The sequence below is a fragment of the Cydia strobilella genome, chromosome 2 (assembly GCF_947568885.1).
Source record: "Cydia strobilella chromosome 2, ilCydStro3.1, whole genome shotgun sequence".
NCBI lineage: Eukaryota > Metazoa > Arthropoda > Insecta > Lepidoptera > Tortricidae > Cydia > Cydia strobilella.
This window is the reverse complement of record NC_086042.1, coordinates 27,072,904-27,216,643: the sequence shown is the minus strand read 5'-3', so window position 1 is coordinate 27,216,643 and position 143,740 is coordinate 27,072,904. Positions and strand designations below refer to the sequence as shown.

The 143,740-nt window shown below is 37.5% G+C and overlaps 1 protein-coding gene and 2 long non-coding RNA genes across 3 annotated transcripts; 2 read left to right on the top strand and 1 right to left on the bottom strand.

Moving 5' to 3' along the window:
- Positions 1–22,767: 22,767 nt before the first annotated feature.
- Positions 22,768–133,810, top strand: LOC134754793 (uncharacterized). Its single transcript, XM_063691161.1, has 11 exons — positions 22,768–22,843; positions 50,994–51,058; positions 67,457–68,136; positions 69,004–69,161; positions 70,253–70,396; positions 79,181–79,370; positions 79,779–79,902; positions 113,650–113,761; positions 119,911–120,013; positions 130,674–130,860; positions 131,224–133,810. The coding sequence occupies exons 2-11, from the start codon at positions 51,004–51,006 to the stop codon at positions 131,967–131,969; spliced, it is 2,499 nt and encodes an 832-aa protein (XP_063547231.1). The 5' UTR covers positions 22,768–22,843; positions 50,994–51,003; the 3' UTR covers positions 131,970–133,810.
- LOC134755498 (uncharacterized) lies at positions 52,931–54,154 on the bottom strand. Its single transcript, XR_010129051.1, has 2 exons — positions 54,081–54,154; positions 52,931–53,142 (listed from the first exon to the last, which is right to left on the bottom strand). It is a non-coding gene; the product is annotated as an uncharacterized LOC134755498 (long non-coding RNA).
- LOC134755497 (uncharacterized) lies at positions 59,219–60,374 on the top strand. The gene is made up of 2 exons (XR_010129050.1): positions 59,219–59,282; positions 60,256–60,374. It is a non-coding gene; the product is annotated as an uncharacterized LOC134755497 (long non-coding RNA).
- Positions 133,811–143,740: the final 9,930 nt, after the last annotated feature.

Genomic DNA, 143,740 nt, shown 5'->3' with positions numbered 1-143,740 from the left:
AACCAAGAGCCCAAAGTCACACACATAAGTGCAATTTCGATTGTTAAAATGCCACGATTCAAACAACTCAACTAAGTTGTATTCTACATCATTTTATACTATAGTAGCCCAGGTACACCCCTATACGTTAATTATTGTAAATATTTTTAATTTACAGGAGTACCTACTGGGGGGGGGGGGGGGGGGGATATTTTTGAAATACAAGCGGAAGAAATTGGGAATCTCGTGGCATTGACTATGACGTTCTATTATAAATAAAACTATAAAAAAAGCCTTCTATTTCAAGTCAAATTCATTACATTACATTACAACAAAATAAGGCAAGCATTTATTTATAAGAATTTATTTTAGGTATGTCAATTTAATTTATTTATTGTTATTTTCACATATTATGTAATTTATTGTAATACAATAAAATATTAATTATTTCTGGTGGACAAGAACCCCTCATTGAAAGAAAGAAAGAAAATTAATTTATTCAGGACGCTTACAGTATTGCTTAAATCTAACACAAAACTTTAATTAACTACTACTAAATAAATTTAATTTAATTAATATAAAATATAAACGTCACTGAAAAGGTATCCCCTCAGCTTGATGTCATGTTGCCTTTCAGGTATCTTGACGCTGGTCTTCCGTAGAGACCTTGGATGAAGGCCCTCAATTCTATTAGTAGAATTTAAGTGCCCATAGTAGTGGAGATAGCATTGAAATCGAGCGCTCGAAATTCCAAAATCGCTTCCCTGGTCGTAATTGTAGGCGCAACTGTAATAAGCGGTCGCGCTCCCATACTTAATTTGTACGGAAAAGCATAAGCACACATAAAGGATGACTCACTCACTCGTTTTCTATGGAAAGCATCACGTGACCACCTGTCATGTCATAGAAAAGTAAGCGCCGAAAGCTCCGGCCCGGTTACGGCCCGGTCTAACGTGAGTCATCCTTAAGTGTGATTGATTGTCTTATGTGCTCAGTCTAGTAGTTGACGTGGTCTGTGACAACACAGGTAATTAAGAGGTCCCTTTTTAAACGGCAGTTCCAGTCATTAACGTTTCGTTAAACGTGCAACTAATTAACGTTACGTTACCGTTGTTAACTTAACTATGAAATTGTGATGGGCGTCGAGTTTTCCTGGTCATTTGCTGAATTCATGGATGTAGCCTTATGCTAATTGGGAGTTGATTTTCAGCCGGTTTGGGCATTTCAGAAACTTTATCTTGAATCTTGACATGATATTTACTCAAAAATACGTGAGTGAAACCGCAAAATTAGTTTAAAGTTAGTAGGTCTCACGATAATTTATATTCGAATACTCATCTCATTCAGTAAATTAAAGTTAAATAACCAGCTGAGGTTTTTTAATACGACGTCGGCGGCAAACAAGCATACGGCCCGCCTGATGGTAAGCAGTCACCGTAGCCTATGGACGCCTGGAACACCAGAGATATTACATGCGCGTTGCCGACCCTTTAAAAACCTGTACACTCCTTTTTTGAAGAACCCCATACTGTAGTCCCTCGGTTTTAAAGTACTATTAAATTTCCTCGTTACTGCTGTGTTCGCTGTGCAGTCTCTAATTTTCACGAGATAAGCTAACGTATCGCTTTTAATTAGATGGACTCCATTTTGAGGAATTATGCAGTATTTCGTCCATGCAAGGCAGCGTTGAAAATACTTTACAAAACATTTCCAAAATACACTCATTTTATTCGGCCATACTGAGCGAAGCTCTAACGCCTTTAAATGGGAGTTTTTTCATGTATTTATTTACAATTTTTAATTAAATGTATATGTAATATATGTTAATTGGATCTTCATCTTTCACGCCATGTTAAAAATGAACTTTTTTGACAAACTTCGAAAGACAAGAAGGCCTTTTTTGATTTTTAATTCTAAGCTTGTTAAGTGAAAATAATAACTTTGAAGTATATTTTCAACAATGATCTTTGGGAGCACTAGATAAACTCAAGGTATAAGTGACCGATCTTCCTTGCAGATTACCATTCCATTTTACAATTTAATTCACCCACAAATCCACCAGCTAAGTCATAATAGCCTCTCCTAGTTAACACTTAACGGCGGCGTCTATTTTTGACGCCGGCAAGTTCAAGTGTGTTAAGGTGTGTAGTTAGTCGCAATTGGCAATTTGACTGTGATTGGGGCACAATGCCAGGCCTCGTGTGACGTGGGCTTTGACTATGATTCAATTGGGATCGGCTGGGATCAACAGATTTTGCGGGAATGGGCGGAAACGGGCAGTTCTGTGCGCACGTGTTAAAACGAAGCGGAGTTCCAATCTGTTTTTTTTTTTAATACAACGTCGGTGGCAATCAAGCATACGGCCCGCCTGATGGTAAGCAGTTACCGTAGCCTATGGACGCCTGCAACACCAGAGATATTACACGCGCGTTGCCGACCCTTTAAAAACCTGTATCCCATCAGTTCGTCTTAATCTAATTAGAATTAATTTAGACCAACAAATTCAATTGTAATTAAATAAATTCGCGATAGACCCGATTGTAAATGTGATTTAAAACTCTTCATATCACTGACAATAGCTAGTTATATTGCTGAGGGATTTATGAGCAATATTTGGAACAGACGTATATTTTCAGAGTAATTGAGTAAAAAGGTAAAAACCCTCGCGATGACCGTATCTTCCGCGCGCCATATCTTTGTCCCCTTCTAATTTCCTAGCTTTACCTACGCCTCCTCTTAAGTATACTCAAAGAATTCGATGTCTGTGCCTACTAACTATCTTATTCACTGACAATCAATATGATAGGCGTTCGCAATCTTGTCACTAACCAGCGGGCTTAGCACGGTAGCATTTTTATCGCCTGTCACCATGCCTGTCACGTTCTAACAAGTATGTAAGTGCGAAAGTGACAGGCATAGTGACAGGTGATAAAAACGCAACCATTCTGACACCGCAGGAACGAAGTGGAACAGACATCGAAATCCTTGACCGTACAACCAAAAAAACCGCTTGCACCTTGCTCAGCACCAGCACGTGCCTGGACACACGTGTTCCCAGTTTATCCGGCAAAGGGTGCACCGTGTGAGATGGCCGATGGGAAGGAAGGTCGCGATGGGAACGTCTGTGACCCGATTATAAATGGAAGTCTACTGCCCGATTCGAACAATAGCGTGAATCAGAGTTTTGAATGATTCACGGTTAGTTTCACTAGACTTATATTGACCGGGATATAGACCGTGATTACCTTTTGTATTATTTGTGAGCTGCAGATATTTCGACGCAGTTACATGCATCATGTTCACGGGTGACTGAAGATAGCGGGTGGGTGTCAAATAATACAAAAGGTAATCACGGTCTATATCCCGGTCAATATATGTCTAATAGCGTGAATCATCCTTAAATCACCAGTTTGCTGGGAACACCGACCCCCTTTTGAAACCACAGGTCTAATAAGCGCTAATGACATAGAATTAATCAGATTTGGGGAAATGCGTGTACGCATGCCACCTGGACCGGGGCAACCATGGGGGATGACGGACTAACCAGAGGACTACAGTCTAAAACCAACGAGTGCCGACTCCGCCTTAAATCTCTCAGGGTCGCTATCAGCCTTCGACCGCGTGCGTCCCGGCGGTGAATGAATTAGGGTCTACTAAATGGCAAGTTCTTTCTAATGTAGTTAATTTGTTTGTCTAGACTTTTCATGTGCCCAAGCATGTGACCTAATAATGTTAGTAATTACATTAGGTTCAATTAGAAAAAAGACCCTTTTTTGGTCTAATTGAACCTAATTCCAGTAATTTGCTTAGAGTAAACATTATTCACTCAATACAACGATGTAGGTACATTATGTAAGTCGACGTAAAGATTTTTACAGTATTGTGAGACCAACACAGTTTATCACGTATTAAAATAATAGTACATTTCGATGCTAGTGCGGAAAGTATGTCATTACTTCACGAGTACCGAGATATCTTGCCACGAGCCGTAGGCGAGTGGCAAGACTCGGGACGAGTGAAGAATGACATATCCGCACGTGTATCGAACGACGTTTTTTAATACAGTTGCGAAAAAATAAGAAAAGCAACAAGTATTAAGGAATGGAATTCGAAACTTTTTATATTATTAATTCTGTGACATCATTGACATTGACATTATGAAGAGGTGTTTTTCTAGCTTTTATTCGACTATAATAGATTTTGTTATTATTATTGAACCCACTTCAATGAGTTTTTTTTTTCAAATGCATGTTCTATAAGACAGAAACAATTGTAAATATTAAAACATTGTACTATTTTTACCTAAATATCGTTATTTACGATTATTTGTGTATCGTATATTTATAAAAACAATATCGAATGTTGCCTTTGGAAACTTAAAACATTCTTGCAGTAAGAAAATACGCCTCTTCTTCGACAGGCGTTCCGTTCCATTCAGACAAATTATTAAGAACGGTTTTTCAACATTAATAAATAAACGTGTTATAATACTTATAATGATGAAGAGGTAAGTAATAAAATATGAAATATGCATATTTTTCGTATTCTTACATTAACAGTAGGTTTTTATGTTGATTACGACGTTTAAAGGAAACTAATAGAAACACTCATCAATAAGTAGTCATGAATTGGAACAAGAATAAATTTAAAAAAATTGGAAAAGTAAGAAGCACTAGTTCGCGAAAACCAACTTTCCGCACGCTAAACAGCCACGAAAAGTAGCACTTTTTGAGCAACTGTATTAAAAAATTATTTTGATTATTCGGAGCTTTCTTTTTGTTATACCACTGGAGCATAAGGCTCCGGGAGGCATTGGCAAGAGAAAGGGTAAATATTCGAATTTAAACTATCGTGAGACATATTAACTTAACTAACTTAGCGGTTTTACTCACGTATTTTTAGTCACTCGCGCGACATGTTTCGGAGAGCCGTGACAGACAGACATGTTTTCGAAACATGTCGCGCGAGTGACTAAAAATACGTGAGTGAAACCGCTAAGTTAGTTAAGGCGCTTCGCGCAGTTTTTGGCCAAAAACTGTTACTTTTTAGAGCTTATAACTTCTAAATGAGTCAACCAAAAATTATGAAAAAAAATATATATGCATCTTCACTCTATGGACAACAATCGCAACATTTGACTTTCTTCCTGAAATTTGTAGTTTCACCGAAAAAAAAATAACACGACAGGCCGTTTTGCGGCTAACTTTGCTTATAACTTCTAAACGGCTTAATCGATTAAAATTATTTTTAAACTAACAAAAATGTTTTAACAGGTTCTACAAATGCAACATAGCTTTTCTTAATCAAAAAATATTTTCTTAAGAAATCGAACGTTTTTCCACATTTCATGCGTATGCAGCCTGAAAATGGCGTGGCCGGCAGTCGTGTGCCAGCTTTGAGACGAGGAGGCTGTGTCGCTCGTCGCTCCGTGTCTTCCTTGCACTATGTTCGCTTATGCACAAGCAAAGTGCTATAATATCAGAGTTATTGTGGCCAAAGAATAAATAACTGCAGAGCGCTGATTTGGTTGCGACGCGCATTAGCGAGCGCAACACGGTATTTTGCCGTCTATTACAATGAATGTAATGATAATATCCGTATATATTATACTATAATATACGTATGTTTGAGAAAACTTCATTTGAAATAAATAAATAAATGTTTTCTAACCGACATATTATAATGTCATTCAAGTTTTACGTTTTGAATAATGTTCCATTCCATCTCGAAACAATAAATAATTGATCATAAGCTACCTATTACCTATTACGTTGTATGTATGAATAGTACCTGTTAAAAAACATTGTTTTTGTAGTTTAAAAATAATTTTAATCGATTAAGAACTAGCAAAACGGCCTATCGTATTTTTATTTACGGTAAAACTTACTATTAAGTTTATTGTAGGTTTAAAATTAATTTGTTTACGTTACATGTCCGTCTTTGGGTCACAAACTTACATATATACACCAAATTTCAACTTAATTGGTTCAGTCGTTTCCGAGAAAATAGGCTGTGACAGACGGACAGACAGACAGACAGACGCACGAGTGATCCTATAAGGGTTCCGTTTTTTCCTTTTGAGGTACGGAACCCTAATAATGATGATATTCCCACGTAATGATTGAGAAAACTTCGAATTTCGAAAAATAACACATTTGTAGTAGTATATGAAGCTAGTAGGTACTTTAATTTTATAAGTTAACTATTAATGGCATTATTTATATTTATTTATTACGGATAAAAAAAAAACTGTATAAAATAAACGCACTGTACGCCTAAATTTAGTACATACCAAGCTTTAGCTATAAATCTTAATCCGTCGATTTGACTTAGGTATTTATTTGTAAGAAACAGATAAAACACAAATTAACTAATTGAGGCTTGTAAAGTATAATGCATAAGGGAATATATTTTTATTATAATTTACGACCTCTACACGCATGATCTACTCATACTCAAACAACAAAATATCTGCAAAAGATACACAAATACGAGGTATAGCGCCAAATGCCGCGCGCCTCTGGGCTGTAGGTTATTCTTTGAACCTCGTTCCGCCGCAGTCGCCGCACCGAGACGAAATTCACGTACGATCGCAGTGAGCGGGGTGCGGGTACAGAGACGCTGAGACGCTCAAGGCCAAATCAGCGAGAATCGTCTTAAGGGTAAATATTATTATTATTACGTTATAAATTCATGAAGAAGATAAAAACGGCAAATGTGATTTTTCCACACCGTAGCACTAATAGGGTGACTGCGATAGTTATTGGCCACGACATAGTAATTAACCTAACAAATGAGATAGAAACAAGTCAATTGAAGCCTTATTGTTAAGAGTGGTTAATTAGGTACTATGTAGTGACAACTATACCATACCAGTGGCCAATTACCATAGATTCCTTCAATACGTAATTATAGTATCAAAACCAATGTACTTTTTAGGGTTCCGTACCAAAGCGTACAAAAGGGAACCCTATTACTAAGACTCTACTGTCCGTCTGTCTGTCTGTCCGTCTGTCACCTCTGTGTCTGTTATGATGACATGGAGCTGATCTGATGATGGAGACAGGAAGGTTGCCATGGGAACTCTGTAAACAACGTAAACTAGTTGTGTTTGGGGCTGTTAGAATTATCTCGACGAGTATTAGTTGCCTGTGGAAAGAAAAGTACAGTCAGCGATAAAAGCTTGTACCAAAAATGAAATTTTTGCCAAAAACTTATTTCTGTCCATGACTAGGATGACAATCGTTTGCGCTACAACAACGAAACGCTATCTGTATCTTTATCACTCTTCCATATTAGTGCGATAGAGATAGATAGAACATTATAATCGACCGCATTACACCACAGTGGACTTAAAACAGCCGCCTAGCAGTACAAATCTCTTTAATCAACTCCACAGTGTATATGGATAACTGGGTCTCGAGTAGTATTATAATCGCTTAGAGAATACTGGCGTGGCAAAGGCTTCCTTTCAAATCTACATTCCGATATTAAATTGATGTTATTTGAAAGGTACACGGAAAGAACATGTCTAGTCACTTTAGTAACATTTTAAGTAATCGCGGTTTTAAAATTTGGATCCATGTCAAAATGTATGGTAATTCCGTGACCAGGTCTTTTTTAAATAAAATAAAAAGTTGTGTTACATATATTATACAGTGCTAGCAAAAGATATAATTAATAGTTCATTAAGAGCTCTACATTTTGAAATGAAAATCTTACTTTCCGAAAAAAGTGATTAGACATGTTCTTTTCGTGTACCCTTCATTTACTTAGTTGTCAATGTCATTCACGCATGCATTTCGCTCCTACAGTCCACTGCAATAATTAGTTGCACAACGAAGGCTGCAAAAATATCTGACACTATCTTATTTGTAGACTTATGAGCATGTCACATATTTTTGCGACCTTCGAAGAGTAACATATTATCGTAAAACCAGCGGGCTCAGCACGGTCGCATTTTTATCGCCTGTCACCATGCCTGTCACGTCTTAACAAGTATGTAAGTGCGAAAGTGACAGGCATAGTGACAGGTGATAAAAAAGCAACCATGCTGACACCGCAGGTAACTTTAGTCCACTACTTACTACTATGGTCCAAGTTCAAGTTCCAGTAAAGTGAGTACAAATATTTTTCAAATTATAATGAGTATCTCATATAGAAAAAGCATTATGGTCCAGTTAAATTAAGGCTTTCACCTCGGAATGAGAAATAATAAGCTGGAAACTCGTATACACCTTCGTTATGACGTATTAAAGGTTCTCTTAAAAGTCGACGCATAGATCGTGTGCGCGTCAGTAGTTATTCAAGGAAAAAAGTCATAAAAATCGGTTTTACGAGGATATCAAAATTTCTATAGCTCCCATGTTATTTACATGTAGGTAAGAATTATAGAGCATGAAATTTGCGACAATTAAGTATTAAAAATGTTTTCATGCGATTAGCCGTTGTGCACAGAAAGCGTAGTGATCAGACATACGTACTATGAGGCAAGGTCAATCGTGAATATCGGCGAATAATACCTAATAATACCTTCTATAAAGTTATTTAATCATCCTTTATTGATCATATACAGCTAGAGATAATAAGTTTCCAGCTTATTATCTCTCATTCCGAGGTTGGCCCCCTTTTTAGGCTTAAGATGACTGGCCCATTAGTATTTCTAAGCAACAAAACAAATGTAACGAGTACAAATCAAAAAGTCTCGTTGATAATCAACGTCAAAAATTGGACCATTGTTGTATTTTAGGACTATAGTTAGGTACCGTCAGCTGGGGTGAATTGGGATGGATAGGGTGAATAGGGAAACAATTTAAAATGTGATTTACCTGCCAATTACCTGAAAAATACCCACACAAATTGTATTATTCGATTAAAAATAATAGTAGAATTTGATAAGAAATTGTCAGGTAAATAATTTAAGTTTTGTCCCTATTCACCCCAGCCATCCCTATTCACCCCAGTTGACGGTACCTAACTGTAGTCCTGTAATACAACTATGGTCCGATTACATCGGTATGGTCAACTATGGTCGATACTTGTACAAGTCAAAAAAAAATCTATATGTATAATTTCAGTCGCCCGTGATGTACAGACAAGCACGAGCAAAATAAATACTTAGATATCACATGACTCCTGTACGCGTCAGTCACTGACAATGTCAAAACTGACATATATGCTAACGTCTACTTATTTTACTTTCTATACATCTCGCTCGCACTAATATGCGAGTACGAGCGAGATGCATAGAAAGTAAGTTACGTTCTCGATAGCGTTTAGGCCAGGATTACACTTGTAAGTTTTACTTACGTAAGTAGGGACACAGCTATACTACAGAATGAGATATGAATATCGTTATCTCATTCTAGCAAATAGCTTTGTCCCTACTTACGTAAGTAAAACTTACAAGTGTAATCCTGGCCTTATGTCAGTGCCAAACTGGTGGTAGCCACACTGCCCGTACTCTTGCTACATTGGGAACACGTTTTAGTCCAGCGGTAAGCCGGACGGATGGTCGCCCTAGTTCAGGATACGCGGATAATCCGGTTAAGAACAGGACGTGTGTGCACTATACATCGAGCTTTTATTAGGAACAATGAAATATTAAGAGGATTTAGTGACCATATTTTCAGTTTTAGGTATTTTAACTCTTTTCTTGACAATTAGGTAAGATCTGAATTGGAATTAAAGGACCGATTTTTGCCCCCGACGCACAAAGAGGAGCATTACGCAGCGTAATAGGTAGGCGAACAACACGCGAATGCGAAGCGAAGCGATGCGGCTTGGGGTGAATCAATCCTTTGATACCTATAGAAGTGTCCTACGTGGGCGATCTCGTTGCGAATGCGAACGCCGTGGGCCCGCAGCGCCGCGCCGCGCCGTTTCGCTTCGCGTTCGCGAGTTGCTCGCTTACGTAAGAAGCAGCGTTAGGGGTGCGGCGGGGTATCGCTAAGTAATAAATTTTAAATATTAATTCTGAACTTAGCGGTACCTTGATGAGAAATGAATCTTAACATAAATCTGGAGTAAAAGCTCTCCTTTCCAATTATAGCGTGCACACTGGCCCCTTATGACAACCTCCAAGCCGAGAGCGAAGTGGAAAAAGCCCGGTTTTACCCCCTCTGGTTGCCTTAGCGATTTTTTATAGAGCTGGTCATCCTTGTGGCCACCACGCCGGGACCGGGCATGTGGAACCCTCCCATCAGCAAAGACCTTCTGCCTAGATACGGGACCGCAGTTTTATAGAGGACAGCGGCATTTCTGTGCCCTCACGCGACCGAAACCGCACGGCCTGAAGGCCCTCACCACGACCGAAGCCGCCCAACACGAAGGACTCACCCAACATTCCGGTCTTCCCTGTGCGGAACCCCCCAAACTCCCCTGCACATCCCTGAACATTGGCAGCACGGGTAGAAATATTTGGGGTGCTAAATATCGCTAAAATTTTGCCATCGGTGAAAACCGTCCAAGAACCCTGCCCTTTCTCCCGGATCAACCGGATCAAGAAATAATGGGGAGGGACGTCACTCTAGGAGGTTTCCTCTAGTTGCATTACCCCGGTTGACATTACTTTTATTTTTTGAGCGTACTTTTAATGCTGACTAAACACGCTACATTACCTACCTCACGTAAGCGTAACTAAAGATGTTTCATTCCTTCTTTTGTAATTTTTTATGTATATTTCCAATAAAAACCATCACGCTTGTTAATGACACGAACCATTAGCTAGATGAAATTAAATGAATAGATACGGAGTTAGCAAAATGTGTGACATTTTTTGGCAAGTTCAGGGTAGAGAAACGCGCAGAATTTGTATTTGATTGTCACCAGGGGGCCTACCGCGAACACCGAAGGTCGCAAATTGCGGGTATCTTTCTCTTTTACTCCCATTAACGCGTAATTAGAGTGACAGAGAAAGATGCCCGCAATTTGCTAACGGTTTTCGCGGTTATAGCCCTGACGATACACAATTAATCAATATTTTGTGAGTATATTTTGACCTACGACGTTTGTTTTATTAATTATAGGAGCTTTAATTAGTCTTAAAATAAAATGCTAATTTAGCATTTTAGGCTATTTTTTCCGGGGATTTTCGTAAATATTGATGGTATGTTTTTTTATTTTTATTTATTGCAACCATGGTATTATAGGTATGTCGCGAATATCGCGAATCGGCAAATAGCTGCCAACGACATGGAGTAGATGGCGCTCGTAATCACGTTTAAATTAAATAACCGCTTCTAGGTTGTGGTGATTTTTTGAGGGTAAGACAAGAGGGTATACGCCCGAACGACAGTAAGAAAAGAAGGTTGTATGCGAACAAAGCTACGGGAAGAGTGATATTTGCTTTAGGATCTAAGTATTCAAGAACTTTCTTATGGTGTTATTAGAATAATGAGGTGTCTCTTGTAGATTGTGACTAACATTCATTGTGATATCAGTATTCAGTGTGAACAGTGATCCGAGGGAATTGTTCATGGCTAATATAAGTGAAGTTCAATCATAATTATACGAAGGGTTTCGTCCCAAGATATTAGTAATTAGAATTATTGGCATCTCACTAACGTCCAGGCCTCGTATAGTATGTAGTATGTTTACATATCGTTTTTCTAGTATCAGTAAAGGCATGAGCTCATTCGATAGGTTAATAAGTATAGTGAGCTTGACGACAAGGTATTACAAAGTCTGAAAAGTTCCACATGGACCCTGTGAGGGCATAGCAATATTACATGCATACTTAGGATCTAATCTTAAATCTATGTGTATAATATTGGTATAATATAAAAGTAGGTCAATTTAGTAGTTTTTATTATATTTTTGATTACAAGAAAATAAAATTATATTGCATCTATGATGGATGATATCTATTATACTGTGGTTTTTCAGCAGATGCCATTCGATATAGTCCTCGGATGAGTCAGAGAAATACCTAAGGGCCTACTGCGAATCTCGTTTGACGTGTTGCCTCTCTGTCGCACTTGTAAATTCGTACGTAAGTGTGACAGGGAGGCAACACGTTGATCGTCGTTCGCAGTAGGCCCTCTCTGCCCTGCTTATCGTATTTGCAGTATTTGAATGAAAAACATCGTTCAAAATTAGAACTTAATCACACATCACACCAGTCTGGTGTCCTAAGAAATACCGGTGACGACAATAGGTCACTTTTGAGTACTGTAAAATAATTAATGTCTATGATAAGTTGAAAATGATGCTAGTACTATGTGATAATCATAATCATAATCATAATATTTTTATTCAAAATAGATTCATACAGAACATTTTTTGAAAGTCAAAAAAAAATTTGTAGAGAATAATTAAAAATAGTTGACATTGAATATATAGGTCTATTAAAATTAGATAATATATAGGTCTATAAAATTATAACTTTTATGCCACGCTTAGCTGTACAGATAAGGTATCCGACCATACGTGTTTGTCTGTTAAATAATCGTCTACTCTGTAATAGCCTTTCTTTATTAAAGTATCTTTTATTATAATTAGAGTTTTGAATGATTCACGGTTAGTTTCACTAGACTTATATTGACCGGGATATAGACCGTGATTACCGTGAGTGTAGTGTGTTTGGACAGACCAACGAGTGTGAACGCGACCGGACCAACAAGTGTGAATGCGACCGTTGGTAACGTTGAAAGTGAACGCAGCCGACGCGCAAGAATGAGGGTAGACAGAGCGCTGTCTACAAAACTTTGACACCCACCCGCTATCTTCAGTCACCCGTGAACATGATGCATGTAACTGCGTCGAAATATCGGGAGCTCACAAATAATACAAAAGGTAATCACGGTCTATATCCCGGTCAATATAAGTCTATCTTTTATTATAGTTTTGAACTTGTTTTCTGTCATATTCACAATATGATCGGATGAAATCTCTAACTTACCTTACCTTAAAAAAAGATCTTCTTCCTTCCAGTGCCATCTACCGGAGGTCGGCTATCATGAGGGCTATACGAATTTTAGACGCAGCCGCGCGGAAAGATCTAGGTCACAAAAATTAAGAAATATCGATATACCGAAGTATGTATTGCCACCTTACATGGAAAAATAACCTGGCTATTTCTGTTACCTGATACACTAAACTCATGGCCTAATGATGTTAATCAAAATATAATTAATAACACACATAAGACTAAATTTATTTAAAAAATATGTTGTTATCAAGTACAGGTGCGCGCCCGAGTTGCTTATCAACAACTCGGGCAAACTAAATACTTATTATTCAACCTCGTGAGTCTAAATGTACATTAAAATGTACATATTCATTGCAATCTAATTTGAACCTATTGATGAAACAAATAGAGTATCATTTCTTTTATTTCACTGTGTTTTAAAACAAACGAAATTCGTTCCAATTTACTTATAGAATAAGGTTCAAATTAAAAATTTAAAAAGTTTATATGGTGGGTCTTACGAGGATAACCTACCATTATTATTTCCTTAATATTAAATTTAGATAACTACCTAACCGGATAACCGGAATGTAAACAAGCGACAATGGCGGCAGATAAACCGTACGCGGTTTTCGCTCGCTGTTTCCAAATGTAAAAGTATTTTTAAGATTGTTTTGGATAAATAAATGAAATAAAAACCGGCCAAGTGCGAGTCGGACTCGCGCACCGAGGGTTCCGTACATTACACAATTTAAACAATGTATTTTTTATGTGAAACGTGAGTGAAAGGTAAATTGCGGTTTACGATTTATGACATATAAAAAAAAACTACTTACTAGATCTCATTCAAACCAATCTTTGGTGGAAGTTTGCATGGTAATGTACATCATATATGTTTTTTAGTTTTATCATTCGCTTATTTTAGAAGTTACTACAGGGGGGGGGGGGGGCATTTTACTACTTTGGAAGTGTCTCGCGCAAATTTTTCAGTTTAGAATAAAATGATATTAGAAACCTCAATATCATTTTTGAAGACCTATCCATAGATACCCCACACGTATGGGATTGATGAAAAAAATTTTTTTAGTTTCAGTTCTAATTATGGGAAACGCCAAATTTTTTTTTTTTATTTAAGAGTCTTAATGCGGTTCACATAATACATCTACTTACCAAGTTTCAACATAGTTCTTATAGTTGCGGAAAAAAGTGGCTGTGACATACGGACGGACAGACAGACAGACATGACGAATCCATAAGGATTCCGTTTTTTTGCCATTTGGCTACGGAGCCCTAAAAAGGGTATTATTTATGGTGTATGGTAGGTTTAGGAATTTACATTTTTGCCCCGTTTTTTGTTTGTTTATTTGTCAGGCTTCACCAAGGTCGGTTGCACAAAACCTTAGGTATGTCACCGTTAAAACGTTTTGTAAATGTTATTTTATGGAAAATTTTGTCGTTCACTGCTGAGCCGCGTTGATCTTTCCGTCAATAGGGAATATTACGCGAAACTCTGCGTAGGTGGCGCTACTACCACAATCTGAGTGTCTATCGCGAAACAAGAAAATCGAAATTTCGTTATGTAACATCTCTGTCACTCTTGCATATTCGAGCGATAAAGAGGCAGATAGTGAAATTTCGGATTCGCGTTTCCCGGTAGGTCCTCTGTAAACAAACTGCCTTGATGAATCAATGTCATAATTATTTTATTATCTATGAAAACTTGTCAAAAACCTGTTAAAGGTACAGTATGTATAAGTTACTCTATGGTTTACTAAAAATGCTAGTACTGCACTGGTGGCAGAACATTGCAGTCATATCCCCTATTGTGGGGGCATTTCGCATGCGTGTATTTTTGGTGTATGGTTGTTGGTAAAAATAAGAAATTTTATGACAATAATCAAAGCCCATAGTCATTCACGACCTTAATTTATTTAAAAAATCGAGTGGGATAGACTAACTGTAACTCTACAAGAATAAGGCGATGCCCAAATATTTTTAGTTCTGGTTAAATACATTTTATTTACTCAAAAGAAATGTTACATTTCACTTAGTGAGTAAGTAGGTAGTTTACAATACAAACAAGTAAAAAGTTATGACAATTCGTGAGCGTCTACATAATTAACTAGGTATATAGTTGTAGCAGAAAACGCCATAAATTAAAACAGTTTTCATAGTTTTATTTCATGAGTAACTATCGCGGTTACCGAAGACAATATTATAAAACAAAGTTACTAAAACTTATAAGTCCTATTGAGTGAGAGTTAGTTAAGTATATTAATATTATTTATTATTTACTAACAGACAATAAAATGTTAGTTCGCAATTCTTTTTGTTTTATTTTTTCTGATACTGATGAACTAACCATTTTATGTCTTACTTACTTCAAATAATTTTACACGGTTAAAAACGAGATTTTCCCTTGTATTCATAATGACTTCCATGCTCATTATCTTGAGTTCTCCTTGCCATGTTAATACAATATTAATGATGAATTTAGAAATGAAGCGTTCAAAACAATATATCGACAATGTGATTCCGATCGTGTCAATGTAATGTGATTAATATTGAAGTAAAACACACACACAAACAGTGTGACTGCACTGCAACTGAAGCACCGCCCCACAGTAAAATACCATATGACATTATGCTATGAACGTAACTAAAATATACTAAATTAAAATTAAATTAAAAAATCATTTTATTGCAGATCATAACAATCCATAAATTTTGTTAGTTTGCTTACTAGATTAGATATTATAGATAGCCATAAATTTTGTTAGTTTACTAAAATCGAGCTGTTTTCACATGTGTTAATTGATGGATCTTGGTCACTGCAAAACCCACAGACTTGCTTTTAACCCGGATTTTTGCCACGGCTCATGGAAGCCTGGGGTCCGTTTGGTAACTAATCCCAAGATTGGCAAAGGCACTAGTTTTTACGAAAGCGACTGCCATCTGACCTTCCAACCCAGAGGGTAAACTAGGCCTTATTGGGATTAGTCCGGTTTTCTCACGATGTTTTCCTTCACCGAAAAGCGACTGGTAATTATAAAATGATATTTCGTACAGAAATCAGTCTGTGCGAGAGTTTAGCAATATGGGGACCCTAGTTATACCAAGAAAAATTGTACTGTCAATTAACCCTGAAATGCATATTGTTGCCAAATGTATACAAAGCATGGTTTAATTCTAGTTCCTAATGATGAGGATCCTTCAAAATGACACTTGTTTTCGAGATAAGAATACCGATAATCAGCCAAGTGTGAGTAGCTCTTAGTAACTTCAGATATGTTATCTGAAACCCCTTAGAGACGTGTAAGAAGGAAATGCATTTGTTCTACTGCGACACATTTTCAAGTGTCAATTTACCTACATCACAGAATAAGTAATAGTATCATCATACAGAACGGCAACGCACCGCCCCGCCCCGACTCGAATTACCTCGCCCCGCGACAGCTGATTGACGGCCGTTTGCCGGCCGCTCAGTACTATATATTATTAAGCAACTTACACTATGACGCATGCCGCGTGTACAGACGTGCCGTTCACACAGAAACGCAAGTGATTTTTGATGTATAGCGTGTCCGCCCTATGGCATAACTACTAACTTACAAACTAGAAAGTTTCTCAAAGAGTTAAAGATGAATCACGCTAGACCGGGCCGGACCCGGGCCGAGGCGCTCGACATGTCATTTCCTATGACGGCTGATCGGTGATCACGTGGTGCTTTCCATAGAACACGAAGCGCCGGAAGCTCCGGCCCGGCTCCGGCCCGGTCTAGCGTGAGTCAGCCTTTAAATTAAAGTATGTTGTGATACTAAACTAGGTATACGATTTCGAAGAATTTAGCTAAAGGTCACAATGAAAATTGCAGCAGTGGGAGATAGAATATTAATCATAGCGGGATATTGTCTTCGGTGACGGCGATAGTTATTCATGAAATGAAACTATTTAAACGGATTATATCGCGTATAATTAATTTGAAACACATCCCGACGTTTCGAACACACAGTATTCGTGGTCAACGGATGACTGGGGAAAATATACAACTCTGTCAATATTACAATGTACAAAACCACCCACATACAGAAATAATGAACAAAAGTATGAAAAATTTGGCTCATAAGGCTGCGTTTCCCCACCACCAGTGATGTGCGAGGATGCATAGCAAGGGATGTGTTTGTTAAGGACCAATAGAATTGTTTCCACTAAAGCTGTGCTGAGCGAGGATAAGCAAATCAATTGATTCTATTGGCACTTAAGGCACAGAACCCACGTACTCGCGGCGTGGCACCGCACGGTGGCGCGGTGCCGTGGGCCCAGTCGAAGCCGGTTTATCTACTCCGCAATACAAAACTTCGCGTCGCGCCACCGCCACGCCACGCCGCGCGGCTGAGCGGTGCCACGCCGCTACGTGGGATCTTCGCCTATTAAATACATCCCTCGCTACGCATCCTTGCAAATCTCTGGAGGAAACGCAGCCAGCCACAAGTTGCTATACGTATATGTAAGGTAACCACAGCGCCGCTCTGTCTAGATCAATGCAAAGCAGAGACGTGATCGTTCATTACTCTAAGTAGGAAATTGTTTGTCTGTCTGCAGAAAATCGCCCTACGAGTACGTGTAGGATGACTCACGTTCTCATACATGTGTATGTGTTAAGATTGTTAAGCCATTCCATGCGGAAAGTTTCCATAAAGTTGGATAAGTTATCGGAAATTTCAAGAAAGTTTCACAGGAAACAAAGGAAATCAAAGACCTAGCTAAACTCAAACACCAACAAGAATGGAACAGCTTGACGGGTCTAAACCACTAAAAGCTCTTTATGCAAAGATTAGACTGGTTGGAGCAGAAAGCTCTGGAAACAGCAAAAGACAACTCAAAATTATAACAGGGGTGTTTACAAGCCACTACGAGCTACGGGGTCAAAGGGGTCTTGGCCAAGATGGGGTACTCAGACAAAACCGATTGTCGAATATTTGGCGAAGAGGAAGACACAGTAAAACACCTAATGTGTGATTTAATGTCACGCTCCGTCACGTTATCGAATGAAATTTGCACTGCAGATGATCTGTGGCTTTCCATCAAAAAAGGGTCTAGTCCTTAAGGGGTCAGGTCCTTATACACATAGAGCATAAAGAACTTTAATTAATTATCAATTTGCCCTGGTACAAAGTCAATAACGTTTACATTTCATGACTAATGAAAACACCCCAGTGATGAAATACATATTCATTGAACAATAACATATCTAAAAAAGGTATTGGGGAGTTCCCTTGGGCAGAGTTTTAGGACAATGGACAATACTAAAATTATACTTTGATTGGCCAATCTTATACCCAATCTTTCTGGGTTTGTACCTATAGTCTGTTATTTAGGGTTCCGTAGTTAACTAGGAACCCTTATAGTTTCGCTATGTCCGTCTGTCTGTCTATCCGAAGCTTTGCTCCGTGATCGTTAATGCTGACTTGGCATGGATATATAAATAAATTATGCCGACAAAAAGGTAATATAAAATCAAGAAAAAAATTGTTTTAGGTCACTTCTCCTTCACATTCAGATTCAGATTTAGATTCAGATTTTTTTATTTATAAATATACATTAAATACAGTTTACACATCAATATCTAAAGCTTTAAGCTTTATATTGTCATAAAGTGGAAATGTATTTTTTTCCGTTTCAACCTTATGGTGTGGGGTGTCATTGGATAGGTTTCTTTCAAAACAAATAGGGATCTTCAACAACCATTATTTGGTAAATATTTTCAGAAATAATGGCTCCGATAGAAGAAAATTGTGTTTGCCCATCTAGCTTTTGAACCTTGGGTCGAAAAATATACAAAAATTTTGAAAGTAGAGCTTAATAAGGACTTTAATAATAATGAAAACTATAGCGAACATAATCAGTTAAGCCATTTATCTACACACATATCATAAACCCTCTATGATTATGATGCCTTCAAAATCCGTAAATAATGGCCAACATTAAGATAAACTGTTTTGTTATAGCAAATTTTTTATCTGTGAAAATTTTATTATTGCTAAATAATAACATCGATTTCGATAATATTATTTTATTCAAATTTCGAACATCTCTGAAAAACAAAGAAATTTGATTTGACCTCTATTCTAATATCAGTCGAGATGACGTTTTATTCGAAATGAAACGTCACTTGTTAGTTGGTATCGAACGATATGGCAATCGACCCCCACTCTAGTTTGTCTCTGAATTAAAAAAAAAACTACGGATGCGTGACATGCGTAAAAAAAAGTTTTCTTTGCCGTCATTTGACGTGCAGTTTATCTTTTAATTAGTTTGTAAGTAATAAATAATTTGTTTTGTTATTTTTAAAGTAACTCTAGCAGAAGTTTCGTGTAAAATGTGCGATAAAGATATTTCGGAGACGCGACCTCATATCCGCGAATTCCGCCAGAGAGCAACTATGCCCCAATGTCGGCTGTAATATGAGGTTAGTGAATATATCATAGAAAGTCTATAATATGTGTGTACATAAAGCAGTGTATGTAACTGTACATAATTAGGCATTTAAACACTCGTGTGATTCTATTATGAAACTCACTACGTTCGTTTCATAAACTCACACTCGAGTTTTAATGCCTTTTATTATGCAGCAGTCACATAAACTACTATTACAAATTTCAAAACGACAGTAAAGAAAATACTTTTAAAATTCTTAGTTTATACTATAAAGAAATTAATAAGTATTATACATTAAATAATTTTACGGTTTCAACCCACTTGTTTTTAGTCACTCGCGCGACATGTTTCGGAGAGCCTAGGTCTCCTTTCTCGAGCACTAACAGTGTGAGCAGCGTTCACGACGGCCGTGTATCGCGTACTGCGGCACGCCGCGTTGTCCGCTGCGCGCGCGGCGAGTGAGTGTGAACCGTAAAATTATTTAACGTTAGTATGTCTCACAACAGTTTAAATTCGAGTATTATACATATCCCACCAAAAACATTTTCATGTAAAATGTTGCCAAGACGAAACCATAAGGCTCGCACTGTCAAAAAGTCATCAGATCTCTTGTAGAGCCAAGCATATTTTTTTTCGTTGGACTTAGTATATAATTTGGCAGGTCTGAAGAGCTCATTCTGGGCAGGATAAATACAACATAACAACTTATCCCGGAAAAAAAATGTAATTTTCCATTCTCGTAATATAGAGGATTTTTTTTGAGATTAATCATTGCGATCCAAAATTACACTCATAATAGAATGTTTGTCACATTGCGTCATACATTATCAATGACAGACACATCACAGTTAAATGTTAACGAATTGGTGAATCTAATAAGGCCGAAATGAGCGCGAGCGCGGATGCAAGGTCGCGTGCATTGTTTAGGCCCGACGCGGACTGGCGACTAATGTCCCTTTAGCATATTCGAATTTTAGTTATTCCATCTGTTTCCGATATGATACTCACAAATATCAGACTCTATCACTTTTGACACTGACAGATAAGTATCATATCGGAAACATATCAAATAACTAAAATTCGAATACACCTGTCAGTTCCATAAACCTTAAAATATTGTAAACCAAAAACACGTGAATCGCTCATTCGGCTAATTAAAGTACAATGTTTATATCTATGGAATGATTTTATCGACCGAATAATGGAGTCACGTTTTTTTTTACAATATATTAATAAGTCACATAATTATCACACAAATCCGCCCCCGAGAAGTCGCTCCCATACCTACAATCGAGATTACACTCTCATTTTAAAATGATTACGTGAAACTTGGCATAAACATTTATTTGTAACTATCTATGCCTGGTACTAGTTTAGATAAATAAATAATCGGAAAAAATGCCATCGTAGGCCAATTTTCTTGTTATTATTCACAACGACGGGACTTAATCGCGTAAAATAAGTTTTAAATTTACCTCCGACGTTTCGAGGACGGCGACGGCGGAGGAGGGCGGCGGTTTAGCCAGTCTTCTCCGAGACCATGGGGACAACGCCGTCCTCGAAACGTCGGAGGTAAATTTAAAACTTATTTTACGCGATTAAGTCCCGTCGTTGTGAATAATAATGAGTAAAAATCGTGAAAGTTTAAATCAGTGAATTTTCTTTTTGTAAGTAGGTGCTATTTATTTATAGAAATAGGCAAGAAAAGCGGCTCAGACGCCCAATGTCCATGCCATGTGGGACGACACCCCAAACAATGGAACACATGTTACCTTGCCCAGCGTGCCCGCATTCCTGCTCTGAGCAGGATCTCCGTGATGCGACGGACAGGGCGATAAATGTCGCTGCCTTTTGGTCCCGCACAGTCTGAAAGTCTGAAACCATCGCACGAGAAGAAGAAGAAGATTTATAGAATTCAAAATAAATAAGATGTACATACTTCGCTTTGTTAAGCGTTGTTGTTAAGTACTTCTTCATAACTTGTTAAAAGGTAGTCCCATACATTATGCATTATAAATTGATTAGCATACATTTAATTATGCTAATCACGCATTATAAATTGATAAGTATATATGCTAATGCATACATTTTGACGACCGGTCTGGCCTAGTGGGTACTGACCCTGCCTATGAAGCCGATGGTCCCGGGTTCAAATCCCGGTACGGGAATTTATTTGTGTGATGAACACAGTTTGTTCCTGAGGCATGGGTGTTTTCTGTGTATATAATTATGTATTTATCTATATACGTAAGTATATCGTCGTTGGGTGGATGACATCCGGAAGATTGCGGGTCACTTCTGGTTGAGATTGGCTCAGGACCGGGACAAGTGGCGGACTGGAAGAGAGGCCTATCCTATGCTATAAAGGGCTGATATGATGATGATGATGATGATGATATCGTCGCCTAGTACCCATAGTAAAGCTTTGCTAACTTTGGGGATAGGTTGTTCTGTGTAAGATTTAAAAAAAAAGGTTCTTCATTATGCATGAGGTTATGCATGTCTTGTCTGCGACCCTTTTATGACGCATAGTCGTTATTATGCCATGCATTTCTTATGACTTCGTAAAACCGTTGGTGCGTGATCACGAGCATGTTATTATCTAGATCTTAATCTAGAATCAGCATTGTACATACATTAGGTATGATTATATTTTTAGCTCAGTCTACTAATACAATGTATGGTACAGTCAAGGTATTAAATATCGACACGGACAAACTGCCAAATATATGTAGGTAGACACAACCTTAAAGTATGGGCAATAAGGTCTTGTATACATATAGACTTATATTGACCGGGATATAGACCGTGATTACCTTTTGTATTATTTGTGTGTGTATTTTTTGTTGTTTTTTGTATACATATGTTTGACACTTTGTCCGTGTCTATATATAATACCTTGATTGTACATACATAATTCATTATATTTAGGAGAGTAACTAAAATGTATCACAAGCGCATATTGCGCATAGATAGATTACAGTATTTCATTGGGGCATATACATATTTAGTACTAATAATTAAATGTAAAAAAAAATTAAACAATGTCACTTTCAAGACATTACCTTTTAAACTAGGTAATTTAATAATTCACAAAGTAAAGCAACCAAAAAGTTAAACCAGAAAGATCGTAAAGCATGATAATAAATTAAAACACAGACGCTAAAAAAGTCCTCCATGCCCGTCCGACCATAAAACCAGGATGCTCGTCAAAAGCTAAATGCCAATTGCGATCGCAAGTGCGCGGCCGCACTATCGTGCATTAACTTAAGATGCCACAGGTGTTACCTATGCCCATTTACCGTCCACCTACCACGTGCGGCGTCCGCGGCCGTACCGTTCGAAAATCGAACACCGGTTAAAAAAACAGCCAGTGTTGAATAACATTTAAAAAAATAATTTAATTTTTTAAATTCTTGCCTGCCAGTGGTGTTTATGAACTTTAAAAAAAAATATATTTTTTGTGTGTTTATAAATAATGGTGCAGTGTTTTTAAAAGGATTTCTCGAAATAAATGTAAGTTTTTACTTGTTTTTCTACTCTCACTTTTGTTATTAACATAAATAATGTTGATTTTTAAGTGATGTAAGTTGTGCATAGATTTAGTTATAAGTTGTGTCAAGCGTGATCCGGTTTGCGTTGCCTAACGTTAGTGTCGCCTTGACCGGTCTTTAGCGTATGCATTCGGTTAGACCGCAAAATTGTATTGCAAACCTTTAAGGTATTTCGGTAAATATTCTGTTAAGTACATAAAATACAAGAAAAAAAGTACTACAGGGTCCTATAAATTTTATTTATAGTACCTATGCTTAAATCGTTCGCGTAGACAGTTCTTTCCTGTAGACATCAAAAAATTAAATGAGATATTTATTTTTACTGTTTTGTCCACATAAGTGATCTTTTTTAAATCTATGTTTGCCTCTAATAGCAAATAAAATATAAAATTAATAAATACAGTCTAGGACATAAAATATACATACATTCCCAAAGTTTCAAAAATATGTGTACGCTCTTACAACTTAGACAATAAAGTCGAGTTCACATATTTTTGAGCCATTTGTCTGGATCGATATTTTTGCCTTCGACTGTACAAAGGACATTCTTACAAAAATCGGCTTAATTTCACTAAGTTTAGTTTAGACTTAGTCTTAGTCTATATGTATAATTATGTACCTGCATGAAAGCCTTACTGATAAGGCTTACTGATAATGGATCCGATTTCATAGGTCGAATTGTACCAAGTACATATATGCATTTCTTACTGAAGGCTTATGGCGCCCTCTGGCCATCCCTAAGCCAAAAAAAGCTTTTATTTCTGTTTTTAATTTATATCGTAGAATCTATGTCAAAAAACAAAAAAATAACATTAAAGTAGGTACATAAGCCGACAATATGACAGCCGAGGTCTACATTATGTTTAGAGACTGTTATTAAATTTAGGTACAGTCAAGGGCATAAATATATATACATTCTTAGTTTCAAAAATATGTGTACGCTCTTACACTTTAGACAATAAAGTCGTGTTCACAAAGTTTTGAACCATTTGTCTGGATCGATATTTTTGCCTTCGACTGTACTTACCTGTTTGTTTAGATTTTGACTCATCTATACAGCTACCACGACTTTGACACTGACATATTCGCTAAGTCTGCGTAATTAACTTTCAATGCATCTCGCTCGTACTGGCATATAAGTGCGAGCAGTATAGCAAGTAAGTTACGCAACTGTCAGTTTGACACTGACAAGGCAGTAGTATGAATTTTCTCAAATGATTTTTACGCCAAGACCCTAATCTGTTAAACAAAAGCCATTGTTTCTTTTGTGCGAGCGGTCGGCCATTGTGTCTGAGCGCGTGCCACGCGATGGCCGACCGACCGCTCGCATAAAAGAAACAATGGCTTTGTTTAACAGATTAGGGTGTTAGGCGTAAAAATAATTTGAGAAAATTCATACTATAATGGTAAGGCTACTACTGGACGCCATTAAAACGTATGGTGTTCATGAGTACAGACTTGTATCACCAAGAACATACATTGCCTCCTGAGGTATTTCCTTTGTGCTACATGGGATTCTTCAAGAAGCGGGTATTTAGGGTTCTCAAGGGTCGGCAATGCTTAAGTGGCTCCTGTGATGTTGCTTATGTCCATGGGCGACGATGACTGCTTCCCGAGGCGGCTCGTCTGCTCGTTTGCTGACTATCACATAAAATATATATATATATATATATATATATATTCATATTCAAGATATATATATACGCGATAAAAAAAAAAAAAAACTACGCCGGCTCCAACCCTACACCACGGACCTGAGAAGATTTAATTCCCTCCTAAATTGTAGGAGGGTATCCCAATATGGGACCGGCAACAAACTCGGCGGGACACATCATTAATTTATTATTAGCGTATGTAATATATTATTAGCGTATTCAGATCATTAATTATAAGAACATCTCGCGAGCTTAACAACTCTTGTTATAGTTACTGACATTTTTTTTAAATACCTAAGTAAATAAGGAAAATTTTGAGGACAATCTTACAATAAGAGTTTTGAATGATTCACGATTAGTTTCACTAGACTAATATTCTGTCACCCGTGAACAAGATGCATTTAACTGCGTCGAAATATCGGGAGCTCATAAAAAATACAGAAGTCACGGTCTATATCCCGGTCAATATGAGTCTAGACAATCTTACAGATCGACCTAGCCCCAAACTAAGCAGAGACGAGTGTTTTTTTTATACCACGTCGGTGGCAATCAAGCATACGGCCCGCCTGATGGTAAGCAGTTACTATTAGCCTATGGACCCCTGCAACACCAGAGATATTAAACGCGCGTTGCCGACCCTTTAAAAACCTGTACACTCCTTTTTTGAAGAACCCCCTCCCCGCCCCGGGAAAACCTCGGCAGGGAGCTCATTCCACAGCCGAAGCGTACGCGGGAGGAAATTCCTCTTAAACCGCACAGTACGCGACCATTTAGGTGCTAGGGTGTGAGGATGAACGCCCTGCCGACGGCGAGCGGTGCGGTGATAGAAAGCGGCCGTTGGCATCATGTCAAACAGTTCTTTAGAGCACAGCCCATTGTACAAGCGGTAGAACACGCATAAGCGAGGCGAAGTCTCTCCTTAGACTTAAAGGTTCAATACCGCTTGTGAGTTTGGGATCATCGACGATTCGTACAGCGCGCCTTTGGACTGAGTCGAAGGGTCCAAGCTGGCATCTAGGTGCTCCTGCCCAAAGGTGACAGCAGTACTCCATATGGGGTCTGAATTGCGATTTATATAGCAGCAGTCTTTGCCCCGGAGTAAAGTATCGCCGTGCTTTATTGAGCACACCGAGTTTTTTTAATGCCAGATCAGCCTTCCCTTCCAGGTGGCCTAATGGTGTAAGGCCTAATGTTTCTTGGATAAATGTTATCATTAACATTAACTGTATCGAATAATAGAATAGAATAGCGTGTTTATTTTTTTTATTTTTAGTTGGTTTTATTACCGAGTGAAACAAGCGAATTTCAAAAAATCTTTGATGATGAATGTTTCCTTTGAGCAAAATGAGTTAACTCAAGGTTTTAAGGTACTTTCCCTCCTCACAGATCACATAATACTACTGTATCGTATAATCATAGAGTAACTTATACTAGAGCGGTACTGTCATAGTAAATTTTGTAACCACAGTAAATTCACTGCCATCTATCGACACACTTTAAAACTAAAAATGAAGATTTATAAAAATACGATAAAATGTATTTAAATATGGATAAATGATTTTTTTTATTTGCATTAATTATTTATATGATTTTGACCCATGTTCTTTCACTGATATGCGTAAAAATTGTTAAATAACAAACGAAACCGTCAACGCCATCTATACGACTGTAGGCCAAAACTAGTAGCGCCCTCTGAACAAGAATCAAATTTTCTTGATTTTCGAGGCACGTTTTTTCCTTAGACTGTATCCATCTATTACGAAGTTATATCTATCTTTGGTATAATGTATTGTACAGTACGTGTAAAGGGTCAGACGGATCCTATTTTGTCCGAGTGACGGAAAAGGAAGTGTGTTATTTACAATTTTGCATGTTTATTTTTATTTTGAAAACCCTACTAATAGTGTTGTGTTCCTGCCGGTGAGTAAGGTTGCCAGAGCTCGAGGGAGAGGAGTGTTAGGGTCGGCAAAGCGCATGTAACTCCTCTGGAGTTGCAGGCGTACATAGGCTACGGAGACTGCTTAACATCAGGCGGGCCGTATGCTTGTTTGCCACCGACGTAGTATAAAAAAAAGTGCAGTAAAAATCATATATATATATATATATATATATATAATGTCTGTTTTTTTTTTATCCGCAACGCAGGCTTCGTCAGGTGGCTACAAAGCAAATCAGCAACATGCTTCGTCATTTTTTTATCTGTATTTATTACTAAATTAATCTGATTTGTTTCAACCGCTTTATACATATTTAAATAAAATCGTACATAGTACAATGTGTGTTAATGTACAATATATGTTTAGTATTATCGCTAAATGCTCGAAAAAAATAAATAAATTGTGTTCACAAATATCTGAACGAAGCCTTTATACGTTAAAATGCATGTTCAGATATTTTTGAGCACATTCGCCGCTCCGATATATCTGATGGCGACTCTACCGGATCTGCGGTTAGATAGAAATACCTCTTTTAAATCTAAATCTTGTCACACGGATTTCATCAAGGAACTACGACACGGTATCCTTGGGTTAGACAAGTCCATGACGCATTTTGAACCTTTTATCTGAAGCATAAGATACAGTTTCGATACACATTTTAAGACATCACAGTAACATAACTTATGGAACCTGACTGGTGGGTTTACGAATTTTGTATGAAAAATGCGGAAGCAGTTAAAATGACTCGATAGTTATAATTAATTTAAAGATACATTATATTATGTTCTGAATCACCGCTTGCCATTGCCTACCTACTACTCGTATCTACGTGTCCTTTACTTTTTCATGTCTACACTATTTGACATTTGGGGACCTCGAAGAATAGCAGCCATCTTGGAAAATGTGTACCATCCTGGAAAAATTAGCGTTTTACTCTAAATGACGTATATTTAGAGTGAAAATATGGTGTAAGCCAACATTAAAGCTTATTAAGAGACCTTTAATACATATGTATTTGATACATACCAAATTTCAGGACTGTTCTAAGGATTTAGAGGTTAGTCCTAATCCGATTGTGCTATTGTGGCTTTTTTTTTAAATGATGAATAGGCCAGAGTGTGTGCATTCCCGTTGCCAGGGAGGTTTTGGGATTATACTGATTTAACTACTACGGGACCAACCCTAAAATCGCGAAAAAAAATTAGGCTGTTTCATACATTTTAGCTGGTCCATTTTCTATGGAGGGTAATTTTTTTTCGCGATTTTGCGGTTGGTCCCATAGTAAAAGTTGCTCAATATAATCCCAAAACCTCCCTGGCAACGGGAATGCACTTTTTTTAGGCCACATATATACATAGAAAACACCCATGACTCACGAACAAACATTTGTGTTCATCACACAAATAGATGTCCTTACCGGGATTCGAACCAGGGTCACTACCCACTAGGCCAGACCGGTCGTCAATAAAATGTGGCATTTGTATTCACGTACAGTACCTAGGTTTTCCCGTACCCAACCGGACCTTAAGACGGTAGCCACACCTCAATTATTCGGCGTGGACCCGGAACTGATTTAATGGAACACGATGTCTGTGGGTAATTCTTTTATTAGTAAGTGATTAGTAAGGTATATGTTGTGGTTATTCCATATCCTGTTACAAGTTCGAAACACACTATCCGTCAGATTAAGATAATGCGTACAAAAAATTTGTAGACTAAGTATTAGCACAATTATATCATCAACGTGGGCCAAACTAACCAAATCCACAATCTGCTTAACGATTTGTTTTACTGCCCAAGTGCCAACCAACCCCCCACCAAACAACGGACCAACAACTAACTAACTATTTTGGCTCAGTGATCCAAAGAGAATCTTGGCCTACGAAACGAGAGCGTACCATCTGTTCCGATCCTGCGCAACTTCCTACCAGTTACTGAGGCGAAGCTGAAGCAGATTCGCCGTCACACTGTCTTCCCAACGATACCTGGGCCTACCAGTCGGTCCTCCCAAGAATGGACCAACATAGACGGCTAACGGCCCGGCCACGACATTACGCGGCGGCGGCAGCGGCGAGAGCCGGCCATAGGTGGGAATGGTCCGATCGCTGTGTCTCGCTCCAACCTATGGCCGCCGCTCGCCGCTGCCGCCGCCGCGCGATGTGGCCGGGCCGTAAAAGTGGTTAAGATAGCGTCCACGCAAGATACCGCTCATATAAATATCTGGCACGCTCGACCGGCTCGACTAACTACAAAAATCCCCTCTTGGGCTCTCCTACCATATAAAGCGCTGGTGGCCCGATGAATATGACTTCCGACTTTCAATCTGTAGGTTGTGGGTTGTGGGGTCGTACTAATGAGTTTTTCGGAACTTATCTATGTGACGCATATCGTTTTATATTTACCATTAGCTTTTTAGTGAAGGAAAACATACTGTATCCATCAGCAAAGAAATTCAAAGATGTATGTAAAGGCTCCAATCTGCATTGAACCAGCGTGAAGACTGTAGCCTTATAGGCCTTCTCGCACATAGTGCAGCAGTATGATGTATATAAGCTGAATTATTTATATTATTTTTTCGTACAATCCTAGTCGCATATTTCAACTGAGCGCGAAGCACTCCGTTTTATCGCAAAACTTACCAATACGCCATGTTAATGAACTGATATTGCCAGAGAGATGGTCCTGCCATAAATACAACTTTGGTAACAAATCAAATTATTTTATTAAATATTTTGATTTGTAAGAAATCACGCCGGATAAAATAGTACATTATTGTCGAGGCTCGGAAGTAGCTACTTGCTGGCTGAGGATTCGTTTTAAACGGACGACCTTGGGAGTCCGTTTAATTGAATCCGAAGCCAGCAAGTAGCCTTCCAACCGAGTCATATATAGTGCTTTTCTCAAAAATGGCGCAATAAATACAACTTTAATAGAAATATTTTAGAGAAGCAACGTTTTTATGTATATATTTTTACAGAAAAAAGTAAAAGATTTGCTTTGCCGCCGTTTTATTTTTTTAAATTAAAAATAGAAGTGTATTTTTCTGCTGAAAATACGCCAACCTATTTGAGACACCTAAATAGTCGCGGTACCAACATTATAATAATAAGTACTGATCATCTGTTTGGCTGTTTAATGGACCTATGCCTTCATTTGATATGGCTACTTCAACTTTTAAAAAGTTTGGAACTCGACAAATAATGGAATTTGTATGCAACATTGCAGTCCCGAAATCAAGACTGCAATGTTTTTAACTTTTTAATTTTTTGACTGACCATAAACAACGCACTTCGCGACCAACTTTTTATCCGGCAACGTCGACTTTGCCGTCCATTTTTGAGAAAAATACTTTACTGGTTTAAGAACGAATCCAAAGGGCTCTTACAACGTTTCTAAAGTTACCTCACAGTGCTACAACAGCATGCCAGAGAAATTACTGTTAATAAAATAAACAGTTAAAACCAATAACCAGCAAGTTTTTTCGCTTTAAGTAAAGCACTGGGCAATTTATTCACACCTGTGTAAGCCCCCGTTACTGAGCAGCCAACTGTGCGGTTTTTTTTGTTGCATTTGCGTTTTTTCCCCAGGAATCGCCCGCGGCCCACTGGGCACATATGGCCATAAAAGTGCACACTGTGTATCAATGTTCTAGTAGGCAATTTATTCGGTATGGTGGGACCATGGAATTCTCGTGCACGGAGAAATTATTTGAAAACCTTGGACCGTGTAGTGTAAAATGGAATGGGATTTTTGTCGGAAAACTGCAACTCGAGAATTAATTTGATTGTTTGTTGGGCTTTAAACTTTTTATTTTTAGTAGATTTACCAAAAACACCAGTACTAGTAGTAATACGCAACTGATTTCGAATTCTAAATAGGTGGATACGTTTTCGAATATATTGGGAATATATTTATGTAATCTGTCGTGTTTTAAAAAAATGTACGCTACCTGGCGCGGGTGCGCGGAACGGCGCCCGCACGCGGGTGCCATTGTAGGTAAATACGTAGCACGCGTCCGCGTCAGTTAGCGTTTGCTCATACTATTTTTCGTTAACCCGCTCACCCGCTCCTGGGCAACTGCACTAGCTAGCGGGCGCCCTTATTTGCTGTAAAATTGTATACCTAATAAAATATATGTTTTAAGATCCGAAGGTTCGATTCTTCATCAGATCAGTCAATTAAAAAAGTCTTAAATTTTAATTATTTCCTACTCTACCATTTCGTATTATTGAAAATTGATATTTATTTAGTCTCTCACACAGTTTATATTATTTTGCAGATACGTGACAACTAATACATTTATTGAAATGGCGGCTATATAAAGCACACTCGTGACGAGTCATTTCACGGTACAATTATACACGATTATTAACTTTTGTTTCGGTAAATAATGGCCATGTTTATTAGCCACGTAAAATATAAATAGATATTTACTAATTGTTTTGACTCGCAGGCCAATTCCAACGTACACTAATATCAGAATGACATCTAACTGATGTCATTCTATTTCGCTCGTACTTGTCCGTATAATGTATTGGTGAGGGCGAGACGATAACTAAATAACTAACTGACTATTTTGGCTCAGTGATCCAAAGAGAATCTTGGCCTCCGAAACGAGAGCGTGCCATCTGTCCCGATCCTGCGCAACTTCCTGCCAGTTACTGACGCGAAGCTGAAGCAGATTCTCCGTCACACTGTCTTCCCAATGATACCTGGGCCGACCCACCGGACGGCTATCAGTCGGTCGTCCGAAGAACGAACCAACATAGACGGCTAACGGCCCGGCCACGACATCGCGCGGCGGCGGCAGCGGCGAGCGCCGGCCATAGGTGGGAACGAAAGGACGGATCGCTGTGTTCGCTCCAACCCGGACGGCTATCAGTCGGTCGTCCCAAGAACGCTCTCTTGACAGCCCGATCCTCTCCCATTCTGAGTAGGTGACCAGTGACCAAACCAGCGAAGTCTGTGGACTTTCGTTTCGCTGATGATATTGGGTTCGGCCACTAACTCCTCACTCACTAACATGATTCAAATATCATTCTGATTTCAGTGTACGTTCAAATTGGCCTGTCTTGAGTTTATTACTAGTTGACGTGGAATTATTTTACTAATAAATGGATAGTTAAATAATTATATGGCCAGTTTGCAGTTTAAAACAATACATTAATAATATAATAAAATATTTGTTCCAACTATTACGGTGATGATCTCAAGTATCCGTAGGTACAGTCGGCATGAATAATAGCGGAAAATATTAGGAACAATCTTACACAAATCGACCTGCGGGCTGAGCACGGTCGCATTTTTATCGCCTGTCACCATGCCTGTCACGTTCTAACAAATATGTAAGTGCGAAAGTGACAGGCATAGTGACAGGTGATAAAAATGCAACCATGCTGCCACCGCTGGTCCCTCAGTAAGCTCAATAGGGCTGGTGTTGTGGGTACACGATATACACGGTGGCAAAAAAATAAGTGCATTCCCGTTGCCAGGGAGGTTTTGGGATTATACTGAGCAACGTTTACTATAGGACCAACCACGAAATCGCGCAAAAAATTTTGACTGTACAAATTTACATAAAATGGTCAACACGTGTCGTGCTCATTTAAATAGTCAAAAGATTTCCACGCCGTATGCCGTGAGTCCCTAGCAACAAATCTTGGCAGCTATATAGGCTGTGTAAATAGTCTCAGTCAGGCCAACTTCGGCAAAACGCGGAACCAAAGCATACAAATTATCTAAGACCGGGGTAGTACAAATCGCCAAGGCCAATGCTGCAGCCTTGTGCTATAGTGCGTGTAATTAATGCTATTGTTTACTTATTTCGACGGTTTTGGGATGCCCGTACCATTCACAATTAAGATATCTGATGGCGACTGTACTTAGAGATCGCTTCAAAATTGTAATTCCGTCAACCAGGGGGGGTGAATAGGGTAAAAACTTAAAATGTGATTTACCTAACGATTTCTTAAAAAATACTCGCACAAATTGTATCATTCCATTGAAAATAATAATAGATTTTGTATTGAATGATGATATTGATGATGATGATGATTGAAATATTAAAGTACCTAATAATATGAACCAAAGTTTGTATAGAGAAAATGCCAACCTCTCGAAAATTGGTTTAGTTAAGGGTGATACTCGGATTGTAAAAAGCTAAGACAGTAACTAACCTAGCCTAACGGATGGAGATTGAATGGTTAAGTAAGCCAAGTGATTCACTGCTAATTACACTTGATTGATGCAAATAGGTCGCTCAGCTGGCGCGGCTATGGGTCGGGTTGAGAATTCCGAGCATCTTCTACATCTACATTACCGCTCAAAAGTATTTAGGCACCCGCAATCTTCACCATATACAAAAATTATTTTCAAAATCATACTGTTCGATCGCAGGCAAATGACTCTCTTACATGTTGGATTGACTTTTTATTTAGGTAAGGGAGGGGGCACGTGCCCCGGGCGCCATCCAAGGGGGGGCGCCAAAATGGGCAAAAGGCAGCAGCAGGGAAACTTTTGTCAGTCATCGGGGGGCGCAAATTTGGTGACTGCCCCGGGCGCCATATCCTCTAGCTACGCCCCTGCGTATAGGGTAACTATTTATACGCTTGGAGAGCCTTTACACCTTCAAATCTTATTAGTATTTTTTCATTGGGGACCTTTTAAATCTCCAGATTTACCCTACAAACTACAGTAGATTTCCGCAATTTAGCCAGACGGCTATTTGCACCAAAAGCAGTGATCCAGTGTAGGGTTCAATCCTGGTAAGGGCATTTATTTGTGCGATGCTGATGAATGAGCACGAATGTTTGTTTCTGAAACATGGATGCTTTCTATGTATTTATTAATATTTATATATTATACTATATCGTTCTCTAAGTAGTTAGGTAGGTAGGCTCTAGGTAGGTAGATACCAGCCTTATTGAGCTTGCTGTGGGACTTAGTCAATTTGTGTAATAATATCCTATTATATTTATTTATTTAATTTATTTAACAGTAGGGGAGACCGAAGTGAGTTGTGACAGAGGAGAGTTGTGACATTGTCGACGCGTTTGTTAGCTAGTAACTTGAACTAACAAACGCGCGCTATTGCGAGCTCGTTATTAGTTAATAGATTCCAAATAATTGACGATGTCACTACTTACCTCTTTCACAACTCACCTCGGTCTCCCCTACTTAGGTAGGTACGATTTTCTTTTGTCACAAAATATCTCAAGAAGATATAATAACGAATATATGTACAGTCACTAGCAACAATATAATGTTAACCAACGAAGGCCGCAAAAATATCTGACACGACCTTATTAGTAGAGTCATAAGAGCGTGTTACATATTTTTGTGGCCTTCAAAGAGTAACATATTATTGCAGGTCACTGTACATTGTCATTGTCTTCAATCTCTTTTTATTAACTTACTTATAACATTCAACATTGTCATGGGAATTCCAACAGCCTTTTTTGCCGCAAAAACCATCATAGATCCGATGCCAGTACGTCACACGTAGTGTGACGAAATGGCTTTTTACTTCGAAGGAAACTCCAAGGTCACTGGCAGATTAATGCGTAAAAACAAAAGCACTTCTGATCCATTTAATCAAGATTCAAATTGGAGGTAATTTGTACTATTACAAGGACTGTGGGCCGCTAGAGGTTTGTTCGAATAGGTTTCTTGGCGCTTGCGCAATGAGAATGCACAATTCCAAATGGCAGTTTGGCTACCACCCAAAAGAAGTGAAATCCCGTGTGGACCCGTATACGATGTAGCCGAATTAACCGGGGCTCAAGCAAATATACACTCTATGGCAGTTTGGCTACCACCCAAAAGTGAAGTGAAATCCCGTGGGGACCCGTATACGATGTAGCCGACTTAGCCGGGGCTTCTAATATACACTCTATGGAATTGCTTTAAGGACGTCTGTTGTTAACCTTGATGGGTTCTACAGGTAAATGGGTGGATTTTAGTTCGAGATAGTTGACGGTTAAGTCGTTTTGGAGACAAGGCAGACTGGGTTTATTTGGTCTACTGTTCCCAATGCTTACTGATCGAAGGCAAGCAATTTAGCATAATTGCGATTCGTAACAACCGACTTCAAGATTTTGAAGTAGGAAGTTTTCATTTCATCGATATCTGCGTGTTTTTTGATGTGCACCGGTATGTTCTTCTCTTCTGCTTTTCCTGTTACCCCCTGTTGGGGTTGCTGCACCGGTATACATCCAAAAAAACATACCTTTAGACAACGGTCTGAAAGGTAGCTGGGCTGATTTTAAACCTTCTTTTTCACCACACCCGCTCGTAAGGCACTCTTTAAGGATGACTCACGCTAGACCGGGCCGGGGCCGGGCCGGAGCTTCCGGTGCTTGCACCACGTGATAACCGATCAGCCGTCATAGAAAATGACATGTCGGACGCCTCGGCCCGGGCCCGGCCCGGTCTAGCGTTAGTCGTTCTTTATTCTTCAGCAACTGTTGAGAAAGTAGCATTTAACCACAAGTGTGGTAAAGTAATTTGATGCAAATTTTGAGTTATTTCCCCATGTTGACTGGTAAGACGTGTGTGGTGCCATTATCAAACTATAATGGAGTTAAGCGATACATGCATACATGTCACTAGGTGTACCAGAATGTTAATAGGTGTCCTGTCAAGTAAATTATCTATCAGCTCCCGGTTGACGACATACCCGGTCTAGCGTGAGCCGGCCAATGAGGGCTAACGCGTATGAATTCGCCGCTAGGGGCGCTAGTGTAGATGGTGGTCTTTTCCATAGTTCGAAATGTCAAATGTCAGTTGTCACTTCAATGACTTCAATGACTGACAGCTGTTCTTTAGTCTTTTGGACCACCATCAACAGAGGCGCCAACTGTGAGCAAAAAAACGATAGCCCTCATTAGAGGCAGCTAAATTTAAACCAAGGCTCAAAGATCTCCGAACATGGTTCAAACAGAGCACACGTTCATTATTCCGCGCGGCTGCGTCTAAAGTTATTATAGCCCTCATGATAGCCGACCTCCGGTAGGAGATGGCACTGGAAGAAGAAGAAATTTAAACCACCTTTTTTAATGTTCATTTTTCAGATCACTCTTTCATCAGCCTCCACCGTTTACCGTTTTGGCAAGAACCCTAGTACCCTTTGGAAGATAATAATCAGTTTACTTTCAAATCGAAGCTTTATATTTGAGTCGCACGGCGCGGCGGCTACACATATAGTGGTCGCTTGAGGCATTCACCTGTGCGATGGGAATGTTTGCTGGTGTGTCACGTTCTAGCACTGATTGTGAGGATGCGGGCACCGTCCGACGACTGCCGATGTAGATTTATTAGCTGTAACTGCAAAAATGTGATCAATAGTTACATCAAAATATTAAAAATCTATATGTCAAACATCTTGTGCGGCATTGCAATATTTGTCGTTGTCAAGCTGCGCGTAGTACAGCTGCCATCAGATATATCGGAGCGGCCGAGGTGCTCAAAAATATCTGAACACGCACTCTAAAGCGAGGTTTAGACTCGCAAGAACTTGCATGCAATTTACGTAACATTGCCGACTACTTAGGTAAACTGCATTCAAAAGTTTGATCAGATACCGCAATGTAACGTAAATTGCATGCAAGTTCTTGCTAGTCTAAACCTCGCTTAAGTGTAAGGCCTGAGTGGACGCTCGAAGCGGAGCGTTCGGCGGGGCGTCGAGCGTCCAAGGGGTTAGAGCAGCGTGCACGGAGGCCGCTCGCATACGTTTGCATTTGTTTAACATGCACGCCGCACGCTCCGCTCCGCTGTACGCCCAACTCGAGCGTTAGGCCCCAACTCAGGCCTTACACTAACGCCTTGACAATAGAGGCCTGTTCAGATATTTGTGAGCGCCTTGGGCGCTCCGATATATCTGATGGCGACTGTACAGTGGAGCCGCTCTTTGAGCTCCAGTCAGGCTTCTAGTTGACTTTGTTGGACTTTTCCACTACGTAATTCAATCTAAGTGTCTGGGGCTGCCGAGAAAACCGAAATTCGCCAATTGCGGGGATTTTTCACGTTTACTCCAATGAATGCGTAATTAGAGTGACATAGAAAGATGCCCGCAATTTGCGAACTTCGTTTTTCGCGGTTATAGCCCTGTTGTTTAATAAGTAAGCTGGTAGTTGTAACAACTGAATACTTACTATTCTTTTTATAATAGCCATGTCACGAATTGGCCTTAGGCCTTGCCCCAACTGAACCCTAGGCCCCTATTGTGTAACCGTTAAAAAACACATGAGAAGGATGGCACGTAATGTGAGCACATTTTTATAAACTAGTGGCCCTATGTGTTGTAGACCTAGCGGACCACCATTTTGGAAATAAAAAATACTGAAACGACACAAATATCCATTACGTTAATATTTTAAATGTGTAAGTACAGTGGAATCCGTTTATTATGACTCCGCTTATAGTGATCAACCGCTTAGGTATTACTGTGCAAAGTTTGGTTTTCATATAAATTTTCTTTGTGACAAAGTCGGATAAGATGACTTCGCTTATAGTGACAAATCGCTAACTATGATATAGGTCATAGTAAGCGATCCTATTTTCATGAAATTATGTCCGGTTATACTGACACTTCGCTGGTTTTCGTCGACGTTCCCACGTCTTTCCCTGCGAGGACGTTTGGTGCGTGCGTGGCGTGTAAGTTGTTTTAGTTATGATTCTCAGTGACAAGTTTATAGTTGGTACAAGGTTAATAAAACTCATCTCTCACAAAGGAATTTAAGATTAAATACAATACAATACGATACTAATATTATTTATTGCCCATCAATGTAAAAAAAAATATGGCATACAAATTAAGTATATGAATTAAACTATACTAAACAGGCGGTTTTATCGCTAAATCACGCTCTCTTCCAGACAACCTTAGTAGTAGAGACAAGGCAACAAAACGGACTAGCATTTATTTGTATACATCACAAGAAAATCTATTAGTAATAATAATTGGTTAATTACTCGGAAACAACAGTACAAGGGCGTGTTCACAGCCCATTAGGCAGATCATCGCTAATTCATTTCTTGCGCTAATTAGATATAGGACGCCAATTCGAACTTGCATGCAATGTCAAAATATGGTCATTTTATGGCGTCTGCAAACGTTACTAATAATCACCTGTAATAGGGTATTACACTGTATTTAAAACAAATTATTTCACACCATGCATGAAATAAAGCACCAGATAATTATTAGAAAAACATATACATATAGATAGCAGTTATTTTTAAACACAATTTCTATTTAATCAATTCAATCGGATTGAAGAATAAATTTAATTTCCACAATAACAATTACATCACATACAAATTACATTTAAAATACAATAACTAATCTTAAATTAAAATAAAACTAAAACCTTATAAAATAAATTACAACTAACTAAAAAAGTCCCCCAGATCTGATCCCTGCGGAAGGGTGCCCATAATGCTGGCTACATTCCCCCGCTGAATGGCAATTCCGATCCTTTGGCCAAGGAATGAGCCAGCTCTAGGATCTCTGGTGGTGTCTAGGAGCATCTTCTTCAAATCTTTAAATAAACTTAGTGCCTCCTGACCCCAAGGTCCCAGAGTCTCCACCGCAAACGCCGCAAATAAGTGATTGCTCGATAGTCCAGCATATTTGCGGCGCTTTAGAGCTTCAGCTGCTGCCGCCGCTCCGCCAGGCCTCAATGAAGTAGCGGCTAAATGGGACGGCGCCAGAGTATCCACACAAGTTGCATCCCAGATAAGTGGCCGTCCCATCCGCCAGGGAATAAGGGTCATTCCGTCGGGCCTCTTTCCGTCGTCGCGCACAAGACCGGGAGGCTCCAACACGGATGGCATGTCCACACTGACAAGGGCCCGGCGGATAACATCATTAAGGCTGGCGTGGCGGGAAAACCGACCAGCGCTCTTCCGGCAGGAAAGGCCGTGGTAACCGCGACTATCAACCTCCACCCCGCAAGGACAGCGATGAGGGACAACTAACTCAGCCCGTATGCGATTGAAGTATAAATAAAAAAGTAGGTGACGTCATTGTGTAATTCCAAATTCCATATTAGCAAATGGTTTTGACAGTTCTAAAAAAGAAACTGATTTGATTAGTATGAGAATACCCTATATACCTACTTAGACGGCCTAAGAACTTGCTTGCAATATTCGTTAGTTTCATTACACCCATTGCTAGGTAACTATGGAGTACCTACAATGAATTCAGTCGATCGATCAAATACTGCATCAAAAATTGCTTGTAAATTCTTGAACCTTCTAAGTGTCTCGCCAGATATATCGACGCGGAATCGGCAAAACCCGACAAGAAAAAACCTTTATGTCTGCGCAATAAGAGCAAAAAAGTCATCGTTCGGCTCGGCTCGCATCGGCCGGCGCCTGCAGACGCGCCGACGGCTTTTTCGCTCTTATTGCGCAAAGGTTTTTTCTTATCGGGTTTTGCCCATTCCGCGTCGATATATCTGGGGACACCCTAAATATAGCTTTAAATACATTGCAGCGTTTGTTCGATCAATTGAATTCGATGCTCCTACTTAGCCAGCAATTATCTAAAATCGCATGCGATTTTTGCGCCGTTTTCTGTCAGACCAATCCGACCGTACTCGTAGGCACACTGACATCAGAATAATATCTCAATTCTCAATGATGTCATTTAGTAAAAAAATATATATATAGACATAAACCAAATGAGAGCGTAACTTTGATTGTATGGAAGTTGCTTTTTGGTGGCGGGTTCGTGTGACTCTTAAGGTTAGTGTTAGGGCCGGTACAGACGAACTGCAATCCGACTGCACGCCGACGTTGCAGTTGGCGAACAGTCGACCTGCAGTTCCCATACAAATTGCAGTCCGTTTGTATTGGCCCTTATCGGTCTTAGAACCATGTCTACTGATATCGTTTGGAAAACACTTCAAATCCTATTCTTCCAACTACATATAAAAGTAGCATTTGTAGCATAAACACAGCTAGTCGCAACAACAAAGCGTGTACGCTAATGAATAGCTAGTAGTTCAAATTCATTGACTATTTTTTCACACGCCACGGTGCATCTCAATGTCAGATGAATCACTGTTACAACACAACACAATCAGCTGATCACCGGTGTATTTGACCCCTTATTTCTGTAAATTGTTTATAAATGACGGGTCAACGTGATCCGGTGCGCGTACGCACGTAGCTATAGCGTGTTGTAAAGTAAATATTGCAGAAAGTTCACTGTTTGTAAACTTGCTAAAATGTGCTTCGAAAAGACAAAGCGTACTGTTATGAGTATAGTTCTTAATGCTAAAAATGCTAGCTTCTGTAATAGGATGGGGTCAGATACTTGAGGGACTCTGTTAGGTTTGCACTTAATGCTAAAAAGGCACTCTTAAGAGAAAAGGGAACGCCCGCTCCACACTAACGTAGTCCCCATTTTCCTCTCCAGATATTGACATTATGGAAAATATTCTTACATAATTTGTCATATATTAACTATAGCTACGCCCCTACGTTTGACTTTTTTCGATTTTTTGATTATTGTCAAAATTAGGAGCGAAAAACTGATTTCATAAAAAAAATTAAATGCTCCTAGCTCTTAATAATAATTAAAAATTCGAAAAAAATCAGGTGCATAAATGGAAAGACATTATCAAGACATTATTTGATATACAACAAATGGTGTCAAAATATTTTCAATAATGTTAATATCCAGAGAGGAAAATGAGGACTACGTTTGTATGAAAAGGCGATTTCGCGCGGGGCCTCCACTTTCGTCTTAATGCTAGCTACTGTGATATGGGGTTATGTACTAAGCGACGATAGTAAGTCATATTGTCTGATTGTGACATGTCATTGATCCACATAGTGGATATAGGATAGTTTTTGTCACGGAAATAATTATTCTACGGATAGTTTTGTTATAAAAACAATTTACATTTAGATAATTTTAACTAGGTATAATTTGAATAAGAATAAGATTCAGTTATTCAGGCCGAACTACATTTCATACAAATATATTATATTACAAAAAAGTAGGTACATTTAAAACAAAAAGTATATAGTTTACCATGAAATGGTCCTGCCTCAGCCTCAGCATAATTAGTGTGACAAAGTGGCTCAAGATGAGCACAATATAAATAAACCTCTATGAAAAAAGGTATTTTATGTCTCGGATCTTTTGCCAGGCATCGGCAAGTTACAAATTAAAAAAACAAAACAATCGCTAATTTTAAGACTAAAAAGGAGGTAATGAATGGTAAATTTCCATCTGCATGGAATAGTCCCTCTGTCCTATGACGCTGTGGCAACAACGGTAGCGTCATTGACACACATACGTTGACGTAATTGATAGGCTGTGACGTTTTCAAGCACAGACTTACATTTGAATAGAACACGCAGCAACAGCTACATTCCACGCATTCACATTCAAATTATATAAATATGACGTGTAATGCTAACGCGATTATTAATTAACGCAATAATAAAAATACAGAGAAAAATATTTTAATTGATACATTTTTACCAGCTACAGATGTCGATGTTTTTAGGCAAGTGTTTCCTTTGCAGTCTCGGGGTTGATCTAGATTAGAATAAGATTATGAGATTGCATGGTGTTGCTACATGCAGCTAGACTAGGGTTGCCAGGTGGAAGAATGAATGCGCGAGCCCATGATGCCCCCATACAACGTCTGAGAGGGTGACGCCGCAGGGGATGTTAGTGGGTATTCTCCTCCCCATCCTCTGGTTAGCAGAGAATGTACGGGAGGAGCGAGTCCCACATACTACCCCCCAATGTCCCCCCCTAAGTGTAGCGACCGGGACAATAGTTTTTTTTTGCGTTTTTGATTTAGCGACACGGGGGTTGCAAATATTACTCAGTTGAGTATCACCGGGACACCAAGCTGCAAACGGGGACGTATGGCAACCCTTGAGCAATTCTGAGCATTGACGGGGACAATTTGCTTAATGTCGGGGACACCAAGCTTCAAACGGAGACATGTCCTAGTTTAAGGGGACGTATGGCAACCTCAAGTTCTTTGTCGTCTCTAGCTTGGGGTTTCCATAAGTCCCCTTGATACTTTGAATCATAGACCTTGTAGCTGAACTTTTAGGAAACTACGCATATTGCACATGCATATTTTGTCTTTTTATTAATTATAAAACAATTCAAGTCTCGGAGACCCTTTACATCTCTAGATAATTTGATGATCTTTTTTATTATTATATACATTTTATCTCTGACACCTAGAGACTTTTACATCTCTAAACAATTTTAGTACTTCTGTTATTTGTATAGTTTTATTAGTTTTTTTTCTTGTGTAATTTAACATTTATATTTATGTATAGGTAATTGTTTTTTGTAATTTTGGGTTAATTTTTATAGTTTGTAAAAATTGACATGTAAAAGTGCCCCTGTGGCCTATTTGCTGAATAAATGTTTGATGTTTGATGTATGCACATCTTCCGCCTGTACTGTACACAGATGCGATGTCTAAAATACATACGTATTATATGTCCGTGTTTTGAAGCAGTGCCGTTGTCACGCGCGATACAGTTACCATATCGTTAAAGAGACATTAACTTATGTTGTTTACAAAATTTTGCTCTGCGGTTTCGCCATTTGATTTTATTTTAATGTGTTTTAGTCACACTATCTAAATTAAATTTATAATTATTTCATACTATATAGCTTCTGCCCGCGACTTTGCCTACGTGGGATGCTAATGATGATTGATAAAAATTGGGCTTCGAACTATTCCATACTAAACATTCTAACACTACATACATACACTAGGTACATACTAAATTATACATACTAAATCGGTTTAAGCGTGAAGAGGTAACAGACATGCAGACTGTTACTTGTACATTTATAATATTAGTAGTCATATTTGAATCGAACTATATAAAACCTGTCAAGCCATTGCCGTCAGCAGAAAAAAGCGGAAGTGAGAGTCAGACTTGCCCACCGAGGGTTCCGTAACTTTTAAGTATTTGAATTTAAACTGTTGTGAGACATACAACATTAAATTATTTTACGGTTTAGACTCACTTGTTTTAGTCACTCGCGCGACATGTTACGGAGAGCCTAGGTCTCCTTTCTCAAGCACTAATAGTGCGAGCAGCGTTCACGAAGACCGTGTATTGCGTACTACCGCTGCCGCGCGCCGCGTCGCTCGCTTCGCGCGCGCCGAGAAAGCCGGTTGGGGGAGGTCTTGCGCTGTCGTTGTAGGTTGTAGGTGTGTATGGGTTTGGGTCACCTAACACTTGTAGCGACACACAGCACGAACTCACTATGTCCACTACACTGTCACAACACTCACCGGCATTCTGCTGAGGAATCACAGGCTTCCATGCTGTCGGCACAGCCCAGCCGCTATCCCGATTGAAATTAGGGTGCCGCCCAATCCCGATCGCTTCACGTATTTTACGTGGTACGTAGCATTTTTCTCGTAGAAGTAATCTCGCCTTGTCAAACCAAAACATGAAACATGTCGCGCGAGTGACTAAAACAAGTGAGTCTAAACCGTAAAATAATTTAATTTTAAGTATTTGTTGTTATAGCGGCAACAGAAATACATCTGTAAAATTTTCAACTGTCTAGCTATCACGGATCATGAGATACAGCCTGGTGACAGACGGACAGACAGAGGGACAGACGGACAGAGGAGTCTTAGTAACAGGGTCCCGTTTTTACCCTTGGCAAATTGAAAAAATGTAGGCGCCAAAAGTTATGTCCCATAGAAAATTTGAATTTCGCGCCTTTTTCGACAAAGTTGTTTGACTTTGACGGGCTATAGTGTGTCATACCACAGATTATATAATAGTTCTTACGATCATACTAAAATTAGGTTAATTTTACGGTTTAAATCACGTGTGTGTCACTCGCGTGAGTTGTTTCGGAGAGCAAGTCTTAATACCTACTTAGTTCGGGAAAAACGGCGTCTTTTCTGTTGACATTACATAATTTAACGTCCTAGATCGTTTTTAGGGTTCCGTACCCAAAGGATAAAAACGGGACCCTATTACTAACTCCACTGTCCGTCTGTCTGTCTGTCACTAGGCTGTAACTTACGAACCATGATAGCTAGACAGGTGAAATTTTCAGACGATGTGTTTCTGTTGTCGCTATAACAACAAATACTAAAAAGTACGGAACCCTCGGTGGGCGAGTCTGACTCGCACTTGTCCGGTTTTTCTAAGGCTTTTATCATACAACTTTTAATAAGTAGGTTTTAACATGCCTATAAGGATAAAGTAATATAATTAGGCTTAAAGTCCGTTTATTTTATGATGTTAATAACACATAGGTACTAAAAAAGTTTAAACCCTTTTCATGATTATATCCCGTATATTGAATTTATAATACATCATAACATTCATAACATCAATATACGCGATACAACATACCGTTTTCATGGTTTTATTTCATAAATAACTATCGCGGTAACCGAAGACAATAATGATATTGAATACAATTTTTTTTCACTTTTCTGAGTAATTGATATGACAGCTGAATCCGATGAAAATTTAATAAAAATAGCATAATTTAGAACATGACGCCTGTTGACGTTGACGGCTTTTCTTTTCTAGTGAACATAATTGTCTGCCTAGACTTGAATTTATTCAATTTACGCATTTAATATCACGGAGAGCAGAAACAGTAAACTTTGATATTTAAGTATATATATTAAATACGTCTTTTCATTATTAAATACTTTTAAGTCAGGGTTCTCAAACCTTTTTTTACCAGATGGTTACGGCCAGGCCCTTCTCTCCCGATTCAAATAAAGACTTGCTGACTGGAATCGGTCCACGGGTAGTTTTGAGGCCCTGGCTTTAAATAATATGCTACAATACCCGTGTTTAGAACGTAGGTAGTGTGAAGAAGAAAACTCATAGTCGGACTAAGCTAACTCAAGTGTGGCTACCATTAGTTTGGCACTGACATAAACTCTATCGAGTACGTAACTTACTTTCTATGTATCTCGCTCGTACTATGTCTGTGAAGTTGGCATATCAAAGTTTAGCAGATCACGATCTTATTGGAGTTCTATTAGCATGCAACATAGTTCTAGAGTTCCTGATACTTTTTAGCAATAGGTCTGGCGTATTTATCGTAAAAACCAATACTGTGGAATTTCACAAAATAATATGCTAAGTTCACACAGCATATATATCATTTTGTTACAAATGGGATTAAAAAAATATTCTAGCCTCGACCGTCGACACAATCATTGTAACCAAGAGTTCCTGTCATATTCATCGATGAGTTCAAGCGCAGGGGGACGAATCCGAAATACAGCTTGCGTAGCAATAAATATGAATATAGGCTAAGTACAATCTCGCACAAACTCGCCAAAACGGAAAGATCAGTATACTACCTAGGACCTTCCGTGTATAATCGGTTGCCAAGCACAGTACGAAATGCAGCATCCGCCCAAAGCTTTAAAAGTAGACTGAAGTCGTGGCTCGAGGAGAATAATTTTTATAATTATCAAGATTTTTTCAATCTGCCTCTTGCAGTATAAATAATATATTTTTTTGTAATTAAATATATATAATGTATTTTAATAAATTAATTAATTAATACTTAAAAATAAGTACTCAAATATACCAAATGTGAAATAATCTAATAATCTAATTATGTATTGACCTATAACTGTGTGTTATGAATAATAAATTTCATTTCATTTCATTTCATTTCATTTCATTTCATTTCATTTCATAGAAAAGGCATCTCTGAGTACATCCATTACAATATTTATCTATTTTTTTTATTATATGCAGCAGGCATCGTAAACTGCGAGCGAAATCCATTGAAGTACTAGGGTTGTACGAGTAACTGGTTGTCATACGTCATTTCAATGGATTTCGCTCGCAGTTTACGATGCCTGATTATATGACATGCTAAGTTCAGTAAATGTATGTCAGTTTTGACACTGTCAGTTAAAAAAACAACACTATAATAATTAGAAACTGTTACCTAGACTGACATGGGTCTATGAGGAGTGGTTATTTGCAAGTTTAAATATTTTATGTATGTATTTTAAATATTGACTAAGTACATACGGATGTCTAGCTTAGGTAATTAATTTAAATCCTTGAACTAAATATATTTGCTCATGAGGAAATAATTAAGGTATTAGTTTATTGGCGTATTTTCCTTTGACATCTATTGAAACGGTTTTTATAAATTATTATCTTTATTACATGATAAGAAATAAGGTTTTCTTAAGGGAAACGCGTAATACCGCAAAAAGAAAGTAAGGTCAGCCAGGCCATTTGCAATTATGGGGCAAATTCAACTATATAATTTAAAATACAAGAAAAGTCTAGAGTTAAGTATTTAAATCCACTTGTATTCTTGATACTTGTATTTCGCCAGTCATGAAAGAGAGTTCAGGAGGATATACCGGGTGTTTTCTGTAACAGGAGCATTAAATTAAACTGTAGGCTGTACTCCTCAAACTGACCAATATTTGTTCAGCAACTTTTAAAAATAACTTGTGTTTTGATTTTTATTACACTAAAGTTTATTCTAAAACGCAATGTATTGAAAAATTAGTTATGACTTATGTTTAAAGGGTGACAAGGAACGTCAAACACACAGATGGCAGCGTACATTGAAAATAATATTTAATTAGTATGAAAAAGATATAATCTAAAAAATTCATAATTTTAAAAAGTTGCTGAACAAATGTTGGTCAGTTTGAGGCGTACAGCCTCCAGTTTAATTTATTGCTCCTGTTACAAGAAATACCCGGTATAATATAGGATTGATTCAATATCTAGGTATACTATCGATTACGAAATAACGAGCACAATACAAATAATAAAAAAAATACGGATGGAATAACTTCTCGCGTGTTAAGAAATTATCTTTTAAGTACTTTGTGCTGATTAACACACGTTTTATACTCGCAATTAACCCGGTTTACAAACACATTTGCATAATTTTGTAAATGTTCTCAATAAGAGCGTTTAATTAAACAAATAAGTACATGGCGTATCGTTGACAAACTTTAGCGCTGTTACAGATTTCACAATTTGTTATAGTTTTGATATTGTTATGATACGACTTTGAGATGATTCGCAGTGCACCTCGCGCGCATCATTAAGCGCGAGCCATTGTATCATTATTTTCATTCGTTTATATGCATGACTGCATTATAAATCTATTCCCAATAGTTTAGACTATCCATTTCTGCAAACTACTCTCTCAGATTTTATCAAATTCGATTCCGAACAGCAGGCGTATTATGGAGAGCTTTATCCACGTGATAAAAATAACTGTCACGTTTTAACTCCGCGGGATAGAAAGTGACGGACACCGTTTTATCACACTGTCACGTAGACAAAAACGACCATCATATCCATACCGACTATGATGGTCTTTTAAAAATACATTTAGCTATCTCTTATAGTTTTTGGGGTTCCTTGATTTTTTTATTAATTTATTTATATATTAATATAACGACATACGTTATATCAATATGTATTCATTATATTCTTGCCAAAACTGCTGCTACGTTAAATGCGAGACACACCCAGGTTTTATACAACTTCACCCATTAAATTTATCTTAAAAAATAAATGAAACGTCCTGTACTTACCTGTAAATAACAGTCTTACGGCCAAATTCAAACAATGCTTAATAATATGTCATAACATTACGATACAGATTTGTCAGTGTCAAAAGTGACGTTTTGGTTTTGACACACGGTATCGTATATCTGTGACATCTTATAAGTAGTGATGTACCGACTATTGATTTGGTCGACTAGCCGACTAGCCGACTAATCGGCGCTCGGATGGCCGATTAGTCGGCCGACTAGTCGGCTAGTCGGCCAAATTCATAAATCATTATTTCTCTTTAAAGTTTACATTCAGATGGTCACTGCAGCAAGTTAGGATGCATTTGTATAACAATTTTCTAGCTCCTTTTTTTTAATACTACGTCGGTGGCAAACAAGCATACGGCCCGCCTGATGTTAAGCAGTCTTCGTAGCCTATGTACGCCTGCAACTCCAGAGGAGTTACATGCGCGTTGCCGACCCTAACACTCCTCTCCCTCGAGCTCTGGCAACCTTACTCACCGGCAGGAACACAACACTATTAGTAGGGTCTAGTGTTATTTGGCTGCGGTTTTCTGTAAGGTGGAGGTACCTTCCCAGTTGGGCTCTGCTCTAGATCTGGAATGACATCCGCTGTCCTGTGCCCTACCACACAAAGCGAGATGTCATTCATAGTACCCATACCTCTCTTTTGGACGTAGATTAAGGACATACCCGGGTCCATTCCGGGTCCTTTCGTCGTTTTAGCTTTTTGCGCGTAATTTAATGCATTTTATTTCACATTTTAAGCAATTAAATTACAATTTAACCAAGGAAATGCATATGCTACGAGATATTACGGCATCAAATATTCTAATAAAAAATATTTCCTTCAAATACAAACTTTATGCATGAATAAGCCAATTGCCATTTGAGCATTTTGAGCAAAATAGACTTTCCTTAAGAGACTCGCGTTTTGTGAGGTTGTTCTAGTAATTTAATTGAAGACGCCTCAAATAATAAAAATTACATAGGCACTGTAATAAAACGTTTGTAATTGTCATTGAATGACAATATTCCATGCCATTGAATGACAATATTCGTATGCACCCTTAACAGGTATAAAATATAATTAATTTAATTGAATAAAATGGAAATTTTATCAAATGTATTTGCTGTTTATTTAGTTTATGACCTGTGTTTCTGTAACTAATAAAACGCCGACTAATCGCCGACTACAAATGTGGCCGGATAGTCGGCTTTCCCGACTAGTCGGTACATCCCTACTTATAAGCGTTGTTCGAATCGGGCCGTTACCCGCATACGTACTCTAGGTTGCTCAACTAATCTAATTGTTGATAACCACACCATTGTAACCATTCCAATTTTGAACCCAATCGCTTTACTAATAAAACTATTCAAAATGGCGTCATAAAAATCATAATGGTGCTACAACAGCTGACAAGGATCTGAGTATGAACTAGATCTAATAATGTATAGTCGGGATGTATTATAAATTCAATATACGCGATATAATCCGTTTTCATAGTTTTATTTCATGAGTAACTATCGCGGTAACCGAAGACAATATAATATATAGTCTAATACGGCATAGTCATTTCTTATTATTATACACTTGTTGTTGTCAATAATGACATTGTCAAGTACTGCCATAGACAGTAGACAAGATGGCGCTGGTCGCTGCTGCAAAGGCTGCGTTCAGCTTATGGTTGGGCCGTGTCGTACGGCTGCGATCGTGACCCAAAATGGTCCCGCCGAAAGATCAGCGCTGACCTTCGGTTCGGCATTATGCTGAGGCGAGACCATTTCGTGGTAAACTTCAACTCCTATCTATTTTATAAGTTCCTATAGCTTTAGTATACTTTTGTATGTAATTTTAGTTTTAAGTTTATCACGAATAAAACATTTGAATTTTAATTTGAATTTAATAACAAGTCTAAAATCTTGATCCAACCAGATGGATCCAGGGATGGTTGCGAATGTAGGTGTCTCTTTGAAAACATTCATTGTAATCATGATGACTCATGAAGGTCATGGTTCAAAGAGGTTCTTGGCTTGTGTAAAGGGGCCCACTGATTACCAGTCCGCCGGACGATATCAGCCTGTCAGTTAATCGCAAAAGGATAGTTTTTATCTCGACAATCTTCCCTTAAGAGGGTCAAAAGCGGGGTGAAATTGAGATAATTAATGAATTGCCTGATAATTTTAGTTTAAGTTAGTCTTAGTTTAAGTTAGATAATAATATTATAGCATAATTTTTTATATGGACTATTGTCTGAAATAGTGATATTTTTTTTATTTATAATTTGTGTAAGCAATTAAGTATATGCTCAAATTGAATGATTGCCATTAGACTTTATCCAGGTGCTATTCTTACTATAGCTGTGGTTACTAAGTCCACGCAGACGAAGTCGCGGGCAAAAGCTAGTTATATGTAATATCCACGTCTAGCACCTACAACGCAAGCCTTATTGAGCTTACTGTGAAGCTAGGTCGATGTATGTAAGATTGTCCCATATATTTATTTATTTATTCTTTATACATATTCCAAAACTATCTCCTTACATGCATTAATAAAGGAGAATACCAATACTCAGTATACGATTTGAATTTAGAATATTCTCTTTATTATCTAGGGAATATTATGTAGGGAATCCCCAGCGTATGAGTATTAACGTAGGTATTGAACTTTCCAAATACCTTTAAGGGGGCCGTTTTGCATTTAACAATTTGATACGGGTTCGATCTTCTTTTGACACGACCTTGACCGTGAGCACCAATCAGAGTTAACGGCTCACGCTCATTGGAGGAAATGCAATCAGAAGTCTTTTCAATAGTCATTTCGTTCGCACTTATTGGTGCGCGTGAGATGCCCGGAGGCCTACGATGACAATAAAATTGTTGATAACAATCGCCAATCGAAATTTAAATAATGTATGGAAATAGTCACCAGTCACATTCATATGACTTTATATAGCATCTGTCATCCCAACACATTTTTTTCCTTTCGTTTGGCGTTTGTCATCTTCGCTAGGCCCTTTGATAACACGACTCAGTCGTATCAAAATAAGATCAAAACGATATCAAATTTAAAAATAAAATCAGCCTCAAAGCTTTAGGGATTTGATGCGGGAATTCCGACTGACGTGCGATCTCATCTTTAATTATCATGAATCCCTTTTAAAGTATGCGTTAGTATTGTTTTCCTTATAGGTATACAGACGTATTATGACTATAAATATAATTATTATAGTGGAAACAATGTACATAGCTTATGCCTCCTGCTTGCGTCGTATTCCTTAATGTTGAGGGTCGTGACCTCCATTTTGTATCACTTTCTCTCTTACGATCTTTCTACATCTGTTTCTGTCTTTGGCGGTGTGGAGAGCCATGTGAACTGTGGAGTTAAGAGCGATACGGATCTGGTCAGACCAAGGTATTGAACTGCGTCCACGTCCAGGCCTTTTCCCTTCCACTTTGCCGGTCATAAAGAGCTTTTCGAGGTTGCCACCGTCTTTCCTTGCAATATGACCGAAGTATTCAAGGACTGCGTAGGCATTCGGATGACAGCCGCGACAAAATTTTGAGTTCTCGCAATATGTAGACGTTAGTTCGAAATGCTGTCGAGGGGATACGGATCATCTTTCCCCAGCACCACATCTCGAAGGCGTCAATGTGTTTGCGGTCAGCAGCATTATTTAAAACCGACTCCCTACAAAATCTTCAATAGGACGGGATCTTGTTTTATGTATTTTCCTCCGTTTTTAAGAAAGTGGCTGGTCCAATTTGGAAAATTATTTTAATATTTGAAATTTCGCAGATTTCGTTGTTTGGATAAAAATGGTACTCAACATCAAAGATGTTAACACTATGACGTTGAGTTTAGCTTAAATTGTTATATTAGTAACTAATATACTTGTAGATGGAATATTGTAAATTAAATTATGTATGATTTGTTTCAGATTCTCCAAAATGTATCTACAAGGAAGTAGAAATACTTGCCTGGTGGTGGCGGCTTTTATTTTATGTAAGTAAATCATTTATTTTATTACGAGATGCTGGTAATCGTAAGTGATTTCGTTGCGTACTAAGATAGTAGGTATTTAGTAATGAAATTGCGCATTAAATTACTTTCATCGAAGTGTCTGAGTAAGCAGCACAAGCATCCAAACGGGATAAAGGTATAGCCATTGTTATAAGAGCAGAATAATTATAAATAAAACCTAGAAATTCATTACCTGGCAGTGCGGGAGGATTACCAAACACTTTATACCATGTTTCCGCTGGTGAACAAAGAAACTGCATGTTCGTCCTCCGGCAAGTCAGCTGTTACAAGATGACTTATCACAGGACAGTCAGTGGAGGGGGGGATAATCCTGTACTCTCTTTATGATTCTCAACTTGATACTCACTACTCACTAAAAATATAGATAATATTTTCATGTTTTTTTTTCTTCATTTATTTGGAGCATTGGCAACACGGCCATTGTATGTTAAAACACAAAATATGGATAGTATAGAAAGGATCGCAATCTCTTATGGCAGAATTGTTGTAAAAGTGACCGCGTTAAGCTTTAAATAATAGTTCCTAATCTTTCCGGTGGCGCTAGTTAGGCTCTGGGACATGAGTATAACATGAACCATATAAGGCAACAAATAACCCGACCAAATTACGTAGGTTGTTTTTGGTAGTATTTCGGTGTATGGTGGCGCCGCCTAATTACTGTTTTTTGATGGACACTTTTCATACATAGAGATTTGGCTCCTTTATACAGTCTCCATGACACAAAACAAAAAAAGGTGTCACCCATAAGAGGCCGAAAGTATTTTTAACGAAATCAAATATCAATTTATACAATTCAAATGTCTTAATAGTTGTCTTAAACGCTGGACATTTTTTGCCTTTAATATATCACTACAAGTACAAATAAACAACAATCTCTGTAAATTTAAATATTATCATGTTATCACTGACACGTGAAAAAAGTGAATGAAGCTGTCAGCAGTGTCAGCGAGTATTAAATTTCTATTTGTGACCAACTGAAAATCACGTGAAAGAGGTGATACTACAAGTAACTACTGAACCTGCTCATCACATTTCACGAGAATCGGTTTAGAATTGTAAAGGAGAACCTCCGCACGTACGAAATTAAGCAGTTTGCAGGAGTCAAACCTTCGCTAACGCTTCGGTCAATAAGTTGATACAAAACTCGCATAAAACTTTTATTAAATGGGTTATTATATTATGTATGGAGTGAGGACTCTGAGCTTACTTATATCTATATTTGAAGCCTTATTCTTATATATGAAGCCGATGGTCCTGGGTTCGAACGCCGGTAAGCGCATTTATTGGCAAATGGGAATACAACGAAATCGACTTACGCCTCCCCTGCCGCTGACGTAGGTCGCGGAGAGCTGCAGCTTGCAGTCTGCAATGGTCCGCTAATGCGAGTTCCTGTTGAAGCTCCTCGTAATGGAGCAAAACAAGTCGAGGTCAACTTAATTTAAGGTACTGTCGTTTTAATACATTTTATATGTCAGAGTCTCACGGTAATTTTGTAAACAAAAGAAACCGAAAAGTTAACATAACATATTGTAATATCGCTCGCAGACGTATTTGAAAGCATTAAGGGCTTATTTTGGGATTACTACAAGTTGTAATGAGTAAGTATATTCTGCTAATCTCCCTATACAGTACTTGCAATAATTGATCAGTTATCTTTATGGGCAAAAAAATTAAATTATATAAAAGAACATTTAAATGTTATTTTTTAATGACATACATATAAAATATCTGATAAGTCTATCCCAAAATTGGGTTCGTATAGGTATATTCCTCCTGCCATCGATATGCAGATGTCGTGGACTTAGGTGTCCTGGACATAGTAGTTCTCGACTCAGTCGTAGTACTCGCACGAGTTGTAGTCTCCGACGTGGAAAAGCAAGGCCAGTTGTACAGAATATTCCAGTCATGGAACGGGGTGGAGGGATGTTTGCACTTGTACTCGCAGATGTTGTGGTACGTGGTGTAGTCGTTGGCGCAATATTCGAAGACCGGTTTGCAGCCGCACGGCCCACGTGGGCTCGCTACCGCTAGCCCTAACAGAAACACTGAAATGCAAGCAAAAATTATAAAGAATTTTTATAATCTCCCTATACAGTACTAAGTACATTATAAGTGGTCAGTTACCTTTATGGGCAAAACATAAAAAGGAAAAGAATAGAACATTAATATTTTTTAATGTAATATAATGTCATGCACCTTAATAATTTGATAAGTCTATCCATTAATTGCATTACTAACTGTATGAGGATAATCCTCCCACTGCGATCGATGTGTAGTTGTCGTGGACTTAGGTCTCCTGGACCTAGTAGTTGTCGACCCAGCCGTAGTACTCGCACGAGTTGTAGTCTCCGACGTGGAAAAGCAAGGTCCGTTATACAGAATATACCAGTCATGGAACGGGGTGGAGGGATGTTTGCACTTGTACTCGCAGATGCTGTGGTACGTGGTGTAGTCGTTGGCGCAATATTCGAAGACCGGTTTGCAGCCGCACGGTCCACGTGGGCTCGCTACCACTAGCCCTAACAGAAAACTGAAATACAAGTTTTTTTTTATATAAATTTAAACTTGCAAAAAATATAGTCATATTTTTTGACTATGGACTAGAAGCAAGGAATTAGTGTTTTTATTTTAGCACTGTGTGTGTATCTTTGTGTCGTGTGTGGGTCAATTTTCATAAATTTTGCGAAAATATCAGTCAGTTTACAGTTTTTTGTTACATTTTTATTAACCATGTATCCGTTTTATTCGATGCTTTTTCTTCATCAAGATATCATAAAGTATAAATACGTATACTCTGCAAGTTACTTGGATTTTAATCGGGTTAAACTTTTTGGATATTTTCCATAGGTCAAGCAAAAATGACGCAGCGACGCAACGCAATTATAGAAGGCAATTTTTATGCGAAAACAAAACGTAGTCAGTTTAGTTTCCCAAGCGTTTTCTTTGATATTGCAACTATTTAAATAACATAATTTTTACTTACCAATACTAAGCGCCAATATTGTCGTCATGTCTACCTCGAGCACTGCTACAGTAGAGATTAATTAAATACTATTAGACAATTTTAATGGCAATTGGTGTGACTAATCTGTATACGTACACTCAGGCATTATCACATATAGAAAATTAAAATAAGTAAGAGCGAAAATCTGTTTCTGCGATATATGTACTTCGGGTAGACTCAACTATGTGCAAATATTATGCCGGTAATCGAAACTAAACTATCGTGAGACCTAATATTGACTTCGGTTACCGCGATAGTTACTCATGAAATAAAACTATGAAAACACTATCGTGAGACATATTAACTTAGCTAACTTAGCGGTTTCACTCACGTATTATTATGCCGGTAAGTAGGCAAAAATCTGTTCTGGACTAAACGCCCTGTGAACAACATCGTGTTCCGTTACTTCATACATAACATGTATGTATGGCATACGGTGGTTGTTATTTTTTTTTAATAATTAAATAACAACCCCCGTATACCATAGTTACACGTTCAACACACATACTTGTGAACTTGCCAGAATAATATTTCCATGCTACGCTATTTTCAGGCTACCTCGATGCCATCTAGCCATAGATGACATTTATTTAACACTAACACACTCAATGAAATATTTGTGTAACTAATATGCATGTACGTACGTAGTTTCCTTTTTTTAAAGATTTTTTTTCTTTCCATGTTGTTAAGCAGAGACCAAACTCTATGGCAGAGACTAACCAACCTTTTCCAAACCTTAAACTTTGCCTTTTTCTAACAATGAGAAATGTCAAAATGACTGATAGGGACAAATGATTCTCAACGGTTTGTTAGATTTAAGATTTGACGAACGTTTTTATAACACCATCATTACAAAAATACTAACGAGGGGAATAGGCTTTTGGATTCGTTATATCAACAGTGGAAATTCCAAATCTAGTAAGAAACAAACGCATAAGATTACTCAAAGGAGCAAAATAATAAACAAATTAAGTTTTTATAAAAATCGGTAAATCCATATCCCATTAAGGTGTTCCTTAGATATTATATTATACTTTTCGGAAAAATATTATTTACACCAATAAAATATAATATAATATCACCTTACGGCATTTGAAGTTTCCGCTGTTTATATATTGGCGGACGAATCGAAGCTAAGCGAATCGCTCATCCATGAAAGGTTTTAGCATTTGAAATAATGTATTATTAAATGTTCGAACTTTTAATCGCACGTAACATAATTAATTAGTTTATCCATTGAATGAATCACCGTACATCGCCAAGTAGCGGGGTCCGGTGGTAGTTGTACTAATACTCCTCCGTTTAGTTGTTTTAAATGTAGTACTCGCACGAGTTGTAGTCTCCGACGTGGAAAAGCAAGGTCCGTTATACAGAATATACCAGTCATGGAACGGGGTGGAGGGATGTTTGCACTTGTACTCGCAGATGCTGTGGTACGTGGTGTAGTCGTTGGCGCAATATTCGAAGACCGGTTTGCAGCCGCACGGCCCAAGTGGGCTCGCTACCACTAGCCCTAACAGAAACACTGAAATGCAAAAACATACAATATAAATATATGTTAAAAAAAATTGCAGAAAATATGACGAAGCAACATTTTGACCCCGACGTACGGGTTCGACGTACAAAGCAGCTTTCTTTTTCGTAATCGGGTCAGTGTTAATTAGATAATAGAAAGAATAAAGAGAAAAGTGCCACGAAATGGCCTCATCCCAGCATGTTGCTGGCGACTTCCATCGCTGATCTTCCGATGAGATCATCGAGTGAAAAAATACAGAATAAGGATTTATGCGCGAATTTTTACATATTTCGCTTAGCGGTAAAAAAAAAATACGACGTTTGTGGCAAACAAGTATACGGCCCGCCTGATGGTAAGCAGTCACCGTAGCCCATTGACGCCTGTAACACCAGAAGTATTACATAAGTATGAAGTTATTGGTTGTATATATTACGTTTGTGTCCCTATAACGCGTTCCCCCGCAGCGTCGTAGTTACTGAGTCGAATTTCATAAATAAGGTATGTAATTGTATACCGTAAAACCAGAACTATAGTCCAATACTGCAACTATGGTTCACATGTTCAACAATTAAGCATATTGTAATAATTCTATTTAACACAGTTGCTCAAAAAGCACTACTTTACGTAGCTGTCTAGCATTCGCAAAGTTGGTTTTTGCGAACTAGGTAGTATGGATGTTTAAAACTATTCATTTATGGGGCGGTATAGTTATTTGATATCGTCGAAGAAGTCTATTACTTACATTATTAAATTGCGGGAAGAGTTCTAGATTTTGCTACACATAGATTTAGATTTAGATTTATTTATTCCATAATATTAAATTACATTATAAATTATTTTAACTTAATCTATACGAATTTATATTATGATCGTCACTTATTATATACAAATGTCAATACAGATAAAAATTCATCACAAAGTCAAATAAATGTTGGGAAATAAATATACGATGTCAATAATAGCATGGTTACGAAAAAGATGTCAATATGGCTAGTTATACCTAGATATCTCTTAATGGTCGTCAAATTATATAGACAGCTGCTCCGTATATGTAAAGATAGATATGGATATATATATTTAATATAGATATGGTATAGGCATGTTAGTGTCAATAAGTTAAGCTTAGCAAAATCAAGTCGGCACGAGTTTCTGCGACCTTTACTACAAATCGTTTTTTTCGAGCTACAAATGCACGGTGTTTTTCAACTGAGTTGCCCCATAAGAGTAACCCATATCTAAGAATAGACTCGATATAAGCATGATATATTACGAGAGCTGTTTTTTTCTGAAACAGTTTCTTTGAGTCTCCATAATATATATATAAATCACAGATCACAGATATTTAACTTACTGTAACTAATCGCGACTATAGTTTTCATGTCTACCTCGAGTGCTGCCAAAGAGAATTGAAAAAATACTAACTTTTATTATGACATTTTGTGTGACTAATACGTACGTACACTGAAACACACTATCTCGTATAAAACCTAAGAATAAAGTGTGAAACGCCGAAAACACTTGAAAACTTGGTAGAATAACATTTCAACTCTGAGAGGTCAGAGACAAATAAATAAAGATTGTAAGAAAATACTTTAGTGAAATTAACAAGCACAGTTTTTGGGACATTTTATTTTCGGACGACGATTTTTTAAACCTCCTAATGAAAAGTAAATAAAAAATCGTGGCAATACGTTATTTCACTAATAGTAATTAATGTTTCAATATTTAATTAAAATCTCTAGAACTGTCCTAAAATTTGGTATGTATGTTAATAGGGAATATTACGCGAAACTCTGCGTAGGGGCGCCACTACCACAATCTGAAACAAGAAAATCGAAATTTCGTTATCTAACATCTCTCTTGCATATTCAAGCGATAAAGAGGCAGATAGCGAAATTTTGGATTCGCGTTTCCCGGTAGATCCTCTGTAAACAAACCGTCTCGATGCATCAATGTCATATTTTATTATCTCTGAAAACTTGTCAAAAACCTGTTCAAGGTACAGTATGTATAAGTTATTATATGGTTTACTAAAGGGGCTAGTGCTGCACTCTGGTGGTAGAACATTGCAGTAATACCCCCTATTAAAGGTCCCTTTTCATGGTAACACTATTTGACATTTATTGCAACCTCGAGAAGCCGCTGCCATCTTGGAAAATGTGTACCATACTGGAGAAATTCGCATTTTACGCACTCTATGAGAATGTGGTCTACTCTACGGTAACATATCTTATTAAATTTTACTCAAAAATGTCCTACATACTTTTGCGGAAAAAATACATCTTTTATATCATTATATGTATCATCTATAGTAAAATGTGGCTTTCCATCAGAGTAGGGTCGTTATGTTTCATGTGTAATAATGACCATTCTATCAAATTTTCTATTGGAATTTCAGATAAAATAGGTAGTCCTTATTGTACTTGAAGCATAAGGATCCTTCTGTATTGGAAAGCCACAAATAATAGTTGTAACGATATTAAAATATATGTAGCTCATATTGAAATATTGTAAGGCCCCGATTTTGATGCCAATGCCAACCTTTTAAATTTTAGTATTCATTTGTATTTTTTAATCTGTTACTTAGCTGCCTGGTTAAAGACGTGCCAACGGCGTTGTATGAAAGTTGTCAGTCTTTTCTGTGTATTAGTCTCTAATTTATAGGAATAACTAAGTTTTTTTTCTCACATGTGAATACGTAATTTCATAATCAAGGTGATAATTAACCGGTATCATAATTATGATACGCATTGTTTATAATAAAATCGCGTATCTAATTCAATTAAAACTCAATTAATTGGATCTCGTAGCCGAAAATTGATCAATAACCATTAACACCCACCTTAATGTGCTGAGAAAATTGATTTTTTTTAAATAAAAACAAAGGTTTTCTTTAAATTTGAAATTAAAAAAACCGGCCAAGTGCGAGTCGGGCTCGCGCACCGAGGGTTCCGTACTTTTTAGGGTTCCGTACCCAAAGGGTAAAAAACGGGACCCTATTACTAAGATTCCGCTGTCCGTCTGTCCGTCCGTCTGTCCGTCTGTCTGTCCGTCTGTCTGTCTGTCTGTCTGTCACCAGGCTGTATCTCCGTGATGGCTAGACAGTTGAAATTTTCACAGATGATGTATTTCTGTTGCCGCTATGACAACAAATACTAAAAACAGAATAATATAAATAATTTAAATGGGGCTCCCATACAACAAACGTGATTTTTTTGCTGTTTTTTTCCGTAATGGTACGGAACCCTTCGTACGCGAGTCCTACTCGCACTTGGCCGGTTTTTTAAGTATTTGTTGTTATAGCGGCAACAGAAATACATCATCTGTGAAAATTTCAACTGTCTAGCTATTACGGTTCATGAGATACAGCCTGGTGACAGACAGACGGACAGACGGACAGACGGACAGACGGACAGCGGAGTCTTAGTAATAGGGTCCCGTTTTTACCCTTTGGGTACGGACAGTTGAAATTTTCACAGATGATGTATTTCTGTTGCCGCTATGGCAACTGGCACTTGGCCGGTTTTTTACTATTTTTGTAGGTGATAATGTGCTGGAGTGTACGTACACATTAGTCACATATATAGCCATTAAAAAAACCAGTTTTCTCATTTTTGTGGCAATACTCGAAGTGAACATGAAGACTATATTGGCACTGTGTTTCAGTAAGTAAACATTCGTTGTATCAAAGATAGATATAACTCCGTAATAGATGGATACAGTCTGGAAAAAACGTGCCTCGAAAATCACGAAAATTTGATTCTCGATCAGATGGCGCCACTAGTTTTGGCCTACACTCGTATAGAGGGCGTTGACGGTTTCGTTTGTTATTTATAATTTTAACGCATATCAGTGAAAGAATGGGTCAAAATCATATAAAAATAAAATTTGCAAATAAAAAAATAATTTATCCATATTTAAATACATTTTAACGTATTGTTATAAATCTTCATTTTTAGTTTTAAAGTATGTCGATAGATGGCAGTGAATTTACAGTGGTTACAAAATTTACTATGACAGTACCGCTCTATCTTATTATATCCTCTTTGGTTGTATTAAGAGGATACTGGACGGCCACTTCTCCATACAAATGTATTTCTCATTTTCCTTTCTGGATACTAACATTACACTGAAATATTACACAATTTGATTTTTATAAATTATTATTATAAATTAGGAACCAGAAGCAATTTCCATCCAAACTATTAAAAGCACACGTATAATGATTTAAAAATCGAAAAAAGTCAAATGAAGGGGCATAGCCTTAATTACTACTAGCTACACCTCTACAACAGATGTGTCGTTTTCAAGCGAAAGGTACCTTATTCACCACATTGTCGCTTACCATAAGGACGCTCTGACAGGTTTTTCGTATGCGACAATGTGGTACCTTTTGCTTGAAAACGTCACAAATATTCTGAAAATATCTTCCTGAGTCTGTGCGGAAAGAGAAGAGTCGTGAAGTTCCACGCACAGACTCTAATCTAAATGTTAATATTCAGAGAAAAAAAAATTTGTCTCTCGTCTTAATGCTGGTTAAGGCGAAGTTACCCACATACTAAAGGCGAAGCTAAGGTAACTATTCCCAACCCTTATTTTCAAGAACTAAATATATAACGGGGCATGCTTGTGTTTCAGTGGTTCTGTTAGGGCTAGCGGTCGCCCAGAACCGTGGACCGTGTGGCTGCTTAAGGACCTTCGATTTTTGCGCCAACGACCACCAGACGTATCACAGTATCTGCGAGTACAAGTGCAAACATCCCTCCGTCCAGTTTCAGGACTGGTTTGTACTGTACCAAGGAGAGTGCCAGTCTTAACTCTTAGTTTCACGTTTTTGTCGAACAGATGGAGTCACTTGGATTAAAACTTAAAACATTTACACGTTTATTTTTGCAGTGGCGTAGCGTGAAGTCTAGGCGTAGGCGAAGTCGCATCTGCAAGGCCTTGTTTTACTGTGTATTTCCAATTTAATAAAAATGGTTGGCTCCCGGGCCCTATTTAGTGTGAGGACATGAGCGAGGGGCCGCTTTGCTCACGCCTAGCTACGCCACTGTGTTCATAATTATTGGTTCCTTCCTTTACTATGTTTTGAGGTTACAAATGAACCCGCACTTCTATGTCGACGACGGGTATGTATTACAGTCAGAAAAGTCATAAAAATGTGCTATTTTCAACCAAAAGGGTACTTATTGTCGCTTGTCAGTTAGGCGCTATTTCCATATAGCTTCAATTAGAAATCAACCTTATCAACAAGCGACAATGTGGTACCTTTTGGTTGAAAACGTCACATATACAATTGAAAGACCCATCGTAAGAATTTGAAATGCATATTTGTATATTTTTAAAATATAGCCTTATCTTCGAAGCTGTGTGCGTGTGTGTATAAACGTCATATTTTCATAGAAAAACATAAATTATGATACTGTCATTGCAAATTCCATGCCATATTAATAATTGTTTGGTCACACGATTAAAGGTCTCTCGACGAATAATCTGTAATACCATAAACCGGCATTCGTCTGCACCAGTTGATATATTAAATTCCTTTACAATTAATTATTTAATTATCGCATGGAATCCATTCGGCACGTGCAGTACTTTGAAGCGGTTACTGATGTGGTCGCCGATAAAAGATTCACGGCACATTTTTGTGCAGCCATTTAAATTTTAAATAATGGAAATATTACAGGGGTGATAACGACAGTAGGTAAAGAAATATAGGAAGCCAATATGGATGACATGAATCTCGAATATATAAAATGTTGTTTAAATTTCGCGCAAAAACGCTCCAAGCTGTCACGTGATCTTGATGACGTAACGAATTAACGATGTGTTAAACAAAGTGCTGTCAGTGCCACCTCTGGCACTGACCTGCTGGCCTAGTCAAGTTGACAATCGCTTGCGCTACGACAACGAAACGCTTTGTGTATCTCTATCACTCTTCCATATTAGTGCAACAGTGACAGTTGCGTTTCGTTCGCTACGGAGCGAAAGCGATTGGCATGTTGGCTACGCCGCCTGGTGGTCCTCACCACTAGGTTTGACAACTTGTCTGTGCGTGTTTCTCACACCGTGACGTCACGCGTTCCAATTTGCGTTTGCAGTCACGTGATGCTGGGCATTACTTTAAATACTTTTAATTATTTTTTAATTTATTTATTACGCATAATTACACTTACAAAATATGATTTTCAGCATTCTAATATTCCCTGCTATGGGAAAAACATAACATTTTATATAATCGCGATTCATGTCAACATCCCTATTATATTCAATGGATATTTGATTTCTAGGTAAATTTCATTAATTATAAAACTCCCGTGAGACTCAAACATATAAGATTATTTTAAACCGGGTCACTCACGTATTATAAAGTCGAATAGCTCGACATGTTTCGGTCCACTTTACGAGGACCGTCTTCACGGAAACACGACACGTCTTCACTGGTCGAGGGTGCGGCGTGTAATACGTGAGTGACCCGGTTTAAAATAATCTAATAAATTTCATTAATATTATACTTCGGTGAAAAAATTGGCACCGTCGATAAAGTTAGCGTTGCCTACGCTAGACTTTTCCAGCACTTATTTTCAATTAATTATAATATTATTTACTCGTACTAAGCAAGTGAAAAACGCTTGCTACTGCTTACAGTGTAATTGCGTGTCAGGCATGTGTTATTAATACGTTATTTATTTCAGTAAGTAGTTTGTACTGTTTCCCGCCATCATTTTCCAATAGTTCTCTTGTAATAAATATCGAATTAACACATCTCAATGAAAAATACGAGTATAAAGGAACCGGTCAAGTGCGAGTTCATTTAACTAGCGCACTGAGGGTTCCGTACAAACTTTCAGTACTTTCATGCAACTGGATAAGGACGGATTTAAGGCCTTATTTCGTGTTTGCTCAGTGTGCCGAAAAGTATTATTAAAAAATTTAAGTACATTTTTTTTAAACTTGCCGCTAGTTATAGTGTCACATAAAGAATTCATTTATTTCTTTGTTTTCATAGAAAAATATTAAAACATGTGTTTTTTTGTTTTTTGAAATTAACCGACAATAAAATTTCCTCCATACAAAATGAAAGTGATGCAATTTTGCCATCAAATAATTATGATGAATGATTTTTCTTTTTTATGTACCTAATCTCTGGGCATAATCAATGTAATTTTTCGTATTGTTTCTTTTGTCAGAAGTGATTTAACATTGCATCATTCATATTAAATGTTAATTAATTAGATATTTTCTCAAAATACTTCGTGTGCCAAATTTTGTTGATTAGTACCTATAATATAAATATTTTATATTATTATAACACCTAAATACCTATCCTACATTTCTGACATTTTGACTCTTAATCGGGTCGAAATTCTTTTCGTTGTCTTGTTTCTGACCACTCTGTCACGCTTCTATTTTTGTCTTTTATCAAATAAAAAAAAGTTGAGTGCTATTGTATGTCTTTCTAGCTGTAGATTATAATTCTATTGAGAAAAATTAAAAACTAAATTTCACCTCATACACAAAGCTCCACTCCGTCACATTTTTTGGGGACAAACAACGAGACAACGAAAATTTTTTTTGACCCAATTAAGAATCAAAATGTCAGAAATGGGTCTCTATTGTTGCCCATATAGTTTTAAGTCAAATGTATTGTTTGTCCACATTTTCGTTAGTCATAATTTGGTTTTTCTCAGAAACGCGTAACTTTTCAGGATTGCCATAAAACAAACCTAACCTAACCTAACCTATCTATAGGATAACCTGAGGAAAATCCTGAAAGTTAACGGTTTCAGAATTATGATTAATGATAATATGACAATCATTACATTATGACTTTCAATAATTATGTCAAACAAAGGGACCCCATATTACTATACGAATACAAATTCCACAAAGGCAACCAATTCCACGTTCCGCACAATAAGTTGTAGTTAGCTGAATTCAATCGCACGATTGTCGCATCGACGGAGTCGCACAACTAATCAAGATCGTGCGGAGTTGGTCGATCTAATCGGCCCATTCATCTAGCGGGGCCCGGGAATGAGACGAGTTGATACTTGAAAGTTTTTTTTGTATGAAACATGAGTATAAATAGAAAAAAGTTAACGTAATAATGTAATTTTAATTATAATATTTAGAAATAAAAACGAAGAAATATAAAATATAAAACTAACATACAAATTAATGGTACTAAAGTACAAAGGTAATTTTATCGTTAATTGTGTAGGTAGCTGTTTATATCGACATCGCAAAAAATTGACAACTACAAAACCATGTTGAGATTCATGGGCATACGTATTAATGTTAAAAAAAGAGAACACATTAGATACCAAACTTTATCCACGTTGAATACGTTATCACGGCATTCAATGAAAAACGATATCCAACTCACAATCTTTAGGTAGTTATTGATTGCAAATCATCCTCAAGCTGAGCAAGCCAGTAGGTTAGATACAGCAACCGCCATCGACATCACCTTCCAGTAAAATATGTTTTTAATTCAGTTAAGATAAATAAATATCTTTTTCTAACGAAACATAAGTTAAGCATTATTAATTATTATTAAACGAATTCCGAGAAGGTCTTATTGAAGCTTTGTGAGGTCATTCATTGCCTTTTTATACATAGTCTCATCATACTCAAAGGCAATTTGATTACATGCAACTTAAGGTCAGCATTTAAGTGGCTTGTTCCTCATTACATTTTATTAGTAATAATTAATCAGCCTTGGAAGCCTCATTTATAGCCGTTTTGTTATATTTTGAATATGTACAAATCAACATCACAGGCGAAGTGCACTGTAAACCGGTATTCTAATTCGTCATTACTTGGTAAATAAAATTTGAAGTACAAAATTTATATGGGATTAATAAGTATGAAATGATTTATAGAATAAAAAAAAAATTAAAGTATTTAACCTGTATCTCAGGTTATTTCATCCATACAAGAGAGAATCTAAAACTAAGAGATACGGAAATTGTTTAGTTAAATGGCGAGTTTTAAATATAATTATAATTTAAAGTAGTAAATCAAACATAAAACCAACTGATAACCACAAGCCCCTAATTGAAATAATACCTACACTGTACTGATAGGTATGGTGCTTTCACAGTTCCACTTATGAACAGAGCTAGGCTGATATTTAATCAAATCATCCATCGTAACGTAAGTATCAAGTAGGTTGAATCCTTCGCAATCTGTGTGATTCCGGCACGCGGTCCCATCCTGGTCCCAATAAAGAAGGCACTCAGACACTGTAGACACTCGCTATACCTTACCTTTAGGGGTAATGGGGGGATGTGGGGGGCAAGTAAATCTGTAGAACTACTTTATCCTACTAAGGCCCAAGGTCCTACACAGTTCTTTTTCAGTTTGATGAAATTTTAATCATATTCAATTGGAACAGTCGCTTTTGCTGTTTCTTTTAAGTGAAAAATCGACTCTATTTCCTACACTATAGGTTCAAATTTCAGTAGCAAATTTTGGATTTTTCACTTGTATGACTGGAGGTTAAATATTTAGTCATATCTTAATGGACTTAAAAACACTCCAAAACATGAAATGTGTCAAGTAGTATTTTTGCGTGATCAGTTTCATTCCGTATCTACTTTGCTCCCCACTGGGTAATTGTGCTCCAACAGTTTTTAGGGTTCCGTACCCAAAGGGTAAAAACGGGACCCTATTACTAAGACTCCTCTGTCCGTCTGTATGTCTGTCTGTCGTCAGGCTGTATCTCATGAACCGTGATAGCTAGACAGTTGAAATTTCCACATATGATTTCTGTTGCCGCTATAACAAAAAATACTAAAAACAGAATAAAATAAATCCCTCCCATACAACAAACGTGATTTTTTTGCCGTTTTTTGCGTAATGGTACGGAACCCTTCGTGCGCGAGTCCGACTCGCACTTGGCCGGTTTATAATATAAATCGGAGCAAATTTTCAAACAAATTTGGCCCATTTTACGGCAGCTGTTAAGTATAATATTAAGTTTAACTAAAAGGGAAATTTTCTATATTTAGTTTTTAATTTGTATTGTTTTAGTTTTAGCTTGTCTAGGTTTAATTAGTAATAATTAGTTTTAAGTTTTTTTTATTTTATGTATTGTACTTTATTAATGTGTGTTGACTAAATAAATACAAATGACTATATAAAAAAAAAACTAAAAAGTACCCGGCTTGGAATAGTTTACTGTCAAACAGGCCGGGAAGTACTGAATTTCCAGCTGAGTAAACGGGAGAAGCGACGTCGTTTAGTAAGGCAAGCCTGGCAATTTGTATTCCGGACGACTTATGTTCAGAGCTTTTTTTATAAAATAAACCCAAATCCAAGAACACCTGGATCTATATCCGGATCACTCAAGTTTTTTCTCCTATTTGTGCATTCCCCAATTTCTCATACATTTTGTATGGACCGTCACAAAACTGTCACCCAAAATTTGTATTAAAAACTGAGGACAGTTTTTTTCTTTGTTTATTCATTTAGTTCTCGTGATTTTGAGTCGAAATAACTCAAGAATTGTTTAGTCTTGGAAAAAAAAATCGTACCATTTTTTCCTGAAAACCCTCAATAGTTTTGTGGTTTCACGGTATATTACCTATATTCTAAGAAGTTTCTTTAAGATATAATTTATCGTAGGTATCACAAACAAATATTTCACCAAGTTTTAACTCTAAAAAACCCATATCCGTGATTCTGAGATACACGTGATTCTCAAACAAGTAAATGGGCAAAAACATTACGAATCGTCATAATAAAAACTAGTTACATCATTAAAATAATGCTGATTTTGTAAGTCAACAAAAACAGATTGTCATACTTTTGGTAATTTAGCGCGTTATGTAATCGTAATTTAATTACGTATTAAATTAAAGGTACCGTAAACGCCTACTATGCTCCCCACTGGGTAATTGTACTCCAACAGTTTGTATACAGGGTGGCTAAAAAATAAGTGCATTTCCGTTGCCAGGGAGGTTTTGGGATTACACTGAGCAACTTTTACTATGGGATCAACCACGAAATCTCATTTTTTTTTACCCTCCCATAGAAAAAGGACCAGCCAAAATGTAAGAAACAGCCATATTTTTTTCACGATTAAGGGTTACTGCATAATTAGCTGAGAATAATTCATATGAAATGATAATGAACCTTGTCTAATTTTTCTTTACCGTAATGGATATAGGTAATTAAATATACTCGTAATGTAGGTTTTTTTTCACAAAAATACCAAATGAAGATTTTTTGAATACCGAATGGAACAAAGCAGGTGATCTCTATAATTTGCAATTTAAATCGACTGTAAAGGCCGAGTGAAACAAATCTTCCCGATTTGACTAATCAAATAGATGGGATTTTGAGATTACCTCGACAACATAAAGATTGGAAAAAGATTAAGAAGCTGAGAATTACATCAATTTAATATTGTATTTACCTATAAATATAATTATTATTACTATAAATAAATATTACGGGACAATCTTACACAAATCGATCTAGTCCCATTGTAAGCTCAATAAGGCTCGTGTTGTGGGTACCCGGCGACGATATACATAATATAATAGACAAATACATAATTATAAATCAATGCCCTTACCGGAATTCGAACCCTGGACCTACTGCTTCGAAGGCAGAGTTACAGAAGGCCCGTTCTTCGTAATAGTTACAGAAGGCTAATCTAATTTAATTTATAAAACTGTAATGTGAAAACTTCCTCAGTTGAGTTTCCTTATTCTTTAGAGCAAAACTAAAAGTTTAAAGGACTTCGAAAATGCTAAGATCAAAATAATCGAGTTAAAGGTTTTAAGAAATTAAACTTAATTACACGCTCTCTTTGTTTCAGGCGTTCCAGTAATCAACAGCCAGACAACTGTGGAAGATATAGAAGCTATAACACTAGATCAAATTACAGACAATTTAGAAACTACCACAGAATTTACAGAAGACGCAATCATAAAAGAAAACACTCTAAACAAATATAATGTCAGGCAATTACGAAGTCAAAGCATTGAAAACGTAGACAATGTAGCATTAGAAAAAGAACAGGCTGCATCACATGAAACAGTCAACACTAAAACAGTCAATATTGATGCAAAGAAACCAGAAAGCGCTTCAAAACTAGTTTTATCTCCAGAACTTAATCCATTAAACGTAAACACGATAGCAAAAACAGCCCTAAGACAACCGACAAAACATATGGTAAAAGAATTAAATGATGAAGACTTGCAAAAGGTAAAAAAGGTTATAAAGAAATCCGAACAAAAAACGCATGTTAAATATGACGAAGCGACGGGTGAATTGATCGATGGGCCTCATCCGTGCCAAAGAGAGTGTAAAGAAGGAGAGAAGCCGATGATCTGCTACTACATGTTCCATCTAGAATGGTACCAGACTATGAGCAAGGCTTGCTTTGACTGTCCTTTTAACGAAACGGATTGCCAGAGACTCGATTGTATTCCGGCCGACGGTATGAACAGACCTCTCAACGTTATTAATAGGAAGATGCCTGGACCTGCTATTGAGGTACGTCTCACTTCAAATACTTGCCAAGTTTTAATTTAAATTTCGCACAATAATGCCCAGTATTTCAAGGTTTCAAAATAATTTTTCGTTTGTTTGTGCACCCTCAAAAATTGTTTGCTCAACGCAGATATTCCAATCCCGAAAAGTTGGCAAACTTTATTTTTGTCCAGTTTTATTTAGTACTTGAATGGGTATTTAATATTTTTTCATTGAGCTAGCTTCCGAGCGACGGATCAAAATGAAACGTTATTGCTTTCTGGATTAATTTAAGCGGGGTGGCGACTTTTTTATTTGTCCATGTTTTGTTAATTACGCGAATTGTGGCGGGGTTTTACTTAATTAGAAGAAAGCTTGTATTAAGACAATGGAATGAATAACCATAAAACTTATTTTATCAAAGACATGACTGCTTGCTTGAAGAATACTTTTTGGTATGGTAAGGATTTAGTGAATTAATTTTATGTTATAATATTACTTTTCTTTACCACGTCGGTTCACACGTATATATGTGATAGTATGTATTTATGTAAACACTTTATTGCACATAAAATAGGTTAAGACACAATAAAACAAAATATATATAATGTACAAAGGCGAACCTATCCCTCTAAGGGATCTCTTCAACCTTTGACCAATTGACAGTAAAAAATAAAGCATAAAAACAAATAAATGAGAATAAATAGAATATAAGATAGTAAGCCGTTACCGTAGCCCACGGACGCTTTCAATTAATTATTTAAAGTAACATTATGTTAAACAATAATACATATTGAAGTGAAATAAAATTATATCAAATGTAGTGCACTCCTTAGAATTAGCAGTCAGCGTGTTTTCACAGATGATACATTATAATATTTCCCGTTGCAGGTGTGCCAACACGACAGAGTCATAGTTGACGTGGAGAACGACCTAATGACGGAGGGCACAACGGTACATTGGCACGGTCAGCACCAACGCGGGACGCCTTACATGGATGGAACACCTTACGTCACCCAATGTCCTATCCTACCTGATACTACCTTCAGGTAAGCATGCAGTGTAGACTGGTGGTGGAGAGTACAACGGTACATATGGAAGGAACTCCTTACATCACCCAATGTCCTATCCTACCTGACACTACAGCAGCAATATCAGGCAGTAAGCATGCAGTGTAGACTAATGGAGGGTACAACAGTAGGTGCATTGGAATGGGAAGCATCAGCGTGGCACATCTTACATGGACGGAACACCTTACATCACCCAATGTCCTATCCTACCTGATACTACCCTCAGGTAAGCAAGCAGTAAGCATGCAGTGTAGACTGATGGAGGGTACAACGGTAGGTACATTGGAACGGGCAGCATTACCAAGACACACCTTACATGGACGGAACTTCTTACGTACGTCAAGATAGGACATTATATCTTAGTCTGTTCGGAAAGAGAAGAGTCGTGGAATGTATTGGGCCCCATACATTCCACGACTCTTCACTTTCCGCACAGACTCTACATGATAATACCTTCAGGTAAGCATGCAGTGGTGTAGACTGATACCGAAAGAGGCAATGGTGTATTTTGAAGGGAATTAATATACCTTATTAAGGCCGTTCCATCGGTTTGCCGCTATCACTGTCACATTTCGCAAGAAAGAACGGGAAAGTGTCAATTTTGATCGAATTTTGTCGATTTTTATTTATTTTAAAAATGATGCCTTACAATATCGAAATTCGAAAGCTGTCAAATTATTATTTGTTATGATTGTTTTTTCTTCTTTTTTTTGTTTATAGTGTCACATAATAAATAACCGAGTAATGTTTGATTAAAGTCCGAGTTAGAGGTTACTTTGGGAATTAATTGTATCGAGCGAAGTGTCATAATTCGTGTATCAGAAGCTGTGTTATTAAGGATAATATAATCAAGAACTACATATTTTTTCCACGTCAAAAATATGATCATATAAGGAGATTTTTCGCCTTCTGGCTCAGGGAACGGCCTTAATAACATGTTTCATGCGTGAATAAACTTCTCTAACTTTTGATATTTGCGTAATCTTCATGAGTTTGAATTGTGCCAAATAAGTGTATTCTGTTGCTAAACAAACATATTTTTTCACTGAATTTTCCCGTGACTTCTTCAGGTACCAATTCAACGCGTCGCACGATGGCACACATTTCTGGCACTCCCATTCTGGCATGCAGCGAGCGGATGGCGCCGCGGGCGCCTTCGTTATCAGGCGCCCGAAGTCCCAGGATCCACATGGCGCCCTGTACGATTATGATAGGTTAGTATTATAATGGCTTTCACTTATGGAATTCATTCGTACACGGGTATTTAGAGAGCCGATGGCGTGGTAAGCGCGTTTATATGTTGGTATAGTATAGGTTAATAGGTATTTGTTTCCATACCTATTATATTATAATAAATGAATAATATAGGAAAATTTTACACCGATCGACCTAGTTCCACAGTAAGCTCAATAAGGCTTGTGTTGTGGGTACTAGACGGCGATATAGTTATAAAATACATAGTTATACCTAATATATACATAGAAAACTTTCATAACTCGGGAACAGATATTTGTGATAAACACACAAATAAATGACCTTACCAGGATTCGAACACGGGACCTACTGGTTCGTAGGCAGGGTCATTAGCGACTAGGCTAGTAGGCTGCTAAGAGGGAGGTCTTATACAGAATGCCACTAGTGAAATCATAATCCTTTCCTTAAGTTAAAAAGTTGCAATGCGCTCCATCAAATTTTGCTATACGAAGTGCGTTAGGAGTATAAGTTACGTTCTCGAAAGCGTTTATGTCAGTGCCAAACTGGTGGTAGCTAAACTGGACCTCACCCTAAGCTACCCCGTCACCCGTCAAACAAAATAGAATAGAATAGAATAGAATAGTTTATTTCACAAACAGATTTACAAAACATAGTTACCAGGGGCCCCCGCACTAGGTTGCACCTGTATCGCGGGGAACCAGTTACATTTGTACAACAGAATTTCGTTTCGTATGCAAGTCATACTTTATCATATAACATACATTTAAATTGAATACTTAAAACTAAAAACTTAAATAAACTAGGGTTAGGTGACACTCTGTATAATAGCAAAAAAAAATATATTTGATTTTGTGTAAAATAGTTTGTGATCCTGTGCGATCACAAAATGCCCATCAGAGTAAAAGGGAAAGTGTACAAAACGGTTGTACGACCAGCCATGACATACGGAGAAGAGTGCTGGACCTTTAAGAAAGTACACGAACAGAAACTCCACACAAGCGAGATGAAAATGCTCAGATGGGCGGGAGGAGTGACTCGATTGGACAAGGTCAGAAATGAATTTATCAGGGGATCGTTTAAGGTAGCACCTATAGTTGAGAAAGTAAAGGAAAGTCGATGGCGCTGGTATGGCCATATCCTTAGACGTGATGATGACCATTCTGTTAAAAAGGCCCTAAATATACCCAACCAATCCCGAGGAAGAGGAAGACCACCCAACACCTGGTGGTCAGACATGCAGAAAGAGATCCGGAAAGAGAACCTGAGTACGCAGACAAGCCAGAACAGAGCACTCTGGCGCAGACATACAAGGAGGCCCAACCCCAGATAAACTGGGAAGAGGGACAGGCAAAGAAAGAAAGATTTTGTGTAAAATATTTGATATAATATTTTTTTTTCTCTTAGTTGAATAAATACCATCTTTATTGACATATTTTCAAGAAGATTCGACGTAAAGCTGCTTCAATCTTAGCATCGACCGTTAAATCTAGATTGAGTGGTTTAGGCTCTAAGTACTAAGAGCCTTTAAAGTGCTTGTCATCAATTTCGATAACTTGCGCTTAGGTAAAAAAAATCTTGCAAACATATTTATGAAATACGAATATGTACTTGGAAAAAACTAACCATCGAAGCAACTACCTGTACCTACCTGTTGTGTAAATTTCATTCGATAACGTTTGCGTTAAATTTCATTGAGTTTCCAAAACGTCCCGCTTGGCACGCTGCTCAAAATTAAATTAATTAGTAATTATAATTGAATGTTATTTATTGAATTTTTAATTTAATTATTGAATTTGAATTGTATAGAGTTTTAATTATTTGTTGCATTTTCTAGTCAAAAATGATAGAATTTTTAATTTGTTTTTAATTGTTTAGTTTTCATTGTCTTAAGTTTTAATTAATTTCACCATTTATATCGCATTTCCTAGTCAAGAATAATAATTTTAATGATAATAATTTGTTGTGTTGTGTTTAAATTATAAAGCTCACCCGGTTTTGTCCTAGCTAGTCAGCTTCTAGTCATTAATTTGCATGTTAATTTGTCTTGTAATTGTACTCTAACATTATTTTTTAATAGCAATGTAAGTTACTAACACATGTGGGTTATACGAGTATTATGCCTGAAATAAACGATTAAAAAAAACCCTTACAAAAATAGACATAATGGAAACGTCACGCTATCGAATGAAATTTACACTAGGGGTTCTGTTATATTGAATGTATTTAAGTTGCGTTTATCGTGCAATACATGACATGGTACATCGTCACTTTCTGACACCTCGCGCCGGTGATAAGCCCGACCATAATAAGCCAGCAGAATATGTCACGCATGACATGATGTGTTTCTGAAAATGTACAATAGTTAGCCTTGCTTGTACAATAGTTAAGTAGGCTAACTATATAGTTCATTATTTTTAGCATTAGAAAAAAGGTAACAATCTTGAAGTGTCTTTTATTAAAAATCACATTTGAAAAAACAGTCGCGTGACGTCGTCCCCTTTAATCTTAAGTCTAGTTTTTCGACGGCCCAAAAGGCAAAGTATTTACTTACCTAATGGCATCAAAAGACTACATACAAGTATATAATGTAGTTCTCTACGCTCGGTTCAAGGTGACTCCAATAATTTTTAACTTCAAAGGCGCTCGTACATTTTTGATGCTTTGACTTTTTTGATCCAAATGATGATTGAGGGCACTTTATTTTATAATCTAAGATAACACGTAAATGCTTTGAAGTTTAACTAGAAATGTACAGGTTGAATACAATTAAGCTTATTGCTGTAGCTTACGCTGCGTCTTAAGCAAATATCACTCGTTAATGCGAAGCGAAGCGGCGCGGCGCGGAGGCGTTCGCGTTCGCAACGAGATCGCCCACGTAGGACACTTCTATAGGTATCAAAGGATTGATTCACTCCGCGCTCCGCGCCGCGCCGCTTCGCGTTCGCGTGTTGTTCGCCTACGTAGTACGCTGCTTTAGGCTGAATCACCAGCTTCTATATCTCAGTGTTATTTTGCCTCAACTTCCCTTCTCCCTCGTAGTGTCCTCTTCTTAGTCCTTGCTGCAGGATCTGCTGGCTGGAGCTACCCCAAGTATCAGTACATGTGAATTTTTGCTTGAATAAAGTAACAATAGATAAGGTACCTCGCTCTGTGGTTAAAATTGGTCGAGCTATTCAGGCCCAGTATTTTAAGGTACAGTACGCATCGTCTTACGTAGGCGAACAATACGCGCAGTGGCGTAGCGTGAACTAATCTAGCCGTGGGCGAAATCGCATCTGCGAGGCCCTTTTCTTTTGCTGGGCCCGAAGGAGCCTCGCGCGGGGCCCCCATTGGGGCGCGAGGCCGTGGGCGACGGCCCACTTCGCCCACGCCTAGCTACGCCGCTGAACACGCGAACGCGAAGCGGCGCGGCGCGGCGCGTTTCGGCGATCCCACGGCGTTCGCGTTCGCAACGTGATCGCCCACGTAGGACACTTCTATAATAGGTATAGGATTGATTCACCCCGCGCCGTAACTTACCTAATGCATCTTATTAGGAAGAAATAATTATGTCTACCAAACCAAAAGCTTTTAATACTTTGGCAACTCTCTGCAACGCGTACCAAGCCAGTAGAAATGCTACAGAATATTACCCCGGTTTCGAAGTTACGCCAATAGACCTTATAATAAACAATACAAACAAACAAGACATACAGTTAACATTTAGTATTTTATTTTCATACAAGATATATACAGCTTCGCTGAGAGTATCATTTCGTTCCATTTGGAGTTGAAACTCTAGTTCCATGGGGTCCCAGCGCGCATAAGTTGTTTGCAGAAATCGCGAAGCGTCTGGTTGACGTAACTGGTGACCGAAGAGCTGGCGGCTTTCTCGCACAACGTATCAGCATTGCGATACAGCGGAGAAATGCCGCCAGCATCCTTTGTACAATGCCTCAAGGGCCTATTTTAGATTTAAGCTAGTTATTAATTTCGTTTACGTAGTACCACTGTAGTTAACATTAGATATCTTATATAAAAGTTGTGCCTACAGAATCATTCTAGACGAAACTACTTATATAGGTAATAGGCCAATTCGAGTTTTAGTTATTTGATCTGTTTCCGATATGATACTGATCTTTCAGTGTCAAAAGTGACTTTTTTGGTTGAAGATGAGTATCATATCGGAAACAGATGAAAAAAAAAGAAAATGAAAAAAAAAAAAATGAAAAATATATTTATTTTGCACACAAAAATGGGAATTTGCAGATTTAGTATACATGAGGTCCAGGTTGCGCGCATACAGCGGTACATTTAAAACAGTATGAACAGGGGTCCCCAAACTAGGCATAGCCTGTATCTTGGGCGACCAGTTAGTGAATTAAAAACTAGATTGAAAAAAAAAGAAAGTATGTCTAAAGATGAAGATAGGTGCTAGTGCTAATAACCTTAGCTACTAGGGATTTACGTTGGTCAGTCTGTCAGTCAAGTCTCTTACGGCTAAGTGTCTATACCTATAGGTTAAATGTCTAATTATGTAACATAGAGTACCACTACATATGGACAGAAATTGAGGCTTATGGCCGCGATATTTAAAGCATTATACAATTATACAATTTAGAGCATTATACAATGTTTCCTTTCTCAATACAAGTGCGCCGTAGCGTCACTGCACTATCTCCTCAGTCTTATTATAATCGATAGTTAGCAACCAGTCACAAATAACTCGCTTTGCCTGTGAAACAGGGAGGTCCTTGATGTAACAGTGTTTTAGTATTGAATTGTACACTGATGTTTTTCCATAGCTGCCAAATCTCTTTGCAAATTTAGTTTTAGTTGGGGGTTTTTTTAGTATGAAAGTGCGCTTTTTTAGCATTTCTCTGTGCAATTCCGAGCCGATCAAGTTTTTATGGGTAAGTATACATGTTCGGAGTATAAAGCGCTGTCGAATGTTCAAGACCCGGGCTTCTTTGTATAATTGAGACGTGGGGAAGAGAAAGGGTTTTCTAAGCATGACTTTTAGTACAGATCTTTGAGCCCGTTCTGCTACTATGAGCGCGGTTTTTGCTGCGTTGCCCCAGATACTAACGCAGTAGCTAGCCACGGATTGACAAATAGCTGTGTAGACCATTTTCAGGACTCTCCGGTCTGCTTCGTTCCTAACTCGTTTTATTATAGCGATTGTTTTTCTTAACCGTTTTGACAGGCCTCAGACAGATCACATAACTAACACTCGAATTGGCCTGTAAGTCATTCCATTAATACGAAACTAGATTTAAAGTTGGATTGTTTCTTGGGAAAGTATTTTCACGAAACGTTTCGAAGGCATTTTGATTATTTATTGAAAAAGTTTCGATAAACGATTTTACTTCTGACTACATAAAATAGTTTTGTTATATTAGGCAGAAAATTAGAAGGGGACAAAAGATATGGCGCGCCGCGCGAATCTTGCGATAGAAGAGATGGCCGTGGCGCGGGCTTATCTCAATTACTCTAAAAGTATACCTTTATTTAAGATTCTGCTCGTCAGATCTCTCGGCTATATTTTATACACTGCAGGATAACGATATACCTTTATCACTATGCCGCATAGATAAAGGTATACTATGCCCCAGGGACCCTGTTTAGGTATAGATTTTTAGTTTTTTTAGGTATTAGTTTTAGTTTTGTAGGTAGTTTTAGTTTTAGGGTATGCCTCATAGTGATAAAGGTATACTATGCCCCAGGGACCCTGTTTAGGTATAGATTTTTAGTTTTTTTTAGGTATTAGTTTTAGTTTTGTAGGTAGTTTTAGTTTTAGGGTATGCCTCATAGTGATAAAGGTATACTATGCCCCAGGGACCCTGTTTAGGTATAGATTTTTAGTTTTTTTTAGGTATTACTTTTAATTTTGTAGGTAGTTTTAGTTTTAGGGTTACTTTTTATTGTAAATCTATTAATATTAAATTGTGTTTGTATTATAAACACGTGTAATATCATCATAAGCATCACAAGTCAAGGAAATCTCGCAAACTATGAGTGATAATAGTTTACTAACGAGTTGAATTCTCAAAGGAGACTGTCTTCACAGCGATGCGTGTCTTAGAAGGATTCTCGACAATGATGCTATAGACATTTATTTAAGTAGACCACTATTCTAGATAGATAGAAGACATTATATCTAAATTAAACAATCGTGAGACATATTTCAAAATATTTAGATCAGTACGGTTTCACTCACTATTATTTTTGGTCGCTTTTGGCGACGTTTCGGATTTATCGGGAATCCTTCCTCAGGCACGAGTGAATTCCCGACAAATCCAAAAACATGTCGCCTAAAGCGACTAAAAATAATATCTCTCTATTTTGACATTATATCTCTCCCGTCAATTGATGGTCCCTATAACAGATCCTGCAAGTCCCTTTTCGTTAGGCATATTTTTATGACTGAAATGTTACATTTCTAATTAAATTAATGTGCTCTAAAAAAATTCTTGCCCAATACAATACCTAATTGTGGTTTTTTTTCTTTTAAATACCTAAAGATACAGACTATTAGGGTCAAGGGTGGAAATTAGAGAAAACATTATTTATTCGTAACGTATATCGCGGCACGCGCGTCATCTAATCAGATATATGTCTGTGAGTTTACTTGTCATGCTTCCTGCTGAAACTTGTATTGTTTGTGAACTACTTACTAACTTGAGTCTGAACACTTGATTGTGTGTTATATTATTGTCAAGTATGTCATAATGAAGAGGAACGTGTTCCCTTTGTATGGAATAAAAATAGTGATTTCGTGTGCTCGCTCAGTGTGCTATTAGAGGCTTAGAGCGCGCAAAGATTTCGCCGCGAGCGCGCAAAGAATTTTCAACGAATTGTATAATAATTATTACGGTTTAGACACGTGTTTTAGTCACTCGCGCGACAAGTTTCGGAGTGCGTACCGTAACAATTATTTTAATGTGTATTAATTCGGTTCAACGAATTTCTTTATATTTTCTTTAAAATTCCTAGTATGCAGTGAATTCATTGCGCGCTCTTACTAAGAATTTGCGCAAGCACTAGTCCATATTTCCATACTAATATTATAAATGCGAGTCTGTCTGTCTGTGTGTTACCTCTTCACGATGAAACCGTTGAACCGATTTAGTTGAAATGTGGCACAGAGATATTTTGAGTTCCGGAGAAGGACATAGGATAGTTTTTATCTCGAAAATCATCCCTTAAAAGGATCAAAAGCGGGGTGGAATTGAAATAATTAATGAAGTGCCTGATAATTTGTGTACATAAGCAATAAGCATAATTATTCTCAAATTGCATGATTGCTAATACACTGTATCCAGGCGCTATTCTTACTCTAGCTGCGGTTACTAAGTCCATGCAGACGAAGTCGCGGGCAAAATGTAGTTTACTATAAAGTAAGTGTCATCTGAGTTTTTAACTCAAAGATTGAGATTAGTGCATTGGTAAGATTTCCTTATGATATTTTTAATCCTTGCACTTAGTCATAATTAATAGTTTAGTTTAGTTACGGATAGACTCCTCGCTTTCGTAAAAACAAGTAAGCGGAGCCCAAGCTCCCATGAGGTGTGGAAAAAGCCGTGACAACTAGAGGAAGATGATGATGACAAGTTTTCAAAAAACCAATATGAACTTTTTGTAAACAAATTAATATCAAAATATTACTTCTCTAATCCGCGAAAACATAACGTGCTAGTCAATCAGTGATAACCCATTATATTTGCTTATTTTTTTACATGCAATTAATGCTTCCACCCTCCCACCGCAAAAATAAAAACAAACTACCACCAAAAGAACAATACTCGACAGGTGTTTCGCTTTTACGAGGCATCCTCAGGAGATGTTGACGGTCTGACGCCCGGCAACGGAATGACTAGTCTACTACAGCTTCTTTCATACTCTCCTATGGAGGTATGAGTGCCTTCCCATCTTTCTTTGGATTTTTGGCGGTATCTGGCGCCGCCCGTAACCACGGGCGTGTCTCTTAATGTCCATCCTGTGGGCTGCGGCTTCTTTTCGGGCCAACTGGCCATGTTTGTTGCTTAAATCGCGTTCCAGTCACAGCCTACAGGACTGTGGGCTGCGTATGTAGGGCTGCAAGTTCCATCCGGGCTGCTCAGGACCGCGACGAGGTCGTCGAAGTCGGCCGGGGGCGTTTTGTTGACGGCGGGTGGGAATGACCAGTCTAGAATGGTCGGCCATATTTATATCTTGACCACTCCCCGTACTGTGCAAGTGTGAGATGGAAAAATTCTTAATTATAAATAAACAAATATAGTAAACACCAAGTTTGACTTGAACATGGTTGAACTTATATTTACTTGATGCACGTGTGCCTATTCCGGTCACGAAATTTGGTAAAACCTCACAACTTTCGCAATAAAGCGAGTTTGTATCGCGATTCTATTAATTTAAGACATTCAGTTAAGCACGACTTTGTAATGAATTTACATTAACAGCTCTAGGGGGTACAATGGGCGGGTGGGGTACTGTCAAAAAGTTTTAGAAGTGGCCCTAAATAGTTGAGTACATTTTAAAGTATGTCGTCACAGATAAAATCAGCTGGGCCGTTTTATTGTTTCACTAAGCGCCACTTGCACCATCCTACTAACCCGGGGTTAACCGGTTAAACCTGGATTTACCATGGTTACCAGTACAACTTGACACTGGCTTAACGGTTTAACCGTATGCGGTTAAACCGTTAAACCCCGGGTTAGTGGGATGCAAGTGGCCCTTAGGGATTTAACATTAAAAAAAATAGTTATAAAAAATGTTAAAAGTAATTTTTTTCAACATTACAGATCGGATCACGTAATGATAGTAACGGACTGGATCCATGAGCTGACCGTGGGCATGTTCACGGATCATCACCACTCTAAGGGGGACAACAAGCCCCCCACCCTTCTCATCAACGGCGTGGGACGGTTCAAGGTGTTCAATGAGACCCTTAAGCCGTTTTATATGAAGACGGCCAGGTTTAATGTGGAACAGGTGAGAAAAATAAAATCTTCTAATAAGACAAAACATTTTTTCATTTCTAATGCTCTGAAAGATGGTCATGGTTCCATAAATGACTATACTTTTACCTAAATTATTAATTGAAAGTACGTACCCTCAGAAATACTATAAAAATATACTTAGTCATGTTAAAAAAATAAATTACATTCGATATTCGAAATGAAAAATAGTGTTTGACTCGGGTGAAAGGCATCATTTCAGCATCGGACTATTGACGCTCTCACTGCGTTCGAGCTCCAAACAACCCCCGGGAAATAGGCGTGATTATATATATGTATCTTATTTATTTAAAAAAAACATTGTGACGTGACGCCTTGTTCCAGAGAAAGTACGGTCTTTTCATCATATTGAAACAAACTCAATAATTTTTTCTTGTCCTAGGGCTACAAGTACCGTTTCCGCGTGATCAACGCAGAATTCCTAAACTGCCCCATCGAAATGTCTGTCGACGGGCACAACATCACCGTCATCGCTTCTGATGGCTACGACCTGGAACCTATCACTGGTGAGTTTTAATATAAGTTGATGATGATGATGTATTTCTGTTATCCCTCATCAGGGCACATCGCAGAATAATTCTCCATTTGTCGCCATCTTGAGCGGCTACTTCCAGCTCTTTCCAGTCGAGTCCAGTTGTACCAGCCATCTCGCTAAATATTAGTTGAGTACCTATTAAAGGTGGGTGAATTGGTGTATGAGGGCCACTCCACACATGATTGGCGCGACAGTATCTCGCCGCGAGATAGACTACAGGTCTTTTACTAACTGTATGAATTAAAGAGGGACGGGTAGTCTATGTCGCGGCGAGAGACTCTCGCGCCAATCATGTGCTAGCCCGGCAGAGCGTCGGCGTCTCCATCTAGTCAACTCTATGGCTGGTTCTCGACGCAGCGTTGGTGCAACTGCGGAGCGACGCCATTTTTCATAGCGCTGAGTGGACGTCGACGCTAAAAAGACGCTAGTGTGGGGTGGCCGCAATGCTTGCGAAAGGCTTGCTAACTACTTTCGTGCAGTACGTAGAGGAATCTCGATAAACAATAGGAAAATACACGACACAACTTAGGTACTATATCAAAACAAGATAGATATTGTTTTAGTTATTTAAGTAATTATCTCCTATTTCAGACTTCTTCAAAGTAATTGTTAAATAACGTGATGCGTTGCGTAAGTGCTGTAAACCTATTATTGTGTCTTGGATATCTTACGTTATTTTACATTTACTTTATTTTTAGGGTTCCGTACCCAAAGGGTAAAAACGGAACCCTATTAATAAGACTCCACTGTCCGTCTGTCTGTCACCAGGCTGTATCTCATGAACCGTGATAGCTAGAGAGTTGAAATTTTCACAGAATATGTATTTCTGTTGCCGCTATAACAACAAATACTAAAAAGTACGGAATCCTCGATGCGCAAGTCCGACACGCACTTGGCCGGTTTTTTAAATATAACGGAGCATTTTATATGTCATCAACAATAAAACGCTCAGACAAAGCAGCTAATTTGGTTTTACGACGAAAAGAACGTTTTACGGACAGCGAGTTCACTGGTCCTTATTAACGCTTGGTCAGTATTAGCAGGTTCCTAGTATAACGCTTTGAAACAGTTTCTAAGTTTGCCATTATACAATTTATAGAAATACATGCTATTAATATGCACTTTGTTAATGTAATATAAAAGTATTAACCTTAGTAAGATAAGTTAATCATTAAATTTAGATTAAGGTACTAACATTGAAAATGAGTGCATCATTTCGCCGTTAAACGCAAGTTTGGCGAACCTAGTATAAGTTTAAAATGTGTTATACTTTTTTGAAAAAAAAAAAAAAAAAAATATTGTGTAGGGTACTACTTATTTTATGACGAAGTACTGCACCTTAATGTAGTTTTACATGTATGTAAAATGTATAATTTTGGTGCAATAAAGAATATTTACTTACTTAATTAAGAATTTTTGAAAAATCGTACTGCTTGTTTAGATCAAACATTTTATAAGCAATTTTAAGGTATTTCTCTAGTAACTTCATTGATTCGAAACCTGATTTCTTGACTTTCGCTCGACATAAAATAGGTCTCAATCATGAACATATGTCTAAAACGCACCTTAAATATTTATAATATTTTTTGCACAAAAGCTAACAATATGAAAATTGCTTCTCATCGATTACTTTGTTAAAACTTACAAAAAATTAAAATTTAAAAACATGATACAGGGCGTTCAAATATTACGCACGACGAACGCAATTTGGCGGGGGGGGGGGGGAGGGGGGGCAGGGGGGTTGGAACAAGGCGTTACGCAACAACAACGTACGCACGCACATCGCACAGCCACTCACACTTACGCTCAGTGAGAGTGAGAGAAAAAACCCACGGGGTCTAAGTAAGTAAGTGAGATGTCTTTGATTTAATAATCTGTGACTCTGTGCACCTGTGACTGCGAATACGATGCAGTTTCGTAACTTCGTGAAAATGGCTTTTTGTTCCCAAATAAAATGTTTGGTGAATTTTTCGCGAATGTAAAGTTTAGTCCCGAAAGTTAACGTGATGGCCATTACTGGGAAAGGATTCGGTTTGTCAGAAATGGATTATGTTTTTGATAGTACAGTCGCCATCAGATATATCGGAGCGGCCGAGGGGCTCACAAATATCTGAACACGCCTCTATTGTCAAGGCGTTAAGTGTGTGTTCAGATATTATTGAGCACCTCGGCCGCTCTGATGGCGACTGTACCTACTGTTAGTTATTTTTCAGTGTAAAAAAAATATTAATACATGTTTTATATTTTTACCAGGTCGGTGGTCAATTTGTTAATTTCTGTTTTATCCATAGTAGTATAAAAAAGTCGCTTTCCGCTGTCTGTTTTTTTAAAAGATAGAGTGATTCAAGAGCAAAGTCTATAAGTATAATTTATAAAGGTTTTGTCTAAATTAGTTGAACTACCCGTGCGAAGCCGGGGCGGGTCGCTAGTAAATAAGACATAAGTCTAATGTACTCGCAGTTTTAAAATGAGAGCTTACGCTTCGATTGTATGGCGGCGGCTTTATTACAACATTACAATTAACTTTACAATTAACAATTAACTTCAACATTTCAATTAACTTCGTTCGCATTTTCTCGCTTTGTTGGCGAAACGTGTTTTTTTCTCTAAGTTGAGTCGTATAATTCAAAGTATGTCGTCACAGATAAAATCAGCTGGGCCGTTTTATGTTTAGCTCCATATAATTATGAGGAAAATTCAACTTGTTTCATGGTGTGTCGCTGACGCGAATATACGTGGTATTTTCTATAAATATATGGTTACCGAGTGGGACCCACGGAACACCATAGCTGGTGCTGGCCGGGGTGCAGGTAGGCCGAAAAGGTGATGGCGGGACGACTTGGACGCATTTTATCCGGATTGGTGGGAAATTACAAACAACAGGGTCGAGTGGAGGAAGCGAGGGGAGGCCTTTGCTCAGCATTGGGACACTAAATTAGGCTAGTAAAAAAAAAAAATCTATAAAAAGGGACCTTATTTTCGATGGCGCTTACGCCATTATAAACGATGCTCCGTAATAAAAACAATGCTGCGCGACGCTGTGTGGCGTAAGCGCCATCGACAATAAGGTCCCTTTTCATAGAAAATACCCCATATTTGTTCTTGAAATGTCCTAGGTATTGTCCTCCATTTCTGGCGGTTATGACACAATATTTGCAACAACGCGAGCTGTCAAAAAACAAATGAACAAGGTGCATTGGAATAATTCCGAACGTGGGGGTTATTTTGAAAATGGCTAATATCTACTAACTGCACTTCATACTTTAGAAACACTTAGGCGCCATTCATTTATTACGTAAGACGATTTAGGGAGGAGGGGGGTCGAACATGTGTTATTTTTTCTTACAAGGAGGTGGGAGTAGAGTTGTGCCGTTCGCGGTAACATTACCCATTTTGTATAGAGAATGTTACCGAGCGAGAAATTTCCCCATACAAAATGGGGAATGTTACCGGGAATGGCACAACTCTAGGTGGGAGGTTTCATAGTTCTTGCGTAAGATCACAAAGATGCGAAAATTTACAAATTTATATGAAATTGTGACGTTTAAAATAATACTTCCACACTATGCTATCAAACACCGAGAAAAAGGTGGATGGACTGTGTGAGAGATGATATGAAACGAATGCGAGTGAGTGATGAGATGACGGGCGAGAGAGAGGTATGGAAGAAAAAGACATGCTGCGCCGACCCCAAATGAATGGGATAAGGGCAAGCGAATGATGACTATGCTATCAAACACGGTGCAGAGTTAGCTTAGACGGGCTCCCGTACCTTTGTAGGAGCACTAGGAACGAATAAATGTTTCATAAATGTTTTTTTTTTAAATAAACACTAAGACAAACGAGACTTGTATTGTTCTCCCTTCCGATTCTTACGTAATATAGGGGGGAGAGGGTCGGCCTATTCTTATTTATTCTTACATAGAGTGGGAGGGGGTCAAAAACGGGCAACAGTCGTCTTACGTAATTTATGAATGTGCTTCTAGTTTAGTACCTAGGTTAATTCAATTTTCAAAATTATCCCGAAAGTTACCCCAATGCTGTAAAGGAATCAATAAAGGAGTGACATTAAGGGTGACCTCCACCAATGAACAGCTGCCAGATGCCTAGATTCAATAGTAAGGAGTCGCCGTTTTCCGGTGTAGATCTCTGTTTATACGTATGGCTGGGCATTTTCACTTAAGTGTACCATTTTTTTTATCGAAAATCGATCAACTTTTGGGTTATTTCTACTCAGAATCACGAGCCCTATTGATTTTAGGAGAAAAAATATGTCCCCAAAAAAATGCCAGTTTTGTAACGCATTTTCACATACATTTTGTATGGACCGTTACAAAACTGACACCCAAAATTTGTATGAACAACTGGGGACACTTTTTTTCTTTATCTCCTTCAACTCGTGATTCTGAGTCTAAATAACCAAAAAGTTGATGGTTTTTGGTACTGGCTTACATTTTGCCTAAGAACATAAGTGATAACGAATACATCTTCTATCTAAATATTCTGTGTCATAAAGAACATTAATATGGACACAGAAAACGCTTTATGTCGGATCTATGAAGGTTTTTTTTTTGCAATTTGAACGCTGAAACTTTCTTAGATTCGCTTAGTACGGCGGACAGCTAATAAAATTTTTAACGTAATAAAGATGAATGAGAGACGAAAGAGATTATTAGATAATGAAGATTGGAATTCCCGGGCAAAACCATTAGTGTATATATTTTTTATTGATTTCCTTTTTAATATTTTGTACTACCTACTTGAGTCATGTTAAAATTTTATATCCAGGGTGGCCCAAAAATGCTTTTTTTTAGCCTATTTGAGTGTCCCACTGCTGGGCAAATGCCTGTCACCTGGTTCTCCATAACTCCCGATTTTATGCTTCCTCCGGCCAGTTGTAAAGGAAGGTGTCAAAGTCGTCTCGCCATCTTCTCCTGGGTCTACCCCGAGCATGCTTCTTTACCGGCATCCACTTGGTGGCTATGGAACGGCCACGCACCGCCCCGCCCCGACTCGAATTACCTCGCCCCGCGACAGCAGATTGACGGCCGTTTGCCGGCCGCTCAGTACTATTTTTAATCAACTTACACTATGACGCATGACGCGTGTACAGACGTGCCGTTCACACATAGAAACGCAAGTGATTTTTGATGTATAGCGTGTCCGGCCTGTGGCTATGGCCCACCTATCCGGATGCATGCGATAGACGTGGCCGGCCCAGTCCCATTTGAGCCTGGCGGTTTAGCTAACATCAGCAATGCGGGTTTTGGAGCGCAGTGTAGCTTTCCGGACGCGGTCGGTCCTTTAATACCTAAAATGCTGTGCTCCATTGCGCGTTGGCAGACCTTCAGTTTGGACTTGTGATTTTCTGTAAGTGACCAAGTTTGAGCACCGTAAAAAATACTAAAAATTAAAAATATAAAAATATTTTTTTTAGTGGTACGGCTATTGCGGCATAATTGTTGATAATTTTAACAAAGTTTGCTTTAGTGTAACTACCTATATTTTGAAGATATGAGTAGGTATAGTTTTAATTTTTGGGTTCCGTACCCAAAGGGTAAAAACGGGACCCTATTACTAAGACTCCGCTGTCCGTCTGTCTGTCCGTCTGTCAGTCTGCCCGTCTGTCTGTCACCAGACTGTATCTCAAAAAAATCTTGGGTTCCTCGTTATACTTATAGGTGGAGTGCTCCAGCATTCACGGCGAGCTAATCACATGAGGGAAATCTATTACACTCAACCTAAAATTGTAAAAAAGTACACACTGTCTAATCTTAGCGCTTTCGGCTCTGAAAACCGCAGAGAGGATGGACTGAAAGCCGAAAGTCAATGGTCTAAATATTGCAGTCTTTAATAGTTAACTTGTCTCTGACGGTAGTGACAATGTTCTTTGCCTTATTTTTAAGGATATGATGAAAAGACGAATTATTAGGCTTTGTATTGTACCTGCGTTAAATATAATAAACAGAAATATGTCAATGGGATATTGTAAATGGTCACTTTATTACAAAATTAGATATTTTTTAAATAAGTATATTGTAAACTGAAATAAATATCATATACGAAGGAAAAAATGACCAAAGCCTCCAGTGTCCAGAGCTGGAATCGAACCAGCGTACCCCGTTATATTTATTTCAGTTTATAGTTTAAATAGTAGTGTGTCTACTTGAAAATCCACAAATTAAAATATTTTCATAGAAAATAATTTAATTTGTTCTTAAAGTATATTGTATTTCGTTGATACAGTACCAAATAAAAATGTATCAAAATAATTTCCTACTTAGATATAATAATAAAAGCAATACAAAAATCACAAATGATGGTCAAAGTCTGGCATCGCCACTTTACTGAGCAAACGTTCTAACACAAATGGCAACACATCGTGACGTCACTGTGTCACTTTGCTTAGAATCCGTTCCGATGTGTGGAAAACAAGGAAACTGCGATTTTGTCGGTGAAATATTGCGTTTATGTATATTGTTGCTGTACAATATTTTTTTAATAAAATGTAAGGAATCGAATGCTACCGTTATTTTTTTCCTATTTCAAAGTTTAAAAAAAAAGTTTATTTTCGATACTTTGAGGTCTTGTATTTTTTTATTATTCCCATATTTTTTTTAAGTTTCCAATTTATTTTGATAAATTGCTCATTTTCTATCTATTTAACTAGATTTAGTTATAAATATCAATATGTGTAAACTACCCTATGAAAATTATAATCATGTCGGTTTAACTTTAATACAAACAAATTAGCTTTAACTCTCCAACATACACGCTTCGTTACAGCGACGAGGTTCTACGTTAAAAATTCGATTACCTACAATCCTCATCATTTGTGCTAACAATGTATTTTACAATTCAAATGCAAGCGCCACTGAACACCACATATAGACACATCATTAGGATTCATTAAAAACGTTTCCAATGGGGTAGTTGACACAGTTGAATTTTATAACTAAATCTAGTTAAATAGATAGAAAATGAGCAATTTATCACAGTACATTCAAAACTTAAAAAATATATGGGAATAATAAAAAAATACAAGATCTCAGTTTCAAATAGGAAAAAAACAACGGTACCATTCGATTCCATATATTTTATTTAAAAAAAAAATTGTACAGCAACAATATACATAAACGCAATATTTCACCGACAACTTAGACCCATTGACAGCTAAAGAACATATTAGATATGAAAATGTAGGCCTACAAACAGTAGAAATACAAGAGCGCGATCATACGAAGCATTTAGGTTTAAAGAACTTTTATTTTCTCAAAGAAATTTACATTTTGCTTAATGAGAAAAAATTGCATAAAATACAAGTGTATATATCTTGAATTTTTCGTAGAAAAGCAAATAATACTAAGTGCCACCATAACATAAAGTCGCACTTATACCTATTCCATACATCGCTTGCTGTGTTTCTCAGTTTCATCTCATAATTTATGCTACACTTACACTTATGAGAAATAAACACGGTTGACGTTGGTTGAATCTACATACTTTGTTGATATCTTTATTACGCGCGTCCAGGCCGTTACCGTAGACTCTAATGAATTAAGCGGCCACACGTCCTTACTTTATTAATACGATAGCGCAGCGTAGCAGCGTTTTATGCACTATCTAGTTTACGCGATCTGTGAATAGCGCACGCGATAAAATGAACGTGAAATTCTAATTTTGAATTTTCTTTTTTAACGTAGTTAAAGATTTTTTATCTCAATGCACGGATTTAAAAATAAATTGATATGAGCGTATTACCTACGATACATTTTATATTTGAACGGCTGCACTTTAATTGTAGGAATATAAAATGAAAATAATAATTGAGAGATTCATATTAAAATAGATTTGTAACACAACCATAATAACCTTAGCATATAGGTATTATCTGACTTTTTGAAGGTGAATTGGGGCATTTTCTATGAAAAGGGACCTTTTTTGTCGATGGGCGCTTACGCCGCACAGCGTCGCGCGGCATTGTATTTACTATTTACAAAGATAGATATAACTCCGTAATAGATGGATACAGCGGCGCTACTAGTTTTGGCCTACAGTCGTATAGATGGCGTTGACGGTTTCGTTTGTTATTTAACAATTTTAACGCATATCAGTGAAAGAACATGGGTCAAAATCATAAAAATAATTAATGCAAATAAAAAAAAATCATTTATCTATATTTAAATACATTCTATCGTATTTTTATAAATCTTCATCATTAGTTTTAAAGTGTGTCGACAGATGGCAGTGAATTTACTGGGGTTACAAAATTTACTATGACAGTACCGCTCTAGTATAAGTTACTCTATGCTATTTATATCGAAGCATCGTTTATAATGGCGTAAGCGCTATCGACAATAAGGTCCCTTTTTATAGAAAATATCACAAATATACTTCCTAAGGCATAAGTACAACATACAGTGTTCTTAATAAATAACACATTCGTGTTCCCAAGTAGTTTCATAAACAGGGCCGCCTTCATCAGTTTCCATTTCCACGTTTCTTTTTAAACACGGGCTTCCTTAATGAGAGTTTATGCGTTGTTCCTTTGTATGGCCGGGTTTTTCACTCAAAGGTATAAAGATTTGTAAAGGCGTTATGAATGCTATGAATTATGTTTTGTGAGGCTATTTAGTGGTATTTTTCATTTAGACTTTCAAATAGGTACAGTTACCTGCAATAATAGACCGCGGGCCAGGAACAGATTTCCATGACCAATCGCCTCCCGGGCGAAAACTCGTATATTGGTTAACGGCTATGTATGATGAACCCTCGTGAACGTCAGCTGCCGCTTCGTTAGTGGGTTGAGGAATGGCAGCAAATAAAGTCTATAAATTTTTTTTGTCATCGCCTTCCGCTTGATAATTTGTCAGATGATAGTTTTGATGCTATTGTGAATAAACAAAATCGTCAGACGATTGTATCGCTGTGGAAAGACCGTCAGCTGGTCACATGAACATGTAAAAAAGAAAATTCTTTTCAGGCATCGGCGTCATCGCCTTCCGTTTGATTATTTGTCAGATGATAGTGTAGATGCTATTGTTAATAAAACAAATCGTCAGCCGGTTGTATCGCGGTGAAAAGACCGTGTTACGCGTTTCGGTGGCTGCCATTCCTCAACCCACCATCAGAGCAGCAGCTGACGTTCACGAGGGTTCATCATACATAGCGGGTTAACCGCTATGCGAGTTTTCACCCGGGAGGCGATGACTGACGAAATTTGCGCCTGGCTCGCGGTCCATAATATGTTACTCTTCGAAGGCCGCAAAAATATGTGACATGCTTTTATGGCTCTACAAATGAGATCGTGTCAGATATTTCTGTGACCTTCGTTGTGTCACATTTTATTGCAGGTGACTGTACGAGAACGTTAAAGCCGAATTTAAACTGTTGTGTGTTATACTAACTTTAAATAAGTCTTCAAATTAATTTTACGGTTTAACTCACGGTTTTTTAGTCACTTGCGCCGACTTAATTTTTAGGGTTCCGTACCCAAAGGGTAAAAACGGGACCCTATTACTAAGACTCCGCTGTCCGTCCGTCTGTCTGTCCGTTTGTCACCAGGATGTCTCTCGTGAACCGTGATAGCTAGATAGTTGAAATTTTCACAAATGATGTATTTCTGTTGCCGCTATAGCAACAAATACTAATAACAGAATAAAATAAATATTTAAGTGGGGCTCCCATACAACAAACGTGTTTTTTTTGCCGTTTTTCTGGAGTCTACATACAATTATGCTTATTGACAACTTTAACCATCTTTCGAGCGAGAACGTCCGCTCGTGATCACTAGTCTCATTATGAGTTTCTGAGACATATCTATGCCTATACAAACACAAGTTTCACGTCTATAACATTTAACCAATAGTTTACCTCTCTCTGAGAGATTCTGCATTCAGTTCGGAAGAATTTACGAAGACTTGCGCTCAGGCAAAGTTGTGCGCAGTGTGTAATTCGGTTGTATTTTACAATCTTAAGATATTATGTACCTACAAGAACGGATTTTGGTAATCTGTGGGATGCATTTTTGTTAAGCACACACAAATTTTTATAAAATAAAATAATAATTATTATTAATTCTTTATTTCAGATAATTATTTTATCCATAGAATTGTTAGTTTGGCTTATGACTACGTTAGTTACTTACTACTACTAAATTATATAATTATTTACACTTAGTTCAATCCAAAATTTCAGGAAGGGATGTATAATCCACCCTGTCTGCTATGACCTTGCCTACTGCTTGCTTGGTTGCTTACTGTTGTGACTGCCCCGAACCCGACACAACAGAGACGCTATTCGCTTACGCCTGACGGCATGGTTATTTCGATTTATATACATATTTAATATGTATAAGTTTGTAAATAAATGTTATCAGTCATCACATAACTCAACTGGCTTATACCTATAACATTCTATAGAATATGGAACAGAACTTTTGATACTATTTGAGTCATTTTGAGTTGATCCCATTTGATACTTAGAAGAAATATCTCGATTAGATCTAGAATCTTACATGTATAGCGGGTATCCATGGGCTACGGTAATCGCTTACCATCGGGCGATTCGTCTGCTCGTTTGCCTCCTATATCATAAAAACATTTTTGATATTTTAGCTAGTGTAGTAAAAAATTAGACCTGAAATATGTTGGTATAAAATTCTTTATTCTCACTAATGACTTTATTAGTCGCCGTCGCAGAAATGCCATGATAGTCTATCTAGCGGGATGCATCTGATGATCTATGTATCAAATATCTAGGTCAGACTAATTAATTCCACCCAGCGCTCGCAACTGCCTATAAGCAGATATCATCTAACGGAAACTGATATCTAAAACCGATGGTTGGCACTAACTTCCGTAAGACAAATACTGCGAACGAAGTTCGGTAGTTGGCTTATGTAGGGGACCGGACGGGACACGACACGTAAACGATACGACACGGTGATAGGCCGACAAAATAAACGATACGAGATGGCGAAATGACACGGGAATAACATGATAACGGATAGACTAAACGACAAAATAAACGATACGAGATGGCGAAATGACACGGGAATAACATGATAACGGATAGACTAAACGACAAAATAAACGATACGAGATGGTGAAATGACACGGGAATAACATGATAACGGATAGACTAAACGACAAAATAAACGATACGAGATGGCGAAATGACACGGGAATAACATGATAACGGATAGACTAAACGACAAAATAAACGATACGAGATGGTGAAATGACACGGGAATAACATGATAACGGATAGACTAATACTAATCTTTAAGGCCCCGTAGTTTCGTGTTTTTCTCTTAATCTCACTGAGCGTAAGCCTGAGCGAGATGGATGTGTGATGTGTTCGGGATATAATGTTTTTGAATTTTAATATGTTGTAAGTTTTAACAAAAAAACCAACAACAATGATTTCCCTCGAAAATAAAAACGCATATTTAGAAGCAAATTTCATATTTTTATCATTTGTGCATAAATTGTTACAAATTTTTAAAGTGCGTTTTCGTGATTTCTTTCTATAGAGAAAAAGTAAAAAAAAAAGCAGAAAAAATGCTAAACATTGCTAATTAAATTTTTTGCAACCGTATTGTGATGTAAAAAAGCGGTACGATTTTTCAAAAACTCCGCTCTCTGAACTTACGGCACCTTAAATATTGTATTTTGTATTGTTGTTGATGTCGTCCCAAAAAACATTTCAATTGTCCGATCTTGTCTCGATCCTGATTAGTTTGGATAATCGAGGTTTTTCTTATCGGTCCCATTGGGATACCCTCCTCCAATTTAGGAGGGATTTAAATCTTCTCGGACAGAAGTATAGGGTAAGAGCCGGCTTAGGTTTATTTGTCGTTCATAAGAGCTTAGAGCATTGTAATATGCCTACTTGAAAATAGTAGATTGTGTTACAAGGGAGCAAAATGACATATTTACGGCGAGGGCGTACATTGAATCCTAAACGAAGCGAAGGATTCTATAATAGAATCCCGAGAGTAACGAGGGATTCTAAAGTAGAATCCTGAGCGTAGTGAGGGATTCAAGTGTGTTACGCCCAAGATGGAAATAATTTTGCTACCATGTGACACATACTGCTTTTCACATCACCTATGAGGTAATTATGATGTTTAAAAATATTATTTAAGCTAAAAAATAATGTGCATTTTTTTTTTATAGTGTCTTAGAACAGAAAAGTGTTACTTTGATCCCTCCTAGCAGGGAAGAAAAGTGCCACTTTGATCCCTCCTAGCAGGGAAGAAAAACCCCTTTTTCGAATTGGTGATGTGAAAACGTCTGTTTATCTTTCAAATAAAGTCAATACTTGTCGTCAGGTGTAAAGCGGCCTCCGGGCGCGAACTAATATCAATTTAGTTTGTAGTATTCAATGTATGGTAATTCCGTTGTTCCGTCCGCCGGCGGAATTCAATTATTAAACGTGTGCGCCGGAGTAAATAGGTACTCCGTAGTGGAAAACGTAATAAAAATGGAGTTTTTTTTATGCAAATTGGAAAAAAAAACTGCGAATTTTATATGTACGTTCTACTACATTTAATGTGTAAACTCTATATAGCGATACTCAAGGGACCGGAAGTTTTTTGACGCTATAGAGAGAGTTCGTTATATACAGAGAAATTGATATTAAAGTAAAGTAACTATATTAGGCAACACATGTCGACGTTGTAGGGAGTGAATCGTTATATCGAGTGACGTTATATAGAGTTTACACTGTATTTACAATGACTGAGAATTAACTAATAAATAATTACTATTATAGGACAATCTCCTTTTTACTACATACCGTAATACGAGTAATTATGATACCGGTTACGACATAGTGCTAAAGGGGCCCACTGACTATCAGTCCGCCGGACGATATCGGACTGTCAGTTAGAACAAAAATTTGACAGTTCCGAATAACTGACAGGCCGATATCGTCCGGCGGACTGATAGTCAGTGGGCCTCTTAAGAGCGTAGATTAGGTACTTACCTACTCGATTATGCCACGCCGGTATCAAGCCAAAGCTATAAACAACCGGTCAATAATGCCCCTAAACTACTTATGGACTAGCTTTCTTTCTTTCTTATTTAAACCGCACCATTCTATGTTATGCTATCCTTTTTGAAGTCGGTTTTTCTTTTTCTAATGCTGGGGCCACACTAACGGAAAACGCCGGGAAACGCGTTAAATATCGCGTTAATTTGACGTTTTTCATACGGTCACACTGGGGTTATCGCGATAATCAACGGCGATTCCCACCGTTTCCCGTCAGTGTGGCCCCGGCATGAAACTAGTGTAAGTACAGCGTGAAATGGATGTAATGTAATTATGGAATAATTATTGTAGGACAAGTTGTAAAGTGACGATGGAGTAAAACTAGAAAACAAACCTTAAATATTTGCGAAATTGTATAGGTCGTGTTGTTTTTCCTGCACAATGTCACACTACCTAAACAAAGGGTTTAGATGCATACGGCTAGCAAACATTCGCTAATACTCTAAACAAATATTGCCTATTTGTTTTTCGAGGCAACATTATCAATAGGTATGGATGATTGTATGTCGCTCCAGCCATTTCTATTATTTAAGTTAACAGAAATGTCCGAGAAAAACCGTAAATAAATAACATTTAGACCGTAGACCGCATCATCACTTACCATCAGGTGGGATCGTGGTCAAACGCCTGCCTTTTCATTAAAAAAAAACATTTTGACATATTGTGTTATGGGAAAAATTACATTTCCATTTTTATTTCGATTGTAGGGTAATGTATAAAACGAATAAATGAAAAAAATATGCACATTTTTGTGTAACGCTGTTATCTTTCGGTTGCGATTGAAAAACAGTCAAGATGTTCACGTTTTTTTTGTTATGTAGTTAGTTATTAGCATAGAATAATGATTTCCGTGCCATCCCTTTTTCCGGGACTCGAACTATCTTCATTCTTTATACCGAAATCAGTTCATACGTTTACTGTCCCAATCTGAATTGTCAACTGTACAACTTTGTAATATGTACTTATAGAGACTTGCCGTGACCCATATACGGGGCACGGACAGTGAACGTGTTATAGTATGAATTTTCTCAAATGATTTTTACGCCTAAGACCCTAACCTGTTAAACAAAAGCCATTGTTTCTTTTGTCCCGTATAAGCCACGCGTCAAAACAACAATGTCCTTTTAAAAGCAACTGTGTCGTGGTGGTATTAAGGTTCAAATCTATGTACATCTAACATGTTTTGATAATGTAGGACGATCGACCACCTCAATGAAGGCGAGCGCTCATATTACATAGATTTGAACCTTAAAACCAATACGATATAGCAGTTTTTAAACGACATTGTTGCTTTGTCAAGCGCTCGAAACGGAAGCTAGCCGCTCCCACAAAAGAAACAATGGCTTTTGTTTAACAGATTAGGTTCTTAGGAGTAAAAATCATTTGAGAAAATTCATACTATACACATGAAGAGGTAACAGGCATATAATAGAATGCGTTACTTTCACCTGTTAAATCTGTATCATGGTGTAAAACAAGCAAAATTTGTAAAAAAAAATATTTGTCTAAATATCAACTGTAAAATAAACGATACTATCTTATAGAAATAGAAATAGAAATAGAAATAGAAATAATTTTATTTGCAGAAAAAGGGTACAATAATTGTCTTAGGTTAAATGTACATTACATACAATCGTTTCACCTTCTTCAGCTGTTTAAACAGCATGCAAATTAGTTTGCATGCTGTTTAAACAGCTGAAGCTTAGTTGTAAGGCCTGAGTGGACGCTCGAAGCGGAGCGTTCGGCGGGGCGTGTAGCGTGGCGTCGGGCTCACAAGTGATTTGAGCAGCCCCGCTGCACGCCCAACTCGAGCTTCCACTCAAGCCTTACACTTAAGGTTATCCATTCGCACGAGCCTTAAGAAAAACTAACCCTTCCAAAATTAAAGTAAGATATACAGAGTACCTAAACCAATCACTATCACTACATAGTATAAAACAGTCGCTTTCCGCTGTCTGTAGGTATGTCTGTCCCTATGTATGCTTAGATCTTTAAAACTACGCAACGGATTTTGATGCGGTTTTCTTTACAAGATAGAGCGATTCAAGAGGAAGGTTTATATGTATAATACATCAGCATTTCACCCGTGCAGGGGGCGGGTCGCTAGTTAAATAATAAATACTTTGTTTTTTCAACGTAAGCAACTCTAGTTAATTAAGTAAGTAAATCTAATAGCTAGTCTCGCTTGTATAAAGCAGTCAAAGAAACGTTTTCCCTCTTAATATTCTAACGGCCGCTTCCGAAACGTCAACGACTGTAACAAACGGGAACGCCTCACTTCCCACTTACTTCAATTTAGCGAAAGCTTACCGAATTTAGCGTTTTAGAATACACCAGTTAATGATAAAGATTGTCAATTGCTGTATATACATAATTGCGTCTTTTATGTGCGGCACTACCACGGTCTTACCGAGGTAGTTTTTTTGCGATAGGTTTGAAACTATTACAAGTTGCATTATACTTATACCTCTACAAAACAATGCTATCTAGTAAGATACCGCGATTTTTATTATAAGTACAGCAAGGTTTCAAGGTGTCCGTATCTTGCGAATATGAAGTAGGTAATCGACAAATATCGTGAGAAATACATTTATTTTATTTTTTTATTATTTTATTTATTAGGAAAACTTACAGCTGAAGTAACACGTTAGGTAATAACATAGAAGCAGTGAGCCAATTACAAGTTTCCACAGATAGAAACTGCGTAAAGTGCATGACGTGCGAAATTACAACTAATAATACTTACTAACTTATAAATATACTTTACTTATCTTACTAGACAGGGAAAATTGGTTTAAACAGTTAACAAGAAGAACAAAATAGAGAAAAAAAGAACAGAATAGAGATACAGTGTTGAGTTAACACTTTTTCCACTGTTAACACTTAACAGTGGGAAAAGTCCTGAGTCATTAGCTTACGTATCGAACTAAAGCTATCGCAGAACAGATCAACAACAATGAAATGAATAACAGCTGTTTCCCAAAAGATTTGGGTTGGGTACCCTTTACGGATTTTTAACTTAGTAGTATAATATTAGGTACGAAAAATATCAAAGGGAAATTACACATTTGAAATAAGAACATCTTTTGAACATACATAATTTATTTACGAGCTCTCATCTATAGTGTCTTACTAGTAGTCAGAAGTCTCCCTCTTATTTTTCCACCTTTCTCTATTTACGTTTACTTAAATCAAATATCCTAGATATCCATGCTGACCTACCTCAAAAACAAATATTTTCGTTATTTTGCTCTAGCAGCTTTTCCGCGCTCTGTTTAAATTTTTACCTTGAGCTATTTCGTCTTTACAATTTATTTGTCTCTGGTTTTCCCGAGCCCGGATCCCCTTTAGGAGCTTTGATCCTTCCTGGACATTTGAATATGTAAATGCAGAAAATGGGATGAGCCGGATCGCAGCGCTGAAAGAAACGGTCATATCTGAGTTTTAACATGCGGGTTCATTTAATTACTTAATACGTTTGTATGGTTTGAATTTGTATCGTGGATTAGTTACTGATTAAATCTACACCACAACGGTTTACTAGCTGGTTCGAATCCCGGTAAGAGCATTTTGTGTCTATCATTTATACAGGGTGGCTAAAAAATAAGTGCATTCCCGTTGCCATAGGTTTTGGGATTATACTGAGCAACTTTTACTATGGGACGATAGTTGTCTTATATTCTCCATTTTATAGTTGAGATAACAAGTGCCTGTAGTCAAATTGTAGAATACTACAAACAAAGTAACTAATGACGAAGTTTAAGGAAGACTGGGGAACCAAATTAGTGTCAAATACATACTTTGTAACGTCCGTAATGAGCCTTATAAGACTAAGTGGCTTGTCGTTAAGCAGAGGTCAAAGCGTCTTACTAAATGTATGTATGTAACATTGTATGAAGGCTACTTGAAACAGGGTGAATTTAAAACCGTGAGTAGTCATGCTATGAACAAGTTTTGGAAACAAATCAAATTATTTTATTAAATATTTTGATTTGTTGATTTTGTGGTTTCACCACTGGAGGGCTTCGTCACTTTTTTTTAATATATGACATCTTTACAGTTTATAGTCATGCTATGTTGATAGGTTAAAGTTTTATACCTAAATTTATCTTTACCAACTCTTATATCTGCCGATTAAATGTATTTCTGTAAAACATGGGTTCTAATGTTGTATAAGAATACTGATACCAGTGTTATTTAGAGTTAAATATTGCGTATATTTCGTATTTCTGGAATACAATTGGTCGGAATGCTTTCGATGTTACGTTTTATTCTCCAAGCAGCTCATGTTTTTATCACTAGATGAGGGCAGCTCTTGTAATTAACGCGGTATAAAAAGAGCATATAGACGCAATCAACCCATAGTTGCAATTATCCCGTTTGACATTTCGTAACATTGATACTGGATATTCGTTTTATCTCCGAAATTCAGCTGAAAATAAATGGTGATATCAGTTTTAACATGTGATGCTTGGCTTCGAGATTTTCTTTTAATTAATACATTTGTGTGCTGGCGGGGTGGGATTGAATTTTTAACGTGTCGGAGTCAATGTGATTTTAAAGACTGCTAGAGTATGAACAATGAGGATATAATAAGATAGTGCGGTACTATCACAGTAAATTTTGTAACCACTGTAAATTCACTGCCATCTATCGACATACTTTAAAACTAAAAATGAAGATTTATAAAAATACGTTAAAATGTATTTAAATATGGATGAATGATTTTTTTATTTGCATTAATTATTTTTATATGATTTTGACCAATGTTCTTTCACCGTCAACGCCCTCTATACGAGAGTAGGTCAAAACTAGTGGCGCCATCTGATCGAGAATCAAATTTTCGTGATTTTCGAGGCACGTTTTTTCCCTAGACTGTATCCATCTATTACGGAGTTATATCTATCTTTGGTATGAATTATCTCAAATGATTTTTTCGCCCAAACCCTACGCCGTTAAACAAAAGGCATTGTTTCTTTTGTGCACCGCGGTGGCTACCTCATTTCTCATTAGTGAAAAGGGTCACGCCCGTTTTAAAGGCAATTTTAGCGTGCTACACATAGGGCTCAAATTTATGTAACAGCTTTTTGCTATCTCCGAATATTCTCACCTGTCGTCCTACATAACCCAAACGTGTTACCTCCGAATGCTGTTATCTCAATTTGAATCTTAAAGTAGAACACTAAAATTGCCTTCTAAATTTAAACGGGCTTGATCCTTTTCACTGATGAGAAATGAGGTAGCCACCGCGGCGCACAAAAGAAACAATGCCTTTTGTTTAACAGCTTAGGGTTTGGGCGAAAAAATCAATTGAGATAATACGTACTATAATAATAACGTAGGAGTTACGTAACGAAATATGTGGCGTTCCATGCCTCTCTGATGGAAAGCCACATATAGTTAGCGGTGCTGAAAAATATTTCAGTCGCACTTTAAGGTTGTATGGAAGACATCGTTTAGTACAACTAGTACTTACTTTTTCCGTTGTTCTAGTCCAGTGGTTTTGTGATAGACGCGGTTGTCGCGTGATAATATCAATAACCATACTCCATAGACATATATATTACTTCGTAAAAACCGGCCTAACGAGCACTACGAATGTGGCAGATACATTGAAGTCAAAATCGCATTTAGTTACACCAGCGCGTTCAGTCGTGTGGCGAATTGCGCAGTGGAAAGGCCATTGGTGTAAACAAAGTATAAGTGTATGGTATGCATACAATTCCGACCGAACACCGACGCCTTTCCACTGTGCTTACGGGTCACTCACGACCGTTTTTCGATTTAAAATACGTAAGTGGCCCGTTATTAATATATCCGACACACTTTTATTCACAAATATATCACGTTTAGACGGGCTTCATGTTACGTTATAAGTATTTACTTTTGAGTGGCATTAACGTCAGACAGTTCATTCGGTTCTTGTCTGTTTGCCTGATTTAATATCTTGTCTTTTTATTACTTATATAACAATTCAGTCTTGGAGACCCTTTACATCTCTAAGGATAATTTGATGATAGCTTTTTAAAAACTGTAATAGATGTCATATATTAAAGAAAAAGTGACGAGTGTGATCGCTTTTTAATTATATATATTTTATATCTGACACCTAGAGACTTTTACATCTCTAAATTTTAGTACTTGTCTATTGTTTGTATATTTTTTATTACAGTTTTTTTTTGTAATTCGACATTTAGAGACTGGATACATCTCTAACAAAGTATCTAATATTTCATTGATTCCATATTTGTAATTGTTTTATGTAATTTTTTTTATTGCTTTAAAAAAAATCACATGTAAAAGTGCCCCTGTGGCCTATTTGCTGAATAAATGTTTGATGTTTGATATCAACACACCTTTGTCACCATGCGTTTGATATATTTGGACACTTTGACCGTCCCTATCTATTTGATTCTGAATGTACAACATTCAATGTTATGTCTTAATGACGGCAATTAGAAGTTGTCGGCATTGTTTGAAAGATCAAAGCCCCGCTAACTAACCGGGTGTTTAAGTTTCTACTAAAGGTTGAAGTTTTAAGACGCTTCCTTGCTACGGGGGGTTATGGCTTGAATACTTTTCGGTGAATAGGACAATTTAATTGTTTTACTGCAGTCAGGGAAGTAGTTAAATAAATAGTGGCTCTGTGAGCTTCAATAAGCTTCGAGTACAGTACAACAACGCGTTTCGTGCAATGTTACGGCTACCGTGGCGGTGTAGTGCATCTGGCATGTTCGCCGTGAACAGAGTAGACGACTTTTACGCTATAATGCGTAAAAGGCACTGGTCGTTTGTCGGGAGAGTGAGCGAATCGATGAACAGCATTGTTAGCGTAGTGTACGCAACCTGCTACTGTATGAGCAAGGCCTCCGCTGCAAATATTTAATTAGTGTTAGATTAGGTAATAATTAGTTTAGTTTAGTTTCGAATAGTAAAATTTAATATAGATTAGAATGTATAAATTAGATTAATATAATAATTATTCTTAATGTAATGGGTTGATACCTAAATAAATAACTTTTTTTTTAATAAGGTATACAGTATCGAGTTTGGTCACAAAATAGGGATGTCTCCTGTGTTTAAAATAAATTATTTCACGGCATGAACAAACTAAAGCACCAGATAATTATTAAATAGAAAAATCGTAGAGCACTTATTTTTTGACACAATTTACATTTAATAAATCGGATAGAACTAAAGAAAAAAAACGCTGGTGGCCTAGCGGTAAGAGCGTGCGACTTTCAATCCGGAGGTCGCGGGTTCAAACCCCGGCTTGTACCAATGAGTTTTTCGGAATTTATGTACGAAATATCATTTGATATTTACCAGTCGCTTTTCGGTGAAGGAAAACATCGTGAGGAAACCGGACTGATCCTAACAAGGCCTAGTTCCCCCTCTGGGTTGAAAGGTCAGATGGCAGTCGCTTTCGTAAAAACTAGTGCCTACGTCGATTCTTAGGATTAGTTGTCAAGCGGACCCCAGGCTCCCAGGAGCCGTGGTAAAATGCCGGGATAACGCGAGGAAGAAGGATAGAACTAAAGAAGTAACTTGACCGTGACGACACTTGTGCAATGTGCAGTTTTCATGTAAATTGCTGTGCGGTTTAAGAGGAATTTCCTCCCGCGTACGCTTCGACTGGGGAATGAGCTCCCTGCCGAGGTTTTCCCGAGGGGCTACAGTATGGGGTTCTTTAAAAAAGGAGTGTACAGGTTTTTAAAGGGTCGCCAACGCGCGTGTAATATCTCCGGTGTTGCAGGCGTCCATAGGCTACGGTAACTGCTTACTATCAGGCGGGCCGTATGCTTGATTGCCACCGACGTGGTATATAAAAAATTGAAATAGTGTGATTGTGAGATAAGATAAGATAAGATAAGATAAAGTAAGATAAGATAGGATAAGATAAGATAAGAGAAAATAAATTTTTGGGGTCCCCGGGACTCAAACTACCTCCATACCCAATTCATGTAAATCGGTTTAGTGCTTATTGATTCCCCGTACAAATTTCCACCCCCCTTTTCACCCCCTAAAGGGCGATTTCTGGAATAAACACTACCCTATGTCCTTCCCCGGGACTCGAACTATCTCTGTGTCAAATTTCAACTCAATGGGTTCAGCGGTTTAAGCGTGAAGAGGCAACACACAGACAGACAGACAGACAGACAGACTTTCGCATTTATAATATTAGTATGGATGTAGTTATCAGTCATCACAATATATTGTGAACACAAGTAGTATTTGACATTTTTTTATGAATGGTATCAGTCGATCAGGTTTGTTTTGAGGATCAAATGGGTATTGGGACCCATTGCCTTAAAGCAATACAAAAGTCACAAACGATAGTCAAAGTCTGACAATCGCACTTTACTAACAAAACGGTCCTAACAAAATGGCAATACATCGTGACGTCAGTATGTAACCCAAGCCGTTTCGATGTATGGAAAACAAGGAAATTGCGATTTTGTCGGTGAAATATTGCGTTTATGTATATAGTTGCTATACTATACTATATTTAAAAAAACTCTAAGGATTCGAATGGTACCATTATTTTTTTCCCTTTTTGAATGTTAAAAAAAAAACAATTTGAAACTTTGAGGTTTTATTTTCATTTTTCTAATATATTTATTAAGCTTCTAATTTATTGTGACAAATTGCACATTTTCTATCTATTTAACTAGATTTGGTTATAAAATTCTACATGTGTCAACAACCCTATAAGGCAAAGTCTGAGGCCATACCGCGAAAAACAATAATCGAAATTTCAATTCATGGTTTTTCGCGGTAGGCCCCACTGACGTTCTGCGCCAATTCCCTATCGTACCTACGCGACCGAAATTTTACGCTGTAAAGTAGGTGAATACAGTAATATAAAATATCTAATCGTGCACTATAATACCCTGACAATAGAGGCGTATTCTCTTGCGAGCTCCTTGGCAATCCAGATGTCTAATGGTAACTGTATTAGGGGAACACTTATATAGGAACACTTCTTCAATAGGTTCTATGCTTCCTAGATATAGTACCTATTGAAGAAACTTCTTAGCTTATTACCCTAAAATAAGCTATTTGCGTACATACGCCAGAAAGCCATATGAGAGGCCTCGCTTTACCCGTCTGTCCGAAACTGGAACTTAGTTTGCCTGGTTAAAATACCCGTGGCCTCGCTGCAAAACACACGGACAGTTGTTACGTTGTGCGATCGAGCTTTAGGAAACTGAATGATTGCATGAAAATAGCTTGAATGTAAAACACAACATTTATACAGATAAATTGATGGTTAAGTTGTTTGGAATTTACCATAATCAGTACAGATTTGCACCCACAGATTTGTGATTACGCATTCCGTGAAATATTGCTATGGTTATATGGCTCTCGCACAAGTGGCCCTAAGGTTTTTCAGGGTTCCGTACCCAAAGGGTAAAAATGGGACCCTATTACTAAGACTCCGCTGTCCGTCCGTCTGTCTGTCCATCTGTCACCAGGCTGTATCTCATGAACCGTGATAGCTAGACAGTTGAAATTATCACAGATGATGTATTTCTGTTGCCGCTATAACAACAAATACTAAAAACAGAATAAAATAAATATTTAAGTGGGGCTCCTATACAACAAACGTGATTTTTTTGCCGTTTTTTACGTAATGGTACGGAACCCTTCGTGCGTGCTCCGACTCGCACTTGGCTGGTTTTTTATTGACATTAACGTTTTAGTGTATAACTAGCCTTATGAACCGATTTTGCACGTACAACCAGCCTTAAAGTTTATAGTCTATGATTGTTCATTATTCTTAGTATGTGGGTATTTTTGCACTTTGAAATTTTTCCTCAGTCACCCGTTGACCACGAACGCTGTAAAGGGTTATATATAATCCGTTTTCATAGTTTTATTTCATGAGTAACTATCGCGGTAACCGAAGACAATATTATTAACGTTTTGTTTGTACTATTATTTTCTCAATCTACCATGACAAGCGGAGCGACGAAAGGCATTTATTTACGTATGTTTATCAGAAATATTTATTCCTGAGTTCTATGTGTTTATCTCTATAAGTACGTATATCGTTACCTACCCAAATTTACGCTACAAAACGCGGCTCCGTATGCCCGTCTCGTTAAACCTTTGCAGGTGAAACTCGATATACTCGATCTAAAGGTATTCCACCGCCGTGTTTAAGAGGTTTTGTGGCTGAGTTTGAACACTGGCAACTTCTGAATGGAACGCTATTCTTATCGTTCAGACTTTGGGTTTCAATGTAGGTATTTTAGTTTAAGAACGTTTATACAGATAATTTGCTATGCTATGTGCTATGTATTCCCCAAGACGAATAGCGGTCATCGTGGGGAATTATGACCGCAACCCTCCAACGAAAGAACCACAAACAAATCAAACAAATCATACGCAACAAAACTCTAACTAGTAATCCCAGCGAAACTAAACAACAAAAAACTACACAACAGAAACTTGAACAATAAAACAATTTCAAAACAAATGAAGAACCTCTACGCAGAAAAACACTACAAAATGACATGAAACTGCAGGGAAAGAAAAATGAAGAGAATTGGAGGAGGCCTCCACTCAAAGAGGGGTCCAAATTAAATTAAATTAGTAAATAACATACACAAACTTAACACTAACAACTAGCTATAAGAAAATTACTAACAACACGCAAAAACTTTTAATGTAAAATTTGGAAATTTGGAAGGCTTTTTTATTTATTTATTTTATGTGCTATGTATCACTTGATCTATTCAGTTAAATGGTCCGTTTAGTTAGACCATTGAGAAAAAAATAGCATATAAACATAATATGCTACACAATCTACACACATACTACACAGAACCGACCAGCGCCATCTTACTTTCGATTAGTTTACTATAATTATATAAACTGTACGAGTATTTTACGTCTGGAGTTGTATCTACCGCGCACCTCTCCGCAAATTTAACATTAAAATTTTCTGAAATTGCCACCTCTATTTCACATTGTTTAACACAAACTCTGCTGAAGGGGTCATGAGAACAAAAGAGCCTGATTGACAACTTTTATTCAAAACTTGTTCTTCAATTGGTTTAAGTTCGTTTTAATTTAAGTTTACTTTATTATTAAACTCATTTTGCATTCTATGTAATCAGCATCAAGATCTTCGTCTTCTCTAATAGCTTTACAAAAATAAGATATGCAAAACAAAAAACAAGTGATTTGCAATATAACATTTTAAACTTTCGCGGTTTGAACACATATTAAATCCTAGCAAAATGTCAAAACAGAGATTTGCGTGACTCACGCAAATCTCTGTTTTGACATTTTGCTGGGACGTCAGTTAGCCGCGACCACGACCAGTGAAACCTGTGTCGAAACGTCGGTAAATAAAGGTAACAAAATAAATTCGCGATAGGCCCGTTTGTAAATGTGATTTAAAAAACAAGTGTCCACATTTTGAATGGACTAAAACTGGTATGAATGTGTTCCTCGTGGTAAAAAAAGAGAGCGGGAAAGATGGCGGCCGAACATCATTGATACATCTTCGGGACCGATCGGTTCGTGTGAGGTGTCCTTTGAAAGAATATTTTTTCGAAACCGGTCAATTCTTATTGTATAGACCACGAGGAACACATCCATACCAACTTAAATGTTAATATATTTTCCTTTTTAGGGTTCCGTACCTCAAAAGGAAAAAACGGAACCCTTATAGGATCACTCGTGCGTTTGTCTGTCTGTTTGTCCGTCTGTCACAGCCTATTTTCTTCGAAACTACTAGACCAATTAAGGTGAAATTTGGTACACATATGTAAGTGTGTGTGTGTAATACCAATTTAATGTATTATAAGGACCCATTTGCATGATGCCAAAAACAGCTAAAAAGGCTAGACCATGTAACTTTTATAATATCTATGTAAAATCCTTTTTATGTGCAAATAAATGATTATGATTACGATTATGATTATGATTAAAGACGGACATGTAATGTAATGAAATAAATTTTAAACACGGGGGCCGATTTTGGGGGGTAAATGAGAAAATTAAAAAATAAAGTTTTTCAAACTATATCGTGTTACATATCAAATGAAAGAGCTCATTATGGGAATCTCAAATATATTATTTTAGGAAAAACAGTTTAGTTATTCAAGAAAATAGGCAAAAAAATGATCATTCCCCCCCTTTATCTCTGAAACTACTGGGTCTAAAATTTTGAAAAAAATCCACAATATAGCTCTTTACCTACAGATCACACGAAAACCTATTAGAAATGTACAGTCAAGCGTGAGTCGGACTTAATTACTTAGTTTTTGATCCGACTCCTACGGTTTTTTTTAAAGACATTTCACTCACGTTTCACATAAAAGATACATTGTTTTAATTGTGTTATGTACGGAACCCTTAGAAGGCGAATCCGATTCGCACTTAGCCGGTTTTTTATTGTGGGACGCACGTTGACCAGAGTTGATCATCGTTGATTTTTTCATTGTGATTGACATCTATATACAATTTATAGACATCAATACCAGTTTTAGGTATTTAGAAGAGATGTCGACGACTTTTCTAAAAACAGGCTGGTTTCCTCCAGTCCATATGGAGTACCAACTGTTACGTTGAATGTTTGCGGACATTTTTTTGGAAGAAGCACACTCATTCATTTAGAAATGAAACATTTAAGTAATAAGAATACGGTATTATTTTTATTATTAAGCCCAACACCAAAGAAGACCACATCCAACTACATACTCATTTTTAATAAAATAACGCAACAAATATATTTGACGTCGACTTTACCTATAAATTAACAAAGCTACGAGATTTACGTTTCGTCGACTTCGTATCTCGTGGAATTAATTTGAAATTGTTAAGGTTCTTGGTAATCTTGCGTCCCGTTATGAAATGTTTCCATTATTTTACTGGCTGTAATTGTGTGCTTATGACGTTACTTTTAATTTGTTTGTTTAAAAGGTTTTTAGAGTTAAACCAGGAAAAGTGTGCAGAGATTTTTAACAGCACACGCAGTGCCAGTGTTATTTATACGTCATAATTTCATAAAGGTTTGACGTTTAAAATAACACCTGCACTGCGTGTGCTCTCAAAATCTCTGCAGACTTCTTGGTTTAACTCTATCTGAATAACAAAACTGAGACACGGACATACTTAGAGCATTTACTTAGTAACTGGAGACGCCTTGTCTGACATTTTCTGTACAGAACAGTCTGCCGATTTTTGCGGTGGATGAGCATGTCAAAAGTATGGCTATTTATACGAGTAAGTACTTAGGTAATGCTTAGAGCATTTACTTAGTAACTGGAGACGCCTTGTCTGACATTTTCTGTACAGAACAGTCTGCCGATTTTTGCGGTGGATGAGCATGTCAAAAGTATGGCTATTTGTACGAGTAAGTACTTAGGTAATGCTTAGAGCATTTACTTAGTAACTGGAGACGCCTTGTTTGACATTTTCTGTACAGAACAGTCTGCCGATTTTTGCGGCGGATGAGCATGTCAAAAGTATGGCTATTTGTACGAGTAAGTACTTAGGTAATGCATGCAACATGGCATGCAACAGTAATGCATGCCATGTTAGTCCATACAAAAATATGCACGATTGTGCAAGGTTTTCGACAGAGGGGTAAGCTCTTAAAGGCGCCTCCGGTTATTAAATGCTCTAAGCTGACATATTAAATAATATTAAACGGGGTACACGGGTGACACGGTTTAATATATTTAATAGGTTATTATTTGTTCACATTTATAGGTACCTATTCATTTTTAGGGTTCCGTACCCAAAGGGTAAAAACGGGACCCTATTACTAAGACTCCGCTGTCCGTCTGTCTGTCTGTCACCAGGCTGTATCTCATGAACCGTGATAGCTAGACAGTTGAAATTTTCACAGATGATATATTTCTGTTACCGCTATAACAACAAATACTAAAAACAATAATATAAATATTTAAATGGGGCTCCCATACAACAAACGTGATTTTTTTGCTGTTTTTTTCCGTAATGGTACGGAACCCTTCGTGCGCGAGTCCGACTCGCACTTGGTCGGTTTTTTATTTAACAATTATTGAATAAATATCATCATTCATCACCTTCCTCACTGTGTACCGGCTTTTGCTACAGCTCTTGGGAGCCTGGCCACGAATCCCAAGAATTGGCGTAGGCACTAGTTTTTACGAAAGCAACTGCCATATAACCTGAAACCGGACTAATCCTCCTCCTTCCTCACGATGTCTTCTTTTACCAAAACGCGACTGTTAAATAGAAGAACTAGTGTAGGCATGTAATAGTTTTTAATTAATTCAAGATATAATATAATTTATAATGAAATACCAGGTTTATCTCTATCATTAATTTTAACGAATCATAACGCATTTCATTTTCATAGACAACAGAATGAAGGCCGTACGTGGTAATGACAATTAATAATTAAAACCATGTATGAAAAGTGTCCATCAAAAAACAGTAATTAGGCGGCGCCACCATACACCGAAATACTACCAAAAACAACCTACGTAATTTGGTCGAGTTATTTGTTGCCTTATATGGTTCATGTTATACTCATGTCCCAGAGCCTAACTAGCGCCACCGGAGAGATTAGGAACTATTATTTAAAGCTGAAAGCGGTCACTTTTGCAACAATTCTGCCATAAGAGATTGGCATCCTTTCTATACCATCCATAATTAAAACTCAAATAGGTATACTGCAATGGAAATGACATCCTGTGTGGCTACCACCAGTTTGGCACTGATATTTAAACGCTATCGAGAACGTAACTTATTTTCTATGCATCTCGCTCGTACTCGCATATTAGTGCGAGCGAGATGTATAGAAAGTAAATAACGTTGACGTTAGCGTATATGTCAGTTTTGACACTGTCAGTGACTCGTGGTACGGGTACGGAAATGAAATTGATGTTACAAATTGAGATAGGTACTAAAATGTGAATAGTAATGTTTTTTTTTAAATATGAATTTATAGATAATGAGATCGTTATTTACATAAAATTTATATTAACATAAATATTATACGAAAGAATGTCATTATTAAATCGATATTAATGTTATTATTTCGCTGTATAATAAATTTTCACAGATAAGAAATAATTCTAAAATAGGTAATATTTCATCTACTTATTTTCCGGCTGCAATTTGCGGTTTTTGAACGCATCATATAGGGTTAATTATATGTGTGTAGATAAATATTTTAATGTCCTAAATAATTTTGTCATTTGTAAAAGTACAAGGAGGATCATAATAGTGTGTCTGACATACATAATTCAGTTTGTCTGGCTGTAATGCGTACTCTCATTTTCACACGTGAAAAATGCAACATTAAATTTCATAATGCTTTTACGAGACGCGAGGGCAAAACTACTTTAGAAGCAATGTCAACTTGTTTGTTTTCCATAAAGGAGACAAGAGCAACGCGACGAAGTGTTAGCTTATTTATATAACTCGCTAAATATGAATAAGCTAACACTTCGTCGCGGGTCGCTACGCACGCTTCGCACATAGTTCAACCAATTTACACAAAACCTTAACAAATTATACACCTAAACCTTCCACAAGAATCACTCTTTTGATAGGTGAAAACCGCATGAAAATACGTTTAGTAGTTTTTGAGTTTATCTCGAATACATACATACAGATACATGCGACGGGGAATTTGTTTTATAATGTGTTAGTGATAATAAAAGTTAAACAGACAAAACTAGTCACAAGTTTCAAATACGATGAGAAGACTTAATATTTGAAAGGCAAAAGTTTCAGCAATGCAAATTATTAAACTTTTAAATAAAACTGCATCTCCAAGATGTTTCGAATACAAGTCCAATACAGAAATATCTTTAAATGCAATTTACCTCCGACGACTAGGGATTTCGTATCTTTAACCGTAGACTATAATTCTATAGAATCCACAAGTTTATTCCACGTAAAAGAGGCTCTTTCAAATGGGGCATTCCAGAAAAGTGTCGGCTACGAAATGCTAAGAAGCTGATATTTGGCATGATAACGCTTGATTTATTCATAAAACTTACTGATTTAGTTAAATTTTGTTTTATCCCTTTCTTACAAAATGACAGATAAAGACAAACGATTCGTAGCTAATTCAGGCCAGTAATGCATTTATGAATAACGCCATAGCTTTAAATTGAACAGTATAAACCTAATATAGATTTCTGCAGGTTGCTAACGTTACACCCTCTTCAAAGTAGTAGACCTTGTTCTGTGTGACTACCATCAGTTTGAAGCACCATCACCACCACCATCAAGAACTTAACTTACTTTCTATGCATCTTGCTCGTACTCGCATATTAGTGCAATCGAGATGTATAGAAAGTAAATTACGTAGACTTTAGCGTATATGCAGAGAGCGAATGGTGCCGATGACAGACGTATGACGTCAAGCTAAATACAGAGTGTTGTTCTCTAGATTATAGATACTTAATCAAATAACAACTTATTAGCCTCTTTAGTTTACTGATATTGAAACTTGAGTTGAGAGTTTTTATACGTACTGACCACGTACAAAAACAAAACTAAATGTCTTTGTCATGTTAAAAACAAGATTGTTGGAAATGGCAACCAATTTCTGTTTACTTATTTTTTGTGTAAATTACCAAGCATTTTCATAAATAAACAATTATATTATATATATAATCATTATTAAGAATCATTGAGGTGTTACAATGTTGTTTTAAAAAAACATCCTACCTATATATGCGACTTAACGTCATACGTCTGTATCGTATGTGTCTGTCATCGGCACCAAAGTTTCGCTCTCTGCGTATATGTCAGTTTTGACATTGTCAGTGACTCTAGTACGGGTACTGGACTGGAATACGCTCTTTACTTATTAGGTAAGTAGTATGTAGTATGCCGTGTGTAGCAAAATTCAGTTTAATTTAAATACCTATGCTTTTTTACTAAAGCTTATCTTTGTCTCCATAACATCATACTGTTGATGTTTTAAATGAATATTTTCATTAAACTAGGTTATTTATTGAATCGGAGATATTTATTACATAATAAATATGCATTTTTTCACAATAAATAATTTCATGATCTACCGGTTATACCGTGGTCCTTGAATGTAATTTAAATTACTTATTCCTTGGGCAAAGAATAGGCATAGCCATCCAGCGGGGTAATGTAGCCAGCCTCATGGGCACCCTTCCGCAGGAGACAGACTTGGGGGACCTTTCATAGGTGGGTATCTATATTAGTTTAATTTTTAAATAGTTTTATTTTAATATTAGTTTAGTTATAATTAACTATTATTTCCTAGTATTAATTAATTTATTGGGTTTAAATTAAATTTTGTCCCGACCTCATTATAGACACTTATTCCTTACCTCATAGTACTGTGAATAATTGTATGCGTTTGACAAATACAACTAATTATTTTAAAATTACAACATAATTAATTTAATTATTTACGTTATAATTTAAGATTCAGCGTTCTCTTACTTTTTGATTTTGTGTACGGCTATGCAATAAATATGCTTTATCTGACGTTCATAAGCGCATTGTAATATGCGTACTTTAATAATCGAGTTTTCATGGGATTATAATGAAGTCAAGTATCATGTGCCGTTTTAAGCACACCACAAAGGGTCTCTGGTGTCACAGCAAAATCCTTAGTGACTTACTTACAGACTTTATCACCACCACCAGTCTGGGCCATGACGCATGCTGTGGCACGACACAGCTGAGATCGTTACGGCTATAGACGAGATGCCGTATCTCGAGCCTGTTCAATGTATGAAGATGTATACAAACTGAGCTGTCAATATGTGGTACAACTTTTATAGAAAATGCTATATGGCAGTCCGTCCATATACGGGAAAACATCTTGTATGGAATTTGTGACACATCACGCAGTTTCGAGACTCGTTGTGTCCGTGAACGTGTTACTCCTTGCGCGATTACCACATGTAAAATTGTCGTCAATAGAACTTGCAAACAATGTAAACAAACCATTTTACCTTCATTACTTAACGTAACGTAATCTCGCTCTTCAAAAAGACAACCATGATCTTATCAACAGTCTATATACTTAAATATTTTATTTATATAATTTTTTAGTTAAATTGAATGTTAATTATTAATATTTCAGGGAAAATAACCTTCGTAAAAATGTTAGGTTATGTGTCAAACGCTAACAAAATCTGTCATATTTGTTTACATTAATTGCAAGTTCTATTGACGACGACTTTACAGTGCGACATAAAATAGTAGAAAATAAATGAGGGCGCCACTTTCTACGTAACTGTCACATTTTTGACGTAAGATGAGAGTGGAGGACCCACGCTAAGCATGGCAACACATTAGTATGGAAATTCATTAGTTCCATTTTGTTTAATTTCAGCTATTTTATGTCGCACTGTAGTTTCCTCAACTTTTTGCACATACGTATCAAGAGGTGTGGTGCTGGCGGCGAATGGCAAAGGTCAGTTGAACGGAGAAGAAAACAAATGAAGAGGTTTTACGCATGGTAGGAGAAAAGAGGAGTTTGTTGAGAACCATAGAAAATAGAAGAGGAAAGATGCTTGGACACGTGCTACGATACGACGAATTTATCAAAAACATAATTGAAGGGAGAGTTGAGGCAAGGTGACGGAGGGGGAGACCAAGGAGAACATACATAGATCAAGTAAAGGAAAAACTCAACGTAGTGTCGTATCAGGCTGTCAAGGAGAAGGCAGAGGACGGACACATATGGAAATCGCTCCACCGACATAAGTATAACTTTTAAATATGTGATGATGATGTATCACAAGAGAAAAGACAAAGCACAAAAGAGCGTCAATATCTCATACTCCACATATTACGTATGTGATCTGTGACAAACCGTCTCGCATCTGTAGGAAACATTCCCAAGGAACCTTCAAGTTACTGAAACAAGCCAACTTGACCGGCAACTCTGACTTGTTATTTAGTTTCCCCAGAGCACTGTCTCGCTTAATTAGCCAAAGAAATTTAAATACTAAAAAGGTAGATTAAAATAAGGAATAAAGGTTCTAACGCTATTAGCATTCTAACCGGTCAATTCGAACAACGTGATAATTACCTACTAGATACGAGAACAATACGAGATCTAATAGATACGTTATAGTTTAGTTCTCAACTAGTTATCGCTTGCAGTTCGATTCGAGATACGAATTGTCATTTCACGCTACAATTATTGTGACGTTTTGGGATATCCATTAGATATCTAAGTAATATCTTTAGCAAATCTTAAAGAGATCGTTCAAGAGGACATTCGGAATCATGACATGACTTTCTTGAATATCTCGTTATCGTTTCTGTTTCATATCTAGTGGATATCTAGTTGATATCTAGACCATTGTTCGAATTGGCCCGTACGAAATATCATTTGATATTTACCAGTCGCTTTTCGGTGAAGGAAAACATCGTGAGGAAACCGGACTAATCCCGACAAGGCCTAGTTTTCCCCTCTGGGTTGGACGGTCAGATGGCAGTCGCTTTCGTAAAAACTAGTGCCTACGCCAATACTTGGGATTAGTTGCCAAGCGGACCCCAGGCTCCCATGGAGCCGTGGCAAAATGCCGGGACAACGCGAGGAAGATGATGTTCGAATTGGCCCGTAATAACTTAATGTTAGGTATTTAGCTCCGCTAAGCGCAAATTCAATCTGTTTTTAATTAAGTGTTAACTACTTGTAATTTATGTTCGAAGAGTTTTAATTAGCTATGTTCCAGGTATAACTCATTGTTTATGTTCAAAGCATTAAATTACATCAGTGTCTGCTTATATAAGTGGGATACTTTCCACTATAGTTTATAATACACTAGCGACCCGCCCCGGCTTCGCACGGGTACTTCAACTAATTTACACAAAACCTTTACAAATTATACATATAAACCTTCCTCTTGAATCACTCTATATATAAAAAAAAACCGCATCAAAATCCGTTGCGTAGTTTTAAAGATCTAAGCATACATAGGGACAGGCGGACAGACAGCGGAAAGCGACTTTGTTTTATACTATGTAGTGATGATAGAGTTAATATAGTAACAGAACTACTAGGTATTTCTAAACTATAACTTGTTGAAAACAGCTCTAACAGTTTTGACGTAATATCCAGTTTAAATTTAAATTTACGAAGACATTGACACTTCAGAGATATTTTTATGGAGGGGGGGGGGGGGGGACTGTATGTATTAAGAAGCGGTCCTCCTCTATTGTCTTAAGACTTTAGTTTAAGGCCATATATTCCCTGAGCCAGAAGGCGAAAAATCTCCTTATATGATCATATTTTTCTAAGAGACGTTGATATTCGTAGACGTGGAAAAAATATATGTAGTTCTTGATTATATTATCTTTAATAACACAGCTTCCGATACACGAATTATGAAACTTCGCTCGATACAATTAATTCCCAAAGTAACCTGTAACTCGGACTTTTATGAAACTTTACTCGGAAACATTACTCGGTTATTTATTATGTGACACTAGTTATAAACAAAAAACCGGCCAAGTGCGAGTCAGACTCGCGCACGAAGGGTTACCTTGGCGCCTTACCACCAACATCGAAAAATAGAAAATCGTTATCTAAGCTGCCTTTTTAGCGCTCTTGTTCAAGCGACTGGGAGGCAGAAGTTTTTCTCTGGCCTTATTGCAACGCTTTATATTTCTTTTTTGGTTTCAGCAACATCACTAGTGACGTACGCTGGGGAGCGCTACGACTTCATCCTAGAAGCCAACAACGAGATAGACAATTACTGGATACGGTTCCGAGGCCTCATGGACTGCGACGAAGTGTAAGTATTTCAGACGAAGTATAAAGTGATAGATGTTCATTAATTACCTTCGCTGGGGAGCGCTACTTCATCCTAGATGCCAACAACGAGACAGACTACTAGAAACGTTTCCGAGGTATCATGGATTGCGACGAAGTGTAAGTATTTCAGACGAAGTATAAAGTGATAGATGTTCATTAATTACGTACGCTGGGGAGCGCTACTTCATCCTAGAAGCCAACGACGAGACTGGCAACTTCGAATACGCTTCCGAGGCCTCAATTCATGGACTGCATCGAAGTGTAAGTATTTATAATATAGATGGCGTTATACTTATACGTGTAGTGCAAAACATATGACCCCGTACAGCGCCATCTAGTTTAAACAGTGCAATTTTTGCTTAGACTACATCTGCCAATCAATAAATAATTTTGGGTAAAAATCATTTTTCAATATGTTTATTCATAGCCTTCCTAATATTCTATAGAATATAATTCAATAATAGGCGTCATCAGTTTTCATATCTGCTGGAACTTGTACGCCGACTTGTACGAAAGTACTCACGCAAGTGCCATAACTGAAAAAAAAAAGAATTGAAAAATAAATAACTTCGCGATTGAAATAAACAGTGCATAATTGTCTTCGGTTACCGCGATAGTTACTCATGAAATAAAACTATGAAAACGGATTATATCGCGTATATTGAATTTATAATACATCCCGACGTTTCGAACTCTTTACAGCGTTCGTGGTCAACGGGTGACTGAGGAAAAATTACAAAATGCAAAAATACCCACATACTAAAATAATGAACAATCATAGACTACAAACATAATTGTTTGCAAAGTGATAGGGTTCAATTTTGCATAATTCCTGACACCATTATGCCTTACAAAGGGTTAAAAAAACTACTAGCAGTGTATGTCACTTACTTTTAAGGTGACGTTCGGATATCAACTGCAGCTGCATTACTGTTGCGGCGTCCTTGTTGCCGCCGGTATGAGTCAATTTCCTTGATAAAATTAGTAACATTCGCCACTGCATTACTGCCGCGATTATGATTATGACGTTCATCAACTAAATTTAAGGAAATTGACAGATGCAGCGGCGGCAACAACGCAGTGCAACTTTGTAGGAAGTGTTAATCTAAGTAATAAATAAAATAATTCAAACAAAACAGGACAGGACAGTACAAGACTAGACAGGACAGGACAGGAAAGGACAGGACAGGAAAGGACAGGACAGAACAGGACAGGACAGGCAAGGACAGGACAGGCAAGGACAGGACAGGAAAGGACAGGACAGAACAGAACAGAACAGCACAGGACAGGACAGGACAGGACAGGATAGGACAGGACAGGACAGGACAGAACAGGACAAAAACTGAAAACTCACTAGATCACATGAATGAGGGGCTTATTCAGCTCGCGAAGCTTGTCGTTGTAGCACTGCACTCTGCACTCGTTGGTGAACGTTATATCGTCGTTGGTACACACCGGTGCGTACACACTGGGGCATTTGGCGCAGCCCACCTGGCTCAGTATCGTGTAATTGTCTTTCAGTGACGTTGATAGGGATATTAAGCAGAGTAGGTAACTGACTGGAAAAGAGTTGTTAAACTATGAAAACTTCATATGGGTTCATGGATTCATAAATTTACTTGCCCAAGAAAATCATGTCAGACATGTAATGCATGTACGTTATTGTAGATATATGTTGCTGCGTTTGGGTGAGGTCACTCACGAGATTCTCCCTGCATCTTCGAGCCTTACTTAGATTTAACAATTCGTTATGGGTTTAAAGCCACTTTAAAGATCCCTTACCCTGATTATTGCATGCGATATAAAGTGAAGGTCGTATTAAAACCAGTTCAAAACCATAACAAAATGTGAAATCTGATTCGAGCTCTTCGTACCTATACGTAGAGTTCAAATTAAGTTAAGACAGTAATTAGAATTCAAACATAATCAAACACAAAGGCCACATGCTTCGTACGCATAATTTCTGCAAAAAGCTTCGTCAAAAATAACCATTTTTAACTAACGTCCATCCCCACCCTCCACCAAGCCTGGCCCAAAAGTTCCCATTATGCTTGCAGCATTCCCACCTATGGCGATGGAAACTTGTTGGACCAGCCAAGATCCAGAGCGGGGATCATTACCCCTTTCTCGTCATTAAAATAAAGTGATTTTTATCTTTATTTAAGAACATCACAGTCATAGTTTTCCTCCTGGACAAATAACCGCAACATGTCAACGAGTTACAGTAAAAAGTTGAATCACCTATTTATTTTATGCAAATAGAAATAATTTCAACGTTAACTCACCCGCGGCAATCATTTTCGATTGTTTTGAATGCTTTTAGCAGCGCTCTAATAGCGTTTTAACACTAGCTTTCAGAGGCTCCATTCTCGACTCAATGTAACAAAAAATCAAACACATTTTTTAACTAAGTATGTGCATTTTGCTCGCTCTAACTTGCGACAGAAGAAGCCATCGCACCTACCTTGCTATAATAATGTGAGACCCCTAGCAGCTTGCATCCACATATCCATCCATCCATCTCATTCATTGCATTGGTGTGCTATCATTGGATTAAATAACCACCTAAGACGATGTGCCGGTGTACCAACCTTTTATTTGAAAAATTATAAATGACGAGATGCATCCCGAGGAGTTTTATGCGTAGGTATCTTCTCGGGATGTGGTAGGGTTAGAACTGGTGGTAGTTTTTGACATTCATAAACGCATATTGCGCTCCAAAATAGGCATAGCTGACGTGGGGGAGTAAATAGACCGCTAGGCTGAATTGGGACTGGGCGGGTCACGTCTGCCGCATGCATCCGGATAGGTGGGCTAGTATAGCCACCAAGTGGATGCCGCAAAAGAAGCGCGGACGTGGCAGGCCCAGACGGAGATGGCGGGACAACTTAGACACCTTCATCAGTAACCGGAAAAAGCACAACAGCGGGAGATGTGGAGATCAAGGGGAGAGGCCTTTGCCCAGCAGTGGTCCACTTTAACGGGCTATTAAAAAAAAATGTAAACAAGGTAAAATGTGGCACATACATCAAATGTATTGTACTGTAATGCATTATTGTATCTGAATATAGTCGTAGCACATTAGCCGACTGCTATCGGTGTAATTACCGGAACGGACTGATTGGATTTAGCCGCGATTGTAAAAGGCCGTTCACTGGAAATTCCTAAAAACAGACCAAAAATTTAAACAGCCAGGAGGATATTTCGAATTAAAAAAAACCGGACAAGTGCGAGTTGGACCCGGCCACCGAGGGTTCCGTACTTTTTAGTATTTGTTTTTATAGCGGCAACAGAAATACATCATCTGTGAAAATTTCAACTGTGTAGCTATCACGGTTCATGAGATACAACCTGGTGATGGATAGACGGGCAGATGGACAGACAGACGGACAGCGGAGTCTTAGTAGTTGGATTCCGTTTTTACCCTTTGGATAGGGAAAACTAAAAATCTGCTGATTTCTGTTGAGTTATGTCAGTAGTCAGTACCTACCTACATTTTGTTATTGCTTATTGATGTGCGCAAGATACACTAAGAATTCAGATTCGATAGTTTTATATGGTTTAGAACTATGGTTTTGACACGACCTGGAAGACCGCTCACGCTAATTGATTGAAAATATAATAGGTACTTGAAATTTAATAATCTATATTTAACTCCACTTTCACCAAACCAATTAAAATGAACACCATTTCTGATTTCCAATGTAACCAGTTATGAAACGACAAAATCACGACAATTTCAATTAACCGCATTTTCTTCAGTTAGCCTAGCCGTGTAGACGAACTATTAATTGCGCTGTCTTATCTGGTCTTTTGTCGACTATTTTGCGGGCTGGAGACTTTCAATGGCGACTAATGATGGGTAAGACGTTTACTAATGAGTTTAGTACCTCACTTGATATAAGAAGAAACCTCAGTGTGCGTTTAAATTCTAATTAAGTAAAAACTATACCTAAGTAAATTATTAGTATTAAAAAGATACGTTAAAGATACTCCATATTTTTGTAGGTAAGAAGTAGGTCTTTTGTAAAATAAAATTTACGTATTCCATCATTCATTTACATTTAATATAAAATTCTATACACAAATACATTACAGTCAGCATGGGATCGTGACGGCCAAAGTGGTCAAAAATTATCGTAACCCACCTTTGTTTCTATAGAAATAAGAATTACTGATACATTTGGCCAATATGGCCGTCATTATCTATTTGATGCTGACAATATATATTTCATATTTCATATATCTTTATTGCGATCATGTTCATTACAGAGGATGGTACAAAACATTTTGAAGTAGGTACATGATACCCCGTTAGGGCACTGCAACAATCTTAATACTAGGTACTAAACTATTTACAAATAATACATTATTGAACTAGGAAATTGCGAAATAAATTATGATAATTAACAACACTTTGGTTAAATGTCATTCATATTGCATAATTACTCATTTATAATTGTATATTTAATTCATAATAAATAATAACATGAAATAAAAATAAAAATATTATATTTATATTTAGTGGGTGGTGACCCTGCCCGTGAAGCCGATGGTCCTGGGTTCGAATCCCGATAAGGGCATCTATTTGTGTGATGTGTTCACAGATATTTGTTCCTGAGTCATGGATGTTTTCTAAGTATTTAAGTATTTGTTTAAGTATATATATCGTTGTCTGAGTACCCACAACACAAGCCTTCTTGAGCTTACGGTGGGACTTAGTCAATTTGTGTAAGAATGTCCCTATAATATTTATTTATTTATATATTTGTGTATAGAAGAGGCTTTATTGAATTGACTTAATAACTTCTAGCAAACATAGTTGAGGTAATAACATTAGACAACCCTACTCGTATTGAGACTAGTATGGGCTCCTTAAGAAGATTCGCATTGATAGAAAGTAAAATACTCAGAAACTTTTGATTAAATATGAATTGGTTTGAGTTATTTGATACATTGTCCTTAAAATTTTAGTATTACTCGTATTATTAAATATGAATTGGTTTGAAAATTATTTGATACATTGCTCTTGAAATTTTAGTATTATTAAACTTAGCTTTTCAACAGTAACTTATAAAGTTTCTTTTAGACGCATTGTGCCACATCATTTTCTCGCATTATCCCGGCATTTTGCCACGATGGGAGCCTGGGGCTCGCTTGACAACAAATCCTTTTACGCATTGTGCTACATAACTACATTTAATTATTTAGCCCCTCATTCGTAAAAATTAGCAAATCTGTAACATTTTAACAGTTCATGTTTATAGGTACAGAGTAGCTCTGTCACGTTTTTTTTTTTTAATTAGCCTATGTGTGCGTCCCACTGCTGGGCAAAGGCCTCCCCTCTCCCTTTCCAATCCTCCCTATGCTGGGCAAGATCCCGCCAATTCCGCTGGAACGCATCGAAATCGTCCCGCCATCTCTTTCTCGGTCTGCCTCTGCCACGACTACACTGGGGATGCCAGCTAGTGGCTATTTTGGCCCATCTGTCATCATGCATCCGGCAGGCATGTCCAGCCCAGTCCCACTTTAGCCTACGTTACGTTAAATATTTGTAGTTATTTTTTGGAAGTTAGACAAATTATTTTTAACGAATTGAAACTGTCGTGAGCACTAACATTAAGAGCTTATGATTTAATTAACTTTTTTTAGCCACTCGCGCGACATGTTTCGGACAGCCTAGTTCTCATTAAATTTAGCTTTATATTATTTTATTTAGAAATGTTAAATAAGGTAACAAAAATACGGTAAAACATATTTCTTCGATTACCTATATTTTGAATTAAGGCCAACCAAAAGAGACTCCCAGGAACTAAACAAAAATATTAAAATATTTTACAGCTGTAAAAAGTAATGAAATAAATTTATTTGTTTTTGTATATTTGACAGACGATTAATAACGCCATTTCGGATCATGTTACTCTTAAAAATCTTAGATTTAGGGTCGGTTGCACCAAACTGTTTGTCATCGTTAAAGAGTTCGAAAAATTTTATTGTATGGAAAGTTTCATAGTAAACCGCCCCGGTGCGCCAGTTGACGTTGATCAGTCAAGCGGATGGTGGTATTGGAAAATCATCCGTAATTTTATTCTGAAATAAACATGTAATGTTATCAAATCTTGCCCCCAGATTCACAAAAGCGAAGCAGGTGGCAGTTCTGCACTATGAAGGGGCTATGGAGTCTGAGCCCCCCGGAGACCCAACATGGGAGGAGCTGCATAACGAAGGATTGGTAAGAACTGTCACACATTCACAAGTATTAAACAGACCGCAGTTACGTACCTGCTTAAAAGAACTAGACTTATCATATAACTAGATATATTATAACAGAGCCCCCAGTGTAGTAAGTTGGAAGTAGTTACATAAGGAAGAATTGGTAAAACTGTCAAAGTTTTACAAAACTAAGCAAGGTAGCAGCTATTCACTAGATAAGGTTGCATGATGATTTGAATATCTTGCTCATGTCTCTATATACTTTTCTAACAACCTTTTTCTTCACCGAAAACAACTGGTTTTCAAATGAAATTTCGTATATAAATCCCAAATCTTCATTGATGCGAGCCGGGGCTTGAATCAACAACGTCACGGTTTACCAGCCTTACTGTGCCTACTTGAGCTGTATATTATTGTACTCATGTAATCTTAATCCCAAATCCCTATCAGCATCCACGTGTAAGACATAACGGGATATCATTTAATCTCCGTGCGGATTATCTGTCTGGCAAACGGCCAGCCGATGTTACGGGCGCGATAATACCACGCCTGTTTGATTCTGCCACGGCGGACGATTCTGGTTTAACATTTTGATAACGATTTGATCTTATTTTGACACGAACTTAAGTCATATGAACCTAGCTGCCGCCATGCAATCGAAATTACGCTATCATTTCTAATCCACATTCTGAAAATGAAATTTTACATGAACATTCAAAAAACGCGCTCTGTAATTATTGTATGGGAGCGGTTTTTTGGCGGCGGGTTTGTGTGACTCTTAATTCATTCATGAGGCAAGGAGCGTGAAATGCAAATGCAAATGCAAGCATGCAATGAGCGTGAGCGAGATCCCTTGTGAGACGACTCCAGTACCTCCACCATGAATTTTACGCGGCCTTAAACGGTCGCTTGCACCAATGTCAGTACGAGGGAGATGCATTTTGAGTTATTTTACGCAGTCGCTAGCGAATATGTCAGTGACAAGCTGCCTCTCACTCTGATTGGTGCACCGGCGCACGTTGACTCAAGATGGTATCGAAATAAGATTAATACAATATAGGTTATAAGTTCTCGCGGGCTTGGTTTTCGCAATTCGACGTCATAATAGTAATTATTTTGCGTGATGGGTTGTTGGCACTATTTTCGCTAACCCAACTCTTCCAAGAACCCTAGCTGAGCAGACCCTTGATGTTGCCGACGGCTTCTGGGAGAGACCCCGGCGATCCGAGATGTTGTGCCCGGTACTCTGCCATCCCTGGGCATTCGAGAATGACGGTGGTGGTTGTCTCTTCTGCCTCCATACATGCCCTGCAGAGGGGGCTATCTGTAGGGTTAATATTTAGTGGGGCGTGGGTTATGGCCCCAGTTAGAAGCCGGAGCTGTGGCCTCTTAAGCTGCTGCAGCCTTAGTGACAAACCGGGGTTGATTGTCGGGAGGGCTTCCTTCGTCTGCCTGCAAGTGCCTTAGGTTAGACCAGTATTCTTGGTGTTTTACCTTGGTGTTGTGTCGCAGCATGTTCCGAAGCCAGGCATATGGCAGAGGTAGAATTGGCTCAGGTCCTGCCACCTTCAATTCCGAGCCTCTCTCGCTAATATATCAGCTGCATCGTTACCTCGCGAGTTGCTGTGTCCTTTAATTCACTACAGAGAGAGAGATGAATACAATATCCAATGTTAAAATAGAATCGGCCTCGCAGTATTAGAAGTAGTGGAATAAGGGGTTACTACATCTATTAAATCACATTTTACAACCGGGTTTGTCGCGAATTTATTGTATTACCTTCGTTTACCGATGTTTCGACACAGGTTTCACTGGCGGCTAACTATGTCCCAGCAAAATGTCAAAACATAGATTTGTGTAACTACCGGACGAAAAATATGTATGTGGTGTGTGTGTGTGTGTGTGTGTGACATTTTGATGGCAGCTGCAGTTGCTGCTGCGGCGTTGACGCGGGCGCTGTCACTGTTAATGTTCTTAATAATATTAGTGACGGATTGAACGTTATATTCGTGGCAGTAATGTAGCAACAAACTTCAGTCATTTTACCAAGAAAATTGACAGTGACGGTGCCCGCGTAAATGCCGTATCCGCAGCAGTAATGCAGCTGCTTACCATCCAAATGTCGCCTTAACTTTTCGTTCCATGTAATATCAGGAAACCGTTACCAATTTATTTGCACGAAGATTGGGCTGTAGCGTAGCCGCGCGCGTCAGTTGACGTCTTTGGCGGCAAATATAACAAGCTCTTGCTGTTCGATAGAGAACGTTTCTAGAGGACAATTAGGTACAATCGGGGACATTCCCGGTGAACCACTTAAGAAAAAAATTACCTCGATCCTTACGAGCGAGCTAAACTCCGCCTCCCATAGTGATAGAGATGACCAATTACGATGCATTTAGGATTCTTTATGTTAATAAAGACAAGGGTCAAAACGGGTAATGAGACAAACAATAGGTAGTAAAGACAGTTTATTAGTTTTTGTCGTTTAGGCAGCTTCGCTTTCCCTTAAAGATAACCATGTAGGATGCATTTTGGATTCTTTATATTAGTGTGACGGTCGGCACAAAGCAGTTAACCTTTTTAATTCTACACCCACATTTTTAAGTACCATGCCATTTGATTCGTCCTCACTTTTATGATATCACCTGACCATCTGCAAGACGTTTAAATGATTTTTGCGAAGGTGGTTCACCGGGAATGTCCTAGATTGTACCTATCAATAATGTCTCGTTACCTGACATACCTTTAGCTTTGATACTAGGAATAGCTAGTAATACAAAGCAACCAATTCAATTGCCACGAGAGCTTTAGGTTCCGAGAAACTCAATGGAACTCAGTGTTCAAACTGCCTTAGGCTCAAATGTCGCGTGCCTTGATATCAGCTCTGACGTCGCCATACCTTGTGTATCTGACGTATTTAGTCCGCAGAACTAGATTACTATTGGGTTGTCTTAATAAAACAGTTGAACAATCCTCCGCGTGAAGAAAAAGAAAGATTTATTAGGCACGGTTACCACGTCAATCGAGTCTATACTTATAATATATTCAAATTCATTAAAATGTAGCTGCCACGTGGTACCACAAATTCGGTCGGACGCAGGAATCTGCCAACACAGGATTTGGCCGACCACTCTTTTTTACTGTCCTCAAAGGTATTCCACCATAAATACGAGTTTCATTCTATTTTTCGATGAGGTTTTTTTTTAATGAATTTGTGTACCATTTGCACAAAATTTGCCGAGTTAAGCCGTGGCCGACCAAGCGCAGTTGAAGCTACTAAAAGTCAGCTATCCCTACATAGTAGGTATTGGTAGGGTTTCATGCAGCCGGCCACCGGACTAGTATCATGAGTACCAGCTATAGAGGTTTCCCACTTATCCAGGTTTTACTGTATTATGTAATTTTAAAAATAAATATTTAAAAATTGAAATCAGGCAACAAGGCCCATATTACAAATTCCTTACATTCTAACATATATTTATATTTTATTGTTCAGCGGATCGTTAGGGTGAAGGGTGGCGTGACAAAATATTATACAATGTGTGCCACAGCTGTGCTCCGGCTCCATATTGAGGATTATTTCCTGGAAACTTGCGGCGACCTCATTGGTTGTTCGTTTTCTGACCTTTTCCTTTTTCTTTTTGAACTGCGAACGGTATATTGTCAAGTTTTACTCGCTGAACTTTCAACTTCAACAACAATAATTAACTTGGGAAAGTTGTATAGTTTTATTTAAAGAGGGGAAGAATATATAATAGATTTAAAAAGAGGAAACGTTGTGGAACGATGTTATTTAAATGTTTAATTTATGATACGTTCACCAGCTTGTATTCATTCATTCATTCATTTTGTAGAGTAAAATGTAATAGGATTCTAGTTAATAAGTTACATACATACAAGTTACATATATAATTATGTTGTCCTACGGTATCTAATAATAATGACAATGAGCATATCACTCCATAGATTAGGACACATTTTCTTAGATTTGTAATTTATTTTATAAGGAATATCTTAAAAGTGAACAAGATTTTCGGCTGAGTATTATCTTAGTTTTTCGGCTAGTTTAGCTATGGTTGTTCCATACCACCCTGTATGTATTACTTTCAATACTGTAACCGATAAGGGTGATAAAGTGGTATCAATCCACATTCCACCGTAATAACTCCTCACGCTCGTAAATTCACAATCTACTATAAAACAAAATTAGACATTTTCCGTCTCTGTCGCTCATTTATCTTTCCGCTTGACAGAAAAGGGACAGGGCGGGAGAATTTTCCAATTTCGTTCGAAGCTGTTTTTTGTGAGTAACTTTACTGATCCAGGGTGATCCTATGTAATTTTTTTGTTTTTCACTTCCTAAACTTTAAAAGCGGAGAACAGTAAATAGTAAACATTGACAACTTGCCTAAGATTCTTAAGTTTATCTTAAAATGAAAGGGGATGTAGTCACGTGACCGTTTTTCCATACACACGTAGGATTAACCACAGCTATATTTGGTTCCTCATTTCTAAAAAAAATCATTCTACTAATGAGGCATCATCGGCAAACATCTCTCTAAAAATGTATGTCTTTGGCTAAACAATTCGTTGCAATGACTACATTCGCGTTGATTGACGGATGGTCAGCTGGCGCAATTAGTAACGCATTGGACCAGCATGAATCCAAGGATGTGGGTTCGAGTCCCACGTTAACCAGAGTTTGATCATCTTCCTCGCGTTGTCCCGGCATTTTGCCACGGCTCCATGGGAGCCTGGGGTCCGCTTGGCAACTAATCCCAAGAATTGGCGTAGGCACTAGTTTTTACGAAAGCGACTGCCATCTGACCGTCCAACCCAGAGGGGAAACTAGGCCTTGTCGGGATAGTCCGGTTTCCTCACGATGTTTTCCTTCACCGAAAAGCGACTGGTAAATATCAAATGATATTTCGTACATAAGTTCCGAAAAACTCATTGGTACGAGCCGGGGTTTGAACCCGCGACCTCCGGATTGCAAGTTGCACGCTCTTACCGCTAGGCCACCAGCGCTCTCAACCAGAGTTTGATCATCGTTGATTTTTTCATTGTGATTCACATCTGTATTTATACAATTCATAAATTGTAATAATGTGGTACGTCCCACAATAAAAAAAGGAAAAATATTAACATTTAAACAATTCGTGTTTCTTTTTCTGTACATTGTTTTAACATCCATATAAAATATACAATAATGTCATGAAATTGTACTCAAGAGCAAGATTAAATCAAAAAGCGATCAGAGCCAGACACATTAAAATAAAATCAGAAATAAATGTAAACGAGCAATCGCATCAGGCAAACGACGTTCATTATCGACTATTCGCAATATGCACGATTTTGCTTCAATCCAAAACGTTTCTAATACTAAAAGCAATCTGTACCCGGTGTAAATTACATTCGATAGCGAGACGTGACGAACGCGTTTGTTTGTTGAAATCCTTAAGAGTCACGTGACGTACAATCGAAGTTACGCTCTTATTTTAAAACGACATGCATGCAGGAAACATAACATAGCATATTAAATATATTAATAACGGGTCACTCACGTGTTTTAAGTCGAAGCACGTGAGTGACCCGTTATTAATATATTTAATATGTCTGTGTCTCATGAAAGTTTTGTTATATAACATAGCATTTATTAAATATAATAATTAAAGATAGTTTATTATTTAAGTAGGCATATTACAATGCGCTTGTGAACGTCAAATAAAGTTACGCCGGCTCTAACCCTACACCTCTGACTCGAGAAAATTTAAATCCCCCCTCAATTGGACACATCTTTTCAAATCATTACATCTTATAATTAACATGCATTACGAGTATATAAATAAAAAATACAATTTAAATTACTATATAATTCATGCATGCAATGTAACATATTATTATGCTTACATAGGTTTAATAATCATTTTTATTATTCAATATTCATCAAAAATACTTCGCGTCTCTTGGTACTTACAGAATAATGTTACCGCTTTCAAAAACTTCAAAAAATTCAAAAAAATCGAAATTCAAAATTATTTATTTTATAAAAACATGGAGCCACCCGGTAAGCAAATGAATGCCTGTGTTGGGAGAGCTTTAACACAGAATAAACTTCCCTTTTAAACGTGCTCTCGGATGATATAACACGTTAATTTAGATACGAATGAAAAACCAGAATGCAACGTCAACAATAAAGTAAATCCGTTAACTACTCTGCAATAAAAACTAACACCCTGCATAATATCATGGAGTTAACACTGCGATCTAACCGAGCTAGGCTTAGCAGAGTACTACACTTAATCTGTACAGTCAGAAATAATAGTAGCTGATGAAACAACGCGCCAAATGTATCTGCCACCCTGGAGTACTCTTCCAAATAAATACATATTTCTGCAGTCCGCGTTCAAAAGTATTTTCACCACACCAGGAGCCGTAGCACGGTACGCTTATCACCATGCCTGTCACGTTCTAACAAGTATGTGAGTGCGAAAGTGACGGACTTAGTGATACGGGAAACCACCTAGTGTAGGTAGGTACTCGCAATGTTACATGTTAATACGACTAAAAAGTACTTAAGTTAAAATCAACTTGTGCAATGTTAATATCATAGTCGTTATTTTAGTTACATGTGAAGTTGATAATAAGCTAAAATACAGGCTAATAAGGACTGAAAAGACACTTCTAGGAAGGCCTAGAAGACACACACGAATATTAAACTTCACACAATCGGGAACATTAATAATTAGCTCCATGATTTAATTTTTTCTAACTTTTGTAATCATAATTTATATCGTTTGAACACTGGAAAAAATTAAAATACTTTTGTAAATTATTTTATTAAACCGAATTTAAACTGTTGTGAGACATACTAACATTAAATAATTTCACGGTCTAGACTCACTTGTTTTATGTTGTTGTCAAACAAGTGAGTCTAAACCGTGCAATTATTTAATATTTTATTAAAAATATTTAAAATGTTGAAAATTTTTGAGCGGTTGAAACGCTCATAATTTTTGGCGCGAATTCGACAGAGCATGATGACGTCACGCGTTGGACGGTCCAACTGACGTTTGCTACTAGTAACTACACTAATGAAACTTATGTGAACTAATCTGCGTGACGTCACGTGACGTTTCGTACTTTTTTTTAATAAATAAAATAAAATTCATTTATTTCGGACAATCCATATATCACAAATAAAATATTAAAATTAAAAATACAATCAACTTTTAGAAATTAAAATTGAAATTAAAATATCAACATTGTTTAAATTACAATTAAAATAGAATTAAAATAAATAAATAAATTAAAATATTAAAAATGGATTGATATAAAACGAACCTATTATATTAAATTAAATTTATTATTGAGGCTAACGTGCATGGAGGACCAGTGCTTCAAAAGGCCACTTGTCCCACCTACTAGCCACGACGGCCAGGAGGCTGTGTTTTGCTCACTAGCTTTTCGCGGGCAATTTTTATACTTTTTATTTATTATTTTAAATAATTAAATGATAATTTAATAACGGAAATGCATTTGTAACATAATATAATTAGTAACAAACATCCGAATAAAAAATATTTCGTTCAAATATAAAGTTCATGCATGAGGCATGATTAGGCTAATTCTAGATCTGCTTCAGAACTACTGAAGTATTGTAGTTTATTCTAAATGGTCCTAAGTGCTGTTTTAATCCCCGAGCTAACAACCCTGTTCTAGTGCAGCGAAGTTGAGCTAACAGTCTAGACTCGAACTAGCACCCGTGGGGGTAATGTGACAGAATATAAATATTACAACGAGTACCTTGACCTCGTAGTGTCTTGTAGTATCTTGGCTCAAAGACCAGTGAGCGAATTATGAACTCCGGACCATAACGCAGCACACTCCATACTCCAGAATTCCGATTCTGATTTAACAGAGTGAAAGTTGAGCGTTAGATGGACGTCATGGACGCTAACCACCAAGGCGATCACCAAGGTCGGATCAAAACCATAATAAATTGTTTAATCTGAATTGGGCTTCAACTCGCACTTCGCAGTATGATAAAAATTCAAAATTCAAAAGGTAATGAAAATATGTGATAGGGGAATGAGGGCTACCGCGTTTAATTTCGCCGCTAGGGGCACTAGTGTAGATCGAGGTCTTTCAAAATGCCAAATGCATAGAAGTTTTGGGGGTTTCAAGCTTTTATATCGGAAATTTTCACTCCTTATTCATAATTGTGGTAAATCTTTGTCCGTCTTTGATTAATCATGGTAAACAATAGATAGCTCAATAAATGTTAGTGGTTTAAAAAAAAAGTGCTAATTAAAATATATGACAAAATTAGACAGGTTCAAAAAATGCCACATTTAGACGTTGAAATACCTTTGTGTATATTAGAACGTAATGATTTTATAAAAATAAGCATAGAAGAATTTTGAGATCTCATGAAATAAAACTATGAAAACGGATTATGTCGCGTATATTGAATTTATAATCCCGACGTTTCGAACTCTTTACAGCGTTCGTGGTCAACTGGTGACATCATAGTTGTATTTCATGAGTAACTATCGCGGTAACCGAAGACAATATTAATTTTGAGATCTGTTTTTCTGGACCTACATCTACAGTGGCGCCAACTGGTGAGCACAAAAACGGTAGCCCTCATTGAAAATTACGCTTGATAAGGCAGAGATGTGATATTACGCGAGCTAAAAATTTTATACTATTTAATTAAAAAAAAAACCGATAAGTAAGAGTTCGTCTAACTCGTGCACCGAGGGTTTAGTACAAACTTTTAATTTTCTCACGTTACTATAATCACGAAATACTTTTGACAGAATCACAGAATAAATAATAGTACAAGGTACAGAAGGTTCACTCTCTAACAAAACGCGTCTATTACGATAGATATGACCGCAAGGTGTCGCAAGCGCGAGCAAGCGTTCCGTAGCGGTGCGGTCTATGGCTAGACACCAAAATTGGTGTGGGCCGCATGTACTTGTAGCGACGCGACGAAATCGCGGAGTGAGCCACGCCTGCCAGACGCATAATTATAATTATTATAAGCATAATTGTGTACAGCGCCATCTAGTCGATATAAGTCAAGTCAATATAAGTCAATATAATCTTTATTCAAATAGGCCTAGCAACAAGCACTTTTAAATTGTCAAGTTTTAAATATTACCTTAATCTAAATATCAGAGCAATTTATTGATGCAGTTATTATTATTCTTAAAAACATTGAATTATTATAGATATGTCAAACTTAATAATAAGAATTCACAAAAGGATCGTCAAACACCAAAATTGTATAAAAAATACTAGTCTAGAAACTTTCTAGAATAAAAATCTAAATGTCAAAATAGGTATTTATTGAATTATCTATCGGCAAATTGGCTAACTAATATTTTTACATTATTTGGTTATAGAGTCAAAATACTGATAAAGATTTTAACTACACTTGAATAGGCGCTAATGGTAGTAGCAAACTGCTCACCTTTCTGTTAAGCTATTTTGGAATTACGTCATATTGGCGCGCCGTGACACCAGTCGCGTTAAATTTAACTGTTTATAATTAAATTAATTATTAACAAGCAAAAACGTCTGCGATCGATGCTATTAAGCTTAGAATAAATTTAAAAGTGGAAAAATTACTGCCTTGGGTGAGACTTGAACTCACGGCCCAGATCCCGTGGCCGTGATCCAGAGGCCGTGAGTTCAAGTCTCACCCAAGGCAGTAATTTTTCCACTTTTAAATTTGTTTATAATTAGTTGCTGCAATATAGTTGTATAGGAAGATAAGTAGACAGGACACTAGGAATAAGTTTAAAAGTGGAAAAATTACTGCCTTGGGTGAGACCCAGAGGCCGTGAGTTCACGTCTCACCCAAGGCAGTAATTTTTTCCACTTTTAAATTTATTCTAAGCTCAATAGCATCGTTCGCAGACGTTTCTGCTTGTTAAAAATTACACTAGGAATATTTAGAATAATAAAATGTTAGGCTTTTCTTATGACTTCGTCTACATAGAATGATTTTTGTGATAAGAACTATCCCATATCCTTTCCTGGGACTTAAAATATAGGTATCTCCATACCTTATTTCATAGGAATCAGTCCACTGGTTTAAGCGAGAAGAGGTAACAGACAGAGTGAATCTTTATGCATTAGTTTCCCTCACGTGGCTAGAGTGCCTTAGTGTTGTTGCCTCACTCTGCTTACTGTCCTCCTCTGGTCAGGTGTCCCGTCCCTGACCCATCTCGATGGAATGCTTCAAGTTTATCTCGCATTGCTCCCATTTTCCTTTTGAACGCTTTTCCTCAAGCGTAAAGACGTGGCCTATACGTTAATATATTCTAGTGAATAACGAATATAAACCTTATCTGTCAGCAGGACAATTGTTTTGACAGCGTCCGCCATGACCACTTTAGTGGTCGCTGGTGTGGCAGGCACGACTGCACACGACCTGTTTAGTGACCCTTTCACTTGATTTCATAACTTTGCTGGCCTGCCATTCTGACTCCACCGTTGAGTAGTTGTCAGGCACCTGATTAAATACTTAAGATAGTGGATTACATGTAGGCCTGTATAACTAGTGTGCCAGTCGTTGCTATATTGAAAACCTTATTCCGCGATTAAGTCTTCGTCTATGTTGTACCGAGTCAGTCGATATTCATTTTTTCGTTCTGTTCCAGCAACTGAACGCCCTAAACAAAGGAGAAGAGGAGAATGAGACCATAAGCGTTGCAGAAATGAGGAGTCTAGTTGGCTACGATGACAGCCTGAAGGAGATTCCTGACTACCAGTTCTACGTGGCTTATGACTTCTACGCGAAAAACAACTCGCACTTTCACAAGTCGCCTTATTATGGATATTATCAAGGTGGGTCTTGTATATTATCTCAATTTTGGAGAGTAAGCCGTTGCGGTAAGCTGGACGTAGATTTTTTATAAAAATCAATGTACAAAAAATAACTGCTACTAAGCTTCATGAACTCTCACGCCAGTGTGAAAATTCGAGAAAACAATCGTCTTTCTCGTGGACATATAATAAGACGAGTGTACATTTTACTAAGGCTTTAATCAAATAGCATTTAAGAAATACTTGAATATGTTTAATAAAGGGTCTAGTAAGAAAATTTGTGAAAAAATCTTAACGCTAACTGACACTAAAAATGTTTTAATAATCCAAAATTGTAATATTTCATCGGGACATGTTTGTATAATTCTTATTATTGTTATTTAGTGCCACACAAGAAGAATCGCCTCTACACGCCACAGCTTAACCACATCAGCATGAAGATGCCCTCCAGCCCCCTCCTCATCGATAGGCCAGATCCCCACAATTTCTGCAACATGTCCAGCGTCGACGACGAGTGCAGAGAGGGCTACTGTGAATGCCCCCACGTTCTCTCCGTCAAACTGAATTCTGTCGTTGAAATCGTCATACTTGACGAAGGTATCACTTTTGATGCTAACCATCCTTTCCATCTACATGGACATAGCTTTAGAGTAGTAGGTTTGCGGAGATTAGGTAAGGATACTACTATTGAAGAAGTCAAAGCTTGGGATGAAGCAGGACTTTTAAAACGTAACCTTAAGAACGCACCCATAAAAGATACCGTTACAGTACCAGACGGTGGATACACAGTAATCAGATTCAAAGCAGACAATCCAGGCTACTGGCTTTTCCATTGTCATATTGAGTTCCATGTTGAAATAGGTATGGCGCTAGTTTTCAAAGTAGGAGAACATAAAGATATGCCCCCAGTACCGAGGAACTTCCCTAGATGTGGGAATTATATGCCCGATAATATGATCGAACATGATACAACTCCTAAACCTAATGATAATAATCATATATCCATAACGCAATGGTGGCCAGTCATATATATGAACGGAACCACTTCGTCTGCGACAAGTATATTGTGTAGTTTATCAACGATTTTAGTCAGTTCTGGATTACTAATTTTTAAATTTTATTTAACGTAAGTTATAACAGTATTATGTAAGGCAACAGTGCAATGTATACTATTATATAGCTTAATATGACTTTTAAAACCGAATTTGTACTTACTGAATGTATGTTTTATAGAAGCCCTATTGTTGAAGTATTACTTCTTAACGGCTTATGTTACGTTTTACAGTACTTACAAATATTTATTGTAAACTACAGTAGTACGTCCACACTAGTTTATTATATCTTTAATTTTATAAGTATTAATTATGAGTTGGTGCGCACCACAATGATTGATGATGACGAATGTAATTTAGGATAATGCGCTGTAGTGTTTGAGATTAAACGTGCTAAGGCATAGATTTACCTTGATACTGTCATACGATAAAGTAACGATAAAATTTGGACGCCCTCAATTATATTATAACTCCAGATAGGTTATAGACGTTCCAAAATTAAAGAGCTTCAATTTTACAGTTGCTAAATATTTAGTCGCGCTAAGAGAAGGAGACAAGCTTGTGTTCAACAACGAGTGTAACAAAGATGAATGGTAAGCATGCGAGAATTAATCAAATAAAAAAAGGTTAATTTGTAAGCAATGAAATAAATATAAAATTATTTTTTGTGCTCCTTATTTATGCGTATAACCTATCTATTAGTTATATGTATAATATTATTGGTCGAACAAAATACGTTCTGTAGTACGAGATTAACACTAAACAATTTGACCGTCACCGAGTCGCATTGTGATAGCATGATTAATGCTATTTGCTTGTCAATCGCGAATTGGGTGAAGAGCCTGAGTAATCTAGGTTCAATCCGACCACGCACGAGAAAGCGACTAGCGATCGACTAATTTCTCGCCCATAAGCTTAAGTGTCAGTCAATGTAGATTCCGCATCAATCAAAGGCATAATATACAGTGTGTAAATCTAATACGGGCGATAAATTAAACCAGATATAGAATTTATTCGTCTAATCATTAATTAAGAAGTTTTTTTTTATTTACACTTAATTATGACCCCGTAATTATTATTTTTTTAATTTACCGAGCAGCAATGTAAAATCGTCGTCAATAGAACTTGCAAACAATGTAAACAAATATGACGGATTTTGTTAGCGTTTGACACATAACCTAACATGTTTACGAAGGTTATTTTCGCTGAAATATTAATAACTAACATTTAATTTAACAAAAAAATTATATAAATAAAATATTTAAGTATATAGACTATAGTCCTTTTGAAGAGCGAGATTACGAAGTAATGAGAGTAAAACGGTTTGTTTACATTGTTCGCAAGTTCTATTGACGACGACTTTACTGCAAACATTAAGAAACATAAGATGCAATGACATTACGAGATACGAGCTTTTTAATAGTAACTGCCAACAAGCGTTGACAGCTTTAAAACGCTCGTATCTCGAAACTTGTGTGGTGTATTACATTGCGGGCTGAATTATTTTGTATGGATAAAATTTTAATTGCAATTCTAAATAAAAGTTATCTAATTACATTTCTTATGTCCGATACTACACACTGTATATGTATCGTAGATCGTTAAATGTTCACACGGCGAGATAATGCATAAGAGAAAGCACCCACCGCGATAAAATTAACTTACTCATAGTTACTCGCTTCTCGCTGATATCTGCCGGTGAGGTAGCTGCCTAAAACTTGCCAAGTACAGTGAACAAAGTTTTTATTCTGTGTAAAGTATCAAATTCGATCAAATTTACTCTTGATGAGGTTTTCGCTGGTGATATGTGATATTATTAAGTAGTTGGATAGTTAGTATAAGTATTGTATGTTATAACATAACTATGAGTTCCATAACGAAAATATAAAATGAAATGAAAAATAAAGTTTAAAAATTGGTTTATTTTATTTACATTTTACTCTTTCCATGTTTTAACACGTTCGCAGACAGTCTATATGGAAAGCCTTATGGCACTACGCTACCTCGGTAGCCGATGACTTTTGACTCTTAAGAGTCCCCGGCAAGCTCGGCCGAGTTGCACCTTCCCATACAAACGTGTAGTTCCGCTCTCATTTTAAATATATCTAGGTCTGAAATTAGTTTATATAGCTCCAGTTTATAAAACAAATGTCATAGAGCAAAAACAAGTTTTGTATGAAGAACTTAAATTCGCTGTATTTTTTTAATTATGGTATCTGCAGAAGCTAGGTACATAAACTAATTACAGACGGATATTTATACCTTATCCTATTATAAGTACAAAGTTTCAGAGCAATCTAGGTAGTCGTAAAATGAGAGCGGAACTACGTTTGTATGGATAACCTAGCTTGCCGGAGACCCTGAAGGGGCCCACTGACTATCAGCCCGCCGGACGATATCGGCCTGTCAGTTGATCGGAACTGTCAAATTTTTGTTCTAGCTGACGGGCCGATATCGTCCGGCGGACCGATAGTCAGTGGGCCCCTAAACCCAACAAAACCGCCGATCCGTCCGACGATGAATTCTCATAAGATTACAACAACGCGATACCTTGTGTCATTTTTGGTGCACCATAAGATACACAACACACACAACATTACATACCAAAATATTACATATCTTTAACTTTACATATGTCCATGACGCAATGGCATGTTATGGCACTACACGACCGAGGATGTCACGGCCGTAAATGTGGTGCCATATCAGCTTTTGAACGAATGAAAAAACATACAAATCTGTCAACATGTGGGACAACTATTGCAGAAAATACGATGTGGCAGTTCACCCATAGACGAGGAAATATGATATACATAATACATATTATAATGAATTAGACAAGCGGGAGGGCATTTTAAAGCCATCTTACATGAACGAAACCTTTTTAATTGTTACAAAACAATAATAATCGTAACATAAACGAAAACAAGTGAAAAAAATGTCTGCCGCATCTCCAATATAAACGGGCAGGATAAAAGGCACATTCAATAACGTCCAATTGTTTTCACTGGAGGAATTAGGCGTCGGTAACGGGACTGATTCTGTGGTAACAATTTGATAAGGAGGCGTACCCTGGTTGTAGGTACAGGTTATGGATTTAGTGCCAAAAGTGACAATTCTTTAAGGCCGTTCCATCGGTTTGCCGCTGTCACTGTCACATTTCGCAAGAAAGAACGGGATAGATCATGCGCGCCAAGTGTCAATTTTGATCGAATTTTGTCGATTTTTATTTATTTTAAAAACGTTACCTTACAATATCGAAATTCGAAAGCTATGAAATGACTATTTAAGTTAAGATTGTTTTTTCTTCTTTTTTTGTTTATAGTATGACATAATAAATAACCGAGTAAAGTTGGATTAAAAGTCCGAGTTAGAGGTTACTTTGGGAATTAATTGTATCGAGCGAAGTGTCATAATTCGTGTATCGAAAGCTATGATATTAAAGATAATATAGTCAAGAACTACATATATTTTTCCATGTCTACGACTATCAACGCCTCTTAGAAAAACATGATCATATAAGGAGATTTTTCGCCTTCTGGCTCAGGGAACCGCCTTAACCAGAAACCATACTAATCTATAACAAACCTGTTTTTAGCTACAATCAGAATATACCTCCAGGAGCCCGATTCAGATTAAACAACTTGTTTTTTTTATACCACGTCGGTGGCAATCAAGCATACGGCCCGCCTGATGGTAAGCAGTTACCGTAGCCTATGGACGCCTGCAACACCGGAGATATTACACGCGCGTTGCCGACCCTTTAAAAACCTGTACACTCCTTTTTTGAAGAACCCCATACTGTAGCCCCTCGGGAAAACCTCGGCAGGGAGCTCATTCCACAGCCGAAGCGTACGCGGGAGGAAATTCCTCTTAAACCGCACAGTACGCGACCATTACTTGTTACAGCTCTTATATTGTTTTGATACGATCTTGAAGATCGCTCATGCGAAAATAAGCGTGAGACCTCCCCGCGGCGCGCGGCTAACGTGATCGCCACTCATGCACTGTTAATGCTTATAAATGGAGACTAGGGTTCTCCGAAACATGTCGTGCGAGTGATAAAAGGGGCCCACAGACTACCAGTCCGCCGGACGATATCGGCCTGTCAGTTGTTCGGAAGTGTCAAATTTTTGTACTAACTGACAGGTCGATATCGTCCGGCGGACTGATAGTCAGAGGGCCCCTTAAAAATACGTGAGTTAAAGCGTAAAATTAGATTAATGTTATTATGTCTCACGACAGAAAATTCGAAAATCATATAAAATCGTTGTGAGTATCAGGATGGCAGGCGTACATCAACAAATGGAGCTGTGGTATACGTCAGGCGTTAGTGCTAGCAATGTGCCAAATGTGCGCCAAAATTGGAGCAATGTGCTCTTTAAACCCCAGAGATATTTAAGATATAAATGACGTTCCCCAACCTGACGTCAGGTCAAATCGCTGAACCAGAATAGGCTTCTAAACAGTCTGCTAGGCCTTTCGATATTTTCTAATATGCTATTTATTATTCTAAATGGTTTTCTATTGAGACCGTAAGTTGATAAAAATGGCGATATCAATAATTCTAGAGAAAGTAAAGTTAGTTTTTTTGTCAATCATACGGGACATTGTGTGACATAATAATATCTATGTTTGGTACTAGCTTTTGTTACTATAAATTGTTTTGAGTTGCGTTTTAGAAATACTCAACAAATGACTCGACTCGGGACTTAGAGTTAAAAGACTTAAGAGCGTAAAAACGAGTAGATCTTCAAATTTAGACCCAAATTACTCGATTTCTTAGAATACCTTTTTCAGTAGCTGTTATAGCTCTTGTGCTTGGTAGAACGTTAAAATGCTTGATGTTTTACGCTGGTTGGGCTAAAGTTATTTATTCAAACCGCATCCAGCTCAAAAAAACAGACGAAAACTCTTTAAAACCAATTTTAAATTCCACTAAATGCTTAACAACTCTCCAGCGCATCTCCAAAAATCAAACCATTCCTATTATACAGATCTCTATAAGGGAGCGAGAATTTTACCAATTAAGATAACGCTAAGGGATGGCCCTAAATCAAGGGGCAGAAAGAAAGGTTGAACTCATAAATATCGCGGGAAACAGATGCTTCTTAGGGGTAAATGGGAGAAAAATAGGCACTGTTGCCGGCTATCTGCGATCGCTGCTTTTGCTATGTTGTCAATGCTAGAATAGTGTTTAAGACTCATGTTCTCAAATAGAATTTGTTTGTATAAGAATAAGAATAAGAATAAGAATACATTTATTGCCACACAAAAAAGAGAGATTACAGGAATATATTTAAAAATAACATTAACAATTAGCATGCGCGACAAAGGGAACAGGCTCAGCATATGCTGCGCTAGCCATTTCATTAAGAATTGACTGCACAGCGCTGATTTTCAGTCCGCTTTCATGTAAGTACTCCAATTCTAGTTTCATTTACACCTAATATTACGTAATCTATATTTCCGTAATGCGTATGTATTTTACGTAATAGTCTGTAATATGCATGCGACGTATTTCATTAAGAATTGACTGCACAGCGCTGATTTTCAGTCCGCTTTCATGTAAGTACTCCAATTCTAGTTTCATTTACACCTAATATTACGTAATCTATAATACGTAATGCGTATGTATTTTACGTAATAGTCTGTAATATGCATGCGACGTATTTCATTAAGAATTGACTGCACAGCGCTGATTTTCAGTCCGCTTTCATGTAAGTACTCCAATTCTAGTTTCATTTACACCTAATATTACGTAATCTATATTTCCGTAATGCGTATGTATTTTACGTAATAGTCTGTAATATGTATGCGACGTTTTCCGCCTGGGCCCAAAATCGTCTCCTTTTAATAGGTTCGCTTGAGCGTTCGACTTGTGCTCGCTAAGTAATTGCAATTAGAGCTAGTAAAGACTTAAATCTGAAACTAAGTGCAAACCGCGAGCAAGAAATAACTAATTAATAAAAACAATGAATATTTTGCAGAAGGGACTCAAGACACTACATAATGTATCTTTACTGACTTGTTTTTAGGGTTCCGTACCCAAATGGTAAAAACGGGACCCTATTACTAAGACTCCGCTGTCCGTCTGTCCGTCCGTCTGTCCGTCTGTCTGTCACCAGGCTGTATCTCATGAACCGTGATAGCTAGACAGTTGAAATTTTCACAGATGATGTATTTCTGTTGCCGCTTCTTCTTCTTCTTCTTTTCCTAGCATTAATCCCATCATTTGGGGTCGGCTCTCCTAGTAATTCTTCGCCAGGACTGTCTGTCCCGGGTCGTCTGGGCTGGTATTTTTGCCTTCTTTAAGTCCCTATTTATAGTGGCCATCCATGTTTGCCGCTATAACAACAAATACTAAAAACAGAATAAATATAAATATTTAAATGGGGCTCCCATACTACAAACGTGATTTTTTTGTTGTTTTTTTCCGTAATGGTACGGTACGGAACCCTTACCCTTGGTTTATTTTGTACTTTGCATTTGTGCATATTTGATACCTACGAGTATTTACACTATATATATACATATGTACCTTAAGATAAGTTGATTAGACTATAAAATACATGTTATTTATGAAATATTTTCGAAACATTTCCTATAATTTAAATCACCTAGTACTTATAAAATACTAAGTGATAGTTGCAAGATATTTTGCTCCATCGTACTCAATAATGTGCCTGCAATTTGTGCTCTAGTCTCATTGTTAACGACGTATGCTACGCTTAAAAGACGGTTCGACTTTACCTAGACGACGTTTGGCCTAAAGTCCAAATGCTCACTCTAATCATAAATTTTAGGACTCCAGAGGATCAATGAACCAAGGACTTACCAAAACTTAGTTATGGCTTAGTGCCATTTCTCTCACCTGACTGAGCTTTTGCCTCGCCTGGGGCCCTATTTAAGAACAAAACGTAGGTATATTCCTAGATATAAAGACTTCCAATTCAAATTATGCAGCCCTTATATTTAAATCCAGTAGGCATTTTAGATTTATTACCAGAGAGTTCAGTAAACAATTGAATGAGTTTTTTAATGGCTGCATATGACTATGCATATCAACAAAAATCGAAAAATGGCTTTTGTCATGGCACCCCACACTTTGTCAAGTCAAAGTAGGCGTTAAGTTAGCTTGGTGCTACTATAGTCCTTGGCCCTCGATAAGGAAAGGGAACAGGAATATAGGCCACTGGAGGTCGTTAAACTGTTATTGCTTTGGGACATTGTAATGGGAAAAATAAATAGGTTCCGTAAACTATCGTGGTCTTTAAAGAAAGTTATTTATAGAATCATAGGTTTTTTGAAGTTTTGGAAAGAAAATGATCTATATTTTTTTACCTAGGATTAGACTAGATGAGAAGTTGGTATCAGTCAATGAGGTTTGTTTTGAGAACAAGATACATACATGATTAGATGAAGGTTAAATTTAATAGTAAACATAAGTTACGTGACTTCATCTCCTTTCGTCTTAATAAATAAAGGAAATGCTATTTTTATGCTCTAATCTTCTGTAATAATTTCACGTCAAAAATCACAACTAAGACAATAAATCAGAACAGCAACTTAATTTAATTTAACGAATTCGCCGCTTATTTCTCAGCTTCATTAGCGGTGACAATTAATTAGTAAGCTAGTTTATACCCGAGGGACGTTGGTTCACTGGGAGACATTTTTTAAAGTATTAAGTTACCGCCGAGCCTTTCTATTGTACCTTTATGGCTGGAGTTATGGGTTCTAGTACTAAAAATAGTGTATTAAAAGAGGATCTTCCTTTTAATTGAGTTGCTTTACAAGTTTTTATTATTTAACTTGCCCTGTAGTTCTTTTGTTAGTGTGGGTCAAATCTTGGAAGCTCAGTTCGACCCACTTCCCGATTTCTGGTTCAACTGAAATTTTGGATACATAATATATGTAGATCGGATGACAATGCAATATTATGATGACATGGAGCTATGATGGAGCCAGAAGGTGGCCATGGGAACTGTGATAAAACAACGCAAACTAATTGTGTTTGGGGTTGTTAGAATTGTCTCGATATAGCCGCCATCGAGACAATTTCCTGTTGTTGACAAAGTCGCCTGTGGAAAGAAAAATACAGTCAGCGATAAAAGGATGGAGAGTAATTGTGAAGGGAAGGTTATTAAAGGTAGCCTTGAAAAGCGCATTATGGTTGGCATGGTGGATGGAGGACGGGGTAGTGGACATTCACCAACCCGCTGGGTAGACACTGTAAAGAAGGCTTGCCAGGGATCTATGTACACAGGCGCCTATTATCAGGAAGGCGGAAAATCGTGCAGAATGGAGAGCCTCGGTGCACAAAATAACGACCTCATGTGGTCGCGACCACATGAGGTACCGAGAAAGAAGAAGAAGAAGAAGTTTATAGATCAAAAATGTACAACTTTATTATTTTTATTTGCAACAAAATTTAGTTTGTTACATAACTAGTAAGCCGAGAAACTGTAACGGTTAATAGCTATTTATGCAACAAGTGCGGAAATCATCTTTACGCACGTGTATTATACAATGTTTTACTATGCATTGTGCGAGTAAATAAAAAAACATATCATGGCAAATAAGTTTAATTATTAAAAAAATTAAAACAAAAAGCACTAGTGCGGAAAGTGCTCTTTTCCGCACTAGTGCGAGAAAGTAGCACCATATGTACTGTAAATAAAAATTGAAAACAAAAAGCACTACTGCGGAAAAGTAGTATTTTACGCATGATATGGCTCCGTAGGAGACGCACTTTTCGAGCACATGCATTGTAAAATATTTTACTTTCAATGTATTTATTTTTTCAATTTTTTTTTAACAGTACATATGGTATTTTCTCGCACTAGTGCGGAAAAGAGCACTTTTCCGCACTAGTGCTTTTTGTTTTCAATTTTTTAATAATTAAACTTATTTGCTATTATATGTTTTTTTTATTTACTCGCACAATGCATAGTAAAACATTGTATGATACACGTGCGTAAAGATAATTTCCGCACTTGTTGCATAAATAGCTATAAAAGTGCAGAACTTTTGACGATACCAATTTGTCCAGTCTGTAGCCAGTTAATGGCAGTTCACAGCCGGTGTGTCTGCTAGCAATGGTACGTAGATAATAGTGTGTGTGTAGTAAATGTGCCAGGGAGTTTCCAGGAAAAAGTGTACTATTCAAGTGTGTATTAATTTTTGGGTTATTTCGAATCAGAATCACGAAGACTATTAATTAAAAAAAGAAAAAAAGTTCCCAGGTTTCCAAATAGGTACTTACAAGATGTATGTGAAAATGTGTCACAAAATTATAAAATAAATGTCGCACTTATTTATTTACTTTTTAAATCGATTGTCCTCGTGATTGTGAGTAGAAATACCCAAAAGATGATTTCGAGAAAAAGTAAATGGTACACTTATTCGTCAATTTCTGGGTATAGTTGTCAAGCGGACCCCAGGCTCCCATGAGCCGTGGCTAAATGCCGGGATAACGCGAGGAAGAAGAAGACAGTCTTATTATGGCGTGCATTTCCGCCGAATATTTTGCGGAAACTTCCAGAAGTTAGGCCATAAGCCGCGCATAATGGCGGCTAGTTGCGACATAATGGTGTACCTAGTCGCTCGTAAATTAAAACTTGATGAGGATTACGTTAGTTGTTAGTCTACGTAAGTTTTAAAGGGTTCCGTTGTCAATAGCATCGGGGGTGTAGTGTGAGTTGGTAGAAACACGAGTCTTTTAACATACTGTTTACGATATACGTAACAAAGTGTTTATGATATACGTAATAGTGTTTACGTTATACGTGACAAAGTGTTTACGATATACGTAACAAAGTGTTTACGATATACGTAATAGTGTTTACGATATACGTAACAAAGTGTTTACGATATACGTAATAGTGTTAACGTTATACGTGACAAAGTGTTTACGATATACGTAATAGTGTTTACGTTATACGTGACAAAGTGTTTACGATATACGTAATACTGCTTACGATATACGTAACAAAGTGTTTATGATATACGTAACAAAGTGTTTACGATATACGTAATAGTGTTTACGTTATACGTGACAGTGTTTACGATATACGTGACAAAGTTTTTACGATACGTAAACACTTTTCAGTATTTAAAAGCACTTTACTACTTGTCGTAAGTAGGCTTAGCAGGAGTGCGCTGTGACATTTTCTAATAAATAATTGTAGTTAGAAAAAGACAGACAGCTGATGTTTTTACATAATAAATCGATTATTATTGTTAAATGATAAATAAGGTAATAAAAGAACAACTCTATGGAAGAAAGTAACACAATTTGATGCCTCTAAATGTATAAGTAATTTTATATATCAAAATCAGAATCTCCAATAATTCGTAACAAAACACCTGAACCGAGAAAACCGAAAGTAAGAAACTCGGCGAGACTAATTGATCAAAGAAACCTAACATCAAAACTTTAGGATCTTTAGATACTTAAAATAAATACGCAGATTAGTAAAGAAAAAACCTTTTATTTTTCCGGTTCATAACACATAAATTTGAAAGGAATTTTCAAAAAGATTAGGTTAAGGGGCGATATAGTCTTAAATTAAATGTTTCAGGATTACGCGGCTCAACTGATCTTAGGACTTTAATGGAGAAGTTGAGAGGTCCCATAAAAATGAGATTAGAGACGAGTATATGACAAACACTGTTTGTTAGCGACGTGCTTAAAATGGGTTTTCTCTGTATTTTAAATTTGTTTCTTATTCTTCTGCTCTGATGATTTGTCATCATTGGCCACAGCATCTTGACAGATGATTGTTGCAGCGAAACTTTATTAAGAGGTCTGTGCGCCGTCGGAGATCGTAGGTGCGGCACATCCTTTCCTGTGGCTGTAAAGTCCAATTGCAGCACGGCACTTCTTGCCACAAAGATCGCAGGTGAAACGCGAATCTGTTGCTGGTTCCTGTGAAGCCCGAAGTCTCAGAAAAAGAAAAAACTGAAAAGAATTTTCTGTAGTCTTGTCTTAGTATGATAATTTTATACAATTTTAGTTTTAAACTGAATTTTGGAGGTAGATATTTATATACGTGTGACGAAGCGACAATTAAGATTCTAATGGTTTGTCTTTGACCACGGATCAGTCGGTTTGTCTATCCTCGTGCAATACACGTACTCGTACATACGGCTCTCATATTTTAATCACGTGGCCTCTGTACCTTTTGGAAAATACTGTTTTTGTGTCCCTTACTGCAAGCTGTTATTGCGGAACACCTTCATTATCAACACTTTGTAATAATATCCATATTAGTTTACATCGCGATAATCGCGCAGCATATTTGGACGACCGGTCTGGCTTAGTGGGTAGTGACCCTGCCTGTGAAGCCGATGGTCCTGGGTTCGAATCCCGGTAACGGCATTTATTTGTATGATGAACCCAGATATTTGTTCCCGAGTCTTGGGTGTTTTCTATGTATTTATGTATTTGTATTGTATTATTATATCGTTGTCTGAGTACCCATAACACAAGCCTTCTTGAGCTTACTGTGGGACTTAGTCAATCTGTGTAAGAATGTCCTATTTTTTTTAATAATCCTACAAGATCAAATTGGAAAAGAGAAGACTGGTAGAGTTAGAAAAGTCTTGCTGTCTCGGATTAGACAGGTAAGTCAGTGGGTGGGAATTATCCGTAGAACCGATGGTCACTGGATCAAAAAGGGTCTCGTGTGGCTGTCTTGTCTTTACTTATAAGAGGGTTCGGACTCTAAAACATACAAAAAAGCTCCTAATATGGAAACCGAGTGAACGGGCGAATTAATCAACCTGCATTTATTACGAACTAACCTTTTATGTGACTTGTCTTTAATATTCACTCGTCTCTG

Bases quoted from the DNA above. Each gene is read 5' to 3' on its own strand.
- LOC134754793 (XM_063691161.1), top strand. From the start codon at position 51,004: ATGTATCTACAAGGAAGTAGAAATACTTGCCTGGTGGTGGCGGCTTTT. The intron at 70,397-79,180 runs GTTAGTATTATA...TCAACATTACAG, and splicing joins GCCCTGTACGATTATGATAG to ATCGGATCACGTAATGATAG. The intron at 79,371-79,778 runs GTGAGAAAAATA...TTCTTGTCCTAG, and splicing joins CCAGGTTTAATGTGGAACAG to GGCTACAAGTACCGTTTCCG.